Genomic DNA, 144,179 nt, shown 5'->3' with positions numbered 1-144,179 from the left:
GCTGTTACTACAAGGGTAGAAGCTGGTTTCAGATGTGGAACACCCCAAATTAGATCAGGAGAGAGAGACTTCTGCTCTGCTAGGCAGGCCTGTGCCCATGCACAACAGGAAGAAGTTACAGAAGAAAGAGACCTCCATCCCAATTCCCAAGAAGTATCTTGAGTATGAAGTCTCTCAGGGGGAAGTTGTTAGGGAAAGCACACTGATTGAAACCGCCCACCCTGGCCAGGTATCATAGTAACCATTTGCATGAGTTGTTTTATGACAGGAGATCCTGATAAGGAATACAGAACAAATAAGCCACCACCAGTCAGAAGAGTTTTGGAAAGGTCTAAAGGAGACACTGCAAGTCTGTCCACTTCCTAGAATCCCTCTTGCTAGCATCCACCTTGGCTAGCAATGCGTGCACCACCAATAAAGACCCTGAATTAGAATGATTGGTCAAAGACCACCCGGAAACTAATTCCATCACCATAAAACCCGACATTGTGAGCCACGCGGCAGAGAAGTTCTCTTGGGTTTCTTTACCCTACTGCTCTCCACCCCGGTGCCCTTTCCCAATAAAGTCTCTTGCTTTGTCAGCACATGTGTCTCCTCGGATAATTCATTTCTGAGTGTTAGACAAGAGCCCAGTTTCGGGCCCTGGAAGGTCTTCCTTTCTGCAACAATGATAGTAAGGTGATGAAAATCTTGAAAACATAATGGAGAAAATGCAGGAATCAATAAAATCTTAGAAAAATTAGACAATAAAGATATAGAGACAAGCAACACCATTAAAGAAATTAAATATATTCTAGAGGGAATCGATAGAAGAATATCTGAAGCAGAAGAAAGAATCAGTGAGCTGGAAGATAAAATGGTGGAAATAACTTCTGAAGAACAGAATAAAATAAAAAGAATGAAAAAAAATGAGGATACTCTCCTAGACCTCTGGGACAATATAAAATGCAAAAATATTCAATTTCTAAGGGCCCCAGAAGAAGAGAAAAAGAAAATGTATGAGAAAATTTTTGAAGAGACTATAGTTGAAAATTTCTCCAGCATGGAAAAGGAAACAGTCAATAAAGTCCAAGAAGCACAAGCAGTCCCTTACAGGTAAAACCAAGGATAAAAACATGTCAAGACACATACTATCAAGCTAACAACAAGAAAAGCATTAAGGAACATACAAGTCTCACATGCTAGTAAAGTAATGCTCAAAATTCTCCAAGCCAGGCTTCAGCAATACATGAACAGTTAACTTCCTGATGTTAAGCTGGTTTTAGAAAAGGCAGAGGAACCAGAGATCAAATTGCCAACATCCGCTGGATCATGGAAAACACAAGAAAGTTCTGGAAAACCATATATTTCTGCTTTATTGACTATGCCAAAGCCTTTGACTGTGTGGATCACAATAAACTGTGGAAAATTCTGAAAGAGATGGGAATACCAGACCACCTGACCTGCCTCTTGAGAAACCTATATGCAGATCAGGAAGCACCAGTTAGAACTGGACATGGAATAACAGACTGGTTTCAAATAGGAAAAGGAGTACATTAAGGCTGTATATTGTCACCCTGCTTATTTAACTTATATGCAGAGTACATCATGAGAAACGCTGGACTGGAAGAAGCACAAGCTGGAATCTAGATTGCCAGGAGAAATATCAATAACCTCAGACATGCAGATGACACCACCCTTATGGCAAAAAGCGAAGAGGAGCTAAAAAGCCTCTTGATGAAAGTGAAAGTTGAGAGTGAAAAAGTTGGCTTAAAGCTTAACACTCAGAAAATGAAGATCATGGCATCCAGTCCCATCACTTCATGGGGAATAGATGGGGAAACAGTAGAAACAGTGTCAGACTTTATTTTTTGGGGGGGCTCCAAAATCACTGCAGAAGGTGATTTCAGCCATGAAATTAAGAGACACTTACTCCTTGGAAGAAAAGTTATGACCAACCTAGATAGCATATTCAAAAGCAGAGACATTACTTTGCCGACTAAGGCCCATCTAGTCAAGGCTATGGTTTTTCCAGCGGTCATGTTTGGATGTGAGAGTTGGACTGTGAAGAAGGCTGAGCACCGAAAAATTGATGCTTTTGAACTGTGGTGTTGGAAAAGGCTCTTGAGAGTCCCTTGGACTGCAAGGAGATCCAAACAATCCATTCTGAAGGAGATCCGTCCTGGGATTTCTTTGCAAGGAATGATGCTAAAGCTGAAGCTCCAGTACTTTGACCACCTCATGCGAAGAGTTGACTCATTGGAAAAGACTCTGATGCTGGGAGGGATTGGGGCCAGGAGGAGGAGGGGACGACAGAGGATGAGATGGCTGGATGGCACCACTGACTCGATGGACATGAGTCTGAGTGAACTCCGGCAGTTGGTGATGGACAGAGAGGCCTGGTGTGCTGTGATTCATGGAGTTGCAAAAGTAGGACACGACTGAGCAACTGAATTGAAATTAACATACAAGGGAAATCCCATACATTTAACAGCTGATCTTTCAGCAGAAACTCTGCTGGCCCGAAGGACATGGCAGGAAATATTTAAAGTTCTGAAAGGGAAAAATCTACTACAACAAAAACAATATTTATAAAAGATATATACATTCTTATGTTAATTGCAGCATTATTGGCAGTAGCTAAAACAAGGAAACAACCTAAGAATCCATCAACAGATGAATGGATAAAATATAATGGAATATTACTGAGCCATAAATGGAAATCAAATCTTGTCATTTGCTATAAGAAACATGGGTCAGTTCAGTTCAGTCACTCAGTCATGTCCGACTCTTTGCGAGCCCATGAATCACAGCACTCCAGGCCTCCCTGTCCATCACCATTTCCCGGAGTTCACTCAGACTCACGTTCATCGAGTCAGTGATGCCATCCAGCCATCTCATGCTCGGTCGTCCCCTTCTCCTTCTGCCCCTAATCCCTCCCAGCATCAGAGTCTTTTCCAATGAGTCAACTCTTCGCATGAGGTGGCCAAAGTACTGGAGCTTCAGCTTTAGCATCATTCCTTCCAAAGAAATCCCAGGGCTGATCTCCTTCAGAAAGGACTGATTGGATCTCCTTGCAGTCCAAGGGACTCTCAAGAGTCTTCTCCAACACCACAGTTTCAAAGCATCAATTCTTCAGTGCTCAGCCTTCTTCACAGTCCAACTCTCACTTCCATACATGACCACAGGAAAAATCATAGGCTTGACTAGATGGAACTTAGATGGCAAAGTAATGTCTCTGCTTTTGAATATGCTGTCTAGGTTGGTCATAACTTTTCTTCCAAAGAGTATGCATCTTTTAATTTCTTGGCTGCAGTCACCATCTGCAGTGATTTTGGAGCCCCCAAAAATAAAGTCTGACATTGTTTCCACTGTTTCCCCATCTATTTCCCCTGTTTCCCCATCTATTTCGCATGAAGTGATGGGACCAGTTGCCATGTTCTTTGTTTTCTGAATGTTGACCTTTAAGCCAACTTTTTCACCCTCCTCTTTCACTTTCATCAAGAGGCTTTTTAGCTCCTCTTCACTTTCTGCCATAAGAGTGGTGTCATCTGCATATCTCAGGTTATTGATATTTCTCCTGTCCGTCTTGATTCCAGCTTGTGCTTCTTCCAGTCCAGCGTTTCTCATGATGTACTCTGCATATAAGTTAAATAAGCAGGGTGAAAATATACAGCCTTGACATACTTCTTTTCCTATTTGGAACCAGTGTGTTGTTCCATGTCCAGTTCTAACTGTTGCTTCCTGATCTGCATACAGATTTCTCAAGAGGCAGGTCAGGTGGTCTGGTATTCCCATCTTTCAGAAATTTCCAGTTTATTGTGATCCACACAGTCAAAGGCTTTGGCATAGTCAATAAAGCAGAAATATATGGTTTTCCGGAACTCTCTTGCATTGTCTATGATCCAGCGGATGTTGGCAATTTGATCTCTGGTTCCTCTGCCTTTTCTAAAACCAGCTTAAACATCAGGGAGTTCATGGTTCACATATTGCTGAAGCCTGGCTTGGAGAATTTTGAGCATTACTTTACTAGCATGTGAGATGAGTGCAATTGTGTGGCAGTTTGAGCGTTCTTTGGCATTGCCTTTCTTTGGAATTGGAATAAAACTGACTTTTTCCAGTCCTGTGGCCACTGCTGAGTTTTCCAAACTTGCTGGCATATTGAGTGCAGCACTTTCACAGCATCATCTTTCAGGATTTGAAACAGCTCAACTGGAATTCCATCACCTCCACTAGCTTTGTTCGTAGTGATGCTTTTTAAGCATGGGTGGACCTAGTATATTATGTTAAACAAAAGAAGTGAGACAGATAAAGACAAAAACATTTATATATCGAGTCTAAAAGTTGAATGAAATGACTAAAAGAAACAAAAATATGCAATAAAACAAGTCATAGATGCAGAGAAGGAACAAGTGTCTGCCAGTAGGAGGAGGAGAGTAAGTAAAATAAGTGAGGGAGTTTAAGAGGTACAAATATCCAGTTACAAAATAAATGAGCAAGGGAATGAAATTTACAGCATACGAAATAGTTATGACTGTAATATCATCCTATGGTGATGAAGTTGGTGAAAAGGTACAAAAATACAGTTATAAGACAAATAACAACCAGGGATAAAATATAAAACATGATTAATATAATTAATGCAGCTTATATGCTATATATGAAAGTTTTTGAGAGTCAATAATGACTTCTCATCACATGGAAATTTTTTCTTTGATTTTCTATCTATATGAAGTGATGGATATTGAACAAAGTTATTGTGGCAGTCATTTCATGACATATGTAATTCAAATCATTTTGCCATAAATTATAAGTTCATTCCATATTGTATGTCAATTATATCTCAACAAAACTGGAAGAAAAAATAAAGTCTTTCTTATACAACTAAAAAAATAAAAATTAAAAAAAACAAAGACATAGTTTAGGATTAAGGACAAGATATTAAAAAAATACTGAAGGACTACTTAGTTTATTTAGTTATGAAAAGAAACTCTATATGTGATCCTTTTTCAATTTGCTTTTCTTCCTAATTTATTTCTGTCTACATTGGTTAATATTACTAGAAGTTCTAGTAGATAATGCTGTTGACAGCATACAGAAAAGAAAATTATATTTTACTTCTATAGATTGAGAAACACTATTAAGTTTACCAAAGCAGGGAAAGTTTTGCTGTACTATTTTCTATATTTAGAAATAATAAATGTATATATATTTAATTTTATTTTGTATTCTAGGTTTCCATATCATCATTCTATATTTAATTTCCTTTATCATAATACATTTTTACATGCAATTGAATTTGATTATTTAAAATTTTACATTTATAATTACTTTTTCTAATACCACATTCATATTTTGATTTCCAAAATAGATAGTATCAAAACATCAGGAAACTTCCATATTTTATGTGCTCTAGACCAAGTTATATGTAGTGGAAAGTGGCTGTTATATGAAAAATTCTCTTACACTCTCCCAACTTACTTCCAAAGGTAGTAAACTTCAAACTATTCAAAGCATTTTATTTTGATACTCCATTCATATTATTTTCTTAAGACTGTCAATTATATTTTTCTGAATATTATCTTCAGAATTTTTGAAAATGTGTCCTCTTTCTACTGTGTTGTTATAGACTAACAGTAACCATAAAACACCAGTACAATAAATCAGCAAAAGACCTACACTAAAACAGACCATTATAAAAGTTGCAAAATCTGTGTTCTGTATAGAAGAAAATCCTAAACGTTTCTGGAAATAAAGGGTGTCAAATAATTGAAACATAGTCTTTTTTTTTTTTTTCCAATATCCTGGGGGAAATGTTTCTCAAAATGGAAAAGCACAGTCACATACGATAGTAAGTAATATGGATGTCCTTAGAGGTCAAAGATTTAGAAAGATATGAATCTCCCAGTCACCACACAGGTTTTGTGGTGGTGGTTGATTTCTGGATGCTAATGAAGAAAAGAAATCATGAGTCCCAGAAACCAGCCCACCTGGCATCTGAGATGCTAAAAAAAAAAAAAAAAGAATAAATGTTTGAGGAGAGGTTTTCCAACACGAAATATGTCTCTTTGGCATATGGTTTAAAACTGGTTATTTTCCTTTAAAAAACAAATTTATTTTAATTGGAGGAAAATTACTTTACAATATGGTGGTGATTTTTGCCATACATCAACATGAATTAGCCACGGGTATACATATGTCTGCCCATCCTGAACCCCTCTCTTTCCTCCCTCCCCACCCCATCCTTCTGAGTTGTCCTAGAGCACTGGCTTTGAGTGTCTTCCTTCATTCATCGAGCTTGTACTGGTCATCTATTTCACATATGATAATATACATGTTTCAGTGCTATTCTCTCAAATCATCCCATCCTTACCTTCTCCCACACAGTTCAAAAATCTGTTATTTACATCTGTGTTTCTTTTGCTGTCTTGAACATAGGATCGTTTTTAGCGTCTTTCTGAATTCCATATATACGAATTAATATACTGTCTCGATGTTTCTCTTTCTGACTTACTTCACTCTATAATAGGCTCCAGTTTCGTCTGCCTCATTAGGAATTGACCAAAATGTGAGGTTTTTTTTTTTTTTAATAACTGAGTAATATTCCCGTAGTGTATATGTACCACAACTTCCTTATCCACTCACCTATCAATGGACGTTTAGGTTGCTTCCATGTCCGTGCTATTGTAAACAGTGCTGAAATGTACATTGGGGTATTGTGTCTCTTTCAGTTCTGGTTTTCTCTGTGTGTATACCCAGCAGTGGGATTGCTGGGTCATATGGCAGTTCTATTTCCAGTAAAACTTGTCATTTTCTAAGAAACACCAGATACGTGAAAATACCTGAAAACAATAAGGAGTTATTTATTTATTTATTTTCTCAAGGAACATGGCATTTTAGGAAGTCTCCTTTTTTTTGGGTGTCTCCCTTTTCTGCCCCAGGTGGAAATGGGGGACCAAATTTTTAGAAACTCAGTGGAAAAACAACGAATTAAATCTGTGTAAGAGTTTTACCCTTGTTTCAGTTCCGTTCAGTTCAGTTCAGTCGCTCAGTTGTGTCCGACTCTTTGTGACCCCATGAATCACAGCACACCAGGCCTCCCTGTCTGTAACCATCTCCCCGAGTTCACTCAGACTCATGTCCATCGAGTCAGTGATGCCATCCAGCCATCTCATCCTAGGTCGTCCCCTTCTTCTCCTGCCCCCAATCCCTCCCAGCATCAGAGTCTTTTCCAATGAGTCAACTCTTCGCATGAGGTGGCCAAAGTACTGGAGCTTCAACTTTAGCATCATTCCTTCCAAAGAAATCCCAGGGTTGATCTCCTTCAGAATGGACTGGTTGGATCTCCTTGCAGTCCAAGGGACTCTCAAGAGTCTTCTCCAACACCACAGTTCAAAAGCATTGATTCTTTGGCGCTCAGCCTTCTTCACAGTCCAACTCTCACTTCCATACATGACCACAGGAAAAACCATAGCCTTGATTAGACGGACCTTAGTCGGCAAAGTAATGTCTCTGCTTTTGAATATGCTATCTAGGTTGGTCATAACTTTTCTTCCAAGGAGTAAGCGTCTTTTAATTTCATGGCTGCAATCACCATCTGCAGTGATTTCGGAGCCCCCAAAAATAAAGTCTGACACTGTTTCCACTATTTCTCCATCTATTTCCCATGGAGTGCTTTTATTGGTCATCTCTCATAACTGACTCAACCCATACTCAACATCCTGTTTTGTCTTTAGCTGAAGATAGTGCTTAAGTAAGGACTTGGGACATTTGGGGGAGGTACTCAGGTCTCCTGGGTGTCTCCCTGCTGGGGGCCAGCATGAGGAACTCCACCCATGGAAAAGGTCATGAGGAAGGAGGCTTGGCATATGCAAAGGTGTGATCAAGCCTCAGGAAATCCCCTGTTCCCGAGCATCTACCCCAAAACCAGAGTCTGTTTTATGCTCTCACCTACACCTCTGACTTTACAGGGGGCTCTCCCCCATAATCATTTCTCTCAGAGAAGGAGTTAGCTTGCAGCTCCAGGTCAATAAAAATTCCTGGGTGTGACAAGAGTGTTTCAGCTTAAGGACTCCTCTGAAGGTTATCTAGCCTGCCTGTATAGGTTCTTCCGGCCACATGTGATTGTTTACAGCCTCCCAACCTGAGAGGCATGAGATGTTTTAGACTTACTAAAGGCAAATTCTTTTGGAGAGTTGGAAATAATTAGTATAGTGGGTTGGTTAGGAATTATATTGGTGATGGGTTTTTCATTTGTTGTGCCAATAATTGCTACTAATTCCCTACTCTGGGTGTGACAAGGGTATTTCAGGTCAAACCTCTCTGCTGACAGACTAGCTTGTGTGACAGGATTATCCATACTCCTGCCACATGATTGTTTACTACCTCTCAACCATAAACAGCACAGAGAGTTTTGGAGTATTTTGAGAGTCTTAATTAGCATAGGGCTTTTTCTTCTTGTTGAGTCAATGATTGCCGCCAGGCCTCCATATCCTTAGGCACCTGGGAATATATTAAAAAATGTATTTGGAATATAGAAAAGGAAATATAGTAGTTTTTGATATTAGCGATACTAGACTTTTTGAGTTAATAGATTTTCTCTTTTGTAATAGATCACTGTACTTTGTTATAAATCACTGTGTCCTTGCTATGTAAAAATGTAACTTTATCACTATCTTAAGACTAAATAGATCTTAAGGGGAACATTGGTGAAAGGATTTTCATTTGTTGGGCTGATGTTTGCTGCTAAATCTCCATATTCCCTGCCCTTATAATGAATATAACTAGCATATAGGAGAAATAAGCATTAACCTTTAAGCATATAGGAGAAATAAGTATTAACCTTTAAGATTAATCATGTTAACCTTGGGTTAAGTAAATTCCTTTCTTGATTGTAACTCACTACACCCTCACCCTATAGGAATGTAACTTTATTTGGAGGGTGGTGTCTGGTTTAAGAAAAAAACACCCTTGGAAAAAACAAGTTTTCAGTTATCAGAAAGAAAGGATCATAAAATCCCTAAGACAGTTTTGTGTGAAGCACCTGATTTTGATAGAGGTCAGGACTGCTGACCCCCGCCTGACTCTGTATTTATCCCTATATGTAACAAAATGTGTATAAGCAAACCCCAAAATAAAGAAACCAGATCAGTTTCCAGAAAGACTGATTCCCCCATGTCCTTTCTTTCTTGCTCCCCGTTTTTCTGGCTGAATTCCCATCTGGAGCATGGATGCTATTCCACGTAGACGAAGTTATTCAGCCTCTTTTTCTCCACTAATCTTCCTACTACACTATCTGTTTCTAATCTCTCTATATATCTGTGATTAAATATGTATTTTTCCAAGGATGCCAACGCTGTCCCCACCTTCAAATTCCCTGGATCCACCGGGGCTGGACCCTGGCATCTCCCATATATGCATGTCTTTAAGTTTTTGTTTAATTTTCTGTTATTCTGTCCCCTGTCTGTTTAATCTTTAGACCATCCAGAAAAACATGGAAATTTCATTGAAAGAACAGTACAAGTAGGAGACAAATGAATATGCTTGAAGTCATACACCATAAAACAGCAATCAGAGATATTGTGGGCCTGGGATAGGGTGCTTTTTCTCTCTCCTCTTCCTTCTAACTATCACATTGTCAAGGTTTTGTACTAAAAATGTACTGGAATAAAAGAAAAATAGGATGATGTTGAATACAAGTGCAGAGTTCTTCATCAATAGCTCTGGATATGCCCCACTCTTACTGGCTTTGAGGTCTCTTGTTTTAGTTTATCCATCATTTGATAAAGATTAAGTGAGCCAGAGCATGGCCATTACTTATACATAAGCTAATCTTAAGCACAGGGGCTTCCATGGTGGCTCAAAGGTAAAGATTCCGCCTGCCAACGCAGGAGACGCTGTTTGGATCTGGGTCAGAAAAATCCCCTGGAGGAGTGCATGCCAACCCATTCCAGTATTCTTGCCTGGGAAATCCCATAGACAGAGGAGCCTGGCAGGCTACAGTCCATGGGTTAACAAAAGAGTCAGACACAACTTAGGCACTAAACAACAACAACACTCATAAACTGTCTTCATTCTGATGAAGTGTTAACAACTATGACTGTTCAAGACAGTGATTTAACAAAAATCTTTAAACAAAAATTCTTTAAAAAACTTACTTTACTTAAGTGAAACACTCCTCCTTTGGACATATACCAGAATAAGATACTAAGATTGAAAAACAAAGACATATGCACAAAGAAAATTATCCCAGTGTTATTAATAGTGATAAAAGATAAAAATGACTTAAACAAATTGACAGTGTGATATGGAAGATTCTTTGAAAGAACAAAAGCAGTCACCTGAAATAATATTTTTGAAAATATATTTAATATAGGATAATGTCTCAAACTGTATTTCCTTCAAATGTATCTTTTCAAAAAAATAGAAAGTGAATATGAAGAAAAAATCCTCAAGAGAAATACATCAATATATTAAAATTGGTGATTTAGTGATAGGAGTTTATGATTTAAGTTTCAACTTTTATTTGTTTTTTTTTTTTTTTATAAATTATCAGCCTTTATCAAGATGTAGATACATGTATTGAAATAAGAACAACAGCCACAGAAAAAACTTTTAAAATGTTACACTTAACATGATTGTTTTAATAATGAGAGAAGATATTAATAATAATATTAGAATCTTCAGTTCTGTATTTCTTTTCTGTTGATATTTTTAACATGCTTTCATAATTTTCAATTTACTGATTCATTAGGCTAAGCTGCCATGATGCATTTTTCAAAGTAGAATAATAAATTGCATTTTATCAGTCACCTAGTTTTTGACTAACCAACGGTCTTATGTTTATATTTATGTCATGTCTTTGAAGATATGTTTAAAATAATTTCCACAAAGAAAAATTACTCATGTCGATTTATGTATAGTACAAATCTCATTACCAAAGTTTCTGGTCATTAAAACAACAGTAATTAAGACTCAATCAACTCACACACTAGTAAAGTAATGCCCAAATTCTCCCAGACAGGCTTCAGCAATATGTGAACCATGAACTTCCAGATGTTCAAGCTGGTTTTAGAAAAGGCAGAGGAACCAGAGATCAAATTGCTAACATCTGCTGGATCATGGAAAAAGCAAGAGAGTTCCAGAAAAACATCTATTTCTGCTTTCTGACTATACCAAAGCTTTTAACTGTGTGGATCACAATAAACTGGAAAATTCTGAAAGAGATGGGAATACCAGACCACCTTACCTGCTTCTTGAGAAACCTATATGCAGATCAGGAAGCAACAGTTAGAACTAGACATGGAAGAACAGACTGGTTTCAAACAGGAAAAGGAATGTCTCAAAGCTGTATATTGTCACCCTGCTTATTTAACTTATATGCAGAGTACATCATGAGAAACGCTGGACTGGAAGAAGCACAAGCTGGAATCTAGATTGCCGGGAGAATTATCAATAACCTCAGATATGCAGATGACACCATCCTTATGGCAAAAAGTGAAGAAGAACTAAAAAGCCTCTTGATGAAAGTGAAAGTGGAGAGTGAAAAAGTTGACTTAAAGCTCAACACTCAGAAAACGAAGATTATGGCATCCGGTCCCATCACTTCATGGGGAATAGATGGGGAAACAGTGGAGTCAGTTCAGTTCAGTTCAGTCGCTCAGTCGTGTCCGACTCTTTGCGACCCCATGAATCGCAGCACGCCAGGCCTCCCTGTCCATCACCATCTCCCAGAGTTCACTAAGACTCATGTCCATCGAGTCTGTGATGCCATCCAGCCATCTCATCCTGGGTCGTCCCCTTCTCCTCCTGCCCCCAATCTCTCCCAGCATCAGAGTCTTTTCCAATGAGTCAACTCTTCGCATGAGGTGTCCAAAGTACTGGAGCTTCAGCTTTAGCATCATTCCTTCCAAAGAACACCCAGGACTGATCTCCTTCACAATGGACTGGTTGGATCTCCTTGCAGTCCAAGGGACCCTCAAGAGTCTTCTCCAACACCACAGTTAGGAAACAGTGTCAGATTTTATTTTGGGGGGCTCCAAAATCACTGCAGATCGTGATTGCAGCCATGAAATTAAAAGACGCCTACTCCTTGGAAGGAAACTTATGATCAACCTAGATAGCATATTCAAAAGCAGAGACATTACCATGCCAACAAAGATCCGTCTGCTTAAGGTTATGGTTTTTCCAGTGGTCATGTATGGATGTGAGAGTTGGACTGTGAAGAAAGCTGAGCACGGGAGAATCGATGCTTTTGAACTGTGATGTTGGAGAAGACTCTTGAGAGTCCCTTGGACTACAAGGAGATCCAACCAGTCCATTCTGAAGGAGATCAGTCATGGGTGTTCATTGGAAAAACTGATGCTAAAGCTGAAACTCCAATACTTTGGCTACCTCATGTGAAGGGTTGACACGTTTGAAAAGACATTGATGCTGGGAGGGATTGGGGGCTGGAGGAGAAAGGCAGGATGCTGAATGGCATCATCGACTTGATGGACATGAGTTTGGATGAACTCTGGGAGTTGGTGATGGACAGGGAGGCCTGGTGTGCTGCAATTCATGGGGTTGCAAAGAGTTGGACACAACTGAGCAACTGAACTGAACTGAACTGAACCAAGGCTAGTTTAGATTTCATTCATAGAGTCATGTTTTCAATCACCACTGCCAGAAATGAGCTAAACTAAACTGATGTATTCTGAAGACTAAGAGACTATTTCAATGAAATGGAAGAATCATTCAGCTCAGCTGTGAGCGTGTCAAATGTCTAGAAATGTTTCAGAGGAAGGAATTCTTGGTCTCAGGGCAGCCCTCTTCAAAATATGCCTCAATGGCATATTGATTATTTCAACGCAAAGTTACTTGAAAAACAGCTTGTATGAGAATTCTTTGAGTCTCCTTTGTTTTCTGAATATAGGAAACAACTTACGTTTTAAAGGATGTCTTCTCTGTAACAGGAGACTAAGGACAGACGTTCTTAACAGCAAAGACAAGAAAGCCTGTGTAAACAAACCTTATACTTCATCACTAACTTATTACCCAAATGTAAACTTTGCTTAAATTCCTTACTAGTTAAGAATTCAAACTTAAGCTTCTTTGTCTGTGAAAACCTCTGCATTTTATAGTTTTTTATTTAAAACGTTATAAAAGCTACCTGCTTTTGGCCACTTACTGAGCAATATTTTCATGATCCTCCCTACACATGAAATCGAATTGATTTTTTGCCAGGGTCCAGCCCCAGTGGATCCAGGGAAATTCGAAGTGTGGATGGCATAGGTGAGTAAAAATCTTATTTATTTATATGTATAAGATTAAATTAGGAAGAAATAGTGTAGTAGGAAAATGAGTGGAGAAGAGAGGCTGAATAACTTGGTTTATGTGGAAAGCCAATAAAGTTCCAGACAAGGAGCTTGCACCATCTATGGTAGGCCACCAGCGTCCGTTTGAATATCAGAGAGTGTCCCGCCTTGGGCTCTCTCTCTTACGGATCTTAGAAGCCGGGACAAGTAAGTATACATGGTGAGCCTCCATACCCCAGAGGGGATTTCAGCCTGAAATTAGAGTAAAGAGGAGACATGGGGGAAACCAGTCCTTCCAATTACTTGCCCGGACTCTATTGTCTAGAAAGGCCTTTTATACCTTTTTGATCGTGCATAGAAATCAATGGGTAGTGCAACGTTATGCAGGTTTAGCAGCCCAGACTCTTATCAAAACCAGGCTTTCTCTCTGCATACCTAACTGTAAACACAAGCCTTAGGTGATTTACATCATCTTCTGGCCAAAAGGGCCAATTAACATTTTACAGCCTTTTTTCTGATAAGGGTTTGTCAACCAGAAGACTTATTTGTGTTGATCTTCCCAAAGTCTGGTGCCACTCTCAGAAAGCACTAAATAAAGTTACATTCTTACATAGCAAAGATACAGCAATTTATAACAAGTAAAAGGAGTACAGTGATTTATAACAAAAGAAAAGTAATTAACTCAAAAGTCTAGTGTTGCTAACATCAAAACTACTATATATCTTTTTCCATATCCCGTTTACATTGATTAACATCCTCCCAGGTGCCTAAAATACAAAGAATATGGAGGCCTAGCAGCAATCATTGAGTCAACTGTGAAAACCCGTCACCAATATGATTTTTAGCTCTTTAGGAAAGGCTCTGTATCTTTAAGATGCTTTCAAGCTTTGTGCCTCTCGCGGTTGGGGGGCTGTAAGCAATTCAGAAGCTGTAAGAGATCAGGGGAACCTGTTAGGCAAGCTAGAGAGTTATCAGAGGGGGTTTAACTGAAACATCCCATTCAAATGCAGAAGACTAAAGCCCTGGGTTGACTTTTTCCAGAGTGTGTCAGAAGAGTGGAAAAGCAGAGTACAAAGGCTGGCAGATTTTTGGTTTTTGGTGTACATGCTCAGGAAATACCAGGGGGACACCCTGAGATCTAACTTGCCTTGCCCATCATATCTGTCACATGACCTTGTCATGGGTGGGATTCCTCACGCTGGCTCCCAGCAATTTTTAACCTGTTGCATGTCAATTTATTAATAATTCTAAACCAACAAGTACTCAGAAGAACTCAGGAGTGTAGAGGAACATTTATTTTCCTCACCAACATATACAGTTAGTCCACATATTTTTCACATTTCATCGTTTTCAAATCTCTATTCTTCCTAGTGTACAAGTTTCTGTAATATAAAGATTCTGTCAAAAAATGTCTCTTTTATTCTGCATAAGAATTGATCGTTTAATAGTGTAGTGCTGGAGAAGAGTCTTGAGAGTTGCTTGGACAGAAAAGAGATGAAGCCAGTTAATTCTAAAGGAAATCAACCCTGAATATTCATTGGAAGGACTGATGCTGAAACTGAAGCTCCAATACTTTGGCCACCTGATGCAAAGAGACAGCTCTTTGGAAAAAAAGCCTGATGCTGGAAAAGTTTGAGGGCAAGAGGAAAAAGGGGCAACACAAGATGAGAAGGGTAGATGGCATCATTGATTCAATGAATATAAGTTTGAACAAACTCCTGGAGATAGTGAAGGACAGGGAAGCCTGCTGGGCTGCAGTTCATGGGGTCACAAAGAATTGGACACCACTTAGTGACTGAACAGCAACATAACTAAATCAAGTCAATTTTTCTTGCACAGTGTGTTGTGTTAAGAGCTCAACAGAATCTCCCTTTGAAAGGTCACCACTCTAGAGTAGACTTCAGTACTTCACTCCAGGCTAGGACAGTTCAGTGGTTCCTCTGACTACTCACTTCTAATACATTTTCTGTAGTATATCCAGGTTACTCTTCCTAAAAGGACTCATCAATTTTTTCCCCTTTGCTAAAGGACAGTAAGTAAACACGTTGACTGCAGAGGGTAAAAGCATTGTGAGCATGAGTACTCTTAATTTATATGCATAAAAAACCACTTAAATATTTTTCTAGTTCTTGTGCACTACACAGTTTAGGTGTCTTTAAAGTGGTGGTGAATCAGGAGTACGTATTGAAGCATTATATTAGTTTTACTATAAAGCTAATCCTTAGACTTGTATCCAAATAAGTTCAGGTAAATCAAACTTTCCAATAAAAAGTTAAATACTGTAGAAAGTCATATTCCACTTACATAAAAAATTTAAAAAGTGTAGAGATATCTTTAATAACTGGATGGTTTGACTTTTGACAACTGTTAAACATCTCCTAAATATTTAGTATCAATAGAGTAACTAAAATTTTCTCTGAGAAGAAAAGGATCCAGCATGAAAAAATATGGAGTTATCCATTCATCTGAGTAAAGTTAACATTATTGTAGCTTTAATTTGCTAGATTCTAGGTTTTGTTTTGCATTGTTTTGATTTCCCAAAGATCAATGATCAGACAGAAAAATGTTATCACAGTTCAGCAGCATTTAAGGTGAAGGGGTAAATAATCCCATTCACTGTGTCTCTGCAAAAGTATCAGAGAAATCTAGGTGAGTTCAGGATATTCATCAGTTGGAAAAGATGTTCTTATATTGTCATTCAGGAGACTTTACTTATTGGAATATGTAAATTGCATGCTAAATCACTTCAATCATGTCTGACTCTTTGCAACTCTATGAACTGTAGCTCACTAGGCTCCTCTGTTCATGGGTTTTCCAGGCAAGAATACTGGAGTGGGTTTCCATAACCTCCTCCAGAGGATCTTCCTGACCCAGGCACTGAATCCACATATCTTATGTCTCCTGAATTGGCAGGCAGGTTTCTTACCACTAGCATCACCTGGGAAGCCAAGAATGTTTAAAGGCACAGTGAATTTAACAAATGCCCATTTCCAATAATTAATATCATTCATTTGTACATAAATTTTGACTTTAAAATTTCCTTACCAGAATTCTTGATTACCGAAGACACCAGATACTTAGGGCCTTCCCATGATGTGGAAATGGCAAAATCCCATCTGGTGACTTTGTGGGTGGAGTGTATAAATGCCACCCAGGTCTCCTTTCAGATTTGGAGGAAATATATATATGCATTGTTATCTCTTTCAAACTATGTTTGGATTTCTTTGAAAGATATTCGGTGCAGCAGGTATTTAAAAGTTCACGTAAGAATTCATGAATTTCTTTTTTTTTCCCCTATTATAAAATTTTGAAACTAGCTTTTATGTTATTAATATTGTTATTTTCAGTTTATCTGAGTAGCATTAGTTTCTTTCATTTTGGGGGGAATATTATAGTTTCAGGTATATGAATATATTAAGTGTAGACTCAGGAACGTTAAAGTATTACATTTTGTAGAAACATTGAAACTAAAAGATAATTTAAATATTTTAAGATTTTTACTTGTACTGAATAAGTTTTATGGTTATTTTATTCTTCATACATCAGTGAATAAATGAAGATACAAAGATTCAGTAATGAAAAATGCCCTAAAAGAAGGCTGAGGATATAAGAGACTCCATATATACAACTAATTAGATTGAACTTCCTTTTTGAAGGTAAATACTTTAGTCATTGGATCTCAGAGTTTAGCATGATCACAACACCTGAAGGGCTTATTGAAATACAGCTTGCTGTTCTTCCAAATTTTTCACTGAGTAGCTGCAGGGTTGCTTATAATAATTTGCATTTGTAACAAGTTCTCAAGTAAGACTGATGGTGCTGCTCTAGGAGCCATATTTTGAGAATTACTTTTTAAAGTAAAATAGTTCATAGAATGTCTAGAAAGATCTTTCTGAAAGCAATCTGGATTCAGCAAACATGGTTAATAGATAGCAATGTTAATAAACTCTACCTTAGAATAGCACTTATTTTAATGCTATCACATGAAAAGACTAAAACAAAATAATAAGTATTTAATGATGAAAATAAAACACATTTGTGAAAAGTGTAGATTAAAACAGAATGTGTCATAATAAGAATATATTGCTTGCTGTAAAAGTACAAAACACTGTTAATTACTTTCAAAATGTATTTCATAAAAAGATCCCCTAGATTATAAATGTAGGGAGAGATCAAAATACATATTTATTCTATATTTGTTGCTTATATTTGTTCCTTTAAAGCACTTTTATGTGGCACAATGCACCATATTTCAATCCCTCTTTATGGCATTAGCACAGCCCATCTAGTCCTCTAGCTAGAACCCTAATTATTTTGAACTCAGTAGCCACTCTGGCCACCATATTATTCCCAATTTATTCTACTTGGAAGAAAATTACTTTTTCTTTGCATATTGTGATTGATTATGTATATGCATATATGTGGTTGTGAGTATATATACATATATATATATGCACAAACGCTTGTCTCTGCCCCATAGTCCTCACCTATGATTCCCCATGACCTGCTCCTCACTGAAGGGGAACAGAATTTGCCACCCTAAATACACCCCTTTAGAATAAACATTATTTTAAGGTGATGATTTTTAAGACACAGCTGACACAGGGAAAGCTCTGAAAACTGAGTAGAAGTTACCCTTTTGTAAGAGACATTTACATTCATAATGGAAATCTAAATTTGTTAGGGTGTCTCTCCCTCTGTACCACTAAGAGAAGGATGACTAATCTCTAGAAACACTTGAGAAATTGAAGAAGTTATGACTTAGATCTGCATAACAACCTCACCCTATTTTATGTTTAATGTGTTTCCCTGGTAATAGCTCATTAACAGGCTTGCCCCCAACATCTTTATTTTGCCTATAGCTTAAGATGTTATCTAAGGGGGTGGCATGGGCCATTTAGGAGAGTTATCAGGTTTTACAAGGTCTCTCCCATGTACACCAAAATTATTGTTTAGTGGCTAAGTTTTATCCAATTCTTATGTGACCCCATGGATTGTAGCCTACCAGAGTCCACTGTTCATAGGATTTCCCAGCAAGAATAAAGTAGTGGGTTGCCATTTCCTTCTCCAGAGGATATTTCTGACCTAGGGTTCAAAACCATGTCTCCTGCTTGGCAGGAGGATTCTTTAACATTAAGTCCCCTAGAAAGCCCCATATAGGAAGAATGCATGCTATTAAACTTGCTTCTTCTATTAATCTGTCTTTCATCACAGTGGATATCTCTAGCAAGAACTTAAAACAGTAGATGAAAAATTATCTTTTTCTTTTCTACACCACACTCAGTATTATAACTTCTCTATGGATGGAATTATTTCATATTAACTCAATATTCTTCACAGCACTTGGTCAATTTTTTTTTTCACACATAATCTTCTTATAACATTCTGGAATAAATCAACAAACAAATGAACTAAGAACATAATTTTATAATGATATTAAAATCCTACCTTGCCTTCAATTCCACAACTATTTTTATCATGTTGCATGCATTATGTTATACTCTGGGGATATCAAAAATAGTAAACAAACATCACTTTCTCTCAAATAAATTAAAGAAACTCATTATTTGCCTGTAGTTAGCAAAAAGCCTTTGACTGTGTGGATCACAGCAAACTGTGGAAAACTCTTTTGGAGATAGGAATAACAGACAACCTGAGCTGCCTCCTAAAAAAGCTGTATGCAAGACAGGAAGCAACAGGTAGAACTGGACATGGAATAACAGACTGGTACCAAATTGGAAAAGGAGTACATCAAGGCTGTAACCCTGCTTATTTAACTTATATGCAGAGCCACTTCAGTTCAGTTCAGTTCAGTCGCACGGTTGTGTTTGACTCTGTGACCCCATGAATTGCAGAACGTCAGGCTTCCCTGTCCATCACCAACTCCCAGAGTTCACTCAGACTCAACATCCATTGAGTCAGTGATGCCATCCAGCCATCTCATCCTCTGTCGTCCCCTCTCCTCCTGCCCCCAATACCTTCCAGCATCAGAGTCTTTTGCAATGAGTCAACTCTTCGCATGAGGTGGCCAAATTATTGGAGTTCAGCTTTAGCATCATTCCTTCCAAAGAAATCCCATGGCTGATCTGCTTCAGAATGGACTGGTTGGATCTCCTTGCAGTCCAAGGGACTCTCAAGAGTCTTCTCCAACAAGACAGTTCAAAAGCATCAATTCTTCAGTGCTCTGCTTTCCTCACAGTCCAACTTTCACATCCATACATGACTAATGGAAAAACCATAGCCTTGACTAGATGGACCTTTGTTGGCAAAGTAATGTTTCTGCTTTTCAATATACTATCTAGGCTTGTCATAACTTTCCTTCCAAGGAGTAAGTGTCTTTTAATTTCATGGCTACAGTCACCATCTACAGTGATTTTGGAGCCCCCCAAAATAAAGTCTGACACTGTTTCTACTGTTTCCCCATCTATTTGCCATGAAGTGATGGGACCGGATGCCATGATCTTCGTTTTCTGAATGTTGAGCTTTAAGCCAACTTTTTCACTCTCCTCTTTCATTTTCATCAAGAGGCTTTTTTGTTCCTCTTCACTTTCTGCCATAAGGGTGATGTCATCTGCATATCTCAGGTTATTGATATTTCTCCCAGCAATCTTGATTCTAGCTTGTGCTTCTTCCAGCCCAGCATTTCTCATGATGTACTCTGCATATAAGTTAAATAAGCAAGGTGACAATACACAGCCTTGACATACTCTTTTTCTTATTTGGAACCAGTCTGTTGTTCCATATCCAGTTCTAATTGTTGCTTCCTGACCTGCATATAGGTTTTTCAAGAGGCAGGTCAGGTGGTCTGGTATTCCCATCTCTTTCAGAATTCTCCACAATTTATTGTGTTCCACACATACACAGTCAAAGGTTTTTGCATAGTCAATAAAGCAGAAGTAGATGTTTTTCTGGAACTCTCTTGCTTTTTCCATGATCCAGTGGATGTTGGCAATTTGATCTCTGGTTCCTCTACCTTTTCTAAAATCGGCTTGAACATCAGGAAGTTCATGGTTCACATATTGCTGAAGCCTGGCTTGGAGAATTTTGAGCATTACTTTGCTAGCATGTGAGTTGAGTGCAATTGTGCGGTAGTTTAGGCATTCTTTGGCATTGCCTTTCTTTGGGATTGGAATGAAAACTGACCTTTTCCAGTCCTGTGGCCACTGCCGAGTTTTCCAAATTTGCTTGCATATTGAGTGCAGCACTTTCACAGCATCATCTTTCAGGATTAGAAAGAGCTCAACTGGAAATCCATCACCTCCACTAGCTTTGCTGATAGTGATGCTTTCTAAGGCCCATTTGACTTCACATTCCAGGATGTCTGGCTCTAGGTGAGTGATCACACCATTGTGATTATCTGGGTCATGAAGATCTTTTTTGAACAGAGTACATCATGCAAAATGCTGGTCTGGATTAAGCACAAACTGGAATCAAGTTTTCCGAGAGAAATATCAATAACCTCAGATATGCAGATGGCACCACCCTTGTGGCAGAAAGCAAAGAACTAAAGAGCCTCTTGATGAAAGTGAAAGAGGAGAGTAAAAAATCTGGCTTAAAACTCAACTTTCAGAAGATTATATCAAATAGATGAGGAAACAATATAAAAAGTGAGATACTTTATATTTGGGGGCTCCCAAATCATGGCAGATAGTAACATCAGCCATGAAATGAAAAGATGCTTGCTCCTTTGAAGAAAAATTAAGACCAACCTAGACAGCATATTAAAAAGTAGAGACATTACTTTGCCGACAAATGTCTGTCTAGTCAAAGCCATGTTTTTTCAAGTTGTTTTGTATGGATGTGATACTATAAAGACTACTGAAGTAGTCTTGTACTGATTGGACTGTAAAGAAAGCTGAGCACCAAAAAACTGATGGTCTTGAACTGTGGTGTTGGAGAAAACGCTTGAAAGTCCCTTGGATTGCAAAGATATCCAACCAGTCCATCCTAAAGGAAATTAGTCCTGAATATTCATTGGAAGGGCCGATGCTGAAGCTGAAACTGCACCTGATGTGAAGAACTGACTCATTGGAAAAGACCGTGATGCTGGGAAAGATTGAAGGTAGCAGGAGAAGGGGACAATGCGAATGAGACGGTTGGATGGCATCACCGACTGGAGGGACATGAGTTTGAGTAAATTCTGGGAGTTTGTGATGGACAGGGAAGTCGGGCATGCTGCAGTCCATGGGGTCGCAAAGATTTGTACACAACTGAGCGACTGAACTGAACTGAGCAGCAAAATGTAAACTCTCATATTTTAGCAAAACCTTCCTTATTTTATTTCATTTTTTAGAAAGCAAAGTGAATTGAATTGGCTTATTTCAGTTTGAAGTCTCAGTGATTGAGCCTTGCCAAATGGGATTAGAAATAGTAGCAGCTGTAATACATATATATTGCCTATGTGGGCTTCCCTCATGGCTTAACTGGCAAAGAACCTGCCTGTAATGCAGGAGACCTGGGTTCAATCCCTAGGTTTGGAAGATCCCCTGGAGAAGGAACAGCTACTCACTCCAGTATTCTGGTGGATTCTAGAGGATTCTATGGACGCTATAGTCCATGGGATTGCAAAGAGCTGGACATGACTGAGCAATTGTCACTTCACTTCACTTCATTGCCTATGTAGCAATCTGATTTTATTTAACAGATTAGTCTGAGACTCTACAAGTTGCAAAGGGACTTAAGAAGCTTGAATAGGCATAATTTGTAGAGAACATTTTCTTTATTTGAGAAGCATGACATTTATCATTCAATATGGAGATACAAGGTTTCAGAGGCAGAAATATGAGAAAAGAGGGAGAAAGCCTGGGGGTATGCGGAATTCATAGACTGAAGGGTTCTGTACAATTACAATGAGAGAAAGAACTGGAGAGGAGGAGAAAAAAAAATTATGATGTGATTTTGTGTGTAATGAAATGGATCTCCCTTAATGTTCTTTTAGAGACACAATTAAGGATTGCAATTCTTTTTAAATTAAGTATGAGCACTGGTCCTTACTTAAATAAATGCAGTTCTCTGAAGAGCCTTGGTCACTTGGTCCTAGGGATTTATATGGGTATATGTATTTTTTTTTTTTAATACATCTTTTATCCTGGTTAGACCCGCTTTCAGAATTTTGGGAGTAGGAGTGAAAAACATCTTCAAACTCAGGATTGCAAACTAATAGGAATAAATGATACTTATGCTGAAATAGATACATAAAATATTATTTAATTTTGTGGTATTTGACTCTGCACACTGACCAAGACAACCTCAACATTCCCTGCTACTGAACTAAACTTTAAACATACTTCCTCCTGACTCAGGGACCCTGGCCTCCCTTTTCCCAGAGAGCTTATTTGCTTACTTTAGAAAACTCGCCTTTGTTAAAACTTTGTTTGTCCCTTAGGTATGTAAATTTTTAAAACCTCTTGCCAGTTTTACAACTAGGAATGCCTTTTTCAAGGATCTGGGATCTATCCTTTGAAATGGAACCATCAAGGAAGATAGAAATTCATCTCTTGGTCTCTGGGAGACCAGGATCCTTAACTGCAAGCTTTGCCTGCCCCATACAGTCAAGGACTTCCTATCAGGAAGAAAACTTACTTTCCCCCTAGGTAAAGTCCAGGATTTCCCTTCCCCAGCTGTGCAGAAATGTCCTGCCTTAAATATCAGAGGAGTTGAATAGAGGCTGAATTCTGGTCTCTCTTTGAATGAAGTCTTCCCTGCCTTTCTTCAGTGATGCTCTTGCTTTGACAACACAATGTGGCCAATAAGTAAATACGTAGAAATAAAAAGTTAAAAATAACAACAAAAATTCACTGGCTGCACTATTAAATTTGACCATTTTGCTATTTTTATGCACATAGCTTTATATGTTTGACTTCAACATGATAAATGGTATATTCCCTTATTTTTCCACACCAAATTTAATGTCTTCTGAGCTCCCAGCTAACCATCCAGCAGAAAATTCAATGTTGCTTCTTTAAACACTATCCCTCATTCATTTTCATAAGATCATCCAAGAGTCTTGGGTTTGGTGATGCCATAAAACTGGGGACAGATATAAGTACATGTTTCAGATGTGATGAAACATTTATGTTCTCAGAGTTCAGAGTTATACTATTTTTCTCAAAAGGTGCTGTCTCAGGTAAGTTCAGGGCTATCACTCACAGTGGTTTCACTTCTTCACCAGGAGCATCCCTTTGTTCTCCTTCCCTAATGGTCAGTAAAGGTGGGGCCTTGGACTCTGGCCCTTGCAGTCTAGGCCAGAGCTCAAAACACCCAAGACTGCTACTTCTCACTCTCTCAGAAAAAAGAAAAAAAAAGAAAAAGAAAAATCCTCTGCCTCCATCCACTCAGGCCTGGAAATTTCCCAAATGCACTCTTATTTTTAGTTCTAAACCTGAAAAAATTTGTTTACTTCTTTCCATGGAGGAAATTTGAGAAAAATAAGGGATTACACTCTCTTTTTGAAAACAGTTTGCAGGGCTCTCTTTTTAGGTATGAGGAAAGAACTTCAATCTGGTTCATCCATTGTATTTAACTCACTCTGTAAACAGATTATATATTTTAGTAATGATAATAACATCAAATTTACATTTGACATTTGTGTCAAACATTATCTCAAGTCTTTTCAGATGTACATCATGATCATAAAGGAAAACTTTTTACTAATAACTTCACAAGTGAGGCTGTCCACCACATAACTATATGAATACTAGTATTTTTATAACCAGTGTTTAGAAAATACATATTTTCTTTGCTAGGTGCATGTGTGGAAATGCATTGGGGGCAGTAGGTTGATAGGAATATAATAATATAAATAATTTAGGAGAACACCTCACCACTGTGATTTATATTCATATATATATATATATATATCAAGGAGAAATTATGTGTCTTCAAATTAAGGAAAATTATTTGAATTATTCAGTTCAGTTTAATTCAGTCTTTCAGTCGTGTCTGTCTTTTTGGGACCTATGGACTGCAGTAAGCCAGGCCTCCCTGTCCATCACAAATTCCCATAGTTTTCTCAAACTCATGTCCATTGAGTCAGTGACACCATCCAACCATCTCATCCTCTTTCGTCTCCTTCTCCTTCCATCTTCAATCTTTCCCAGCATCAGAGACTTTCCAATGAGTCAGTTCTTCGCATCAGGTGGCCAAAGTATTGGAGCTTCAGTTTCAGCATCAGTCCTTCCAATGAACATTCAGGACTGATTTCTTTTAAAATGGACTGGTTGGATCTTCTTGCAGGTCAAGGGGCTCTAAAGAGTCTTCTCCAACACCACAGTCCAAAAGCATCAATTCCTTGGTGCTCAGCTTTACTTATAGTCCAAATCTCACATCCATACATGAGGACTGGAAAAACCATAGCCTTGACTAGACGAGCTTTTGTTGGCAAAGTAATGTCTCTGCTGTTTAATACGTTGTCTAGGTTGATCATAATTTTTCTTTAAAGGAGTAAGCGTCTTTTAATTTCATGGTTGCAGTCACAATCTGCAGTGATTTTGAAGCCCAAGAAAACAAAGTTTGCCACTGTTTCCATTGTTTCCTCTTATTTGCCATGAAGTGATTGGACTGGATATCATGATCTTAGTTTTCTGAATGCTGAGTTGTAGTCAAACTTTTTAACTCTCCTCTTTCACTTTCATCAAGAAACTTTCTGCCATAAGGGTGGTGTCATCTCATATCTGAGGTTATTGATATTTCTCCTGTCGATCTTGATTCCAGCTTGTGTTTCTTCCAGTCCAGCATTTCTCATGATGTACTCTGCATAGAAGTTAAATAAGCAGCATGACAATATACAGCCTTGACATACTCCTTTTCCTATTTGGAACCAGTCTGTTGTTCCATGTCCAGTTCTAACTGTTGCTTCCTGACCTGCATACAGATTTCTTAAAAGGCAGGTCAGGTGGTCTGGTATTCTACTTCTTTCAAAATTTTCCAGAGTTTGTGGTGATCCACATAGTCAAAGGGTTTGGCATAGTCAATAAAGCAGAAATATATGTTTTTCTGGTACTCTCTTGCTTTTTCCATGATCCAGCAAGTGTTGACAATTTGATTTCTGGTTCCTCTGCCGTTTCTAAATTCAGCATTAACATATGGAAGTTCAGAGTTCACATACTACTGAAGCTTTGCTTGGAGAATTTTGAGCATTACTTTACCAGTGTGTGAGATGAGTGCAACTGTTTGGTCGTTTGAACATTCTTTGGCATTGCCTTTGTTAGGGTTTGAAATGAAAACTGACCTTTTCCAGTCCTGTGGCCACTGCTGAGTTTTCCAAATTTGCTGGCATATTGAGTGCAGCACTTTCACAGCATCATCCTTTAGGATTTGAAAGAGCTCAACTGGAATTCCATCACCTCCACTAGCTTTGTTTGTAGTGATGCTTCCTAAGGCCCACTTGACTTCACACTCCAGGATGTCTTGCTCTAAGTGAGTGATCACACCATCATGATTAACTGGGTTGTGAAGATCTTTTTTGTACAGTTCTTCTGTGTGTTCTTGCCACCCCTTCTTAATATCTTCTGCTTCTGTTAGTTGCATAACATTTCTGTCCTTCATTATACTCATCTTTGCCTGAAATGTTACCTTGGTATCTCTAATTTTCTATAAGAGATCTCTAGTCTTTCCCATTCTATTGTTTTCCTCTATTTCTTTGTACTGATCACTGAGTTTGAATTTGAATTCTTAGAAGAAAGTAAATAAATATGGTGTTCAGTAATATAATTACTCTGTTTTTAGGTTATGTCTAGAGCCCTATGAAGGAAAGCTGTTTTGTAACCTTATCTTCCAGAGGTTTTTTTTTTTTTTTAATATAAATTTATTTATTTTAATTGGAGGCTAATTCGAGAGGTTTTTAATGCATACTTTTGTTAGATTTTACTTTTGAACCATCTTCCCTATATAGCTGGTGCTCAAGTCCTTGTTTACATTTCCTGGTCTTTGTCCCTTTAACATAACCTCCTACTTAGCAGTAATGCAATAGCATTCACGGATGGCAACCTCCCAGATTTCATTTGCATTTGTCTATAACAGCATGGCATCCAGCCCCATCACTTCATGATAAATAGCTTGAGAAAAAGTGGAAAGAGTGGCAAATTTTATTTTCTTGTGCTCCCAAATCACTGTGGATGCTAACTGCAGCCTTGAAATTAAACAACACTTTCTCCTTGGAAAAAAAGCTATGATAAACTAGACAACATATTAAAAAGAAGAGACATCACTTGGCCAAAAGGTCCATACAGTCAGCTATGGTTTGTCCAGTAGTCATTTATGGATGTGAGAGTTGGACCATAAAAAAGGCAGAATGCCAATGAATTGATGCTTTTGGATTGTGGTGTTGGAGAAGACTCTTGAGAGTCCGTTGGACTGCAAGGAGATCAAACCAGCCAATCCTAAAGGAAATCAATCCTGAAGATTCATTGAAAGGATTGATGCTGAAGTTGAAGCTCCAATACTTTGGTTACCTGATGTGAAGAATCAACTTTTTGGAAAAGACCCTGATTCTGGGAAAAAATGAGGGCAAGAGGAGAATGGGGTGACAGAGGATGAGATTGTTGGATGGCATCACTGACTCAATGGACATGAGTTTGAGCAAGCTCGGGGAGATAGTGAAAGAAAGGGAAGCCTGGAATCCAAGGGTAGCTGTAGTCCACAGAGTTGCAGAAGATTCAGACATAGCTTAGTGACTAAACAAGAACAACACAAAATCTGAGGTCTTTGCTTTTTTTCCTGCCATGCACTCTGTATGCCATGATGACTTTGAAAATTAAACTTTCTGCCTTTTCTCCTAGACTAGGATTCTAATTTAGGCATAATGGAATCTGAACCTCCCTCAAGCCTTTTCAAATATTCAAGGGAGGCATAAAAGAAATAGCAGAGTGACATTCACTTTTTATTATTCTGTATGATGAGATATTGTATGACACACATATTAATTTAAATTCTTCTAAAATATATAATTTCCATGCTTATACTCTCACTGTTCACTTTCCACAATCATTTTGGATTCCCAAGACCTTACACAACTAAACTAAATAGCTTTTCTGAAACTTATGTACCATGGTTTTTGAATTCAGTAACTGCACACTAGATAGAAGCTAGAAGTATTAAATTTCTCTTTGTGACTCTTCCTGACAACAAGAAAAAGAGAAAATAATCAAAAAACATTAGCTTCTCTGACTGAAATTGAACCAACGGCTAGAAAGTAGATAAGTGACTTAACACTGTTTACTATACTCTTCCTATCCTGTAGCCCTCACAGGGAAATAGAATATTGCCAGTATTCTAAAGTTAGTTGAAAGAAAGGCTTTCATATTTAGGAAAATTTACAGACATATGACATTAAAATTGAGAAATAGTCATTTTCAACTTCTGCAGGGCTTTTATCTTTATATTTGATATTTTGCTTAAAGATATATTGGGGATAGTACCTTAACTTAAGAATCAATTTCATTCTTATTTGTATAAATCAGAAACATGAAACATGTGTTTCAATCATTTCTGCAAAACCAAACTTTAATGACAGGATTTCAGATTCAGGATATTATTACATATACCATTATCCTGACAGATTCCTACCGGCCCATCTCAACCACTAAACTGATAAATATTTTACAAGTATCCCAGACAAATAAATCACTAAAACAATGATTATGCTGGGAAGTATTTTAAATGAAAGATACGTTGACCATAGGGCAGCACATTATAATTGATTTATGATAATCCTAACTCCTTCATCTTGTGAACAGGAGCTAAGAAGCAACAAGTTCAATTTCTATTTGAATTATCTAATTCTCTGTTCTTAATAAAATATCTGGTGCCATGACTGCAAAATTATTTGAAACTTTGCTGTACTCCTGCCAGGAGCAAGAGAAGTTTGTAAAGTCATTGTCTAAATCTTTTGCCTTTAACAAGAAAATGTCTCTAACAAGGAAATACTATTACTGATGATTAGAGTGAATTCAGCTTATACTTATTTGCATTATTCACAATAAAACACTCTCCTAAAGATCTGTAAAAATAAATTGATATCTCCTAGATGTGTATTTGCTGATTAATTCAGAAACAATCAGAGGAAACAATTTTTTTGACATTAATTTCAATGCTAGTTTTAATGATGCCTGATTTTTTGTTGTCCAGTCATAAAGTCATGTTCAGCTCTTTGCAGTTTCATTGACTACAGCATGTTCTTCTGTCCTCCACTATCTCCTAGAGTTTGCTCAAATTTATGTCCATTGAATCAGTGATGCCATCCAATCACCTCATCTTTCACCAACCCCTTTTCCATGTGCCTTCAATCATCCCCGGTATCAGTGTCTTTTCTCATAAGTTGGGTCTTTGCATCAGGTATCCAAAGTATTGGAGATTCAGCCAGTCTTTCAAATGAATATTTAGAGCTGATTTCCTTTAGGCATGACTGTTTGATCTCTTCGCATTTTAAGGGACTCTAGCATATTGAAAAGCAGAGAAATTACTTTGCCAACAAAGGTCCATCTAGTCAAGGCTATGGTTTTTCCAGTGGTCATGTATGTATGCGAAAGTTGGACTGTGAAGAAGGGTGAGTGCTGAAGAATTGATGCTTTTGAACTGTGGTGTTGGAGAAGACTCTTGAGAGTCCCTTGGAGTGCAAAGAGATCCAACCAGTTCATTCTAAAGGAGATCAGCTCTGCATGTTCTTTGGAAGGAATGATGCTAAAGCTGAAACTCCAGTACTTTGGCCACTTCATGCGAAGAGTTGACTCATTGGAAAAGACTCTGATCCTGGGAGGGATTGGAGGCAGGAGGAGAAGGGGATGACAGAGGATGAGATGGTTGGATGGCATCACTGACTCGATGGACGTGAGTTTGAGTAAACTCTGGGAGATGGTGATGGACAGGGAGGCCTGGCATGCTGTGATTCATGGGGTCGCAGAGTCTGACACGACTGAGCGATGGAACTGAACTGAATTGAACTGAGAGAGTCTTCTCAAGTACCACCATTTGAAAGCATCAGTTCTTCAGTGCTCAGCCTTTTTTATGGTTCAACTCTCATATCCTTACATGGCTACTGGAAAAAGCCATAGTTTGACTTCATGGACCTTTGTTGGAAAAGTGATGTCTTTGTTTTTTAGCAGAAAGAATGCATATTATATGCAGAGCACATCATGTGAAATGCCAGACTGGATGAAGCACAAGCTGGAATCAAGATTGCCAGGAGAAATATCAATAATCTCAGAAATGCAGATGGCACTACCCTTATGGCAGAAAACAAAGAAGAACTAAAGAGCCTCTTGATGAAAGTGAAAGAGGAGAGTGAAAAAGTTATCCTATAACTTAGCATTCAGAAAACTAAGATCATGTCATCCAGTCCCATCACTTCCTAGCAAATAGACAGGGAAAATATAGAAACAGTGAGAGGCTTTATTTTGGGGTGCTCCAAAATCACTGCAGATGATGATTTCAGCCATGAAATTAAAAGACATTTGCTCCTTGGAAGAAAAGATATAACCAACCTAGACAGCATATTAAAGAGCAGACATTATTTTGTCAATAAAGTTCCATCTAGTCAAAGCTATGGTTTTTTTCAGTAGTCATGTATGGATGTGAGAGTTGGGCTATCAAGAAAGCTGAGCACAGAAGAATTGATGCTTTTGAACTATGGTGTTGGAGGAGACTCTTGAGAGTCCCTTGGACTGCAAGGAGATCCAGCCAGTCCATCCTAAAGGAAATCAATCCTGAATATTCACTGGAAGGATTGATGCTGAAGCTGAAACTCCAATACTTTGGCCACCTGATATGAAGAACTGACTCATTGGAAAAGATTCTGATTCTGGGAAAGACTGAATATGGGAGGAGAAAGGGATGACAGAGGATGAGATGGTTGGATGGCATTATCAACTGGATGGACATGAGTTTGAGTAAATTCCTGGAGTTGGTGATGGGCAGGGAAGCCTAGTATTTTGCAGTCCATGGAGTCATAAAGAGTCAGACAGGACTGACTGATTGAACTGAACTGACCTTTCTGCCAACCTCTAAAATCTCATTGATAAGATGCTGCAAAAATAGGATTAACATTAGAAAAAAGTGACAGATAAATATAGACCTATTCATTGGTTTTTAATGAAATTAACATGTAATTTAAGTAAAAATATATATTCTGGATCTTGCTGCAATTTAATAAGTTAAATATGTTTTACTAGTAAGGCAACAGTGAATAAGCCCATATATGTCAAATATCAAAAACCATACACACACACACACACACACACACACACACATATGCTGGTGACATTTTTCACAAGACTAATCTTCTATACAAGTTGCATAGATGCCTATGAATAGATGCCTATCTATTTTAAATAAATATTTAAAATCTATTTTGAACGGTATCATGAGTTTATCTATGTCTTTTATTGGCACAGAGGAGCTGTGCTGCAAATATCCTTGGGCCACTTGATGTTTTTAACAGGGGCAGTTGTATATCATGCAGAGAATTGTTCAGCAGTTACTCTGTGAAGACAAACCTTTCTCTTTCTTTTAGACTTTATTCACTAATATTTCAATTTGGTAATGTGTGTTCATTTTTTTCTTAAGTGATGGGAAGGAATTTAAGAACTTTATTTAACAACTTTGATCTCTCTGCTATACAGAGAAAGCACACTTACTGTCAGTAAAATCAAAGTTCTCTATCTTCATCTAAAAATTAAATGTCAGTTCATTGAGTTTTTAGACACAGAAGAAGGTTAAGCACCTTGAAGACATATAGGATGCTCTTTATCCCAAATTCTTCATCTCATATTTATGATTTATTATTATTTCAGTATAAAAATATTATTTTAAATATAAAAAAGAAAATTCTTAGTTGTTTAAAGAGTAGACCATTCTTGGTTAATCTTGTTCTTTCTCTCTTTTCCACAGAAATCTCCTTTGATAGTTTTCTTTCTTGTTATCTGTTATGTCTCTACCATTTCTGGCAAACACACAAACATAAATACACACATATATACTATATTTATGTTGTGCAATGCATTATAATATATATTTTTCTTGAAAAAATAAAAGGTATTAATGTTATCACTTTAAGCTTTTCCCCAAATTCGATTTCACCATTAGCTTTACTATGGAAATATCTTCATTCTTTTTCTCTCTTTTTTGCTATAGTAATGAGTCACCGTCCCCAGTCCCAGTCTAAGATCTGACATATGTTCAAATTCTCAATAACATACTTACCTCCAACGTGTCAAAATCAACATAGCCACAAATAAGTTTATTGTTTTCTTCCCAAGAAAATCCCTATATCTTATGTAAGCATTTAATGAATAACAGCACCATTTTTTTTTTAAGTAATGTGGATTTAAACCTCAAGCCTTTTGACTCATTTCCTCTAATCTTACATTTTAATCAGCTTCCAAGTCATGTATAGTCTGCAGGCAAAATATCATGAACGTCTATCCTTTCCCTTATACTCCTATTCCTGGTACTTCTGAATTATCTAGACATGTTCACTAGAAAATTATCTATGTCTTCTACTGTCTTCTCCTAGACTTCAATTCTTATTAAATGCAAAAAAAATCTCTAAACTGAGATTCTGATCATATTTCCATGACTGGAATCTTTTCTAGAGGAGTTTATGGAATTAATTACAAATTTCTCAACTTATTCTACTTAATTCCTTACCTACAATATTATTACTTTTCAATATTTATTTGGAATGTTATTAAATGACTTAATTCCCTCAGTCCCTTTACCTAAAAAATGGGACTTTTACTCATACAGGAGTTAAACTCATATTAAAATAACTAAGTTATATGCATCACACCTTCAAAGTAGTTAATGAATGATGGCTTATTTATATCTACATTTATTAATTCACTTTAAAATGATTAAATTATTTACATTTTAAACTTTTAATACTGTGTACAAATAATTTCCAATATATTGACAGCTGGAGAAATAGCACAATATGTATCAGTAAACCCACCACAAGATTTAATAATTGTCAACATTTTGCTATGTATCTTTTGCATATGTATGTTAATGTCCAAATGCATACTTTCTGAGAATTTTCAAAACCAGTTAGAGAAAATTTGACACTTTATCCTTAAATACCCCTGACATACATCTCTTAAAAATCAAGATAGTCTGCATGTTATCTGGACAGTTTTCATACTTAAGAAAATTATAAAAACTCACATATTTATTCAAATTCTCTCAGTTATTTCTTTGGTATACTTCATACCTGGCTTTTTTTTTTTTTTTTTTTTTTTAGTTTTTTCTTACTTTAATCAAGATGCAATCAATTTGTATGCATTGTATTTGATTATTAGAAATGTTCTTCCTCCCTTAGAGGGATGGTACAGGGAGGGAGGAGGAAGGAGAGTTCAGGATGGGGAACATGTGTATACCTGTGGTGGATTCATGTTGATGTATGGCAAAACCAATACAATATTGTAAAGTAATTAACCTCCAATTAAAATAAATAAATTTATATTAAAAATAAAATAAAATGGCCTCAGTTTTTAAAATCACAAGTAGCTTCATGAAATGTCCAATATTATGTAATTACTTGTTGCTAACTTAACTCTTCTAAACTGTGTATTTTCTCTGAATCATAATTAGATTTAAAGGCCAAATTAAAGCATGTTAGTCAGCTTTGATTAGAAATGTTTATTAGGCTTCCCTAGTGGCTCAGATGTTTATCACATAATGTATCAGGTGTCTTACAAATATTCAAGCCAAATTTGACTGCTTGCTTCAGATAGTGACCTCCCAATCTTTATCATAAACTATAGTTTGTTAAACCCACTTGCAATTAGAAAATATGTGATGGGTGAGACTTTTACAGTATGGGAAAACTCTTCTAAAGATTTTCACAACCACTGAGGGGTCTTGAGAAATCAATTAATTTATCAGAATTAGTAAATTAATAATTTTTAAAATTGAAGTATAGTTGATATAAATATTGCTTTAGTTCCAGATGTGCAGCAAAGTGAATCATATATTTTCAGATTTTTTTTCCACTATAGGTTATGACAAGTAATTGGTTACACTACCCTGTGCTAGACAGCAAATCCTTGTTGTTTATTTATTTTATGTATTTTGTATCTGTTACTCCCATACTCTTAATTTATCCCTTCCAATCTTTTTCCCCTTTGATAAACATGTTTATTTTCTATGTTTGAGAGTCTATTTCTGTTTCATATATAGATGTGTTTGTACTATTTTTTTTTTCAGATTCCACATACAAGTGGTTTCATATAATATTCTTTGTCTGACTTACTTCACAAAGTATGATACTCCGTAAGTTCACTCATGTTGTTGCAAATGACTATACACACACAGACACACATACTCATACATGCATTTGTCTATTACATTATTTGAAAATATTTTCTCCTATCCTGCAGGGTGTCTTTCTGTTTTACTTATGATTTCCTTTGCTGTGCAAAAGCTTTTAAGTTTGATTAGGTTTTAGCTTTGCTTAGTTTTGCTGCTATTTATTTTGCCTTGGGAGGCAGATTTAAGAAAATATTGCTACAATTTATGTCAGAGGACATTTTGCCTATGTTTTCTTCTTGGAGTGCTATAGATTCATGGATTATATTTAGCTCTTTAAACCATTTTGACCTTATTTGTCTATGTGTTGAGAGGGAGTATTCTAATTTCAATGATTTACATGCAGCTACATGTGATATCTCTTGTTGAATAAACTGTTTTCTTTTTACCACTTCTATTTTTTATTGCAGTATAGTTGATTTACAATGTTGTGTTAATTTCTTCTGTGTAGGAAATTTATTCAATTACACATATACATGCATTATTTTCATATTTTTTTTCCATTACGGTTTATCACAGGACATTTAATTTAATTTCCTGTGTAGACACTGTCTTTTTTGTGTGTGTGTAGTTTCACCTCCTTTGTTGTACATTAATTGGCCATAGGTGTGTAGGTTTATTTCTTCGCTCTCTATTCAATTCCATTCAAATTTTGTCATAATAAAATGATTTTTTTTCTCTAATCAACTGAGGATGAGCTACTGTTTCTCTTATAAAGGCAAAGTAAATGATTAATTCCTTCCTTTTCATTACCAATATTAAGAATGAAGAGTTGAAGCAATAATCATTTTTAGCTGATAAAGAATCTGCCTGTAGTATGGGAAACCTGGGTTCAATCCCTGGGTTGGGAAGATCCCCTGGATAAGGGAAATGTTACTCATTCCAGTATTCTGGCCTGCAGAATTCCATGCATTGTATAGTCCATGGGGTCACAAAGAGTTGGATATGACTGAGTGACTTTCTCTTTCACTTTTCAATGGTAGTAAATGATTTTTCTTTCTTTTTTTTTTTAGAGAAACCAGGAGCTTATTGATTTTTCTCTTTACTGTTTGATAATCATTTATAGTCATTATTCTTTTTGACGTCCACATTATAAGATATTTAATGACTGATTTCATTCAGACTGGCCACTGTGCCATTTCAATACATCTGGCCTTTGAATATCTTGCCTCTTTGTGCTTAAAAATTGCCCCACTAAATACATGAAATAGGCATACTTACTTGAAATAACTATTTATTTATGAATCATTCTTATGAACTTGATGCAAGTTACATTTGTTGAGCTTATTTCCAATGTCACATTAAAAAAAAAAAAATCTATGATTTATCTTATGTCACTCCCAAGAAAGAAATTTCACACTTGTTGCAGCAAGCTAAGAATATGGGAAGCCAGATCACCCTAGTCCCAGCTTACTCATAGGGTGCAGTTTCTGCATTCAGAGAAAACCACAGGTGATCATCTTTACCTAGGACCCAGAGAAGTGGCTAGGAAGTTTGTCCAAGCGTAGAGGTGGCCCTCTTTCTAAAGAACTAGTTTTATTAAAACAGGATGGGGAAAGCTGAATCCTAAGGGCAATCTTGGAAACAATGGACATTTTGGAAGTAAGCACTTAAGAGATGGCTTGGAAATACATGTACGAGAGCAGGAGATCAGATGTGAGGACAGTTGCTCACTGGAGAGAACCAGGAAACGAGGCGGCTACAAAGAGAAGAGCCCGGGGCACTGGCTTCAGAGAAAACCTCAAATGTCACTGCTTTAGGCATAAACACAGTGGTTTATATCAGAACAATTCTCTTTCAGATAAAATTTTAAAATCTGGATAAAATATAAAAACATAACTGAAAGCATTGGGGATGACCAAAAACATACAGAAAATTGAGGAGATTCAGCTTTGAAAAAAGATAACTGCACTGAATGAGATATCCACTTCCTGAGGGTAAAATTCCACTGTTTTGTGTATCTGCCAAAAATATTCTTAAAAAATAATGGTTAAGTAAAATATTTTGGATAAAAGATAGCATAACATTGCCATTAGTACTACAGTACTATAAATGGTTGAAAATATATCAGCTGAGGAGAAACAATTTTTCAGAAGTTTAATATAATTAAGAGCAAAAATCATTGCTTAAGGCAAATATGTACACAAATATAAAAACTATATTCTTTTCTTAAACTACATGATTCTTTAATCAAAAATTATAAAGATTTGTTCTTGGATATATATACATATTATGTCTATATAAGAGAAATAGCACAGAAGTCTAATAGCAGTATGACAAGATTTTTACATTTTTATGCATGGTGTTACAATATAAATTTTAGGTAGAATGGAATGCATTAGCAATTCACTCACTAGAGAAACAATAAAAATGTAGTGCAGAGATACAGTTGATAGAAAATTAAACTGATATATTAAAACCCTCCACTAACTGAAAAGAAGATGAAAAGAGATAAAAATCAGATTGAATTAAAAAAAAACTAATAAAATAGCAAACCTAAATCCAACCTAAAGGCAGAAAATTATCAAGATAGATAAAAATAATGTCCAACTATAGCCTAATAAAGAGATGCACTTGAACTCTAAAGACACAGATGAGTTGAAAGCAAAAGTGGAAAAATGGAAGTTGCTATATTAATATCCAGCAAAAGCACTTCAGTATGAGTATGACTAGAGGTAAAGGATTTCAAAATAACGTAATCAACAATGTATCAGGATGAGATAACAATCCTAGGCACAAATGCACCTAAAAATAGAGAATCAAATCAACACTCATAAATAAAATTTGCTTTTAAGTATTTTTAAGCACACTTGAAAATTCAATAATGACATAAATACATGGGCTAAACTATCTATATTATTAGCTACAAATATTATTCCATATTACATGTCTCTATAACTTCTTTTGTATAATTGAAACTTTGTGCTCTTTAACTAACGTCTCTCTGCTTCCTCCCCTCATCAGCTCCTGGCTACCACCTTTGTATGCTTCGCTTCTATGAAAGTGAAAGTGAAGTCACTCAGTCGTGTTCGACTCTTTGCGACCCCACAGACTGTAGCCTACCAGGCTCCGTCCATGGGATTTTCCAGGCAAGAGTACTGCAGTGGGTTGCCATTGCCTTCTCCAGAGGATCTTCCCAACCCAGGGATCGAACCCAGGTCTCTCACATTTTAGGCAGACGCTTTACCATCTGAGCCACCAGGGAAGCCTTAAGTCTGACTATTTCAAATTCCTCATAATGGTATCTTGTACTACTTGTCTTTCTATATATGGCTTATTTCATTTAGCATTATGTCCTTCAGTTCCATACATGTTGCTGAAGAGCAAGAGTTTTTCTTTTTTTTTTAAGACTGAATGCTATTTTTTGTATGCATGTACAACATTTTCTTTATTCAGTCATCCATTGATGGATATTTGGGTTGCTTTCATGTCTTGGCACTGGGAATATTGATGTGGTAAACATGGAATTGCAGATATCTCTTTGGGCTCCTGAGTTCAATCACTATCAATATGCATCTAGAAGTGTGATTAATAGATCAGATGAGAGTTCTAACTTTTTGGGGAACCTACATACTGTTTTGCATAGTGACATAATTCATAGTGAAATATTAGAAAACATGCCTCTTAAGATAAAGAACAAGACAAGGATGCCCACTTTCTGTATTTATTTAACATTTTACTGGTTTTAGTTGGTATAAAACATGAATTTTTGATAGAAAAAAATTAAAGTCTCTATTCATGGAGAACAAAAATTATTTATAGAAGTGCTATAAAATTTATAGAACTATGAAAAATCATACATAAGCTTAGTAATTTTTCAAGGTGTAGTTCCCACACATATAATTCATTTTAATTCATATATATATATATACATATATATATATAAAAGTGTGACAATAAAACTTAAGAAAAATATATTTAATTCAAACTTTTAAAATCCTTAAGATAAATAAGAATTGACTTTAGGAAAAAAATGTGAAACAATTATATGCTGGAAACTACAGAATGCTGCTAAAAGTGTCTTTGAAAAATCTAAATAAATGAGAAATTTTACTGTATTGATTAATTGGAAGGCTTCAAATTTTAAGATTGACTTAGATATTCAACATATTCTGATATTACTTTAAGCATTAAAAATGGAAACTGAAAAGCAAATTTTAAAATTTATGTGAAAAAGCAAACTGCTTTTGAAAATTTATTGTAATATTGGAGGAAATACATTGACTAATTTAAGATTTATTTTAGATTTTATACTGTCATAAATATAATGAGATGCAATAAAGAAAGAGAAATAGGCTAATGCAACACAGAGACCATAAATAAATCTACCATAGGTCAATTGAGCTTTATATTTGTTTATTTGTTTTGTAAGGGTGCCAAAGTAATTCAACAGTAATATAAAGCCTTGTCAGTAAATTGTACTGGTACAAGTGAATATTATGATAGGGGAAAAAATGAACTTTGAATAATTTTAATTCATGTCATATAAAAATTAAATTAAAATTTTATAAACCTAAAGATGAATTTCCTAATGGAAATGATAAAAAAAGTCTTCATGACCTGATGATTGGCAAATCTTCTTTATATTTAGTGAATACCATATACATTAAATCTAAACAAATCAAGAAGTGACTATAAAATTAAAGTATCCTTTTCATCAAACTGAATAGTATATAAAATGGATAGAAAAGATACAGATGGGAAAATTTTAAAAACAAATCTAAGACAAAGATTATACCTAGAATTTTATCTATATATTTCCTAAATGATAAAAAGACAATTTTTTTTTTAATGGGGAGAAGACTTGAATAGAAGCTTCATAATTGTTTAAACACATTACAATTTTATAGCATCAATTAAGCAAAATATGAAATCATGTTCTGACATTTTTTTTTCTGTAGAAAATAGCTTATTCTGTCAGAAAGTTAAATGATAGTAGCTGAATATTAAAATAAAAATAGATGTGAATAGCTGATTTATCTTTCAAAACTACAATGTTCAATTTTGTTTAATTTGATTTGGTATATCTAACACTTAATTTGATAATGGAGTGCACATTAGCAGCTAACTTAAAAATTTTGAAAATACATGTATGTATAGATATAAATGTATAGCATATGTATAAACACACATACACACACATACTTAAATTGATCAATTTAGGTAATCATTTCAGGGATAAAAAGGTCAATCAGATATTTAAGTGAGATATTTAAACAGATATGGGAAAAAGGTACCACCGTCAGGAACACTGCAAGTATTTCCATGCTATAACCCTTTCGAAAGACCTTATTGTTAAATTCTCTGCTCATTCAACTTTATACTATTAAGGGCCATACAAAGGCGTCAGAAAGGACATTTGCTATTCACTTATTTATTTGGTTTATTAAATATTTAATGCTCTACACTGTACTGTGTACATAAATATTTAAAAATATAGTTTCAAGTATTTCTGTAAAGAAATATTTGAAGAATTACTAATCAGTTCCATGGAGAATAAAATGCTTCAGGGTGTAGGAAAATCCTTAATGACTAGAGCAGTGCTTTAAGCAAGGCTTGAGAAAAAAAAAAACAAAAAAACAAACTTCTAATAGATAAAATAGGGAGAAGAAAACATATTACTATTCATTAGTATGAAATATATGATTAAATAATCCTGTGCTTAATAACTATGGAGTTTCTGAAACTTTGCTCTGCTCACAAGCTAAGTTGCCAACATTCCAAGTCTCTCACAGGAAAGCAGAAGAATGGAGAAGACAATCTCTTTAACAAATGGAGCTGGGAAAACATGTCAAGCACTTGAAAAATGATGAAACTAAAACACTTTCCAACACCATACACAAAAATAAACTCAAAGTGGATTAAAAATCTAAATGTAGGACCAGAAACTATAAAACTCCTAGAGGAGAACATAGGCGAAACACTCTCTGACATAAATCACAGCAGATTTCTCTATGACCCACCACCCAGAATATTGGAAATAAAAGCAAAAATAAACAAATGGGACCTAATTAAAATTAAAAGCTTCTGCACACAAAAAAGGAAACTATAAGCAAGGTGAAAAGACAGCCTTCAGAATGGGAGAAAATAACAGCAAATGAAGCAACTGACAAAGGGTTAATCTCAAAAATATACAAGCAACTCCTGCAGCTCAATTCCAGAAAAATAAAGGACCCAATCAAAAAATGGGCAGAAGAACTAAACAGACATTTCTCCAAAGAAGATATACAGATGGCTAACAAACACATGAAAAGATGCTCAACATCACTCATTATCAGAGAAATGCAAATCAAAACCACAATGAGGTGTCACTTCACGCCTGTCAGAATGGCTGCTATCCAAAAGTCTACAAGCAATAAATGCTGGAGAGGGTGTGGAGAAAAGGGAACCCTCCTACACTGTTGATGGGAATGCAAACTAGTACAGTCACTCTGGAGAACAGTGTGGAGATTCCTTAAAAAACTGGAAAGAGAACTGCCATGCTGCTGCTGCTGCTGCTAAGTCGCTTCAGTCGTGTCCGATTGTGTGTGACCCTATAGACGGCAGCCCACCAGGCTCCGCGATCCCTGGGATTTTCCAGGTGAGAATACTGGAGTAGGGTGCCATTGACTTCTCTGTAGAACTACCATACAACCCAGCAATCCCACTCCTGGGCATACACACCGAGGAAACCAGAATTGAAAGAAACACGTGTATCTCAATGTTCATCGCAACACTGTTTACAATGGCCAGGACATAGAAGCAACATAGATGTCCATCAGCAGATGAATGGATAAGAAAGCTGAGGTACATATACACAATGGAGTATTACTCAGCCATTAAAAATAATACATTTGAATCAGTTCTAATGAGGTCGATGAAACTGGAACCTATTATACAGAGTGAAGCGAGCCAGAAAGAAAAACACCAATACACTATATTAATGCATATATATGGAATTTAGAAAGGTGGTAATGATAACCTTGTATGTGAGACAGTAAAGGAGACACAGATGTATAGAACAGTCTTTTGGACTTTGTGGGAGAGGGTGAGGGTGGGATGATTTGGGAGAATAGCATTGAAACATGTATATATCATATGCTAAACATATAATATCATATGTTAAACGAATCGCCAGTCCAGGTTTGATGCATGATACAGGATACTCAGGGCTGGTGCACTGGGATGACCCAGAGGGATGGTATGTGGAGGGAAGTGGGAGAGGGGTTCAGGATGGGGAACACGTGTACATCCGTGGCAGATTCATGTTGATGTACAGCAAAACCAATACAATATTGTAAAGTAATTAACCTCCAATTAAAATAAATAAATTTATATAATTTTTTTTTTAAAAGATGAGGAACAAAAAAAAAAAAGATCTTGGGTACCCAAGGCTCAGCAGGCCCTGTGGGCTCCATATTTTTCTTCCCCTGCTAGTCCCTCTGGAAGATGTGGAGTGAGTCCAGTGGGGTAGACCTCATGTGAATGGGTTTGTGGTGAGGCAGGAACCCTGTGCTTGGAAGTGCTGGTCTTGTGTGAGGCTTGTAAAACTGCCTTATGGCTGCCCTAATGGTGGCATTCTCTTATTACACTGAACAATAAACAAAGTGGTTCTTCTTTCCTGAGAGAGACACTCTGTCTATATTCTAGAAAAGGCAAAGGGAGTCAGTTGGCAAGATTTGCAAACACTTGAGGAATCCACAAAAAAGTCTTTTCCAACACATACCTTAGAAGGAAATTATTTTAAATATGAAATTTAAAAAAGCTAAGCATTTTAAAAATTTTTTTGTTTATTAAAGTTTAATTTGAACAAAAAGTTTAATGTCATTAAGTTTTTCATATTTAACAACATTTACACATTAGAAATAAAATATATTAATAAACATCAACATCTGAAAAATGTGGGAAATCTAGATATTACTTATTTTGGTACTATATATACAAAGATATTAATAAAATAACATTTAGCTATGTTTAAATGTACGATAAACTAAAATGGACTGACTGGAATGGCTGAATTTAACTCAGATGACCATTATATCTACTACTGCAGGCAGGATCCCTTAGAAGAAATGGAGTAGCCATCATGGTCAACAAAAGAGTCTGATATGCAGTACTTGGATGCTATCTCAAAAATGACAGAATGATCTCTGTTCGTTTCCAAGGCAAACCATTCAATATCACAGTTATCCAAGTCTATGCCCCAAACAGCAATGCTAAAGAAGCTGAAGTTGAATGGTTCTATGAAGACCTACAAGACCTTTTAGAGCTAACACCCCAAAAGATGTCCTTTTCATTATAGGGGACTGGAATGCAAAAGTAGGAAGTCAAGAAGCACCTGGAGTAACAGGCAGATTTGGCCTAGGAATGTAGAATGAAGTAGGGCAAAGACTAATAGAGTTTTGCCAAGAAAATGCACTGGTCATAGCAAACACCCTCTTCCAACAACACAAGAGAAGACTCTACACATGGACATCACCAGATGGTCAACACCAAAATCAGATTGATTGTATTCTTTGCAGCCAAAGATGGAGAAGCTCTATATAGTCAACAAAAACAAGACCAGGAGCTGACTGTGGCTCAGATCATGAACTCCTTATTACCAAATTCAGACTCAAATTGAAGAAAGTAGGGAAAACCACTAGACCACTCAGGTATGACCTAAATCAAATCCCTTATGATTATACAGTGGAAGTGAGAAATAGATTTAAGGGCCTAGATCTGATAGATAGAGTGCCTGATGAACTATGGACAGAGGTTCATGACATTGTAAAGGAGACAGGGATCCAGGCCATCTGCATGGAAAAGAAATGCAAAAAAGCAAAATGGCTGTCCGAGGAGGCCTTACAAATAGCTGTAGAAAGAAGAAAAGCAAAAGCAAAGGAGAAAAGGAAAGATACAAGCATCTGAATGCAGAGTGTCAAAGAATAGCAAGAAGAGATAAGAAAGCCTTCCTCAGCAATCAATGCAAAGAAATAGAAGAAAACAACAGAATGGAAAAGATTAGAGATCTCTTCAAGAAAATTAGAGACACCAAGGGAACAATTTCATGCAAAGATGGGTTCGATAAAGGACAGAAATGGTATGGACTTAACAGAAGCAGAAGATATTAAGAAGAGGTTTCAAGAATACACAGAAGAACTATACAAAAAATATCTTCATGACCAAGATATCATGATGGTGTGATCACTCACCTGGAGCCAGACATCCTAGATTGTGAAGTCAAGTGGCCCTTAGAAAGCATCAATACGAACAAAGCTAGAGGAGGTGATGGAATTCCAGTTGAGCTATTTCAAATCCTGAAAGATGATGCTGTGAAAGTGCTGCACTCAATATGCCAGCAAATTTGGAAAACTCATCAGTCACCACAGGACTGGAAAAGGTCAGTTTTCATTCCAATCCCAAAGAAAGGCAATGCCAAAGAATGCTCAAACTACCGCACAATTGCACTCATCTCACACACTAGTAAAGTAATGCTCAAAATTCTTCAAGCCAGTCTTCAGCAATATGTGAACCATGAACTTCCTGATGTTCAAGCTGGTTTTAGAAAAGGCAGAGGAACCACAGATTAAGTTGCTAACATCCGCTGGATCATGGAAAAAGCAAAAGAGTTCCAGAAAACCATCTATTTCTGCTTTATTGACTATGCCAAACCTTTGACTGTGTGGATCACATAAACTGTGGAAAATTCTGAAAGAGATGAGAATACCAGACCACCTGACCTGCCTCCTGAGAAATCTGTATGCAGGTCAGAAAGCAACAGTTAGAACTGGACATGGAACAACAGACTGGTTCTAAATAGGAAAAGGAGTACGTCAAGGCTGTATATTGTCACCCTGCTTATTTAACTTATATGCAGAGTGCATCCTGAGAAACGCTGGGCTAGAAGAAGCACAAGCTAGAATCAAGATTTCTGGGAGAAATATCAATAACTTCAGATATGCAGATGACACCACCCTTATGGCAGAAAGTGAAGAGGAACTAAATAGCCGCTTGATGAAAGTGAAAGTAGAGTGTGAAAAAGTTGGCATAAAGCTCAACATTCGGAAAACGAAGATCATGGCATCTGGTCCCATCACTTCATGGTGAATAGATGGGGAAACAGTGGAAACAGTGCCAGACTTTTTATTTTGGGGGGCTCCAGAATCACTGCAGATGGTGATTGCAGCCATGAAATTAAAAGACGCTTACTCCTTGGAAGAGAAGTTATGAGCAACCTAGATAGCATATTGAAAAGCAGAGACATCACTTTGCCAACAAAGGTCCATCTAGTCAAGGCTATGGTTTTTCCAGTGGTCACGAATGTATGTGAGAGTTGGACTGTGAAGAAAGCTGAGTGCCGAAGAATTGATGCTTTTGAACTGTGGTGTTGGATAAGACTCTTGAGAGTCCCTTGGACTGCAAGAAGATCCAATCAGTCCTTTCTGAAGGAGATCAGCCCTGGGATTTCTTTGGAAGGAATGATGCTAAAGCTGAAACTCCAGGACTTTGGCCATCTCATGTGAAGAGTTGACTCATTGGAAAAGACTCTGATGCTGGGAGGGATTGGGTGCAGGAAGAGAATGGAATGACAGAGGATGAGATGGCTGGATAGCATCACTGACTTGATCTACGCAAGTCTGAGTGAATTCCAGGAGTTCGTGATGGACAGAGAGGCCTGGCATGCTGCGATTCATGGCGTCGCAAAGAGTTGGACACGACTGAATGACTGGACTGAACTTAACTAATCTGATATGTATCATTATTTCAATTAAATAAATCCCTTCTCTTGAACATTTTTATAATGATAAAAGTTCCACGAATTTATTTCATGTATTAACTATCAGAAACATGCCACTTTGAGAGCATATTGGTTCTGAAAACTCAACAAAAGGAAGAAAATTTAATATGTGCTTAAAATTGCCACATTTATTTTTAAATAGTATCTATTGTATAAAATTCAATTTGAACCACTCTGAAAGAGCACTAAAGGAGAAAACATAAAACTTATTAATTTGAAATGCAATATGATGTTGTTATGAAGCAGCAGAGGAGATACTGAAAGCTTCATAAATGTCTCTTTTTTGGAGAAGCAAGAGAAGAGGAATGTTTGATCACACAAGGCTAGAAAAACTGACTGCAACTTCTACCTACTCTGCAAATTAAATATGCCAATGAGATAGAAGACATATATTAAATCATGTAAAGCCTTTTCCCCTTATTTAACCCAGCATTCCTACTACAATGGAGAACATATGTGGAAAAAAAAAAAGAAATTTTCTTTAAGGGTAAACAAGTTTGACTGAACATTGCTTTTCTTTCCAAAAAAAGAATTGGAAAGTATCTCAAACACATAAAGATTTTGGAACTATAACACCTGTGTCATTCTATCAAATTATAGTTGAATATATAATTTAGCTAATCACTAGATTGTTATAAGGGGAACATTTTAGTTCGTTCAGTTTAGTCACTCAGTCGTGTCTGATTCTTTACATCCCCATGGACTGCAGCACACCAGGCTTCCATGTCCATCACCAACTTCCGGAGTTTGCTCATACTCATGTCCATCACATGTGATGCCAGCCAACCATCTCATCCTCTGCTGTCACTTTCTCCTCTGCCTTCAATCTTTCCCAGCATCAGGGTCTTTTGCAATGAGTCAATTCTTCCCATCAGGTGACCAAAGTATTGGAGTTTCAGCTTCAGTATCAGTCCCTCCAATGAATATTCAGGACTGATTTCCTTTAGGATTGATTGGTTTGCTGTCCTTCCAGTCCAAGGGAGACTCAAAAGTCTTCTCCAACACCACAATTCAAAAGCATCAACTCTTCGGTGCTCAGCTTTCTTTATAGTCAAACTCTCACATCAATACATGACTACTGGAAAAGCCACAGCTTTGACTAAATGGATCTTTGTTGGCAAAGCAATGTCTCTGCTTTTTGATATGCTGTCTAGGTTGGTCATAAGTTTTCTTCCAAGGAGCAAGAGTCTTTTAATTTCATGGCTGCAGGCACAATCTGCAGTGATTTTGGAGCCCCAGAAAATAAAGTCTCTCACTGTTTCCATTGTTTTCCCATCTATTTGCCATGAAGTTATGGGACTGGATGCTGTGATCTTAGTTTTCTGAGTTGAGTTTTAAGCCAACTTTTTCACTTTGCTCTTTCACGTTTATGAATAGGGAATCCTCATGGTCAAAGTTCCTGCAATTATTAGTGATTAATTTAAATATATAACCTGCAAAGTAAAGAGGAACTAAAAAGCCTCTTGATGAAAGTAAAAGAGGAGAGTGAAAAAGTTGGCTTAAAGCCCAACATTCAGAAAACGAAGATCATGGCATCCGGTCCCATCACTCCATGGTAAATAGATGGGGAAACAGTGGAAACAGTGTCAGACTTTATTTTTTTGGGCTCCAAAATCACTGCAGATGGTGATTGCAGCCATGAAATTAATAGACACTTACTCCTTGGAAGAAAAGTTATGACCAACCTAGATAGCATATTCAAAAGCAGAGACATTACTTTGCCGACAAGGTCCGTCTAGTCAAGGCTATGATTTTTCCAGTAGTCATGTATGGATGTGAGAGTTGGACTGTGAAGAAGGCTGAGCGCCGAAGAATTGATGCTTTTGAACTGTGGTATTGGAGAAGACTCTTGAGAGTCCCTTGGACTGCAAGGAGATCCAACCAGTCCATTCTGAAGGAGATCAGCCCTGGGATTTCTTTGGAAGAAATGATGCTAAAGCTGAAACTCCAGTACTTTGGCCACATCATGAGAAGAATTGACTCATTGGAAAAGACTTTGGTGCTGGGAGGGATTGGGGGCAGGAGAAGAAAGGGACGACCGAGGATGAGATGGCTGGATGGCATCACTGACTCGATGAACACGAGTCTGAGTGAACTCCAGGAGTTGGTGATGGACAGGGAGGCTTGGCGTGCTGCGATTCATGCGGTTACAAAGAGTTGGACGCGACTGAGCGACTGAACTGAACTGAACCTGCATATTGTGGTAATATATGTAATTACTATTATGTGTGCTATAAATTATGAAAAAAATCATTAAAACATCATATTTTAAATGTATAGGTGAATATCAACATTGAATGAAAAATGAAGCAAAACATAATGTAGCTAATTAGTTGGTTGTGAGGAGGCAGAAGAAAACAAGTGGTCATTAATTATCTTACCTTTTCCTGAACAGAGTATGAGGAATAGTAAACACTGGTGTATATTCTTTTAAGTAACAATACACAATGTGATTTAATATGCCTCGAAGTTTACTCAATTGCCTAAATAATTTTACCTTTGGAAAGGAATCCCATGGATATAGCTCCAACATTACACAAGGTTATTCACTGAAAAAATTATTTGTGACAGCAAAATTCTGAAATATTATTATTGTAACACACTGCAGTCATTTGGACAATGGAGCTTATACGTATATACTAATGTTGAAAACCTTTAAAAAATATATTTTGAAGAAGTTGAAATTTATCTTTATTAAAATCACACATATCTTTCAGTTCAGTTCAGTTGCTCAGTTGTGTCTGTCTCTTTGTGACCCCATGAACCACAGCACACCAGGCCTCCCCATCCAACATCAACTCCCAGAGTCCACTCAAACCCATGTCCTTGAGTTGGTGATGCCATCCAATCATCTCATTCTCTGTCGTCTCCTCATCCTGCCCTCAATTTTTCCCAGCATCAGGGTGTTTTCAAATGAGTCAGTTCTTAGCATGAGGTGGCCAAAGTATTGGAGTTTCAGCTTTAGCATCAGTCCTTCCAATGAGCACCCAAGACTGATCTCCTTTAGGATGGACTGGTTGGATATCTTTTCAGTCCAAGGGACTCTCATGAGCCTTCTCCAACACCACAGCTCAAAAGCATCAATTTTCCGGTGCTCAACTTTCTTCATAGTCCAACTCTCATATCCATACATAACCATGGGAAAACCATAGCCTTGACTATGTAATGTTTCTTAATATGCTGTCTAATTTGATCATATCTTTCCTTCCAAGGAGTAAGCGTCTTATAATTTCATGGCTGGAATCACCATCTGCAGTGATTTTGGAGCCCAAAAAATTAAGTCAGCCACTGTTTCCACTGTTTCCCCATCTATTCGCCATTAAGTGATGGGACCAGATACCATGATCTTACTTTTCTGAATGCTGAGCTTTAAGCCAACTTTTTCACTCTCCTCTTTCACTTTCATCAAGAGGCTCTTTAGTTCCTCTTCACTTTCTGCCAAAAGGGTGATGTCATCTGCATATCTGAGGTTATTGATATTTCACCCAGCAGTCTTGATTCCAGCTTGTGCTTCTTCCAGCCCAGCATTTCTAATGATGTACTCTGCATATAAGTTAAATAAGCAGGGTGACATTATACAGCCTTGACATACTCCCTTTCCTATTTGGAACCAGTCTGTTGTTCCTTGTCCAGGTCTAACTTTTGCTTCCTGACATGCATATAGGTTCCTCAAGAGGCAGGTCAGGTTGTTTGGTATTCCCATCTCTTTCAGAATTTTCTATAGTTTATTGTGATCCACACAGTCAAAGGCTTTGGCATAGTCAATAAAGCAGAAATAGATGGTTTTCTGGAACTCTCTTGCTTTTTCGATGATCTAGCAGATGTTGGCAATTTGGTGTCTGGTTCCTCTGCCTTTTCTAAATCCAGCTTGAACATCTGGAAATTTGCAGATCATGTATTGCTGAAGCCTGCCTTGGAGAATTCTGAGCATTACTTTACTAGCATGTGAGATGAGTGCAATTGTGCAGTAGTTTGAGCATTCTTGCTATTGCCTTTCTTTATGACTGGAATGAAAACTGACCTTTTCCAGTCCTGTGGCCACTGATGAGTTTTCCAAATTTGCTGGCATATTGAGTGCAGCACTTTCACAGCATCATCCTTTAGGATTTGAAAGAGCTCAACTGGAATTCCATCACCTCCACTAGCTTTGTTTGTAGTGATGCTTCCTAAGGCCCACTTGACTTCACATTCCAAGATGTCTGTCTTTACCTCAGTGATCACACCATCGTGATTAACTGGGTCATGAAGATCTTTTTTGTGCAGTTTTCCATGTGTTCTAGCCACCTCTTCTTAATATCTTCTGCTTCTGTTAGGTCCAGACCATTTCTGTCCTTGATTGATCCCATCTTTGCATTAAATCTTCCCTTGGTATCTGTAATTTTCTTGAAGAGATGTCTAGTTTTTCCCATTCTATTGTTTTCCTCTATTTCTTTGCATTGATTGCTGAGAATCAATATATCTATACCTTCTTCAATGTTAATGAATTTAATTTTAATATTATAAGTAGATTATAATTTCTAAATCTTTAGTGCAGTCAATCTTGGATAGGTGAAGATATAATTCAATTGGGGCATGATTTTACTTCTGAAGCTAGCAGGTAAAATATCTACTGTAACTCCTGGATTTGGCAGCAATAACTTATGATTGTTAAAACAAACAAACAAAAAAAACACAACAAAGCACAGAATGAGAGAGCAGCGATTGGATGATTTCATAAGGCAGAGATGCTCTGCAAGGTTTAAATATCAGATGACTAAAACATGGTTATGATAGAGAATCATTTACATTCTTTTGGTTAAATTATTTTGGCCTCTCTGTTAAAGCAGCTTACATTTCCTCTGCTGAATACAATAGAAAGTGAAGTTTAATTATTAAATAAAACAGATTATAAAATATTGTGAGGCTTCTCATGAACTCTAATGTATGGAATTACAAAAAATAGAAATATATAAAGCAAAAAGCTTGGGAAATCTAGGAGGAGCACACAGAAGCATAACTGAGGAAGTTCTATTCAAGAAACCCAAATTCAAATTCCTATTAGGTCTAGTCAACACATGTCAAGTACAAGCTGCAAGCACAAGGAGTGCTGGCCTGAAGACATGGGGCTCTCAGATCTTGTAAACCCAGATTTTCCCTTGAAATCTCATTTGAAAAATGAACTAATGTGCAAAAATGTACCAGCAAATGTTAGTGTTATACTCAACCATGAAGTGTAATGTGTTTACTGTGAAGGCTGTTCTATCCCAAACAGCTTATTCTGATATTTGGCTTATTTCAACATATAAAGATAAATGTGGACAATTAAAGCTCTCTATTTTGTTTATTTATTTTATTAAATAAATCATATCTGAATAACTTAATCCTCTTACTCCCAGTTTCCAGCTTCTGAGGAACAGTATCTGATCCTCAGATACCACTTTGTTAAAACTACATCACTGTGCTGGCAGACAACTTCTCCATGCCATGTACACAGAGGCATTGATGACTTTTGTCCCAAACTATCTTTATAAGGATGTTTGTCTTTCTCCAGGGTAAAGTTCATATCTGAGTTTTGTGGAATGGTAGGAAGCAGGAGATGAATACCATGGACATCTGGATCAGAGCCAGTGGACTTGCTTTCTCCTGGCACAGCAGAAATTATGAAATTCATGTTTGTTCTAACTCCCAGTCTCTCAAATCCATGACCCAATGAAGAACATTCTATATGAGTGGTGTGCGTGCAGTAGGTTTTCATCACAGCTGGAAACATTAAAATTTTGAAGGAGTATTTTATGAAGTAGTTGCTCACAAATGTGCTAAACATTGCCCAGAGAATATTCTACCAGCATTTATGAAATTGTGGAAGTCTAACTTTCAACCTTGCAAGAAAGATGAAAACACAGACTTTTCATAGTTGTTGCTATGTCATGTTTATTTTAAACGCTCTGTTAGTTAATTCATGTAGAGGCTGAAGATTAGTCATACACTCAGAGCAATAAGCTATTCAACAAGTTGTCTTTGCACAATTCAAGAAATATAGATAATAATATTTAAACATATATCTGGAAAAGTAATGACCAAACGCCAACCATAATTATGCTTGAATGTTAGAATATTTCTTTGTTATGTTTCTTTTTCTTATTGAATTTGTTTTTCCTAATGAATATGCATTCTTTAATAACATTTTTACAAATGAAAATATGAAATCCATAACATTATTCATTATAAAAGAAATTTTAATGGTCACAGTGTTTTCAGAAATCAAACTCTGCAAACTTTTTCTTGATTAATATGCAAAAATATTTTAAAAATAACCTGCAGCATCTAAATATGTTACATTCTAAACTTGAAAATAGCAGTTGGGGGAATTCATTCTGAGCATTTTATTTATATCTAGTTAGATGACATTTCTGTCTTCTTCATATAAACATTTTCATTTTGTTTCCCTCTTCCCATTTTATAAATCTGTAAATTTATCCACATTTAAATTTTTATATAGATAATTTATATTCATTAAGCTATCTAATTACTTTAAACATAATATCTTTGCCCATATGTATACCTATGTTAGGAAAATCAGATCATTTCCCCTAAATAACCTCTAGTTGTTCCTGAAACAATGAAGGGAATAATGTTATCATTAGACAAATTATGTAGACCTTTGAAATAAAAGATAAGAAGCTAGGTCCAGTGAATATGCCAGATGTCAGGTATGAAAATTTGTCCTAGAGGGGTAGGATGCAGTAAAATATTGTTCTTATTCAAATGTGAGCTATTCCTTTATAAGATAGACCATTCACTTTAATTTCACACCTTGAAATTAATAAGTCATGAGTGACTACAAACTAGTAATCTTGCTGGTGGCATTTTCTTTAGGTTAATTTCAAAAATATATTTTTAACCTACTGTCTGTGTGTGTGTGTGTTGTGTGTGCATCTGTGTGTCCATGTGCTCTTAAACTAACAATCAAGGAATCTATTGTGTGGTTTATTATTAAATATTTTCATAATTGTTACATCCATTGTTAGACTGTTCAATTCATTAAAAATATGAAGAACTAATAAAATATAAATATATTGTACGACATATGCTTCCAGAAGTATATATTTTCATTTGAAAATGAGGGGAAAGGAAATATGCTAACAAATATATCTTATAAAAGGAAACACAATTATTTCCTTCATCTAGTGATGACAATCTCATTGTACAGTGGAAAATCTTAGATACAGAAAAATTGAGTAATTAACCCAAGTTTGGTCAGCTAACAAGTAAATGGATCAAAAATCAAATCCACTATCTTACGCTGTACCTGAATGGACTAAAATCTTGAAAATAAACCAAAAACTATAAAACTCCTAGAAAGAAGCATAGTTGATAAGACATTTGTCTTGGACATGATTTTTTGGATTTGACTGACACCAAAAGCAAAACCAAAAAGAACAAAATATAAATGAGACTACAACAAACTAAAAAGCTTATCCTCAGCAAAGGAAACCATCAAAGACAAAAAAAGAAAAGAAAAGGAAAAAGGCTGTCTTAAATAGGAGAAAATACTTACAAACCAAATTTCTGATAAGATGTTGATACACATAATACATAAAAGAACTCACAGAACTCAAAACAAACAAATAATACAATTTTAAAATGGGCAAAGTACCTGAAGAGATGTTTTCCAAAGAAGACGTATGGATGGCCAATAGATATATGAAAAAGTGTTCAACCAAACAATAAGGAAATTAAAATCAAAACCACAATGAGATATCAATTCACGCTATTTAGGATGGCTATACTCAACAAGGCAAGAGGTAATAAGTGGAGGTGAGGATGTGAAGAAAATAGATCTTTGTTCACTACTGATGGAAATGTAATTGGTATAGCAATTATGGAAACAAATATGAAGCTTCCTCAGAAAAAAAATAGGCAACCATTTGATCCAGCAGTCCCACTCCAGGGCATATATCTAAAGGAAATAAGAAAAATATATTGAAGATATGTGTGTGCTTCTGTGTTTACTTCAGCACTATTTACAAGAGCCATCTTGTGTCCACCAGTGAGTGAATGGATAGAGAAAATGTGAAATGCATATAAATGCATAAATAAAAATAAATACAGTAATATTATTTAGCCTTAAAAAAGAAGGAAATTCTCATGTTGAGATAACATGGATAATCTTGAAGGCATTATGTTAAGTCATGATATAAACCACACAAATAAATGAAAATATTGTATGGTTAACTTACATCTGAAAGATAAAACAACAACAACAAAATAAAGTTGAACTCATAGAAGTAGACAGTAGAAAAGTGGTTGTTGGGAATAGAGAAAGAGGCTGGTAGATAAAGACTAGTAAAAATATACAAAAGGAATTTAAAATGAATAAGGCCAAGGATCTAATGTATGACATGGTGACTATTGTTGATCTGTAATGTAACCTTAATGTATAATTGGTATTTGCTAAGAGAGTAGAAACTATTAATATATCAGTTAACTTCAGTAGCTCGGTCGTGTCTTATTGTCTGGTATTCCCAACTCTTTCAGAATTTTCCACAGTTTGTTGTGATCCACACAGTCAAAGGCTTTGGCATAGTCAATAAAGCAGAAGTGCATGATTTTCTGGAACTCTCTTGCTTTTTCAATGATACAGATGATGGCAATTTAACCTCTGGTTCCTCCACCTTTTCTAAATACAACTTGAATATCTGGAAGTTCACTGTTCAAGTACTGTTGAAGCAGGACTTAGAGAATTTGGGCATTGCTTTACAGGCATGTGAGATGAATGCAATTGTGTGGTAGTTTTCGTATTCTTTGGCATTGCCTTTCTTGGGATTGGAATGAAACTGATTTTTTCCAGTCCTGTGGCCACTGTTGCATTTACCAAATTTGCTGGCTTATTGAGTGCAACACTTTCACGGCATCATCTTTTAGGATTTGAAATAGCTCAACTGGAATTCCAGCACCTCCACTAGATTTGTTCACAGTGATGCTTCCTAAGGCCCACTTGACTTCACATTCTAGGATGTCTGGCTCTAGGTGAGTGATCACCTCTTCGTGATTATCTGGATCATGAAGATCTTTTTTGTACAGTTCTGTGTATTCTTTCCACCTCTTCACAATATCTTCTGCTTCTGTTAGGTCCATACCATTTCTGTCCTTTATTGTGCCCATCTTGGCATGAAATATACCCTTGGCATCTCAGATTTTCATGAAGCGATCTCTAGTCTTTCCTATTCTATTGTTTTCTTCTATTTCTTTGCATTGATGACTTAGGAAGGCTTTGTATCTCTCTTCGCTATTCTTTGGAATTCTGCATTCAAGTGGGTTGAACAGCATTTAAATCTGCACTGAATCTTTCCTTTTCTCCTTTGCCTTTTGCTTCTCTTCTTATCACAGCTAATTGTAAGGCCTCCTCAGACAGCCATTTTACCTTTTTGTTTTTCTTGGGGATGGTCTTGATCCCTGTCTCCTTTACAATGTCACGAACCTCCGTCCATAGTTCTTCAGGCACTCTGTCTATCAGATCTAGTCCCTTAAATCTATTTCTCACTCCCACTGTATAGTCACAAGGGATTTGATTTATGTCATACCTGAATGGTCTAATGGTTTTCCCTACTTTCTTCAATTGAAGTCTGAATTTGGCCATGAAAAGTTCATGATCTGAGCTGCAGTCAGCTCATGGTCTTGTTTTTGGTTACTGTATGGAGCGTCTCCATCTTTGGCTGCAAAGGATATGATCAGTCTTTGTTCGGTATTGACCATCTGGTGATGTCCACGTGTAGAGTTGTCTCGTGTTTTTGGAAGAGGGTGTTTGCTATGACCTGTGCCTTCTCTTGGCAAACTCTGTTAGCCTTTGACCTGCTTTAGTATGTTTTCCAAGGCCACATTTGCCTGGTACTCTAGGTAGTTCTTGACTTCCTACTTTCACATTTCAGTCCCCTATAATGAAAAGGACATTTTTTGGGGGGGGGGGGATATTTTATTTTTTAATTTTATTTTTTTACTTTACAATACTGTATTCGTTTTGCCATACATTGACATGAATCCACCACAGGTGTACATGAGTTCCCAACCCTGAACCCCCCTCCCACCACCGTCCCCATATCATCTCTCTGGGTCATCCCAGTGCACCATCCCCAAGCATCCTGTATCCTGTATTGAACCTAGACTAGCGATTCGTTTCTTACAAGATAGTATACATGTTTCAATGCCATTCTCCCAAATCATCTCACCCTCTCCCTCTCCCTCTCCCACAGAGTCCAAAAGTCTGTTCTTTACATCTGTGTCTCTTTTGCTGTTAGTTCTAGAAGGTCTTGTAGGTCTTCATAGAACCATTCAACTTCAGCTTCTTCAGGATTACTAATCGGGGTATAGACTGGTATTATTGTGATATTGAATGGTTTGCCTTGAAAATGAACAGAGACCATTCTGTCATTTTTAATTTTGCATCTAAGTAGTGCATTTTGGACTTTTTTGTTGACTATGATGACTACTCCCATTCTTCTAAGGGATTCTTACCCATAGTAGTAGATATAAAGGTCCTCTGAGTTAAATTCACCCATTCCAACCCATTTTAGTTCACTGATTCCTAAAATGTCAAAGTTCACTCTTGTCATCTCCTGTTTGACCACTTCCAATTTTCCTTGATTCATGGACATGACATTCCAGGTTCGTATGCATTATTGCTCTATACAGCATTGGACTTCACTTCCATAACCAGTCACATTCACAACTGGGTATTGTTTTTGCTTTGGTCCCATCTCTTCATTCTTTCTGGAGTTATTTATCCACTGATCTCCAGTAGTATATTGGGCACCTAGAGACCTGGGGAGAACATCCTTCAGTGTCATATCTTTTTGCCTTTTCATACTGTTCATAGGTTCTCAAGGCAAGAATACTGAAGTGATATGCCATTCCCTTCTCCAGTGGACCACATTTTGTCAGAACTCACCAACATGACCCATCTATCTTGGGTGGGCCTAAGGCTGCGGTCCATGTGATCAGATTGTTTTTTGTGTGTGTGTGTGTGTGTGTGATTATGGTTTTCAATCTGTCTGTCCTCAGATGGAGAAGGATAAGAGGCTTACATAAGCTTCCTGATGAGAGAGACTGACTGAGGGGGAAACTAGGTCTTGTTCTCATGGGAGAGGCCATGCTCAGTTCAGTCAATCACTCGTGTCTGACTTTTTGTTACCCCATGGACTGCAGCACACCACACCTCCCTGTCCATTGAAAACTCCCGGAGTTTACTCAAATTCATGACCGTTGAATCAGTGATGCCATCCAACCATCTCATCCTCTGTCATCCCCTACTCCTCCGGCCTTCAATCTTTCCCAACATCAGACTCAACTCTTCATATCAGGTGGCCAAAATATTGGAGTTTCAGCTTCAGCATCAGTCCTTCCAATGAACACTTAGGACAGATATCCTTTAGGATGGACTGGTTTGATCTCCTTGCAGTCCAAGGGACTCTCAAGAGTCTTCTCCAACACCACAGTTCAAAAACATCAATTTTTCCCCACTCAGCTTTTTTTATAGTCAAACTCTCACATCCATACATGACCACTGGAAAACCCATTGCTTTGACTAGATGAACTTTTGTTGGCAAAGTGATGTCTCTGCTTTTTGATATCCTGTCTAGGCTGATCATAACTTTTCTTCCAGGGAGTACGTGTCTTTTTATTTCACTGCAGTCACCATCTGCAGTGATTTTGCAGCCCCTCAAAATAAAATATTTCACTGTTTCCACTGTTTCTCCATCTATTTGCTATGATGGGACCAGAAGCCATGATTTTAGTTTTCAGAATGTTGAGCTTTAAGCCAACTTTTTCACTCTCCTCTTTTACTTTCATCAAGAGGCTCTTCAGTTCTTCTTTACTTTCTGCCATAAGGATGGTATCATCTACACATCTGAGGTTATTGATATTTCACCCAGCAATCTTGATTCCAGCTGTGCTTCATCCAGCCCAGTGTTTTTCATGATGTACTCTGCATATAAGTTAAATAAGCAGGGTGACAATATACAGCCTTGACATACTCCTTTGCTTATTTGGAACCAGTCAGTTGTTCCATGTTCAATTCTACCTGTTGCTTCCTGACCTGAATACAGGTTTCTCAAGAGGCACATCAGGTGGTCCGGTAGTCCCATCTCTTAAAGAATTTTTCACACTTTATTGTGATCCACACAGTCAAAAGTTTTGGCATAGTCAATAATGCAGAAAGAGATTTTTTCTGGAATTCTCTTATTTTTTCAGTGATCCAGTGGATGTTGGCACTTTGATCTCTGGTTCCTCTGCCTTTTCCAAAATCAGCTTGAACATACAGAATTAAATCTTTAATCCAATTTTCTGTTGATGGGTGGGACTGTGTGCCCTTCCTGTTATTTACCTGGGGCCAAACTGTGGTGGATTTAATGAGGATAATTGTGACCTCCTTCAAATAGTCCTTCACTTGCACTGCTATGCTCAGTGGCCCAGCCATCTAGCAGGCCACTGCTGACCCACCCTTCCACCAGAGACCTCTGGACACTCATGGACAAGTCTGTGTCAGTCTCTTCTGGGGTCACTGCTCCTTTCTCCTGGGTCCTAGTGTGCACCAGGTTCTGTTTGTGCCCTCCAAGAGTCTGTTTCCCCAGTCCTGTGTAAGTTCTGGTGGCTCTACATTGAGGTTAAAGGCAATTTCCTCCAAGAGTGCTTATGCCATACCCATTTCTGTTGCACCCAGAGCCCCTGCCCCTGCAACAGTCCACCACTGACCCATACCTCCGCAGGAGACACTCAAACACAGTTCTGTCTCAGTCTCTGTGGGACGTCTGGGTCCTGGTGCCCACAAGGTTTGTTTGAGCCCCCTGAGCATCTCTGGCGGGTATGAAATTTGATTCTAAACATTATTTCACGCCTCCTACCTCTAGCTGGGTCTTCTCCTTTGCCCTTGGATTTGGGACATCTCACATACACACTCCAGTGCTGCACAGACACCACTCCAGTGCCTATTAATATATGTTTTGAACAAAATATGTATATGCAAATTTAATGGATGTGTTGAATAAATAATGGTGGAAATAGCTCCACAATGAATGTGTGTGTGTGTGTGTGTGTCTGAGTTTTTGTGGCTCAGTCGTGTCTGACTCCTTGCAACCCCATGGTCTGTAGCTCACTGGCCCCTCTGTCTATGGGATTTCCTAGGTAAGAATACTGTAGTGAGTTACCATTCCCTTTTCCATGGAATCTTCGGAATCCAGGGATCAGACCTTGGAGCTCCCTCATTCTGGGCAGATTTTTTACCATCTTAGCCACCAGGCAAGGCATCCCTGATGAGTACGTTTATACACAATGAATATATATATCAAATCATGTTATAATCTTCTTTTAAAATCTTACTGATTTTTGTTACTATATCTGAATAAATTTATATATATATATATATATATACACAAAATGACACAACCAAGAATTAAGTTCTATATTAAGACTGAATGGGAAGCTATTTTTTTTAATTGGAGGAAAATTGTTTTACAGTGTTGTAGTGGTGTCTGCTGTACATCAACTGTAATAGCCATTTATATATATATATATATATATATATATATATATACCTTCCTCTTGTGTCTCCCTCCTCTCCTCCCCATTCCACCCCTCCAGGTCATCACAGTGTTAGACTGTGTTCCCTGTGTTATAGGGCAGCTTCCCACTGGTTATTTTACACATGATAGTGTATATAAGTCAGTGCTATTTTCTCAAGTTGTCCTTCCCTCTCCTTCCACTGCTGTGTCCATCCGTCCATTATCTTTGCCTATGTCTCCATTTCTTCTCTGTAAATAGTTGTTTTAGTATGATTTTTCTAGATTCTAGATATATATTTGTTAATATACAGTAATTATTTCTCTTTCTGACTTTACTCTGTATAACAGGCCCCGGATTTATACACCTCATTACAACTGACTCAAATTCATTCCTTTTAGTGGCTGAATAATATTCCATGGTATATATGTACCACAACTTCTTCATCCATTCATCTGCTGATGGGCTTTTCTCAGAGAGTGTTGTCAATTACACCTCAGTAAAGCTGAAAAAAATCCACATCTTCTCATTATGTAGATATTTTACACCTGGTATTTTATTTCAGAGCAGGTAGTGTTCACAAGAGCTTTTAGTTCACTTTTAAAATGATTGTTTAATATGCAAAAACTTTCGCTTTGTACTTTTGCATTTGCTCATGCATAGAAGCAAAACTTTAGTATAGAAAATATACACTATTATTACATGTATAATATGTAAAATTAGATTTAGGCACAAAGTTATATTAATATATAATATGACAAGTTTACTGAATGTAAAATAAATGGGTTTATATTATAAATTTCTGATATATTTCCATTCTATGTAAATGTGTGTGTATATATATATATATATATATACACACACATAAATAATATATGTGTTTCAAGTGATGTGATTTCTTTAAGGCCTCAAAACCTGTTTCATGCTGGAGGACTGTGAAAATGTAATCAAAAGTTTCAGAGCAGTTATTACTATTTACTTATTACACAAATTAATAACTTTAATAGTATAATGATAACATGGTTTTATTTTGACTTGTTTCTTATCCCTTGTAAACCAGACTTGAATTTGTTCAGAAAACATTGAAATGAAGCTTTCCAGACCAAGAATTGCTGAAAAATAATGAGCCAATGATTTTTGAAATACTGAATTCTTCTCTAAAGAATTGTTTATATTACATGCTAAGACAATTTTAAAAATATAATAGTGACAGAATTAACATGCAGGGATGTTTTAGACAGTAAAAGGCAAGTGGAAGTTAATGAAGCATAACCAAAATCAAACCTGGAATTCTATATAAATGATGCAGTTAGAATGTGAGAAAAATGAAGCAACTATGTGGAAATAGGTCTTGGTTCATCTAAATAAAATCCTGTCACTGCTATAAAGCCTGTCACTGCTACCAACATGGCCTAATTGTTGTTCAGTCAGTCAGTTATGTCTTACTCTGTGGCACTCCCGGCTTCGCTGTCCTTCATTATCTCCTGGGCTTTACTCAAACCCATGTCTATTGAGTCACTGGTTCTATTCAACTATTTCATCCTCTGTCACCCCTTCTCTTCCTGCCCTCAGTCTTTCTCAGAATCAAGGTCTTTTCTTTTCCAGTGTGTCAGCTCTTCTTATCAAGTGCACAAAGTAGTGGCTTAGAACTTACTATACACTCACCATTTTAATGGCTTTACAAGGATTATATCACTTAATTCTAAGTACAAGCCTATGAAATGTTTATTGTTGTTATCGCTCTTCTTTAAGTGGAAAATTCCGTAACAAACTGATTAATTTTCCCAAATCCCAACTGATGCTGAATGCAGGCAAGAATTTCAGCTCAGGAATTTTTTCTCTGTGGTGAACATCAGGCTCAGCAGATAAAGAATCCACCTGTAATGTGGGAGGCCTGGGTTCCACTGCTGGGTTGGGAAGATCCTCTAGAGAAGGGAACAGCTACCCACTCCAGTATTCTGGCCTGGAGAATTCCATGGACTGTATAGTTCATGGGGTCACAAAGTGTCAGACACGACTGAGTGACTTACTTTCAAGCTACCTAGTATCTAGTCCTAAACACCTCTTCTCTGTATTCAGTTAAACCAAATGGACACACACAAACACTCATGTGACTTTCCTTTTCTTTGTTTTGTTATCGTTTTCTATGCACAGAAAATTTATTGAGGAATATTGCATACTTCATGACTAGAAAGATCTGCTTCTTTATAACCACAGCCTGCATAATATTATTGTTACATAAAATATGCTAAGCTTTAGGTAATTTAAACAAAACTAGGTTAAATTAGATAAAATTTTGTAAGTACTCACAACTTCCCATATTCCTCCCATTGATTTTATAAAAATAAATAAATTTGATATAGCATATTTTGTTATAGTAATGGGAATAATGGGTACTGGTGCTTATTTCAAGAAGTTATAAAACACTAAGTTGATTTAAATTGATAAAGATAATTTAAAGTAAAGCAAAATAAATTAGCAAAGGCTAATTAGTAAAAAATAATTCAAATATAAAAAGAAGGATCTTAATGTCTTTAAGAAAGAAAGTAGACATTTTGAGATATTTGAACAAAAGTGAATAGGGAAATGAACAGCTTTCATGTAATTTCTGAGTTTCAAGATGCAGCCCATATTTTGCCACTTTCAGAGCACAGTAGTAAAGATCTATATATAAGACACAGTGGTCATATAATTCTTTATTGTTCACAAAGGACCTCTTCTTTACTCAGTATGATAAATAGTGGAGTATTAAATAATCAAATTATGCTTAAAATATCAATCAAGGAAATGTGAGATTTCTGAATTTAAACTTAATGTATGTCACCTAGCAGTATTATCCCATCAGAAAAACAGGGCAATTGATATTTAGAAAAAAGGATAGTGTACAGCATGAGAAAGAATCCCACTTGTTTACAAGAGGCTCCCTCCAAGGCATGGTTGGGGACATTGTTTTTGACTTCATGATGTCCATGTTTCCGTGGAACATTTATGCAGCTGCTAGCTTGAGTTTTGGTTGGGATAACTTGGTTTACAGTTCAAAAGCAAAGCCTGGTTTTCATTTTATGAAATAATATAGTTGATGTCACCTGCAATAAACCTGAAAGTTACACAGGGATTTTGTGGACTTGATGTCCAAGGACAGAAAATATATATGGCCTTGAAAAATATTGTACTGTAAGATGGAGATACAGGGATTTCTGTAGAAAATACAATTTTCTGACAAGTTCATCTTATTTCTACAATACATGAACCAGTTGTTCATTTAGACACTCCATTACCAATAATTACAAAGACTGTCTACTTCAACACTTGATTGCACAGTCTTTGATTTACACAAACATAGATAAAGGCTTCAAGACAGCTGGTTCAAGCAGGGGGAAAAAAAAACAAAACCAATCATCTTTAATAGCCAAACTCAGGAACCTCTATTTTCAGAAATTAGAAAAAACACTTTGGTATTAAAGAGAGTGGACAATTTTTTAAAAAAGCATTCTATTTTAAACTCCTGATTTTATACATTATGACACATATATGTGTGCACACTGTTACTTACACTGACTCAAAATTTGTCAGTTAGACCCTAAAAGGAGACAAAAATAATCAGATAATTGCAATTCATGGGTTTGTGTATAATGTACTTGTCAAAATGTAAATTTATTAAGTTTGTCAAAGGTGTCTACTGTGACCATGACCGAGACACATTTTGTTTGGCATGGAGCTAAGTGTTGCTGAAAATACTTTTCAAAATATCAGTTCAGTTATCTGTTTTATTATTTAAAAATAAGGTAAATACTAAATATTTATCCAAAGTTAAAATAATTAATGAAGGGGGTATTCTGGCACACAGTATGATACTAGGTGTAAAATAATATAAGAATGATAAAGTAAATTGGGAGAAGAGGCTGGACTGAATATTTCCTCTGTGTTTAAGAATAGATAGATGGTCAGGGCAGGGAGGTGATTACCAGAGAAGTCTTATGGAGGTGCTTAAAGACTTTATTGTGTTTTACTTATGTTTAACCCTTAATTTGGAGCACAGTGCTTTGGAAATGGCAACCCACTCCAGTGTTCTTGCCTGGAGAATCTCAGGGATGGTGGAGCCTAGTGGGCTGCCATCTATGGGGTTGCACAGAGTCGGACACTACTGAAGCGACTTAGCAGCAGCAGCAGGTTAGCTCATGAAGAAAAATGTAACAATTATTCTGAACATGTTACTCCATAACATGAAGAAAAATATTGTGTACATACATTTGGGCTCCAAAATCACTGCAGATGTGATTTCAGCCATTAAATATAAAGGCACTTACTCCTTGGAAGAAAAGTTATGACCAAACTAGATAGCATATTAAAAAGCAGAGACATTACTTTGCCAACAAATGTCCGTCTAGTCAAGGCTATGGTTTTCCCAGTGGTCATGTATGGATGTGAGAGTTGTACTGGGAAGGAAGCCGCATGCCAAAGAATTGATCCTTTCGAACTGTGGTGTTGGAGAAGACTCTTGAGAGTCCCTTGGATGTCAAGGAGGTCCAATCAGTCTATCCTAAAGGAGATTAGTCCTGGGTGCTCACTGGAAGGACTGATGCTAAAGCTGAAACTCCAGTACTTTGGCCACTTTATGCGAAGAGTTGACTCATTGGAAAACACTCTGATGCTGGGAGGGATTGGGGACAGAAGGAGAAGGGGACGACAGAGGATGAGATGGCTGGATGGCATCACCGACTCAATGGACATGAGTTTGAGTGAACTCCGGGAGTTGGTGATGGACAGGGAGGCTTGGCGTGCTGAGATTCATGGGCTTGCAAAGAGTCGGACATGCCTGAGCAGCTGAACTGAACTGAACTGAATATGAAGTAAAAAAAAAAAAAAAAAAAAAGATGTGTGTAGATGTGATGCAAAAAAAAAAAAAAAAAAAAAAAAACAACACAGACACACACACACAAAATTAATTTGGCTCAAGTAGAGTTCTGTGGAAACAATAGCATACAAGGTACACCGGGCAGGTGAAACACACATCATGGCACATCTTGATTAAGGAGAGAAGGGGGTTGTGTTAATATGATGCATCTATTCTAGAAAGATAACTTTAGTAACCATAAGAGAATGATTTGATGGTGGTGATGATAAAGGGGAGAAGGCTAGTGGTGGTGGTTGTAGTGGTGCATGCTGCTGCTACTGCTGCTAAGTCGCTTCAGTTGTGTCCGACTCTGTGTGACCCCAGAGATGGCAGCCCACCAGGCTCCCCCATCCCTGGGATTCTCCAGGCAAGAACACTGGAGTGGGTTGCCATTTCCTTCTCCATAGTGGTGCATGGGGATAGGGATTTCACTTTGAGAAAAAAGTAGGACACAGCAGGAAGAGAACATGAAAAAGGCAGTTTTAAAGCAATACTTTTTATAGTAGTTAGATAAATATAGAGATCCATAAATTAATATTCCAGAAACAGAATATGAGCCTGGTAAAATTTCTGAGTCCTGTGGGAAATTTATCCAAAAATAGCCCCGGCTCTGCAAGTGTTCTTATACTATAAAGTTGCAAATTACATAACTAATGCCACTAGTGCCATTACATTGTCTGAACAAACAATTTATTCATCTTTCTTACAACCCGTTTCAAAGACAGGAAAGGCTAAGGTGTTTCAGGACCTATGTCCTGGAAAAGAAATGGATAGGCTCTATAGGGAAATAGAAGGTAACTATGTAACAACAGAGCCAAATTTTGCAAGGCAATGTGATGCAGCACAGCGTGTTTCAAAGGATCAGATTCATAAAACCACACATTAAAACCACTGTTAAAACAAGCCATTTTGAATGCATCCACAACAACATGGACATACTGGGAACATTCATAAACCAAACCAAATGAGGTTCAAGCACTCACATGTCCCCATCCATCTTTTGATGTGTAAAATAGCCAAGGGGAATGCAGATTGAAAATGAGGCTACCTAAAATGACTTTGTAAAGTAACTTTATGTCCTAAAATGCCAGTTTTATGAGCAATGAATATAAAATCAAAGAAGCAAATATTCCTTCAAACAAATTGAAACATTGAAGAGAATTCCCTTTTGGGTTTCAGAACTTGCTTTCCATAAATGCAGCAGGAGCAGGAAAAATGCTCACTTTGAACTTGGTCCCTCACCATGCCCAACCTCCTTTCAACCAAAGTCTGGATTGGGGTAATGATCACCTGTAGTCTGCAAGGGATGTGACTGCTTTTAAAATTCTCCTTATGACATCGCTAGCATGAAAGTGAAATTGTGTCCCAAGCTTGATTTTTACATGGCATAACTTTTGAATAGAGTCTTAAGTAAAAGATTTACTATTCTCTTACTTGTTCAAAAGGGAAGTTCTTCATATGTTTAGATGTTTGTTATTTATTCACCTAGTACAGATTCCTGAAAACATGTAATCCAGCAGCTTGAAGCAGAAGCTTGGAGACTATAGGAGACAGAAATAAATATGGACCTACATTTTGCATACATATGTTTTCTTATGTTCATGGATGCAAATGAGATGAGCTAGCCAGCAAAACCAAAGCCCTTGAGATATATGGGAGACTCCGTGAGCTCTAAGTACTATCCACCTACAATGTGTGTTAAATGACGTTCTCTGTGAGACTTATTTCTATGCTAAGAATGGCCTTCCTGTCTGTCCTTCCTTTTCCAGAGATCTTGGAAGGAGTTCTACTTTGGCAAAATTCTGTGAAAATAACAAGGGGGGTGGGGGGAAAATGTACAAAATGCATGAATTTAAGCATTACATTTCAAATGTAAGATTATCTACTTTCTTTGTTTTAAAGGTCCATTTCCAGATGTCTAATTGTGTTCATTTACTCAGATTTCATAACTGCAAGTTAAATCTGTTGATATTTTGGAAGATAAGTTTTAAAAAGTAGAACCTGGAAATTGTCTTTCTAAAGTGGACAAGTTAGCATTATTTCAGTAATATAGATTTGAAGTTATAGAGTCTGCATTAGATTGGTGGTTAACAAAATAGAAAAACTCAGGTAGATTCTAGAAATGCTGTAAGAAATCACTAAGAACTGGTAAATTACTGATTTTGGTGGGTGAGTGACAATAATGGGCTTGAGTAACTTACTGAGCATGTTGATAATAATGAGAGAAAGAGGAGGAAAGCTAGTTTGGGGGATATGATAGCAAGTTCATCTTTATATTTATTGAACTTAGGCTCCAAATTCAGATAGGGATGGAAATATACTTTAGTTTTTGACTATGTCAGGCCTTTAATTTGGAGTAAATGGCCTTCATTAGCAATAGAAGGACATATCTTAAAATCCTCATTCTGTGGTTGACTGATGTGTGATGTGGGGAAGGTTATTTGACTCACTTGGGATTCATTTTAATAATGTATAAAATAATGAGTTTAGTAAGTCATCTCCTTCCGGTTGTTGGTGGAACAAAAGTAGATTGTGTATTTGGTGTCTAGAACTCATTAAGCCCCTAAAAATGTTTATCTGATCTCCACCCCACCCCCTTTCTTTATATCTGTGTTAAAGTATAAGTGACCGAAACAAACTTTAACTTAAGAAATATACAGTTCTTTCTGTTGACTTCAAAAAGAGTATTACCAATTGAAGTGCATGCCCTTTAAGCTAAGCTGTATGTCTCAGGAAACTCAAACAGGGGCTCTGTATCAACCAAGAGGGGTGGGATGGGGAGGGAAATGGGAGAGAGTTCCAAAAGTGTGTGGACATATGCATACCTATGGCTGATTCATGTTGAGGTTTGACAGAAAACCGCAAAATTATGTAAAGCAATTATCCTTCCATGAATAATAATAATAATAAACTATGCTATGAGACTCTTAGTAAAGGCTATGGTTTTTCCTGTGGTCATGTATGGATGTGAGAGTTGGACTGTGAAGAAGGCTGAACGCCGAAGAATTGATGCTTTTGAACTGTGGTGTTGGAGAAGACTCTTGAGAGTCCCTTGGACTGCAAGGAGATCCAACCAGTCCATTCTGAAGGAGATCAACCCTGGGATTTCTTTGGCAGGAATGATGCTAAAGCTGAAGCTCCAGTACTTTGGATACCTCATGCGAAGAGTTGACTCGTTGGAAAAGACTCTGATGCTGGGAGGGATTGGGGGCAGGAGAAGAAGGGGACGACCGAGGATGAGATGGCTGGATGGCATCACGGACTCAATGGACGTGAGTCTGAGTGAACTCTGGGAGATGGTGATGGACAGGGAGGCCTGGCATGCTGTGATTCATGGGGTCGCAAAGAGTCGGACACCACTGAGTGACTGAAAAGGAACTGGATGAGTCTCTTCTCAGAATTCCATGATTCTCTTGCTATGGATTTTCACACTTATGTTGAAAGAAGAGCAAAGCCAGAAATTGCAGTAGGGTAGTGATTTACTGGCCATATTCTGAGAGTCACTACCTCAAAAGAGCTCGAGAAAGGATTATAAAATATATTAAATTTCATTTCAAAGTGGAAATTCCTCACAAGTTTTTGTATTTATCTTTTAATTTGACTTCTTTGATGCATGCACATGGTATGTGTACATATTTCATGAGCTCAGGAAGTTTATAGCTCTGAGATCGTCTGCCTGTCATACAGGCAGTTCTGCTATAACACTTGTTTTGTAAACACAAATTGATTCCAATGTAATTCATATAATGGTGCTTTCTAGGTGGCTCAGTGTTAAAGAATCTGCTTGCCAATGCAGGAGACACTGATTCTATTCCCAGGTCTGGAAGATCCCCTGGAGAAGGAAATGACAAACTACTCCAGTATTCTCACCTGTTAAATTCCATGGAAAGAGGAGCCTGGTGGGCTACAGTCCATGGAGTTGCAAAAGAGTCAAATATGACTTAGCAAGTAAACAACAGCAACAACTAACATATTAGAGAACAATTTGAGGATAAAGTGAATTTTGTGTTCATTTATGCATGACTTCCTCTCTGAGAAATCCTTCAGTTCAGTTCAGTTCAGTCGCTCAGTCATGTCCGACTCTTTGTGACCCCATGAATCGCAGCACACCAGGCCTCCCTGTCCATCATCAACTCCCGGAGTTCACTCAGACTCACGTCCATCGAGTCCGTGATGCCATCCAGCCATCTCATCCTCTGTAATCCCCTTCTCCTCCTGCCCCCAATCCCTCCCAGCACCAGAATCTTTTCCAATGAGTCAACTCTTCGCATGAGGTGACCAAAGTACTGGAGCTTCAGCTTTAGCATCATTCCTACCAAAGAAATCCCAGGGCTGATCTCCTTCAGAAAGGACTGGTTGGATCCCCTTGCAGTCCAAGGGACTCTCAAAAGTCTTCTCCAACACCACAGTTCAAAAGCATCAATTCTTTGGCCTTCTTTACAGTCCAACTCTCACATCCACACATGACTACTGGAAAAACCATAGCCTTGACTAGATGGATCTTAGTTGGCAAAGTAATGTCTCTACTTTTGAATATACTATCTAGGTTGGTCATAACTTTTCTTCTAAGGAGTAAGCGCCTTTTAATTTCATGGCTGCAATCACCATCTGCAGTGATTTGGGAGCCTCCCAAAATAAAGTCTGACACTGTTTCCACTGTTTCCCCATCTATTTCCTATTAAGTGATGGGACCGGATGCCATGATCTTCATTTTCTGAATGTTGAGCTTTAAGCCAACTTTTTCACTCTCCACTTTCACTTTCATCAAGAGGCTCTTTAGTTCCTCTTCACTTTCTGCCATAAGGGTGGTGTCATCTGCATATCTGAGGTTATTGATATTTTTCCCAGCAATCTTGATTCCAGCTTGTGTTTCTTCCAGTCCATCATTTCTCCTGATGTACTCTGCATATAATTTAAATAAGCAGGGTGACAATATACAGCCTTGAGGTACTCCTTAGGAGAATGCAAAAAACTGCACTGGGTGGAACCAAGACCCACATACACCCCTCTCAAACATCTTCCTAGATCTCAGTTCACCCAAGCACCTCTGCAGTCACAATCATTTGATATCAGGTAACACTTCTGCCAGTGCTTCTCAAGAACTCTTTCAGTGTCCAATTCCAAGAGCAAACGTAGGGCCTTTTTCATGGTCAAGATCATAGTTTATGAAACTTTATACACTAATCATGTATATGATTAATCATTTAATATTCCTATCACTGTACTACCATTTTTATCAGTTTGTCTCTTTTAACATGTCTCCATGCTATTCTGTTGACTATTGCACCATTTGCCACACCTTTCACATCAGACCGGTGGTTTTTATTGAGTGATTTTGCCTGTTGTAGTGCTTTTTAGGAAGACACATGCCTCACAGCAGAATTGACTCTAGCTTGAACTTTACCAGGTAACATAAACCTCTCCAATACTGCTGCTTCTTCTCTGTAAGAAGGAAAATGAGAAGTATCCATCTCACAGGGCTATTTAAGAATTAAAGAAAAGGATATGCACTGAGCCTTCATCACAGACCATAGTGCATCTTAACCCTTAATGCCTATTACATGCTGTAGGAGGTGGAATAACCTCCAAAGGTGTCCACATACTTTCCCTGGAATAGCTTTTGCTATGTGGAAAAATGGACTTTGAAGATATATTGATAATTATCTCTTCTACCTTCAAATTGGGAGAGTACCCTGGATTATCCAGATGGGTCCAGTGTAACCATGGGAACCCTTAAAAGAAGAGACCTTCTTAGACTGGAGCCTGAGAGATGTAGTGGGAGAATCCAGAGAGGTTCAAGAGAAGGACCTGGCACACCCTTGATGACTGGAAGATAGATGGGGGATGTGAACTGGGGTGAAGGAAGCTTTAAGGGAGGCCCCAGACTAACAGCCAGCAGGGAAGTAGAAAGCTCAGCCAGAAAACTGCAAGAAATTGGATTCTGTTGATAAACTGGAAGAGGCTACTGCAGACACGTCCTAGTCAGCTGACATTATGATCATGAACTTGTAAAAAGCTGAAGAAAGAATCCAAGCTAACTTCCTTTCTTCTGAGTTGTGGCATAATATGTTTGGGATATTTTAAAACTTGTGGCAATTTATTATGGCAACAATAGGAAACTAATGCAGCTATTATGATTATTATTATTATAGCTATTTTTATTAAGCATTTATAGTTCTTACTAATAGGAGAGCACATTGTTATTGGGTAAGAAAGAATATCATTTTTAACCAAATTATATTTTCTAAACAAAACCTTCTTTACGGTTATCCCTTTTAAATTGGCTATGGATAAGATATATCATTTGAATTTCTCATTTAAAAAATCCATCATTTAACATATGTCATTAAGAGAAATAACGCTTCTGGACATAAAAAGTTTTCTTCATGTAAGAGATTCATTTAAATATGCATTCAAATCTGAATGCATTCATATGTTATAGCATCAGTTACTACCTTGAATAGTATAGCAGGAAAGGAACAGAGGAAACCTCTGGAGAAAAAACCTTAGGAAGAAGGGAAGGGCCTTTTGGGCCAACTTCATTTGCCCTCAAATTACGCCAATAGTTTTCTATGTTTCCCTAAAATTTGTTGTGCATGTGAGTCCTGAATCTTACAGTTTAAGGATAATGAAAACCTGGCACTCTCCCCATCTGAGATCCTCAACTATCTGTATTCACAAAGTCCATTTTGCAGATTCACACACTTTGAGATGAGGATGTGGATGTTCTTGGAATGCCATTATTCTGCTTACTACAGCCTAATATATTTACAATATAACATACATATTTTAACATAACTGTAATAGCAATAATAGTTTGCAATTTATTAAACAGTTACATTGCAGCTAAATTGTGTTTCCTTGCAGTCTCATGGAGGTCTTTTCAAAAAAATGTATTGTTTTTGTTTCATGAGTAGTTATGACTTTTTTAGTAAGAAAAATCAGCTAGGAGAGAAGGATAGGTTTCAGAAGAAGATCATATTAGTGAGAGGAAAAAATGAAAAACAGTATATTAAGGCTAGCTGTACCTCTCCCCCCACACAATCTATCTTCATCTTTATTTCTGTCAGTCTATTGATCAGTCTATTTTCTATCTATAGAAATGTTTTTAAATGATTTTTGTATTCTATGTAAGTGCCTAAATGTATAAAGACTTGTATATGATTTATGAGCACATGAATAATATATGGAGAGCTTATTCCATATCATTAAGTACATTTTTAGAGCACATTATGCAAACTAAAGAACATGTAGTAAATTATTCTAATATTCTGTAAGAGAAATATTCCAGTTTATCCTTTCATTTTACCACTACTTATCAATTGCCTATGGAGTGGCAGGTACTGCCCTCAGCATAGTTGATTTAGTACCACAGACAGTAACAAGGACAAAACAGATGCAAGCATCTGTCCTTATGGAGCTTATATTTCTGTAGGGTAGCTGGACAATCATATAAGTAAAATCTACCATAACTATAGTAGAAGGCAATGGCACCCCACTCCAGTACTCTTGCCTGGAAAATCCCCTGGGCAGAGGAGCCTGGTAGGCTGCAGTCCATGGGGTCGCTAAGAGTCGGACACAACTGAGTGACTTCACTTTCTCTTTGTACTTCAGGCATTGGAGAAGGAAATAGCCACCCGCTCCAGTGTTCTTGCCTGGAAAATCCTAGGGGCAGAGGAGCCTGGTGGGCTGCCATCTATGGGGTCACACAGAATCAGACACGACTGAAGGGACTTAGCAGCAGCAGCAGCATCGTAACTATAAACGTTAAAGGAGAATGAGGGAAGACAGGGGGAGGTTCTAGGGTAAGATGGGTTCCAGGAAAAGCTGCACTTTTAAATGGGTGGTCACAAAATTTCTTGCTGGAAAGGTAACATCTAAACAAAGAATAAGGACATGAGGGATAAAATCTTGATTTGGATTTCTAGATTAAAGAGGAAGAGGGGTAAATCTCAGAGGAGCGAATGAGACATTCTCTGAGAATGTTCATTCTATCCTTTGACCAATGCTTGATGCCCTGGCAGACCAGACTGTCTACACACACAGGGAAGCTTCACAGGGCTTATGTTCCCAGGGGGCAATGACCTTCTTTCAAATGAATTCGTTCCACTTGACACATAATCTTTATGAAAATGAGGGAAAATTATAAACCATGCTCCTAAAAATTTTCCTATTTATGAAAGATTAGTTTTCTAATCTTAAAAGACAGTAGCTTTTAGAGATTTAGTTAGGAATTATAACATACTAAATGCTTTTTTTTAATAAGAATAAGTTTGTGCAGTGATCACAATCTTGATTTAGTTTTCTAGTTGCTTGTTTGCATTTTGGTTCTATTGTATCTAAGGCTTACATTTGTTTCTAAGTTGGAACGAGGTAAGATTCAAAGCAAAATTGATTTGATGAAGATATTTCCTAGAGTCTAACACCCAATAAATGCAGTTTAATCAAATGTCACACAGTTTTCAGAGTAACACATGTTGCACACATAAAGTAAATCACGGATTTAGGGAGAACCTTGGAGAAGGCAATGGCACCCCACTCCAGTACTCTTGCCTGGAGAATCCCATGGGCGGAAAAGCCTGGTATGCTGCAGTCCATGATTTCGCTAAGAGTCAGACACGACTCAGCGACTTCACTTTGAATTTTCACTTTCATGCACTGGAGAAGGAAATGGCAACCCACTCCAGTATTCTTGCCTGGAGAATCCCAGGGACAGGAAAGCCTGGTGGGCTGCCATCTATGGTGTTGCACAGAGTCGTACACAAATGAAGTGACATAGCAGCAGCAGCAGCAGCAGCAGCTGGGAGAACCTAAAATATTGTCAAAAGAGTTGTCAATGTCTCAACATAATAAACAGTATAGTTGAATAGAAATGGAGTTGAAGATTTCAGTTTTGGTGGAGGGGAAAAAAGATTTGCTTTAGATAGGAAAGGACATAAAGCCTTGGGTTCATCATTTTCAACAATGGAGATGATCTAGAAGAGGTAACATATATTAGGATTGTCCATGTGACAGATGATTGGATTGTATATAGTGAAGTCAAAAGATACTTTGATGAGAAAGGGGATAAAGCTGACAGTTCACAAATCAGAATCACAGGATGCACAGAAGAGAAAACATAGTTGAATGTGTGTTAAATTGATGCATAGTTAATTTCTCACAGTCAAACTCAGCAGAGTATGAGAGACAGACAGGAGTGTTAGCAGGTTTGATGAAAGAAAGAGGCAGAGCAGGGATAAAGCAAGTAAAACCTAATGAGGGCAACATTCTATCACAATCACACACAAAAAATTATTTTCAGTAATTTGAAAAACTAAACAGAAGCTTGCAATTCTGAATTATTCAAAGTTATCATTTTGAAGATGACAGGGCTAGATTTAAATACTTGTAGAGTATACAACATGGGCTACCCCAATGGCTCAGCAGTAAAGAATCTGCCTATAAGACACAGGCGGCAGAAGACATGTTCTGTCCCTGGGTTGGGAAGATCCCTTAGAGGAGAGCATGACAACCCACTCCAGTATTCTTATCCTGTGGATAGAGGAATCTGGTGGGATACAGTCTATAGGGTCGCAAAGAGTTGGATATGACTGAAGTGACTGAGCATACACATACATAGACCATATAATATGATATCTCTTAATGGAAAACCAAATTTTCTCATATCTGGGAAGAGAAAGAAAATTTCAATAATACTGCTTCCCAAAATAATTCTAGGAAATAGGCTAACTTCAATATTTTAGCAGCTCTTTTGACCACATATTTAAATTAGTCTTTCTTTGGCCATTTAAACCAACTGTGATTGCTGTTATTTTAAGCAAATTTGAAAAGTGATGAATTTTTAAAAAAATAAATGAATTGAATAACAGATTCCCCATTTCACTTCAGTAATTGATATTGTTCATCTAGTGTTAGATTCTGAATTGTTATCACAGGGGCAAACATCTCAATTTTACATTGAAAACATACATGTCCTTCAAATTTTAAATACTTTTTAGATCAATATATTTGTAGCAGATATTCCTTATATTAAAGTTTGCAAAAGGTAAAATGTAAGAGGTTCATAATTGATGATTTCAAAAGAGGAATGTCTTTTCCCAGAAAAAATTGATCAATCAGGCCTGGTGCCATAATGTCCTTGACATCTGACTTGTGAGCCATACTTGCTAAATCTCATTCACTCATTACTCTTTTCAGGCGCATCTGCATTCAAAACAGAAAAATAAGCCAAATATTAAAACTCTTCCATAAGAAACCCAATGTAGAATCAAACTAGTGGGGCCATCTGCAAAAATTGAGGATGTCTGTGCATCTTTGTCAAATACAAAGTGCCTAGAGTTATTTTAGGTTAATAGCTGAAGCTAAAAGTGGCACTGCTAGAAGCTTTAATAATCTTTATTGCATCATATTTGTGAATATTATCCAATATCACTGCTATCCGTATGATTCACAAATCACAGAGCAGTAAAGCCTCTGTTAAATCTGATGTGTGCTCTCTTCACATTATTGACCCCTTTTATTTGCTGATGCAAGAACTCTTCCATATGTTGATGGTGCATCTTTGATCTATGTATCATTATCCTTTATGTCTAATATAATTTCCAGTTTCCTATAAATCAGCAGCCTTCCTCCTAGAAGATGTCCTTGCAGGATGAGACGCTTTATGCTTGTCTGAGCATAGATGTTGGATATGGGGCTGGCTCACTATCCCTTCTGTACTCTGAGGAAATGCTAGATGACCACTTGTGAACCTTTTACAGATTTTGTCATAGCCTTGCCTTGTGAGCTCTCTGGCCCTGATAAGACTTAACCATTTCATTCCAGTCACTGCAGTGGGTTCATGGTCAAGAATCTTGCTCACTCTAACTCTGTCCTGCTACAGTGACATTCCACTTCTTTATCACCTGATGGTGGTTCTGCCTCTCCCAGCCCCCAACTACTTAGGAATCAATCACTGAGGATTTATTTGGCACTCATAGTGTTCTTGCTATTTTTTGTTCTAAATGCTTAATGCAAAGAGCATTTCAGGATGTATTTAGTGCTGTTTTGACAGTGAACTTGAGGAACTGATTTAAGAGAATGGAGCTGAACTTAGGCAGAAACCAGTTCTCTAATCTTAGAATTCCTTCAGGATTTTGTGCTCTATTTCTTTTTTCTGCCAGCCTCTTAGAGCCTTCATGATTTTGACCATTTTTGTTTCTTTAAACACTAGCACAGTGTTTCTGTTCCCTTAAACACTAGCATCGCTGGTAAAGGAGAATTTCGATTGCTTTTGATCTTCTATCATAACTGCAGATTTTAAATTTTTAAGCAGAAAGTCAAGAGTGTAAGTGGAAATATGTCAGCTTTCTTATTTTACAGACAAGGTCTAATATATGTTTCACATATCAGTTTAAACCACCGAAGTCTATGTGGTAATAAAAAAGGATAAGAAATACAATCCTATTCTTCAGTTAAACGTAGTTTATATCTTAAAATCAGATTTCATTTGAAACTTCATATGCTAGCACAAAGCATTAATAATTAATGGGGAAACTACAAATTATTCAGCTATATGTTAGAAACATTCATAATAAATTTAATATATAAATCTTATTTTTATATCATCAAACACTTAAGACATGAGGCCATTTTACAAAAGTTAAATTGAAATGAACACAAATATTATACACAATAAAATACTTTTAAGTAGAAATATTTTAAAGTGATGCTTGAAATTTTCTTTGATAAATTATTGAGAAAACAACTTATCAAAAAATCTTTTGTAGTACGCTCAAATAAGCTGACAAAATTAATAATCTTAACACTGACATATAACCAAAACAAAATAGAGTAAAACCCACCACCAAACCAAAATACAAAAAAGAAAATAATATATTTATTGAATATAATAAGATTCATGTTGGTGTTTGGCAGAAAACAACAAAATTCTTTAAAGCAATTATCCTTCAATTAAAAAATAAATAAATTTTTAAAAATAATAACAAATATAGGAGAAGATAATAGCTTGATAAGCTTCTTCTCTCTCATTTTCGTGGTCCCACATGAGAAAATTGTACAGGTGAGATCCTTTCTAAAATGGCTTACAATAAGTGAGTTGTTATTAATCAGTTCCCTGTTAGACTAGGATTTTACTGGCATTAAGGCCTCTTCTACAGTAGCTTATATCCAAGTGGAATGTCACTGTGGTAGAGCTGGTTTATCAAGTATTGTCCTCTGATTAATGCTGTGCATCCCGCACACCAAGGAGAAGCCATCAGGCGTCTTGTTGTTTCCCTAAAATTTTCCATCAGCCCTACTCTATCTCATCCATCAGAAGAGGGTCCAATCCCCCACAGCTTTATATCTCATTGGCTTATTTATTTCTGACTTACTCAGAGAAATAACAATATGAATCATTATATATTCTGTTCTCTTATCTTCCAAGAGACAAAAACAAAAAGATGAATTTGAATAAAGAATCAAAGAATTCTCATGTTCTTGCCATTTTTATCAATATAATAGTAAATCTGACGCATTCCTTGTGACAAATACATTTCTAAAAGTAACTCTGTTATAATTATTTTTATGTTTTTTTATCCCAATTTGAAAAAAATAATTTTGATATTAATATTACATGAGGGATTTCTCATATAAGTGATCAGGATGATAAAAATATATGATTTTACTTATAAAAAAAGTTTCCCTTTTTGATATTATACCACTCATTGATTTATATCCTGAGGGTTAAAAATATGTATATTTTAAGAGTTTTACATGTCTTCTGTTCGTCAATCCAGATGTTCTTACTTGAATTTTGACATTAGCTGTCCCTTTCCATTGTTAAACTGGGAAAATGACCACTTTATACAACAGCCACTTAGGAATCTGGAAGAGAGGTTCTCCTTACCATTGACACTACTCACCATCACTTCCAGCCCTGATTATCCACACACATGCCATTATATTTTGTTTCCATTCAATCTGAATTTTACCTTCACCAGTCCACTAAAACTACATTTCGTTAACAACACACTTCAACTGCAACCTTATTAACATTTTCTCGTCTTTGAAAAGCATCTTTCTCATAAACATCTCTGGTCTTAAGGCTTTTCTCCCTTTAAATTTTTCTACAAAATATTCTTGTAGGTTTTCCTAGTTATCCTTTCTCTTTCACAGACTCTTACTGTGGTAGAACATTGACTATATTTGCCAAAGTTTCTTTTTGCATGTCTTCTTTCTTTATATTTTTGTCCTGCAATATCATTTGTTCTCAAGTTATTCTTTGTTAGCTCTAGGAAGGAAAGTTTAAAGGGTGCATCTTTGCCTAGGACTCCATTCCCCAGAATACAGAAGTGGGTTTTCAGTTACCAGTTCTATATCTGCAGTTTGATATCTTAGCAGCATATTAGATTTTACCTACCAACAAATACTTTAATTTTCAAATTCGAATATTGCTTTTAAAAATTAACTGTTATCACATTTTAACAAATGGTGTTTTTGATAGTATCTCTTTGTGTGAGCTGAGTGATCTTTTTACACTTTCTCTGCACTCTCTTCTGGCCCCATCATTGTTAACAGGCACCAGATTTTACTTCATATCTTTTTTCCTCTGGGGAGCAATATAAAAACTTGAAGAGAAAATAAGGAAGTGATTAAAACAATATGAGGAAATAAAACGTGAAATTAATCATGATGCCACCTTGCTTATACACTTGAATCAATGCTCCAATGCCTACAATACTCTCTAATGCCTACAAAATTTAATTCCTGTATCATGATGTAATGTAAACTGAACCATTTCAACAAATTCCATTTGACATCAATGCTTCATGTTACAGTTTTGGGGTGCCTGTTACATTTTTAATTTATATTGTGACTTGGCAATTTCCAAGACTTTCTCTCATTCTACTCCTTCTTTATAAGTTACTTTCCATCTTTTTCTCTGCCAGACAAAATACAACTAATCTTCTAGAGCTCAATTCAAATCTCACCCCTTTTTCTGAACCTCACCCTAAATCAATTTTTCCCATCCTTTAACAGGCAAATTTAATGATTTAGAAATTATTTGGTGACTTTGATGTGTGACGAACTTCTACTAACAATTTATCTGATTCCTTATGAATGAGCCTATGGAGAGCATAAAAAATAATTGAATTTAAAGTATTTCACGTATTTAATTCCTTGAATTCCTAGTATTTCACATAGTCCCTTGCATTAGAGTTCATAAATATTTATTGAATCAAATAACATTCCCTAATCTTTCAATTATGCAAACATGGTTTGTGTAACTTATTTAACTATACATGCCTTTGATATAAGACAACTATTTTGTGTGTGTGTGAGTAGTTTTTTAAAATTTATTTTTTAATTATTATTATTATTTTTTACTTTATTTTACTTTACAATACTGTATTGGTTTTGCCATACATCAACATGAATCCACCATGGGTGTACACATGTTCCCAATCCTGAACCCTCCTCTCACCTCCCTCCCCATACCATCTCTCTGGGTCATCCCAGTGCACCAGCCCCAAGCATCCTGCACCCTGCATCGAGCCTAGACTGGTGATTCATTTCTTATATGATATCATACATGTTTCAATGCTATTCTCACAAATCATCCCACCCTCTCCCTCTCCCAGACTCCAAAAGACTGTTCTATACATCTGTGTCTTTTTTGCTGTCTCGCCTACAGGGTTATTGTTACCATCTTTCTAAATTACATATATATATGTTAGTATACTGCATTGGTGTTTTTCTTTCTGGCTTACTTCACTCTGTATAATCGGCTCAAGTTTCATCCACCTCATTGGAACTGATTCAAATGTGTTCTTTTTAATGGCTGAGTAATACTCCATTGTGTATATGTACCACAACTTTTTTATCCATTCATCTGCTGATGTACATCTAGGTTGCTTCCATGTCCTGGCTATTATAAACTATTTTAAGTTCAGCCATGCTGTATTTGTACAAAAATGCTGAACTAGGGGAAGAACAGATACAGATTGGACATGCCCTGGGAAGGACACTTTTATTCTATGATAAATGTAAGAATACAGCCCTGACTAATTCAACCACAGCAAAATTATTTTGCTGTGATTCTGTTCAGTCAAGTAAATGTTTGTTTCACATGAGTGATGATGATGTTTTGAAATTTAAAGAAGGGCGTGGAAGATAACTCAGCAGAAATACATTAATATTTAAAATAGAATCCCTCTAGAAGGAAAAGCAAAATCTATAAGAGAGGTTTCCACAGAAGCAACATGTTCCATTTCAGGCTTTCAGAACAGCTTTACAAAGGAAATATTTCATAAACAAACAATGAATAGTGTGCACTCTGAGAACCTCAAAGAGAGTAGAAATGCAACTGAGCATGCATAACTTGCACTAATCTTATTTTCCAGCGAAAGCAAAGGAATCTGTCAACAAGATCCAAGTAAACACAAAGAGATGGGATGCATGCTGATGTTACTTAAATTCTCTCCAAAGGGTTAAGGATATTAAAAAATAATATTAAATAAATACGTTGAGTTTTGTTTGTTTATTTTTATCTGAATAATTTTAAAAAACAATTTGAGGCTTGCTTTTGATCAAGGTATTTATATGCCACTTAGAAAACTAGGTCTCTCATATTAAATACATATAAGAAATACTGCATTTGTTCTTAAACACACACATATTTTTGCACTGCATAATTATACGTTTTATGGATACTATTACTCCTAGTTTTATCATTTTATTAAAAGCACTAAATTCTGGCACTTGAACATTTATTAGGTTTTAAATTTGTTTCACTTATTTGCATACATAGAAACCATAAGCCATCCAGCAGATTATGACTTTTCTCATGCATCTCAACTTTCTTTCATCAGCCTATCATTATACTGCAAACGTCACATTATTTATATTGGTGATACCTGCTCCCTTTCTAAATGTGTTAGAGTTCTCAACTACATAAGTATTTATTAGGGTGGAAAAGGAAACCTCAGCATTCTTGTAAGCAAAGATGAAAGTATCAGTTTAATGACAGAGTGAGTGAGGTTGAACAGCAAAAATAAGCAACTATATCTAACAGACATATGTTGATCGTTTTACCCAACAACAACTGGGTACACATTCTTCTCAAGAACACATAGGTCATTCTTCAAGACAAGCCATATATTTTAAGACAAATTAAAAGTCAATAGATTTAAACATATAAATGCTATACAAAGTATCTTATCTGACCACAATGGCATGAAGTTAAAAATCAGTAACAGAAGGAAAATTTGAAAATGCATACAGTTTTGGAGCTTAAAGAACACACTCTTAAGCAACCAGTGGACTGAAGAAGAAATTGCAAGGACACTTTAAAACTTCAAGAACTAGAAAGATAAAATAAACCAAACCCAAAGCTAGCAGAGGATTGACAAACCTGTAGCTAGCTGGACTAAGAAAAATAGACTCAAATTACTAAAATCAGAAATAAAAATAAGAACTTTATTATGAAATAAGAAGGATTATAATAGACTTAGACAATATAATAGGCAATGCCAAATAATGCTCAAACTACTGCACGATTGCACTCATCTCACACACTAGTAAAAAATACTCAAAATTCTCCAAGCCAGGCTTCAACAGTACATGAACCATGAACTTCCAGATATTAAAGCTGGATTTAGAAGAGGCAGAGGAACCAGAGATCAAATTGCCAACATATGCTGAATCATTGAAAAAGCAAAAGATTTCCAGAAAAACATCTACTTTATTGACTATGCCAAAGCCTTTGACTGTGCGGATCACAACAAACTGGAAAATTCTGAAAGAGATGGGAACACTAGACCACCTGACCTGCCTCTTGAGAAACCTGTATGCAGATCAGGAAGCAACAGTTAGAACTGGACATGGAACAACAGACTGGTTTCAAATAGGAAAAGGAGTATGCCAAGGCTGTGTATTGCCACCTAGCTTATTTAACTTATATGCAGAGTACATTATGGATGAAGCACAAACTGGAATCAAGACTGCCAGGTGAAAATCAATAACTTCACATATGCAGTTGACACCACTCTTATGGCAGAAAGTGACTAATTAAAGGGCCTCTTGATGAAAGTGAAAGAGGAGAGTGAAAAATTTGGCTTAAAACTCAACATTCAGAAAACTAAGATCATGGCATCTGGTCCCATCACTTCATGGCAAATAGATAGGGAAGAGGTGGAAACAGTGACAGACTTTATTTTGGGGGGCTCCAAAATCACTGCAGATGGTGACCGCAGCCATGAAATCAAAAGACACATATTCCTTGGAAGGAAAGTTATGACCAAACTAGACAACATATTAAAAAGCAGAGACATTACTTTGCCAATGAAGGTCCATCTAGTCAAAGCTATAGTTTATCCAGTAGTCATGTATGGATGTGGGAGTTGGACTGTGAAGAAAGCTGATAGCCAAAGAATTGATGCTTTTGAACTATGGTGTTGGAGAAGACTCTTGAGAGTCCCTTGGACTGCAAGGAGATCCAACCAGTCCATCTTAAAGGAGATCAGTCCTGGGTGTTCATTGGAAGGACGGATGTTGAAGCTAAAACTCCAATACTTTGGCCATCTGATGTGAAGAACTGACTCATTGGAAAAGACCTTGATGCTGGGAAAGATTGAAGGCAGGAGGAGAAGGAAACGACAGAGGATGAGATGGTTGGATGGGATCGCTGACTCAATGGACATGAGTTTGAGTAAATTCCGGCAGTTGGTGATGGACAGGGAGGCCTGGTGTGCTGCAGTCCATGGGGTCACAAAGAGTCAGACATGACTGAGTGAATGAACTGAACTGGTAATAGACTATTGTGATCAATTGTATACTAACAAATTGGATAACCTAGATATAACAGACAAATTTCTGGAAACACAAAACCTACTAAGACTAAACCATGAAGAAACAGAAAATATGACTAGACCTATAGTAAGGATATTGAATCAGTAACTTAAAAAATCCCCTAAAAAAGAAAAGCCCTAGTTTTAATGATTCCACCAATTAAGTCCAATAAACATTTAGAGAAAATTCTAACCAATCTATCTCAAATATTTTTATGAAAAACAAATGAAGAATTCTGTAATTCTGTGCTCTGAAATTACCTCGAAACCAAAGCCAGGCAAACACATTCCAGGAAAAGGCAACTATAGATGGATACCCCATCTGAATATTTATGCAACATCCTTAAGAAAACAGTAACAAACCAACTTCAGCAACATATTAAAAATATTATATGTCATAACCAAGTGAAATGTATTCTTGGAATGTAAAGATGGTTCAACATGCAAGAATTGATTAGTGTGACCCAGTATATTAAAATACAAAATAAAACACACAGGATTATCTCAATTGAGACAGGGAAAGCATTTGATAAAAAATCAATATAGTTTCATAATAAAAGGTTTTAACCAACTAGGAACAGAAATTATCTCAACATAGTAGCTGACTATGGAAAGCTCATGATGTATATTATACTGAGTGAAGGACTGAAAGTTTTCCTGTAAATTAAGAGCAAAGCAAGATGTCTATTTTTTACTTCTATTCAACAAAGTGCTAGAAGTCCTAGCCAGAGCAGATAAAAATAGAAATTAAAGCCATCCAAACTGGAAAGGAAGAAGTAATCTTTGTTCATAGATAATATGATCTTATGTATAGAAATCTCATAGATTCCATTTAAGAAACTGCTGAAATTAATAAATTCAGTAAAGTAGCAGGATACAAAATCAATTCACAAAATCAGTTGCATTTCTAGGCAATAAAAAAAGGTAAAATAAGAAAAAATATTTACAAAATAAATGAAATTAATATAATACAAATTTATATAGCTATTAATAATGACATAAAATATTGTACAAAGAAAACTTAAAAACATTTCTGAAAGCAATTAGAGACATAAATGGAACTATATCTGTGAGAATGTAAATTAGCAGCCACTGGAGAAGGAAATGGAAACCCACTCCAGTCTTGTCTGGAGAATCCCATGAACAGAGGAGCCTGTCAGGACACAGTTCATGGGATCACAAAGGGTCAGACAGGACTGAAATGACTTACCATGTGGAAAAGAGTATAACATTTCCTCAAATAATTAAAAATAGAGCTACCACAAAATTCATCAATTCCACTTCAGAGTATATAGTCAAAATAATGGACAGCAAGATCTCAAACAGATATTTTTTACATGCATGCTCATAGTATTGATAGAATTATTAATAAACAACAAAGTGTAGAAGCAATCCAAGTGTCCATTGACTGATGACTAGATGACCTGAACATGGACCATACATATATTGAAATATTATTCAGCCTTAAAAAGGAAGACAACTCTGACACATGGCTTAATAAGGAAAAACCTTGGGTAAATTATGCTAAATGAAATGTCAGTAACAAAAGGAAAGATATTGTATGATCACATTTATTTGAGGTGTCTAGAGTAGACAGATTCCTGAAAACAGAAAGTAAAAGGATGATTACTAAGGGCTAGGGGAAGACATGAATGGGGAATTATTGTGTAATCAGTACAGAGGTTCAGTTTTGCAAGATGAAAAGAGTTCTGGACATGGATACTGGCAATGGTTTTGACAACAATAAGAATGTACTAAATACCATTGTTTCCACTGTTTCCCCATCTATTTCCCATGAAGTGATGGGACTGAATGCCAAGATCTTCGTTTTCTGAATGGTGAGCTTTAGGCCAACTTTTTCATTCTCCACTTTCACTTTCATCACGAGGCTTTTTAGTTACTCTTCACTTTCTGCCATAGGGTGGTGTCATCTGCATATCTGACGTTATTGATATTTCTCCCTGCAATCTTGATTCCGGCTTGTGTTTCTTCCAGTCCAGCGTTTCTCATGATGTACTCTGCATAGAAGTAAAATAAGCAGGGGGCAATATACAGCCTTGACGTACTCCTTTTCCTATTTGGAACCAGTCTGTTGTTCCATGTCCATTTCTAACTGTTGCTTCCTGACCTGCATACAGATTTCTCAAGAGGCAGGTCAGGTGGTCTGGTATTCCCATCTCTTTCAGAATTTTCCACAGTTTATTGTGATCCACATAGTCAAAGGGTTCGGCATAGTCAATAAAGCAGAAATATATGATTTATTGGAACTCTATTGCCTTTTTCCATGATCCAGCGGATGTTGGCAATTTGATCTCTGGTTCCTCTGCCTTTGGGCTCCAAAATCACTGCAGATGGTGATTGCAGCCATGAAATTAAAAGACAATTACTCCTTGGAAGAAAAGTTATGACCAACCTAGATAGTATATTCAAAAGCAGAGACATTACTTTGCCGACAAAGGTCTGTCTAGTCAAGGCTATGGTTTTTCCTGCAGTCGTGTATGGATGTGAGAGTTGGACTGTGAAGAAGGCTGAGCACCGAAGAATTGATACTTTGGAACTGTGGTGTTGGAGAAGACTCTTGAGAGTCCCTTGGATTGCAAGGAGATCCAACCAGTCCATTCTGAAGGAGATCAGCTCTGGGATTTCTTTGGAGGGAATGATGCTAAAGCTGAAACTCCAGTACCTTGGTCACCTCATGCAAAGAGTTGACTCATTGGAAAACACTCTGATGCTGGGAGGGATTGGGGGCAGGATGAGAAGGGGACGACCGAGGATGAGATGGCTGGATGGCATCACTGTCTCAATGGACGTGAGTCTGAGTGAACTCTGGGAGTTGATGATGGACAGGGAGGCCTGGCGTGCTGCGATTCATGGGGTCGCAAAGAGTCGGACATGACTGAGTGACTGAACTGAACTGAACTGAGCTGAATACCACTCAGGTAGCTCAGTTGAGGCTTCCCTTGTAGCTCAGTTGGTAAAGAATCTGCCTGCAATGCAGGAGACCCAGGTTCAATTCCTGGGTCAGGAAGATCTCCTGGAGAATGAAATGGCAACCCATTCCAGTATTCTTGTCTAGAGAATCCCATGAACAGAGTAGCCTGGCAGGCAATAGTCCATGTGGTTATAAATGTCGGACATGACCACAACTAAACAGTCACCAAATATCACTGAACTAAATACACTTAATAATTAAGATACTAATTTTTTATGTTATGTATATCTTGCTACTGCTGTTGCTAAGTCACTTCAGTCGTGTCCAACTCTGTGCGACCCCATAGATGGCAGCCCACTAGGCTCCCCCATCTCTGGGATTCCCTAGGCAAGAATACTGGAGTGGGTTGCCATTTCCTTCTCCAGTGAATGAAAGTGAAAAGTGAAAGTGAAGTCGCTCAGTCGTGTCTGACTCTTAGTAACCCCATGAACTGACTGCAGCCCACCAGGCTCCTTCATCCATGGGGTTTTCCAGGAAAGAGTATTGGAGTGGGATGCCATTGCCTTCTCCATATGTATATCTTAGAACAATAAAAATAAAAATGGAGAAAAAGGTGTAGGTAAGGCCTATTTTTGTTTACAAAGTTTCCATGAGTTGAATTCAACAGCAGTTTAGCTCAGGATCTCTTCAAATCTGAAGAGACTGAAACAATGACCTGATAGTGGAGCAGGCACAGATTTGTGTCTATTGAAACAAATATGAGGCATAGATGTTGTGAAATAAGTAAAAACAAAAAATAATTTATCTGCAAAATGGTGCAGTCAGGGCAACAAAACAAGCCTGTATAGTGTCATGAAAACCAAGGGTGGTAGGTTAGATTATCACGTAGCAAATATCCATGCCTATTTTCTTCCACAAGGGGAGCATGTTTTGGTGTCCAATTGATGTTGGTTTTAGCCATAAGACTTGATGTCACTGGGGGGGATAGTAGTGCAAATTATGGGAGCAGAACTTGACATATTCTCCAATTTGATTTGGCCCTTGGCACTTCTTTCTCCATAAGAGCAAGATACCTCAGGTGCTTGAAGAAATAAAAATAATGAAAAACAGAGGAACTCAATTCACTGCTAGGAAAAAAGCCCAACTGAACCAAGTCTAGACTAGCTGAGCCCCCTTAGTTTGGATGTTTGTTACTACAAAGTATTGGTACACTTGCTGGGAGCCAGCATGGGAGATCCCATCCATGACAAGGTCATGCGGAGAGGCCTGATGGGCAAGGCGAGTCAGGCTTCAGGGGTTCCCCCTGGGTTTTCCTGAGCATCTACCTCGAAACCAAAATCTGTCTGTTTGCAGTCTGCTATACTATACTCTTCTGACATTACCACCTTTTCTCCGGAAAGAGTTAATTCAGAGCTCCAGTTAACACTCTCCTGCATATAAAAATAATGTCTTGGCTTAAACCCCTTTGATGGCTTTCTAACTTATCTGACCGGTCTACCGACTTTACAATTTGTGGATTGTTTACAGCCCCCAACCGTGAGAGGCACGAAGCTCAAAACATCTTAAAGGTATAGAGTCTTTTAGAATTAAGAATTAGTTTGGTGAAGAGTTTGTTGAGTTAATGTTTGCCGCCAGGCCTCCATATCCTTTATCTTTTAGGCACCTGGGAGGATATTAATCAAGGTAAACGGGATGCAGAAATAGGAAAATAGTAGTTTTGATGTTAGCAATACTAGACTTTTGAGTTAATGAACTTTCTCTTTGTTATAAATCACTGTACTCCTTTTTCCTTGTTATAAATTGTTGTATCCTTGCTATGTCAGAATGTAACTTTATTTAGTGCTTTCTGAGAGTGGCACCAGACTTTGGGAAGAACAACACAAATAAGTCTTCTGGTTGACAAACCCTTATCAGAAAAGGGCCGCAAAATGTTAATTGGCCTCCTGGCCAGAAGATGATGTAAATCACCTAAAACTTGTGTATACAACTAGGTATACAGAGAGAAACCTGGTCTCGATAAGAGTCAGGGCTGCTGATGCTGCATAATTTTATATTATCCATTGATCTCTATGTACCAAAAAAAAAAAAAAAAGGTATAAAAAGCCTTTACAACAATAGAGGATGGGTCAGTCACTGGACTGGTTTCCCCCACGTCTTCTCTTACTCTGTTTTCTGGCTGAATTCCCATCTGGAGCGAGGAGGCTCACCATGTATACTTACTTGCCCTGGCTTCTAAGATCCATGAGAGATGGAGCCCAAGGCAGGCCACCCTTCAATATTCAAATGGATACCAGTAGCCTAACGTAGATGGTGCAAGTTCCTTGTCTGGAACTTTATTAGTTCTCCACGTAAACCAAGTTATTCAGCCTCTTTTCTCCACTAAATTTTCCTACTACACTATTCTTTCCTAATCTCTCTTTATATTTCTAAATAAATAAATTTCCCTCACCTACGCCATCTCCCCTTTGAATTACCCTGGATCCACTGGGGCAGGACTCCGGCGTATACTAATGAAGAAACATGTTTCATCAAAATACAAGGCAAATCAAAATTTTAAAAAGTCTCTTGATAGAAGGGTATGCATTCATCTCCTTCTTTGAGAGCACCAAAATTGCAGCTAGTTGTTGAACAACATTGACAAGAGGATGCTGGAACCCATCTTAAAAAGAATAACCCACATCCAAAGACAAAGAAGAATCTACAACAAAATGGTAGGAGGGGTACAATCTCCAAAAAATCAAGCCCCATATCTGCTTGGTGGGTGACCCACCCACTGGAGAACAATAATCCCAAAGAAGTTCTCTCACTATTGTGAAGGTTGTGAACCCCAGGCTTCCCACCCTGAAGATTCAGCAAAGGAACTATGAATTCCCACAGAATCTGGCCTTGAGAGCCAGCAGGATTTGATTATAGAACTTCCTGAGGACTGGTGAAAATAAAGACTCCAGCCTCAGAGGGCATAAACACAATTTTGCATTCACCAAAACACAGACAAAAGTGCAATGACTCCACAGGAGACTGAACCAAAAATACCTGCTAGTGTTGGAGGGCCTTCTGTGGAGGCATGGGTCATCAGCAGCTTACCATAGGGACGGGGCACTGGAAGATCCCCCTTGCTTTAAACCTCTTGGAGGTCACCATTAACCCTGCCAGAGAGCCTGTAAACACCAGAGCTGGGTTGCCTCAGGCTAAACAACTCAAGGGAGGGAGTGCAGCCCCACCCATCAACAGATAATTGAATTAAAGCTTTACTGACCAAGGCCCTGCTCACCAGAGCAAGACTGTTTTTCTCAGGAAAATGATGGAGGCAAAGATGGAGAAGATGTAGGAAATGCTTACCAAAGACCTACTTGAACTAATATGTATATAACTTATATGCAGAGTACATCATGAGAAACGCTAGGCTTGAAGAAGCACAAGCTGGAATCAAGATTGTGGGGAGAAATACTAATAACCACAGATATGCAGATGACACCACTCTTATGGCAGAAAGTGACAGAAGAACTGAAGAGTCTCTTGATGAAAGTGAAAGAGAAGAGTGAAAAAGTTGGCTTAAAGCTCAACATTCAGAAAAATAACATCATTGCATCTGGTCCCATCACTTCATGGCAAATAGATGGGGAAACAGTGGAAACAGTGGCTGAATTTATTTTTTGGGGGGTTCTAAAAGCACTTCAGTTGTTCACTGAAGCCATGAAATTAAAAGATACTTACTCCTTGAAAGGAAAGTTATGACCAACCTAGATAGCATATTAAAAAGCAGAGACATTACTTTGCCAACAAAGGTTCGCCTAGCCAAGGGAACTCCTATCAAGCTATCAGCCGATTTCTCAACAGAAACTCTGTAAGCCAGAGGAGAATGGCATGAAGTATTTAATGTGATGAAAGAGAAGTACCTACAACCAAGAATATTCTACCCAAAAAGACTCTCCAGATATGATGAAGAAATAAGAAACTTTGAGACAAGCAAAATTAAGAGAATTCAGCACTACCAAACCATCTTTACAACAAATACTAAAGGAATTTCTCTAGGCAGGAAACACAAGAGAAGAAAAAGACCTACAGAAAATAAACCAAAAACAATTAAGAAATTAGGATCCATAATTACCTTAAAGTTAAATGGATTAAATGCACCAACCAAAAGACATAGACTGACTGAGTGAATGATAACACATGCATATATGCACTTCCAGTTACCACATCCCTCTGCTTGACCTGCACCCTCATGTATGTAATTATTTTATACAGTTGTTAGTCATATTCCCATTATGACTTGCAATCGCAATTCTTTTATTTTTTTGTCTGACTATTGATTGTGAAAACTGATAAGCATCTTTTACTATTGTGATTATGTAACTATTATTCACTTAATATCATTGTACCATGATTAGTCAACAAAAAAATAATAGAACTCTATATTGCAAAAACTAGCATCTAATAGAAAAACCTGTAATCACTTTTGATTACTCAGATGCATATCAGAATTTTCTGGAAATTTTTTTAAAAATACAAATACTCAGGTATTGCCTTTTTCCTTCAGAGCTTCAGGTGTTTCTAATGAGCAGTCATTTTTTTTTTTAATGGACTATATGATGATCTTTTACTTTTATTTGGTTTGTTTCACATTTTCACTTTCATATTCAGTACTCTCATTTTATTTAGTGCACCCCAAGCTGATTCATATTGATGTATCTTAGGAGTTTTATTGGTTAAAAGAAACAGAGAAATAAGACCAATGCTGGAAACTGTACTAGGGAGGAGAGAAAGCTTTTTCATAATTGTTGTTTATTATTTGTTATTATCTAAATAAAGAAATGTTCTAAATATGTTTATAATTTCAAGAGAAATATCAATGGAGCATGAGAATTAAAATGCAAGAGAGGAAGTTATTGACTGATTTTTCCAACATGTGAGTAAGGGGGTAAGGTAGGAAAGAATGATGTTGCAGATAAGTTCTAAAACCATGAGAAAGGTGCATGTCCATAGATTTCTTTTATTTATTTATTTACTTTTGGTTGTACTGGGTCGCTATTGCTGTGCTTGGGCTTACTATAGTTGTGGTGAGTGGGGGCTACACTTCACTGTGTGTGCAGGCTTCTTATTGTTGTGGCTTGTCTTGTGAACATAGGTTCTATGTGTATTGACTTCAGCAGTTGCAGCACAGTCTCCAGAACAAGGGCTCAGTAGTTGTGGCACAGGGGTTTAGTTGCTCTGAGGCCTGTAGGATTTTCCCAAACCAGGGATTGAACATGTGTCCTCTGCAATGGCAAGTGGACTCTGTACCACTGGGGACCACTCTTTACCACTAGGGACCACGAAGAAAGTCCCTAGATTTTTGAAATGAGAAGAAGGACAGTGACTGCCCCTAACCTGGATGGCTTATACTTGCCATTACTGGATAAGGGGATTGTGTGATTGAGTAATTTGGAGAAGAAAGATTACAAACACTGCAGTTTTCTCAGGGATTGCAGTGGCAAAGAATCCATCTGCCAGTGAGGAAGACACAGGAGATTTCAGTTCAATCCCTGGATCAGGGAAATCTCCTGGAGGAGGAAATATTCACCCATGCCAGTATTTTTTTTCTGGAAAACCCCATGGACAGAGGAGCCTGGTGGGCTACAGTTGGTGGGGTTGCAAAGAATGGGGTTGCAAAGAATAGGACACGACTGAGCATGAAAAAACAAACACTTTCTGTGAGGAATTTTATTATCTCTAAATATAGACATAAGATGACGGTTGAGGGGACTTTCTTAGTGGTTCAGTAGCTAAGATACCACACCCTCAGTGAAGAGAACCCAGATTCAATCTCTGATCAGGGAACTAGAATAGACATGTCACAGCTAAGAGTTCTCATGCTGCAAAAAAGATCAAAGATATCCCATGCTGCAACTAAGACCCAAGGCAGCCAAATAAATACATATAATAATGATTTCTTTTAAATGTCTGTTGAGAAGTAACAAAAGCCAAATCTACAAAAATATATTCACGTTAGGAACTGGGTCTAAGCAATGCCTAGGAGGACTAGAATGGATAAAGAGATTTCAGGGAGTTAATTTGGGTGGAAGATGTCTCAGAAGTGACTTCCCATCTCCCTTCTAGCTTGTATCTTACTAGTATGCCCTGTGACTCTGCTGAGCAACACCCTTTTATCATACCCAGGAATCATGGGACAAATCTCACTTTAGTGGTATACAGAAGACTATGACTCAGCAAACATTCACCCCTCCCACAAATAGCAGAAATATGCTTCCTTGTTCTGTTATGGAACTAGCTATTTTCTGTTCAAGCTTTTATAATACTGTTTTTTTGTATTTGCTCCAAAATTTTCCACATATGTCAATGTCCCTCTCCCTTCATTGCATTTAATGTTCACCTGAATTCTTTCTCCAAGAAACTTTCTTTGATTATCTCCTGTTAATTCTTTATTTTATAGAAATGTTTGATATAATGTAATTTTTAAAAATTATTTCTCTCTTTATGAATCTACCTTCTTAACTTTCTTCTCGCTGCAAATAGAACACAAATAGCTTCTTTTCTTTTCAGTCCCATTTGGTTCAATATACCAAAGGATGGAGTGGAAAGAATATTAAGGACATCTGTGCTTGGAAGTCTCTTCTATACTTCTGTGAATATCAATGCATATTTGTGTCAGTAACATAGATAATAATAACAAGATCAGAACTCCCCAAAATTTGATATTATTCATGTTATTAAATATCCTAATTTCTTCTTGGTAACATTTACTCTAAAATCTGATATTAACTTAGAATCAAGGCTTCCTTTGGAGCAGACAATTTAATGTTTAGTGACTATTTACTTCTGCTTTCTTGTTTTCAACTTAAAGTTGCTACAGACTCACCTTGGAAGATAGAGAGCCAAAACATTTAATCAAATAATCTAATTTTCTATAAGAACAAGATGACTACTTCTTTAAAAAAAGACATAAAGATAACAAGAATATAAATTACATGACTTATTCTCAATTATTTTTAAGGGTAATGAGAAAATATGTCTTTAATGCAAAATGTGACACTGGATAGTGGCAGTTAGCACAACAATAAAATAAAGAAAATTTAAGATGAAAACCACATTTTCTAGTAATAGTGATTTATTTTACTTCTTATGCAATCTTTAAGCATCTGCCCACATTAAAAATAATTTAGGGCAAAAAAGATCGGTAGATATGCTGATAGTCATAAAAAGAAATTATTTTCTCAATAAAGTAACAGCATTCAAGAAGAACTTTTTGAGGAGAGAATAAACACTTTGTGACCTTCAATGTCAAGAACACACCCTTTTTCTGTGAGTTATCTCTATAAAATATATGGTTCTTGCACTTCTTTCTCTGAAGTTTTGCTTGAAGTATTTCTTAGCAATTTTTGTTTATAGAGGAAAAAAATAGATATCTCATGTATATAATGGACATAATTCTCATTTGCCTGTGTTTGGCTGTATTTTCATTCCTAGAAATACTAATATATTTTCAAAGACCAGTGTAAATTCAATTAACCTGCTTAATAAAAATATGAATGTTTGTGTAAACAACCTATTGTAAATTCTTATACACTATGTGTGACCATTTGTCTTTTGAGAGGTTTTCACTGTCCATTTACAAATTTTTGAAAAAAAAAATTGTAGTATTTAACTTCAATGTTTCTAAGTTTAGTCTCAAGATGAATATTAACTTTTCAATTATGACCTAAATCAAATCCATTATGATTATGCAGTGGAAGTGACAAATAGAGTCAAAGGATTAGATCTGATTGAATGCCTGAGGAACTGTGACAGAAGTTCATGCCAATGTAGAGGGGGTGGTAATCAAACCATCCCCAAGAAAAGAAATCAAAAAGACAAAATGGTTGTCTTAGGAGGCCTTACAAATAGCTAAGGAAAGAAGAGAAGTGAAAGGCTAATAAAAAAAAAAAAATAAGGAAAGATATACCTATCTGAATGCAGAGTTCCAACGACTAGCAAGGAGAGATAAGAAAGCCTTCCAAACTGAACAATGCAAAGAAACAGAGGGAAACAATAGAATGGGAAAGACTAGAGATCTCTTCAAGAAAATTAGAGATACCAAGGGAGGATTTCATGCAAAGAAGGACACAATAAAGGACAGAAAAGATATGGACCTAACAGGAGTAGAAAATAGTAAGAGGTGACAAGGAAAAACAACAACAACAAACAAACAAACATGAAACAGTTATACAAAAAGTGGTCCCAATGACCCAGATAACCACGATTGTGTGATCAATAATCTAGAGCCAGACATCTTGGAGTGCAAAGTCAAGTGGCTCTTAGGAAACATCAGGATATACAAGCTAGTGGAACTGGTGGAATTTCAGCTTTGAACTATTTCAAATCCTAAAAGATAATTCTGTTAAAGTGTTGCACTCAATATGCCACCAAATTTGGAAAACTCAGCAGTGGCCATGGGACTGGAAAAGGTCAGTTTTCTTTCTAATCCCAAAGAAGAGCAATGCCAAAGAATGTAGAAACTACCACACAAACACACTCGCTTCACATGCTAGCAAAGCAATGCTCAAAATTCTCCAAACTAGGCTTCAACAGTACATGAACTGAGAAATTCCAGAAGATCAAGCTGGATTTAGAAAAGATGAAGAATCAGAGATCAAACTGCCAACATCTGTTGGATTATAGAAAAGGCAAAATAATTCCAGAACTTCTGCTTCTTTGACTATGATGAAGCCATCGATTGTGTGGTTCACAACAAACTGGAAAATTTTTCAAGACATGGGAATACCAGACCATCTTACTTGCCTCTTGCAAAACCTGTATGCAGGACAAGAAGCAACAGAACTGGACAAGGAACAATGGACTGGTTCTAAATTAGGAAAGGAGTATGTCAAAGCTATATATTGCACCCTGCTTATTTAACCTATATACATCAGGCTAAATGCCAGGCTGGATGAAGCACAAGCTGAAATCAAGATTGCCAGGAGAAATATCGATAATCTCAGATATGCAGATGACACTATCCGTATGGCAGAAAGCAAAGACAACTAAAGAGTCTCTTGATGAAGGTAAAAGGAGAGTCAAAAGTTGGTTTAAAGCTCAACATTCAGAAAACTAAGATCATGGCATTTGGTCCCACCACTTCATGGCAAATAGATGGGGAAACAATGGAAACAGTAACATAATTTATTTTCTTGTGCTCCAAAATCACTGCAGATGGTAACTGAAACCAATGAAAGTAAAAGATGCTTGCTCCTTGAAAGAAAAGCTATAACAAACCTAGACAACATTTTAAAAAGGAGAGACAAAACCGACATAGATCCATATAGTTAAAGCTATGGCTTTTCCAGTAGTCATGCATGGATGTGAGAGTTGGACCATAAAGAAGGCTGAACACTAAGAATTGAGGTTTTTGAACTGTGGTGTGGAGAAGACTCTAGAGAGTCATTGTACTGCAAGGTGGTCAAACTCCTCAATTCTAAAGGAATTCAATCCTGAATATTCATTGGAAGGATTGATGCTGAAGCTGAAGCTCCAATACTATGGCTACCTGATGTAAAATGTTGACTCAGTAGAAAAAACCCTGAGGCTGGGAAAGATTGAAAGTGGGAGAAGAAGCAGATGACAGAGGATGAGACAGTGAGATGGCATCACTGACTCAACAGACATGATTTTGAGCAAGCTTGGGGTGATGGTAAAGGACAGGGAAGCTTGGAGTGCTGCAGCTTATGGGTTGTAGTCAGATATGAATGAGCGACTGTATAACAACAAACTGAAAATCACTTTGCTAGCGTGTGTCTCAGTGTTTACAAATGAGTGCAATTTGGAGATGAGGTATGTTCAAATAGGAATGGTTATAACTAGTACCTTTTCAGAAGCATAGAGCAAATGAAGACCATATATTTTTTCTAAATTTTAATATATCTTTGAGTGTTCACATAGGCTGGCAATTCCATTAAATATAATCTAAGGAAAAATGTATTAGATTTATATATTGATTATTGCTTTATTGCTATTCATCATTTCTATATGTTACTCTAACATACACTGACATTGCATAGAAGTTTATTTAAATGAACTTAAGTATATTAATGGGATGATTCAGTTCAGTTCAGTTCAGTCTCTCAGTCGCGTCTAACTTTGTGCAACCCCATGAACTGCATCACGCCAGGATTCCCTGTCCATCACCAACTTCCAGAGTTTGCTCAAGCTCATGTCCATTGAGTTGGTGATGCCATCCAATCATCCCTTCCTCTGTCATCCCTTTCTCCTTCTGCCTTCAATCCTTCTCAGCATCAGGGTCTTTTCCAGTGAGTCAGTTATTCACATCAGGTGGCCAAAGTATTGGAGTCTCAGCTTCAACATCAGTTCTTCCAATGAACATTCAGCGATGATTTCCCTTAGGACTGACTGGTTTGATCTCCTTGCAGTCCAAGGGACTCAAGAGTCTTCTCCAACACCACAGTTCAAAATCATCAATTCTTCTGTACTTAGCTTTTTCTAATATTCCAACTCTCACGTCCATACATGACTACTGGAAAAACCATAATCTTGACGAGAGGGACCATTGTTGGCAAAGTAATGTCTCTGTTTTTTTTAATATACTGTCTAGGCTGTAAATGGAGTAAATGTCTTTTAATTTCATGGCTGCAATCATGATTTGCAGTGATTTTGGATAGAGTACTCTCTCTCTCTCTCTCTCTCTCTATATATATATATATATATATATATATGGCTATTATGAAGTTGCAGGTATCATTTTTGTAACACATGTAATTTACATTGATAGATCACATAAAGATAAAACTTCTTATTCAATGTTAGGGTGGAAGTTAAGAAATACAGAAGAATCATGTTTAATGAGGCAAAGTCTTAGAAGGTTATAATTAGATTGCTCTAAGGCTTGATGAGAGTTTTATGTTTCAGCTATGATCAAACTTCTTGCTTGGTCTTGTGGTTCTATAAAAAATGAATTATATTTAGTATTCATATTTAGCTGTATGCTCAAAAATTAGTTACTGGAGTTTTCAAGTTTTTCTCATATAATTGCAAAGTTTTTCTTCTGTCAGTTTATCCTACTGATTAATGAATACTCACAGTAAATGCCTCTGAAAATGTTCTACAGTTTTGTAGCCCCCCAGGTTCCTCTGATCATGGAATTGTTCAGGCAAAAATACTAGAGTGAGTACTCATGTCCTTCTCCAAGGACATCTTCAAGACCCAGGAAATGAACCCGGAAGCCCTGAATTGCAGGCAGGGTTTTTACTGTCTGAGCCACCAGGGAAGCACTGACAAGAGTGAAGGGGTAACACAAAGGAACGTAAAATCAGTTTGTGATTAATCCTATAATTCGAAATTTTATGATGATCTTGGATTGTCCTTTTCTGGGAAACTGCAGGACACAATTCAACATTTTATATTACCTTATGATGTTTTATGGTCTTCCCTTGTAGCTCAGTTGGTAAAGAATCTTCCTAAAATGCAGGAAACCTGAGTTTGTTTCCTGGGTCAGGAAGATCCCCTGGAGAAGGAAATGGCAGCCTACTCTAGTATTCTTGCCTGGAGAATCCCATGGAGAGAGGAGCTTGGCAGGCTATATTCCATGAGGTCACAAGAGTCAGACACGACTTAGGGACTAAACCATGATTTTTATTGTCTGGTATTTCTCATATTTGTGAAAATATTTTGCTTTGTATGCTATCTCAAGTTGGGAAGGGAAAATGTAATAATGTTCTATTTTTATTCATCACTTTGGATCTAAGTGAATGGAGCATATGACAATTTATTAACATTAATCAGACTGGATCATTATGGTAGGTATTTTAAATTAATCTAGAGTGATACAACAATCTTCTGGAATTATAGATTTTATTTTATTTTATATTTAATTCTTACATGCGTTCCCAAACATGAACCCCCCTCCCACCTCCCTCCCCATAACATCTCTCTGGGTCATCCCCATGCACCAGCCCCAAGCATGCTGTATCCTGCGTCAGACATAGACTGGCGATTCAATTCTTACATGATAGTATACATGTTAGAATGCCATTCTCCCAAATCATCCCACCCTCTCCCTCTCCCTCTGAGTCCAAAAGTCCGTTATACACATCTGTGTCTTTTTTCCTGTCTTGCATACAGGGTCGTCATTGCCATCTTTCTAAATTCCATATATATGCGTTAGTATACTGTATTGGTGTTTTTCTTTCTGGCTTACTTCACTCTGTATAATTGACTCCAGTTTCATCCATCTCATCAGAACTGATTCAAATGAATTATTTTTAATGGCTGAGTAATACTCCATTGTGTATATGTACCACAGCTTTCTTATCCATTCATCTGCTGATGGACATCTAGGTTGTTTCCATGTCCTGGCTATTATAAACAGTGCTGCGATGAACATTGGGGTACATGTGTCTCTTTCAATTCTGGTTTCCTTGGTGTGTATGCCCAGCAGTGGGATTGCTGGGTCATAAGGTAGTTCTATTTGCAATTTTTTAAGGAATCTCCACACTGTTCTCCATAGTGGCTGTACTAGTTTGCATTCCCACCAACAGTGTAGGAGGGTTCCCTTTTCTCCACATCCTCTCCAGCATTTATTGCTTGCAGATTTTTGGATCGCAGCCATTCTGACTGGTGTGAAGTGGTACCTCATTGTGGTTTTGATTTGCATTTCTCTAATAATGAGTGATGTTGAGCATCTTTTCATAATGGATTAAAGATCTAAATGTAAGACCAGAAACTATGAAACTCCTAGAGGAGAACATAGGCAAAACACTCTCAGACATAAATCACAGCAGGATCCTCTATGATCCACCTCCCAGAATTCTGGAAATAAAAGTAAAAATAAACAAATGGGATCTAATTAAAATTAAAAGCTTCTGCACAACAAAGGAAAATATAAGCAAGGTGAAAAGACAGCCTTCTGAATGGGAGAAAATAATAGCAAATGAAGCAACTGACAAACAACTAATCTCAAAAATATACAAGCAACTTCTGCAGCTCAATTCCAGAAAAATAAACGACCCAATCAAACAATGGGCCAAAGAGCTAAATAGACATTTCTCCAAAGAAGACATACGGATGGCTAATAAACACATGGAATTATAGATTTTAAAACATCATAAAAATATAATTCATTGCTTTACCAAAATAGCCTAATAGAAATTGTTGATATTAGTATCCCTCTCTTCCTAATTCAATACTTTTGAGATTTTTCACTCCGTATTATACTTCGTTTCTTTTTTTTCAATATTAACATATTTATTTTAATTGGAGGCTAATTACTTTACAATATTGTATTGGTTTTGCCATACATCAACATGAATCTGCCACAGGTACAGACGTGTTACCCAACCTGAACCCCCCTACCTCCTCCCTCCCGTACCATCCCTCTGGGTCGTCTCAGTGCACCAGCTCAATGAAAATCAAAACCACAATGAGGTACCATTTCACTCAAGTCAGAATGGCTATGATCCAAAAGTCTATAAGCAATAAATGCTGGAGAGGGTATGGAGAAAAGGGAACCCTCCTACACTGTTGGTGGGAATGCAAACTAGTACAGCCACTATGGAGAGCAGTGTGGAGATTCCTTAAAAAACTGGAAATAGAACTGCCTTATGACCCAGCAATCCCACTTCTGGGCATACACACCAAGGAAACAGGAATTGAAAGAGACACGTGTACCCCAATGTTCATCACTGCACTGTTTATAACAGCCAGGACATGGAAGCAACCTAAATGTCCATCAGCGGATGAATGGATAAGAAAGCTGTGGTACATATACACAATGGAGTATTACTCAGCCATTAAAAAGAATACATTTGAATCAGTTCTCATGAGGTGGATGAAACTTGAGCCGATTATACAGAGTGAAGTAAGCCAGAAAGAAAAACACCAATACAGTATACTAATGCATATATATGGAATTTAGAAAGATGGTAATGATAACCCTGTATGTGAGACAGCAAAAGAGAAATAGAAGTATAGAACAGTCTTTTGGACTCTGTGGGAGAGGGAGAGGGTCGTGTGATTTGGGAGAATGACATTGAAACATGTATAATATCATATATGAAATGAATAACCAGTCCATGTTCAATATATTCTACTTTGGTTTAAGGTCAAATTTTAATGGGTAAAATATAATGTATAAAATGACTCAACAGTCAATTTTAAACAAAGTAGCAATCATTCTTTGATCTAGTAGAGGAAAAAATTTATTGTATTTATAATATAATAATCATGGGAAAAACATGTCCAGAACTTGGCTTAATTGTCTACTGTTGCTCTGTTAGAATTATTGATGGTTTTATTAATATCTTAGAATTTGTATTTTGTCTGAGGTTTGACAAGACAGTGCTGTATGCCCATGTGCCAGACCACTCCATTTGCATACAGCATGCCCAGGTCCCTCTGAGTGTACAATCTTTGCAGACCTACAGTGTGTAAAAGTTCAACAAGGCTCAAAACCCTTATATCTCCACTGAGTAACTGTGCTAGGATCATGACAACCTCGCGGGGACACACTTTGCATCTGAACCAATCTTGCTGTACATTCAGGAAGGACACCTTGATGATTTTAGAAACATGCATCATCAAGGACCTCTGCCACATCCTTTCTTATCTGTGTTACTTCCCTGTATTAGCTAACCATCTGTGCCGAAAGTCACCGTTCCACTTTTATTCCTTTCTGAACTCATTATGCCAAAATAGAGACATTGGTAGCATGGACATATGATCAAGACATGAACTAAACAGTAGAATTACTTATATAGCCTTTCTACTATTCTGGTAAGACTGAAATATTTACTGAGAAGACTTGGAGATTTTGAAATGTGAAAAAATATATATTCAAAATCAACATTGTATTACATAAAAATCAATAGTAAAATTCATGCTAACACATGAAAAATATTAAATTTTCTTTATTTAAAAAAACAATACTAGCAATTGAAAAACGTTGTGACAAATTTAGAGAGAGACCTAGGGGAAAAGGAAAATTGTTTTATTATGTTAAGTTAAAAACAATTTTGTTTCCTCTACTGTTGAATCAGTGGCTTGCATTTTGACTTTGAAATGATGGCCTACTATAGCTACAAATAACCAAATAGTCTGTCTCATTATTCAAGTTGAAAGGGTCAATCATACAGCAATCACTTCAGTAAAATCTCAATAGCCTTTTAATAATCAATGTGTGGTCTTTGAAAGCTAAAGCTATTAATTCAAATTACAAAAATAAAACCATGCTGTGATACTATTTCTTACAGGAACTTTCAATACAGAAATTTAAAATCTAAACAAGAGAGTAAGAAAGGTCAAACATAAGAGCAACTGTTCACATATTTCAACCAAAGAAGATAGACACTTTAAGGGCTGAGATACAGATTTTCCTATAAAGGTCAAAGATGAACATACTTATCATGGCAACATATAATAATGCATGTGGTGCTAATATAAAAATGTATTACTATCTGGAAGATCTGGCTAGACATTTTTTCCTGGTTTTAATTTTAATTTCTTGGTTTTAATTTTTTAATTTTGTTTTAATTTTACTACAGCTATTATCTTTTGAGAGCAAATTTCATGTTTTCCTTTTTTATTCATTTTTTGTTTTGTTCTTTCATGTTTTTAATTTGGAGTTTAATTGCTTTACAATATTGTGCTGGTTTCTGCCATACATCAACATGAATCAGTCACAGGCATACATATGACCCTCTCTCTTGAACCCTCCCCCCATCTCCCACCCCATCCCCCACTTTAGATAATCACAGAGTATCAGGTTGAGCTCCTAGTGTTACACAGTAAATTCCCACTGGCTATTTATATAATATCTGGTAATGTATACCCCACATCCAAGGGCAAAGGAGAAACCTCAACAAGATGGTAGGAGGGGTGGAATTGCTTTCAAAATCAAACCTGATACCCATCAGAGATTAATGTTGTTTTGCCTCAGGTATCAATAGAAAATTGGATTAAAGATCTACTGAGCATGGCCTTGCCCACCAGAGCAAGACCCAGTTTTTCCCACAGACAATCCCTCCCATCAGGAAGCTTCCACAAGCCTTTTATCCTCCCCTGTCAGAGGACAAACAATGAAAACCACAATTACAGAACAACTGATCACATGGATCACAAATTTGTCTAACTCATTTCAATTATGAATCATGACATTTAGGGCCACGAAAGAAAGACAGGTCATAGTGGAGAGTTCTGACAAAACGTAGAACACTGGGATGGGAATGGCAAACCACTTCGGCCTTCTTGCCTTGAGAATCTCATGAACATTATGAAAAGGCAAAAATATATGACACTGAAAGATGAAGTCTCCCAGTTAGTAGGTGCCTAATATGCTAATGGAGAAGAGAGGAGAAATAGCTCCAAAAGGAAGGAAGAGGCTGAGCCAAAGTGGAAAAATACCCAGCTGCAGATGTGTCTGGTGGTGAAAGTAGTCTGATGATGTAACGAACAACACTGCGTAGGAACCTGCAATGCTACTTCTGTGAATAAAGACAATTTGGAAATAGTCAAACAGGAGATGGCAAGAGTGAATATTGACATTTCAGGAATTGGTGAACCAAAATGGATGGGAATGGGTGAATTTAATTCAGATGGCCACTATATCTATTACTGTGGACAAGAATCCATTAGGAAAAATGGCATAGCCCTCACAATCAACAAGAGTCTGGAATGCAGTACTTGGATGCAGTCTCAAAAACAACAGAATGATCTCAGTTTGTCTCCAAGGAAAATTATTCAAGAGCACATTGATTCAAGTCTATGCTCCAACCACTAATGCTGAAGAAGCTGAAGTTTAATGGTTCTATGATTACCTACAAGAGCTTCTAAAACTAACAACTGAAAGAGATATCCTTTTCATCATAGGGGACTGGAATGCAAAACTGGGAAGTCAGAAGTCAAGAGATAATAGGAGTAACAGGTAAATTTGGACTTGGAGTACAAACTGAAACAGGGCAAATGCTAACAGATATTTGCCAAGAGAATGCACTTGTCATAGCAAACACCCTCTTCCAACAAGACAAATGATGATTCTAAATGGACGTGATTAGATGGTAAATAATGAAATCAGATTATTATATACTTTCCAGTCAGAGACGGAGAAGCTTTACACAGTCAGTAAAAACAAGAACCAGAGTAGACTGGAACTCAGATCATGAACAACTTATTGCAAATTCAGACTTAAATTGAGGAAAGTATGGAAAACCATTAGGCCATTCAGGTATGACCTAAATCACATCCCTTATGGATATACAGTGGAAGTGACAAATAGATTCAAAAGATTAGTCTGATGTAGTATCTAAAGATCTATGGAATAAGATAAGTAACACTGGACAGGAGGCAGAGATCAAAACCATCCCCAAGAAAAAGAAATGTAGACAGGCAAAATGATTGTCTGAGGGATGCTTCATTTCATTTCAGTTCAGTTGCTCAGTCACGTCTGACTCTTTGCAATCCCATGGACAGCAGCACACCAGACCTCCCTGTCCATGACAAACTCTCAGAGTTTACTCAAATTCATGTCCATTGAGTCTGTGATGCCATTTAACCATTTCATCCTCTGTTGTCCCCTTCTCCTCCTGCCTTCAATATTTCCCAGCATCAGGGTCTTTTCAAGTGAGTCAGCTCTTTGCATCAGGTGGCCAAAGTATTGGCGTTTCAGCCTCAACATTTATCCTGCCAATGAATACTCAAGACTGATTTCCTTCAGAATGGACTGGTTGGATCTCCTTGAAGTCCAAGAGACTCTCAAGAGTCTTCTCTAATACTACACTTCAAAAATATCAATTATTCGGTGCTCAGCCTTATTTATAGAACAACACTCACATCCATACATGACTACTGGAAAAGCCATAGCCTTGACTAGATGGACCTCTGTTGGCAAAGTAGTGTTTCTGCTTTTTAATATGCTGTCTAGGTTGGTAATAACTTCTTCCAAGGAGTAAGTGTGTTTTTATTTCATGGCTGCAGTCACCATCTGCAGAGATTTTGTAGCCCAAGAAAATAAAGTCTGACACTATTTCCATTGGTTCTGCATCTATTTGCCATTAAGTGTTGGTGCCAGATGCCATGATCTTAGTTTTCTGAATGTTGAGCTTGAAGCCCCCCCCACCCCCTTTTTTTTTTCACTCTCCTCTTTCATTTTCATCAAGAGGCTCATAAGTTCTTTTCCCGTTCTGCCATAAGGGTGGTATCATCTGAATATCTGAGGTTATTGATATTTTTCCCAGCAATCTTGATTCCAGCTTGTGCTTCATCCAACCCAGTGTTTCTCATGTTGTACTCTGCATATAAGTTAAATAAGCAGGGTGACAATATACAGCCTTGACGTACTCCTTTTCCAATTTGGTATCAGTCTGTTGTTCCATGTCCAGTTCTTACTGTTGCTTCCTGACCTGCATACAGATTTCTCAAGAAGCAGGTCAGGTGGTCCGGTATTCCCATCTGTTTCAAAATTTTCCATAGCTTATTGTGATCCACATAGTCAGAGGCTATGGCATAGTCAATAAAGCAGAAATAGATGTTTTTCTGGAACTTTCTTGCTTTTTTGATGATCCAGCAGATGTTGGCAATTTGATCTCTTGTTCCTCTGCCTTTTCTAAAACCAACTTGAATGTCTGGAAGTTCACAATTCACCTATTGATGAAGCCTGTGAGAGGGTAACAGGCAGGGAGGCCAGGGGTCTCCAAATGGAGGAAATAGCCTGCAAGTATCAGACATTTTTATCTCTCTTAGGGGCAAGAGGAAACAAAGTATCGATATTTTTTCCTTCTCTATACAAATTTAAAAGGAGGTTTCTCTTAAAAGTCTGTGTTGCCATGACACCTGGTTTCACGGAAGTGCCTTTTTCTTATGGAAATGTTTATCTTAGGCTATGCTAATGTACTATGCATTTACCCCAAACTCTGTCTTCAAGTCGGTTCCGCCTTTTGGCTCAGAATCTACTTGATAAACCAGTAAGTTATACTCCAATATTGTTCCTCTAATCTATGTAAATAACACTATTTGTGTGGTGCTCTGCCCTTCTTCAAGATTCAAGTTAATCCTTTTATGACCCAAGATGAACCATTTGGAGCCAAGATTATCCCAAAATACATCCTATGGGTGAGGGGCCTGGTGCCATTCTAACTTTTGAGACATTCCTTTCTTTCATTAACAGACTGCTGATAACTATATAACATTCAGCTAAAGACTAGCAGGGGTGTACTCTTTCTGCCCCCTTCTGATGCCTATGTCAGAAGCTTTCTCTATCTCCTTTATACTTTAATAAAACTTTATTACACAAAAGCTCTGAGTGATCAAGCCTCATCTTTGGCCCTGGATTGAATTCTTCTCCTCTGGGGGCCAAGAATCCCGGCATCGTGATTCAGCAACAACCTTTCACTTGGCTTGAGAAGATCCTTACAAAGAGCTAAGCAAAGAGGAGCAAAAGGCAGAGGATAAAAGGAAAGTTATGCACATCTGAATGTAAAGTTCCAAAGAAAAGCAGGAGAGATAAGAAAGCTTTTCTAAGTGAATAATGCAAAGAAATGGAGGAAAACAATAGAATAGGAAAGACTAGAGATCACTTCAAGAAAATTTTAAATACCAGGGGAACATTTCATGCAAAGACGGGTACAATAAAGGACAGGAATGGCATGGACATAACAGAAGAGATGAAGAAGAGGTAGCAAGAATAGACAGAAGAATTATACAAAAAAGATTTTAATGACCCAAATAATCACAAAGGGTTTATCACTCAAATAGAACGAGACATCCTGGTGTGCCAAGTCAAGTGGGCCTTAGGAAGACTCAGTTGAACAAAGCTAGTGGAAGTGATGGAATTCCAGCAGATTTATATCAATTGTAAGAGATGATGCTGTGAAAGTGCAACGCTAAATATGCCAGCAAATTTGGAAAACACAGCAGAGGTCATGGGGCTGGAAAATGTCAGTTTTCTTTCCAATCACAAAGAAAGAAAATACCAAAGAATGCTCAAACTACCACGCAATTGCACTCACCTCACATAGTAGCAAAGAAATGCTCAAAATTCTCCAAGCCAGGCTTCAACAGCATGTGAACCATGAAATTCCATATGTTCAAACTGGATTTATGAAAGGCAGAGGAACTAGAGATCAAATTGCCAACATTTGTTGAATCATTGAAAAAGCAAGATAGTTTCAGAAAAAAACATCTACTTCTGCTTTTTTGACTACACTAAAGCCTTTGACTGTGTGAATCACAACAAACTGTGGAAAATTCTTTATGAGATGGGAGTGCCAGACCATCTGACTTACATCCTGAGAAATCTGTATGAAGAACAGATGAAACAACAGTTTTAACTGAAGTGGAACAATAGACTGGTTCCAAGTTGGAAAAGAAGCACATCAGGGTTTTGTTTTGTCACCCTGCTGATGTAACTTACATGCAGAGTACATGATGCAAAATACTGGGCTGGATGAATCACAAACTAGAATCAAGATTTCCAGTGGAAATGTCAATAATCTCACATATGGAGATGCCACTACCCTTATGGCAGAAAGCAAAGAGGAAATAAAGAGCCTTCTGATGAATGTGAAAGAGGAGAGTGAAAAAGCTAGCTTTAAACTAAACATTCAAAAAACTAAGATTATTACATCCAGTCTCATTATTTCATGGAAAATTAATGGGTAAACAGAGGAAACAGTGACAGACTTTATTTTCTTGGACTCCAAAATCACTGCATATGGTGACTGCAGCCATGAAATTAGAAGATGCTTGCTCCTGGGAAGAAAAGTTATAACAAAGCTGGACAGCATATTAAAAAGCAGAGACATTACTTTGCCTGCCAATGTTCATATAGTCAAAGCTTTGGTTTTTCCAGTAGTCAGGTATGGATATGAGAGTTGGACCACAAAGAAGGCCGAGTGCTGAAGAATTGATGCTTTTGAACTGTGGTGTTGGAGAAGACTCTTGAGAGTCCCTTGGACTGCAAGGAGATCAAACCCAGTCCATTTGAAAGGAAGTCAATCCTGAATAATCATTGGAAGATCTGATGCTGAAGCTCTAATTTGGCCATCTGATGCTGGAGAAGATTGAAGACAGAAGGAGAAGTGGACACCAGTGGATGGGATGGTTGGATGGCATCACTGACTCAATGAACATTAGTTTGAGCAAGCTCTGGGAGATGGTGAAGGACAGGGAAACCTGGCATGCTGCAATCCACGGGTTGTCAAAGAGTCGGAGTGGCTGAACAACAGCAATATGTTTCAATGTTACTCTTTCTCTTTGTCCCACCCTCTCTTTCTCCTATTGTGTCCATAGGTCTCTCTTCTATGTCTGCGTCTCCATTGCTGTCCTTCAAATAGGATCATCAGTTCCACCTTTCTATATTCCTTTTTCATGCTAGCTAGGTATCCTAAAAACTGATAATATCTGCCAGATTGCTGATCCACCAAGGTATTCAAAGAGGTTTTCTATGTATACTAGTTGAGTCTATTGCTGCTTACCAGAAGTTTCCATGAGGAATCACTACTTTTCAACACCCAGAAGGAACTGAAACTTTGCTTTCTAACATAATGCCTTGATTACTGTCCTGAATAGTATTAAACAGTTACTATGTACAAAAAAAGTCCTTAAAATATATATCACCATCCCTCAAATTCTCAAAAGTTCCAAACTGTAGTTTATCACAAATGTTTGGATACTAGACTAACTCATTTAAAGCTCTATAATCTATATTATAGTGGAAAAATATAAGCAATGTTGATATTATGAAAAAAAAATCAAATGAGAAGTAATGATTTTTAGTCTCATTTTATGACTAATGAAAACTATATAAGGTGAAAATGATTGCTGGAAACTGCACCAGGCTACTTAAACTACAATAAATTTAAATGAAATACATTTATGAGGAGGTCTAATAATGAATTTTCTGGTCTGGAATGTGTTGTGGTTTTGCCCCTACAAAGTTCACACTATTTGTCAGATGATACTTTGAACATAAGAAAACGAAAAATAGAGAAAATGACTTATCTTAGACATTTAGACTCAGAATTTGTCTAGGGCCATGAAATTTAAAAGACAAAGCATTATTAGTTGGCTTGTATTTTTAACATTCATTAAATTTTTAAAATTCTGCTCATCTTTGGGAACAGGTGATCAAAGAAAGCAGAGCAAAATACCATTTCTGTCAGTTATTTTCAGTTCTAATTTTTATTTTAGTCTTATTTCAGCTCAGTTCAGTTCAGTCGCTCAGTCATGTCCAACTCTTTGCAGACCCATGAACTGCAGCATGCCAGGCCTCCCTGTCCAACACCAACACCCGGAGTTCACTCAGTCTCACGTCCATCGAGTCAGTGATGCCATCCAGCCATCTCATCCTCTGTCATTCCCTTCTCCTCCTGCCCCCAATCCCTCCCAGCATCAGAGTGTTTTCCAATGAGTCAACTCTTCACATGAGGTGGGCAAAGTACTGGAGTTTCAGCTTTAGCATCATTCCTTCCAAAGAAATCCCAGAGCTGATCTCCTTCAGAATGGACTGGTTGGATCTCCTTGCAGTCCAAGGGACCCTCGAGAGTCTTCTCCAACACCACAGTTCAAAAGCATCAATTCTTCAGTGCTCAGCCTTCCTCACAGTCCAACTCTCACATCCATACATGACCACAGGAAAAACCATAGCCTTGACTAGACAGACCTTAGTCGGCAAAGTAGTGTCTCTGCTTTTGAATATACTATCTAGGTTGCTCATAACTTCTCTTCCAAGGAGTAAGCGTCTTTTAATTTCATGGCTGCAATCACCATCTGCAGTGATTTTGGAGCCCCCCAAAATAAAGTCTGACACTGTTTCCAGTGTTTCCCCATCTATTTCCCATGAAGTGATGGGACTGGATGCCATGATCTTCGTTTTTTGAATGTTGAGCTTTAAGCCAACTTTTGTACTCTCTACTTTCACTTTCATCAAGAGGCTTTTTAGTTCCTCTTCACTTTCTGCCATAAGGGTGGTGTCATCTGCGTATCTGAGGTTATTGATATTTCTCCTGGCAATCTTGATTCCAGCTTGTGTTTCTTCCAGTCCAGCGTTTCTCATGATGTACTCTGCATAGAAGTTAAATAAGCAGGGTGATAATATACAGCCTTGATGTACTCCTTTTCCTATTTGGAACCAGTCTGTTGTTCCATGTACAGTTCTAACTGTTGCTTCCTGACGGGCATACAAATTTCTCAAGAGGCAGGTCAGGTGGTCTGGTATTCCCATCTCTCTCAGAATTTCCCACAGTTTCTTGTGATCCACACAGTCAAAGGGTTCAGCTTAGTCAATAAAGCAGAAATAGATGGTTTTCTGGAATTCTGTTGCTTTTTCCATGATCCAGTGGATGTTGGCAATTTGATCTCTGGTTCCTCTGCCTTTTCTAAAACCAGCTTGAACATCAGGGAGTTCACGGTTCACATGTTCCTGAAGCCTGGCTTGGAGAATTTTGAGCATTGCTTTACTAGCATGTGAGATGAGTGCAATTGTGCAGTAGTTTGAGCATTCTTTGGTATTGCCTTTCTTCGGGATTGGAATTAATAGTGACATTTTCCAGTCCTGTGGCCACTGCTGAGTTTTCCAAATTTGCCAGCATATTGAGTGTAGCACTTTCACAGCATCATCTTTCAGGATTTGAAATAGCTCAGCTGGAATTCCATCACCTCCACTAGCTTTGTTCATAGTGATGCTTTCTAAGCCCCACCTGACTTCACATTCCAAGATATCTGGTTCTAGATGAGTGATCACATCATCGTTATTATCTGGGTCATGAAGATCTTTTTTGTACAGTTCTTCTGTATATTCTTGCCACCTCTTCTTAATATCTTCTGCTTCTGTTAGGTCCATTAGGGATGCAATTAAACGTACATCCCAGTAAAATTAAGCAGAGCAGATAAGATGCATCTGCAACAGGAAGTTTATGCCTCCACTCTGGTTGTCATCTTTCACTTGCTTTGGGGCACTTTCTCTTCCTCTGTGCATGGAATTTTGCAGGCTAGAATACTGGAGTGGATTGGCATTTTCTCCTCCAGGGTATTTTCCACGCCCAGGGATCAAATCCACACCTCCTTTTCTCTTGTTGCAGGCAGATTCTTTACTGCTGAGACACCAGGGAAGTCCTTTTATGTCTATCTTACACAGTAACTTTGGGGATCCAGCTAAAAGCCAAATGTTTAGAAGCTGTTAAGAAAGAACTTATATCACATCTATTTTGTTGTTGTTGTTACTGACTTAAAAGCAAGGCACATTGTGTTAATTAGAAATAGTCAATTCTGGTATAAATTTTGTATAAAAGAGAATTCATAAGCTCTATTAGAAGTTTTTATCTTGTTTTTAGAACTATATCCCAATGAATGGGATTCTATTTAGCAGTATTATATGTGCACTGTGCTTAATTTTTTTGGTTACATATGGTTTTCAAATAGGGAAACCTTACCTTTTCTTTTTTATCCAGTGACTTGGATCTAGCCTGAGGGCTTCCATTACCCATGGCAAAGTTAGGAATACTTTGCAGCTTATAGCTAATGACTGAGGTTGGGATTGATTAAATGCAGTCATATAGTCCTCAATTTTGATTTATACATTTGCTTGAGGATCTTATGTTAGAGATTCTCATGAGAAGGAAAAAGAAAACGTACTTTAAGTGTGTGATGCAAAAGGCATCCCTAAAGACTAGGGAAAAATCAGTGAGTTATCAACTAGTTACCTCTCCCTTAAAACCTCCTCTTGATAGTTACAGGACCTCAGAGAAAATAAATTCATTCACACACAAGGAGGTGGATCACATTCATAGAGTTCTCCAGTTTTGTCAAGGCTTCCCATACTCCAAGTTGAGTTTGAAATCTACAAAACCACAGTGTGTAGTTGCTCAGTCATGTTCGACTCTTTGTGACCCCATAGACTGTAGCCTACCAGGCTTCTCTGTCCATGGGATTTTCCAGGAAATAGTACTGGAATGGATTGCCATTTCCTTCTCCAGGGGATCTTCCCAAACCAGGGCTTGAACCCGGGTCTCCTGCTTTGTAGACAGACGCTTTACTTTCTGAGCCACCAGGGAAGTCTACAAAACCACAAGTGACTAAAAATGAAATGCATCAAGTTCAACACAAGTGTTTTTTGATTTGTGATTAAATTTTATTTGATTAAATTTAAGAAATTTGGTTACTTTTGACCAAACTGCATAATTGGTAAAATTATGTAAGCAAAAATCTTCCACATAAATTTCTTATTTCTGTGTACTGTAGATTTTGATAATGTTGCTGTTGAACTTCAATATTTTTCAAATAGTCCATGACATTCTTAACTACTGATATTTTAGTATGTTCTCTACATCAAATTGTCTGTTTTTATTCTGTTTTTCAAAGGAATTGTTATTTTAGTCTCATGAGATCACAAGGTATATGGCTTGGCGTATTTGTGGAAAACGTTAGTGTTAATTGGTCGTTGTTTAAGTAACAATTTTTCTAGAGAATTTACTTGATTTCTTTACTCTGGAAATTTGATCTACAGATTCTGTCTACAGTATAAGGGCTGAAATGTTTAGAATCATCATAAAGCAGAATCAGGAAATAAGTGAAAAATCATTCTCATTTAAAACGAAGTAAACAAAGCACAATATAAACTGAAAAAAAGAACAGAAGATAACAAAATATTGCTCCCTATAGTTGATATCACATTTTGATATCATATCATAGTTGATATCCCTGTAGTTGATATCATATTTTGTTTATTGTTACATCATGCTAACAGATACAAATACTATTAAATCATTTTCTATCTATACTCTAAGACAATTTTATAGTGCACAGACAATTCTGTTAGTACATGTTGACATATATTTATGTCTTTATAGACTGAAAATACTGATAAGAAATATTGCTTAATTATCTTTGATCAGATAAAACTGTTATGAAGAATCTTATTTTCTAACATTTAGAAAAATAAAACAGATATTCTACCGTTTAATGAGCTTCAGAAACAACAAAATCTTAAGCATGTCATCTGGCAACATCATCGAATTTTTTTTTTTTTCTAGTTGGCAAAGAAATCAGAAAATGAGCTGAAAACCATCAGAGTCACACACACTAATTCATAAACTGAATTTTCCAGTTAAAAGAGATTTAAATCCCAAGTTGTCTATGACTTGGAGTGAGGAACACCTGCCATTCACTTTGTAGTTATCATCATTTATCAGATCTTCCAAGACTACATATATTTGACACAATCAAGACATTGTATTACCTACTTAATATGGGCTATTTTGGATGTTTGTTAGGATAGATCTTAAAATTGCTCACCGTCAAAGCAACACTGTTGATAGAAAATGAATTCACTGCTTGCATGAGACCAGTATTGGGATTTATGAAAGTATATTAAAATCTAACTAATCTACCATGCACGTTAATGAATGTTATCAAAAATAATTTATTAAAATGAGCTAAAATTGAGGTGGCAATTATCAAATGTGCATGTGTATAAAATGCAAATACATTATATATGAAGAGGGCCTCCCTGGTGGCTCAGATTGCAGATAATTTACCTGCAGTGAGGGAGACCTAGGTTCAAGCCCTAGGTCAGAGAGGTCTCCTGAAGAAGGGTATAGCTACCCACTCCAGTATTTTTGCCTGGAGAATTTGATGAACACAGGAGCCTGGTGGGCTAAAGTTCATGGAGTCGCAAAGACTTGGATATGGCTGAATGACGAACACTATATATGAAGACTAAAATTATACTAGATTTAAATATAAATGAGTAAAATCCAGTTCTTTGAGGAAGAAAAAAAAAATATGACCCAGAAATTTTTATCTTGGAAAATATATTTATTATAAATTAAAAGAAGAGTAAAGAAAGAATTGTGGCTTCCCAGGTGGCTCAGTGGTAAAGACTCACCTGACAAGAAGGAGACATGGGTTTGATTCCTAGGTGGGAAAGATGAATAACAAAATGACAACCCACTCCAGTATTTTTGCTTGGAAAATCCCACGGACAGAGGAGCCTAGCAGGCTACAGTCCATGGGGTCACAAAGAGTCAGATATGACTTAGTGACTAAACAACAACAGCAGCAATAAGAGAAAGAAATAATAAATGACTATTTTAATCATCTGAATAGATGACTATTTTAATCATCTGAATTATTTAAAAAGTTTATTTGACTATACACTGATATTAGAGGCTCTTAAACAGTATTATCAGAAAGACTTTTCAGTTCAATATTATAAAATTATTGGGAATAGATATAATTTTGCTGTTAAAAATTCAAAATAGATACTAGAAAATTTAGGTGTTTTTTTTTTTTTTCCTACAAATCATATTCTCACATGCAACATAAGAGGGAACAGAAGGCCATGCATCATTCTACTGCCCTTCCTTATCCTTATGCAAAGATGATATATACTCATCATATTTAATAATAAACACAAAATTTTAAAAAGGAAATTATTGTTTCATCCTTTCTTTCTTACATATTATCTCTAAAAGATAGTCATACTTTTCCTAAAACTTTAGGAAAAATCTTTAAGTGTTGCAATGGTTGTTCTGAGAGAACAAAATGCATGGTATTAGTAAAGTAATGGGGAAATAGGGATTTAAAAATTAGGTAAATATATGTCAAAATATGCAACATCAACTATTTATGATGTTAGTAGGGGAATGGAAATTTAAGATGTGTGAAGCAAAACAATGAATTTGTTTGATTAAGCAATAGTGTCTTAATTTTTTTAATTGAGATAAAATTCATCTGAACAGAAAATGAACTATTTTTTTTCTTTTTTTAAAATATAAATTTATTTATTTTAATTAGAGGTTAATTACTTTACAATATTATATTGGTTTTACCATACATCAACATGAATCCACCAGGGGTGTACACATGTTTCCCATCCTGAACGCACCTCCCTCCTCCCTCCCCATACCATCCCTCTGGGTCGTCTCAGTGCACTAGCCTCAAGCATCCAGTATGATGCATTGAACCTGGACTAGCGATTCATTTCATATATGATATTATACATGTTTCAATGCCATTCTCCCAAATCATCCCACCCTCTCCCTCTCCCAGAGAGTCCAAAAGACTGTTCTATACTTCTATTTCTCTTTTGCTGTCTCACATACAGGGTTATTGTTACCATCTTTCTAAATTCCATATATATGCGTTAGTATACTGTATTGGTGTTTTTCTTTCTGGCTTACTTCACTCTGTATAATCAGCTCCAGTTTCCTCCACCTCATGATAACTGATTCAAATGTATTCCTTTTTAATGGCTGAGTAATACTCCATTGTGTATATGTACCTCAGCTTTCTTATCCATTCGTCTGCTGATGGACATCTAGATTGCTTCCATGTCCTGGATATTATAAACAGTGCTGCGATGAACATTGGGGTACACGTGTCTCTTTCAATTCTGGTTTCCTCGGTGTGTATGCCCAGCAGTGGGATTACTGGGTCATAAGGCAGTTCTGTTTCCAGTTTTTTAAGGAATCTCCACACTGTTCTCCATAGTGGCTGTACTAGTTTGCATTCCCACCAACAGTGTAAGAGGGTTCCCTTTTCTCCACACCCTCTCCAGCATTTATTGCTTGTAAACTTCAGATCACAGCCATTCTGACTGGCGTGAAATGGTACCTCATTGTGGTTTTAATTTGCATTTCTCTGATAATGAGTGATGTTGAGCATCTTTTCATGTGTTTGTTAGCCATCTGTATGTCTTCTTTGCAGAAATGTCTATTTAGTTCTTTGGCACATTTTTTGATTGGGTGGTTTATTTTTCTAGAGTTAATCTGCAAGAGTCGCTTGTATATTTTTGAGATTAGTTGTTGGTTAGTTGCTTCATTTGCTATTATTTTCTCCCATTCTGAAGGCTGTCTTTTCACTTTGCTTATAGTTTCCTTTGTTGTGCAGAAGCTTTTAAGTTTAATTAGGTCCCATTTATTTATTTTTGCTTTATTTCCAATATTCTGGGAGGTGAGTCATAGAGGATCCTGCTGTGATGTATGTTGGAGAGTGTTTTGCCTATGTTCTCCTCTAGAAGTTTTATAGTTTCTGGTCTTACATTTAGATCTTTAATCTATTTTGAGTTTATTTTTGTGTATGGTGTTAGAAAGTCTTCTAGTTTTCACAGAGCTAGAACAAATAATTTCATAGTTTGTACGGAAATACAAAAAAACCTCGAATAGCCAAAGCAATCTTGAGAAAGAATGGAGCTGGAGGAATCAACCTGCCTGACTTCCAGCTCTACTACAAAGCCACAGTCATCAAGACAGTATAGTACTGGCACAAAGACAGAAATATAGGCCAGTGGAACAAAATAGAAAGCCCAGAGATAAATCCACGTACCTATGGATACCTTATCTTTGACAAAGGAAGCAAGAATTTACAATGGATTAAAGACAATCTCTTTAACAAGTGGTACTGGAAAAACTGGTCAACCACTTGTAAAAAAATGAACTATTTTGAAGTGTGCATTGAAACGACATTTAGTACATTCATAACATTGTGTGAATTCCACCTCTAACAAGTTTCAAAACACATTCTTCTCCCCAAAAGAAGATGCTCTATGCATTGGACACACACACTTGAGAACTAATGTTTTAAAACTTACTAGTCATTGGGTTCCAGAAAAAAAAATGCACCACTATACAAAAAAGTTAATGAGAGAGAAACTTCACTTTTTCTTTTCTTTATATGGTGAAGATTATATATTGACAAATTTTTAATTCACAGTATTCTCAGTTTTAGGGCAAGCATATATACTGTGATTATCTTGCTTGTTTTGTTGGGAATATATTTCAAAAACATTTCTAAATGGGGGAGAATCAAATTTGATTTCTTAAACTGAAAGCAGAGGAATAGGCATCTGATCATCTCATTCCATTTCATTGCAAGTTTCACATATATTCTTGGGAGCAGCCTCCCAAGGATTAAAGTAGTTCCTTAGGGGAACAAAACAGGAGCCCCTGGGGTGTTAGAAGTAAACATTAGAGCATTCATTTATCATATTTCAAAAATTCTATTTGTGATATATTTTAAAATGCTAACAATAAAATAGTACAATCATCACATTTAAATTTTTTTTAAACAACAATTGTTGGAAGAATATCATTAAAAAATTTAAGGCCCATTAGCTTTCCTATATCCATCATACTGTTTCCATGGATACTTCTCAAGCACTTTTTAAATCAGTACTATTACAAGATCCAGTAGTGTGTGTGTGTGTGTGTGTGTGTGTGTGTGTAAAATCTGTCCAGATCATATATATAAAATAATATGCTTCTTATGTGGATAAATTGTGTTGATTCATCCTTTGTTCATCATTCTGACTCTCTGAATCTTCTTGAAGTTTGCCTGATGCCCTTTGGTATGGTAATACAATTCCCCTGCTCTTTTACAGTTTGTAAGAATTTGGACAATTTTCTATGACTGATTAATCCTGCCATGGTCTCTGTTTGGTCCTAAACATGGGAGGGCTGCCAAGAGCTCTCTCGCTTGGAGCTGTCTTCCTCAAAGCAGCATCCTAGAGAACATAATTTTTCTCTCTCTACAGCTGCTCTGCTAGCCTATTTCTAACTATCTCCCAGGTAAAGCAAAAGTAATACACACATGGCTTAGATTTTCTGAGTTAAAAATAAGCCATCTTTTGATTGTTGGTGAGGATCAGTGAAAACGCCTGATACTCAGAGTCATCTATTCTATATCCTGGATAATCTTTCTTTACTCTTCAATGAGATAAGACTTGGGCTGAATATAACTACCTTTACTTTTCAGAGAATGATGTTTTTGTTTGTTTGTTTGTTTTTTACAATTCCAATGCTATTCTGAAGCCTTCTTCTCTTCTCTGTATCTTCCCTTCTGATCCCCTTACACTGGTCTCACCTTTGATTTTATGGTTCTCTAATCTCTGAATCACTGATGGATCCCTCATCATCCTCAATGACCTTTGTGAGTCACTCATGTGAACAGAAGGAAGACTTAGCATATCCAGGACTATCATTGGAAGTCACCTCACTGACAGAATCTCCACAGGATTCTGCTTTAGGATTTGCACAAATTAGAGTTATTTTCTTTATTATATTTTACTGAGTATATAAAAAACAGAGAATAGTTGATGATTCTAGGTGTGATAATTTCATGTCACTCAGATTAAATTTCTCTTTTATATGCCTGTTGATGAACTTTATCAGCTGAGTGTTCCTTTCCTTTGAAGTTCTTCACATAGTAATTATTTATGCTTATCCAGATAAGTAGTTTAGAATCCATTGCATTAAGGATACAGTGCAGAGAAAATGACAGAGCAGGGCAAAGCTGAGCTCAGTTGCCCCCATGAATACATCAAAATACATCTACATGTGGGGCAAGTTTTGCCAAAACAAGCTGGAAAGACTGTTCTTCTGCAACCAATCCTGTAAAGAAACAGCCACACAGAAGTGGTTAGGAAAGCAGGAGAAGTGACTTGTTTGAGACCCATACTCCTAACAGGGACACAGAAGAGGAGGGGGGGGGGGTTACAAGCTTAGAAACCTTCCCTGGGGATCAAGGTCAGGCCACATAGTAGGCACCCTAGCCCTACGGTGTGATACCAAGAAGGTGAGTCTCCTTAGCTGCTTTGAAAATAAATGAGACCAATAGTAAGGCTGTAAGAAATAAAGATTAGTAAGAAATGAAGACACAGGCTTACTTACTCCTGGTACAGAACCAAGGCAGCACATTGAAAGCTTGTTGAGTTTTGACCTGTTTGCTGAGATCACCTCAATGCACATCCCAACCTATACCAAGCACCTGATCCAGCCCCTCATGCTGCTCTCCATTGTGATGGAGGCTGCTGGTGCCAGCGAGACAGCACACAGTTAGACCTGCCTAACAAAGGCAGATGTAGCCTTTGCCAAGATGCATGTCCCTGTCCACACATGGAATGAGTGAAAGTAGCTCCAGGGCAGAGGCTCATGTTATTGGCAGGAGTGTAACCATCTCAGTGGTGAAACATCAACACTTCTGGCTTCTGCCACTAACCCAGTGAAAGCAGATTCTGCAATTATAAATACAGAGGAAATTCTGCTGTCTCAGGGCTTCTATTACAGCCTCTTAGGTTCTGCTCTTGCCCCAGCAGGGTGGGGATGTCCACTGAGCAGAGGAGAAATCCACCTCACACCTGTCTATGGCTCCAGCCCCTCCATCTCCAGCCCAACCTCACAACAAGGTGATAGCTGACAGGACACCCTGAGGGAAGATGTGTCCCCTGCTCACATCAGATCCAGATCTTCCATAAAAATTGCTGAGCACACATAGACTGTACATGGACACTCCCACAAAAGGACACTGCACGACTGGGATAGCTAACAGTTTTACTTAGATTCACAGGAAAAAAAAAAGTTAAAAAAATTAAAGTGTGGAGTAATTTGTTTCAAGTGAAAGAACAAGGAAAAGAATCCCTGAAAAAACCCTAATGAGAGAGAGATAGATAAGCAATTTAAGAGATAAAGAGCCCAAAGCAATTGTAATAAGAATAATAACTAAATTAGGAGAAAGAATAAATGAACAGAGAGAAAAATCTTCTCTCTCCCTCTTTTTTTTTTTTTTTTTGGAAGGTAATTGTTTTACAATATTGTGTTGGCTTCTGCCATACAAAAGTTTTAAGAAAGAACTTGAAAATATAAAAAACAACCAGCCAGAGATGAAGGATACAATAACTGAAATGAAAAACACATTAGAAAAGTTAGCAGCATATTAGGTGATACAGAATGAATAAATGATCTAGAAGATAGAATACTGAAAGCCAACCAATCAGGATAGCAAAAACAAAAATAAAAAAATTGGAAAATGAGGCTAATTTAAGGTACTCTGGATTGGTATACAACATCACATACAACAAGCCTACTAATATTCATATTATAAGAGTTCTAGAAGGATAAAAGGAAAAAAAAAAAGGACAGAAAAGTGTATTTGATAAAACTATGGCTAAAGATTTCCCTAATCTGAAAAAAATAGATATCCATGTGTTGTAGGAAAATATGTGTCATGAGAAAATGGTCATGTCACAGGTCTCCAGTGAGTGCCTGGGATGAGCCACCGAGTGAGGATCCTTAGCATCATACAGGAAAGAATTCAACCAAGTCATAGTGAAGTGAAAGCAGGTTTATCTAGACAGATACACACTTCACAGACAGACTGTGGGCCATCTCAGAAGGTGAGAGAGGTGACCCCAGTATATGGGATTATCTCTTTGGAAAGTTAGAGAGACCCTGAAGGGTGGGGATGGTTAGTTTTTATGGACTGGGTAATTTCATAGGCTAATGAGTGGGACAGTTATTCCAATTATCTTGGAAAAGAGGTGGAGATTTCCAGGAGCTGGAACATAACCCAGTTTTTGGTCTTTTATGGCAGGCCTTGGAACTGTCATGGTGCTGTGGATGAGTCATTTAATTAATGTTATAATAAGCATATAACAAGGCTCAAAGTTTAGCAGAAGTCAACTCTTTTACCATCTTGGGCCTAGCTGGTTCTAACAATTTTGCTATATCCTGTTCTTAATAGTTGTGTTATTCTTTTGACAGCTATGCCCTGCCCTCTTCCTTCTATCTCTTGTGTACAGGTAGTACAGAGGTTCGGAAATAAAATGAATCTAAACAGACTCATACCAAGATGTTTCTTAATTAAAGTGATAATATTAAAGATAGCAAGACATAAAGAGCCACATATAAAAGAATCCCCATGAGGTTAAAAGCTGATTTTTCCTGCTGAAAATTTGCCAAAAAGAACTGACATGATGTACATAAAGTACTGGGCGGGGTGTACAGGGGGGACCTGAAACCTAAGACACTCTGTCCACCAAGATTATCATTTAGAGTGAAAGGAGAGATAGGTTCAGAGACAAGCAAAAACTAAAGTAATTAATTAATAATATATTGAACTTATAAGTGTTACTGCATCCTTTTTTCAGTGGAAAAAATATAGGTTACAACAAGAAGCAAGAATATATAGCAAAAGGGACAATACCACCAATAAGGACAAATATATAGTAAAGGCTGTAGATAAGCCACTTAAGTAACTAGCATGAAAGACAAAAGTTGTAAAATCAGTTATAAATAAAATAAAGAGTAAAGGGATATATATTAAGATGCAAAATAAGACATTAATCACATAAAAATGTAGGGGGAGAACAAAAAGTGTAACTCTTTTAGAAAGTATTTTAGCTTAAATGCTTTAAAACAAGTGGATATATTTACAGGTCAACTTATATTAACCTCATGGTAACCACAAGCCAAAAACCTACTGTAACTACATAAAAACTAGAGAGGAAGGAAGTCAAGTATACTACTAAAGAAAATTATCAAAGCATGAGGGAAGAGACTACAAAGAAGAAAAGAACTATAAAAACATGAAAACGAGTAACAAAATGACAATTACATATCTATCAATAATAACTTTAAATTTCAGAACTAATAACTCCAATCAAACACAGTGTGGCTGATTGGATTGGGAAAAAGAAAAAGAAAAAAAAAAAGACATCTATATACTGCTTACAAGAGATTTATTTTAAAGACACACATAGACTGAAAGTGAAGGGATAGAAAAAGATATTTCACGCAAATGCAAACAAGTAGAAAACTTGTTGTATTATTGGGTAGCAATATTCATATTAAAGTAGATTTTAAAATAAACTCTAGGCAGTGTATATAGATGCTGAGCTCACTTCCTTCCATGGGTACACCAAGATTACAAATATTTAAAGAGCAACTATTGATGCAAAAGACCAAAGTCTAGAAGAAAATATATTCTACAACTAAAGATATAAAGAAGTAGCCTCTATGTGTTGTGTAGGAGAGGAGAAGTTGTGGCATAAACAAGAATACCACCTCAGTTAGGTAAATCACAAGTCATGAGAAAATTACAACTGCAGATATTCTCCACAGGAGCAAAGGCTCTCGAGACTGGGGATCTTGAACCAGGAGGACAAGCCCTCAGAATGTTTGGCTTTGAAGAACAGAAAGACCCAATCTCATGAAACACAGAAGTCTGTTGGAAATAGAGACTCCACTCTTAAAGGGCACTCACAAAATCTCACATTCCAAGATGCAGGACAGTTGCAGTCATTTGAAAGGAGACTGAGTCAGACCTACCTGCAGATCCTGAAGAGTTTTCTGGAGAGGCAGGAGAAAACTGGAGCTCATCCTAAGGACATAGACACTGGGACAGCTGTTTCTGGGAGCTCATTCTACCATGAGAACACATGCAAGCAAGAACCATTTTGGAGTCCTCCTTATTTACTATAACTGTGACTTGACTCTGCCTAGCAGCACCAGTACTAGGAGCTCTCATGCTAAGCGAACAGGCCTGTTGTGAGGACAGGGGCTCAGGCCGCAGCTGACGTGGGACACGAAGCATGTGGCATAAGCCCTCTTGGAGGAGGTCACCATTAGCCCAAACATAAAGCAATCGAGCAGACAATGCATGAACTGCAGAACAATTACACAAAAGAAATTCTTTCACAGTTAAGAACTAGGATTCACAAGAGATTCCCCAACCTGGGGATCCAGAAAAGGGACTGAGAATCCTGAGAGAATTTGATGTTGGAGGCCAGTGGGATTTGATTACAGAATTACCACAAAACTGGGGAACAGACTCTTGGAGGGCACAAACAAAACTATGTGCACACCAGGAGCCAGGAGAAAGGGGCAATGTCCCCACAAGAGATTCAGCCAGACTTGCTTGTGAGTGTCCAGGAGTTCCTGGCAGAGGCATGTGTTGACAGTGGCCTGCTGCGGGGTTAGGGGCGCTGAATTCAATAATGCAGGCTTTAGTCGTTTTAAAACCCAGTACCATAATAATGCCTACCATAGTTTGCCCTTAAGCCAAACAACAGGGAGGGAACACACCGCGACCCATCAACAGAAAATTAGATGAAAGATTTACTGAGCATGACAAGCCCAGCAGAACAAGACCCAGTTTCTCCTTCAGTCAGTCTCTCCCAACAGGAAGCTTCCCTAAGCCTCTTATCCTTATCCATCAGAGAGCAGACAGTATAAAAACCACATCACAAAAAACTAACCAAACTGATTACATGCCTTGTCTAACTAAATGAAACTATAAGCATGTCATGTAAGGGCACCCAATATGGACAGGACATGGTGGAGAGTTCTGACAAAAGGTGGTACACTGGCAAAGGAAACAGCAAGCCACTTTGATACCCTTGCTTTGAGAACCCAATGAACAGTATGAAAATGCAAACAGATATTACACAGAAAGATGAAGAGATGGAGCCAAAGAGAAAACAATGCACAGTTGTGGATGTGACTGGTAAAGGAAATTAAGTCCAATGCTGTAAAGACCAGTATTGAATAGGAACTTGGAAAGCTGGTCCATAAATCAAAGTAAATTGGAAGTGGTCAAACAGGAGAAGACAAGAGTGAACATCAACATTTTAGGAATCAGTGAATTAAAATGGGCTGGAATGGACGAATTTAATTCAGATGGCCATTGTATCTCCTGTGGGCAGAAGTCCCTTAATTGAAATGGAGTATCCCTCACAATCAAAAAAATAGTCTGAAATGCAGTCAGTTCAGTTCAGGTACTCAGTCGAGCCTGCATCTTTGTGACCCCATGGACTGTAGCATACTGAGCTTCCCTGGCCGTCACCAACTCCTGGAGTTTGCTCAAACTCAAGTCCATCAAGTCAGTAATGCCATCCAACCATCTCATCCTTTGAAGTCCCCTTCTCCTTCTGTTTTCAATCTTTCCCAGCATCAGGGAAATCCCTTTTCCATTGAGTCAGTTATTCGTAACCAGTGGCTGAAACATTGGAGTTTCAGCTTTAGCATCAGTCTTGCCAATGAATATTCAGGACTGATTTCTTTTAGGATTGACTATTTTGATCCCCTTGCAGTCCAAGGGACTCTCAAGAGTCTTCTCCAACACCACAGTTCCAAAGCATCAATTCTTTGGCCCTCAGCTTTCTTCACAGTCCAACTCTCACATCCATACCTGACTACTGGAAAAACCATAGCTTTTAAAGGATGGATCTTTGTCGGCAAAGTAATGTCTCCATTTGTTAATATGCTATCTGGGTTGATCATAGCTTTTCTTCCAAGGAGCAAGCATCTTTTAATTTAATGGCTGCAGTCACCATCTGCAGTGATTTTGGAGCCCAAGAAAGTAAAGCCTGCCACTGTATCCAGTTTCCTCATCTATTTGCCATGAAGTGATGCTGGGTTGGAAGAAGCACAAGCTGGAATCAAGATTGCCGGGAAAAATATCAATAAACTTAGATATGCAGATGACACCACCCTTATGGCAGAAAGTGAAGAGGAACTAAAAAGCCTCTTGATGAAAGTGAATGAGGAGAGTAAAAAAGCTAGCTTAAAGCTCAACATTCAGAAAACGAAGATCATGGCATCTGGTTCCATCACTCCATGGGAAATAGATGGGGAACAGTGGAAAAAGTATCAGACTATTTTTGGGGGCTCCAAAATCACTACAAATGTTGATTGCAGACATGAAATTAAATTAAAATGAAATTCTTACCCCTTGGAAGAAAAGTTATGAGCAACCTAGATAGCATATTCAAAAGCAGATACATTACTTTGCCAACAAAGGTCCATCTAGTCAAGGCTATGGTTTTTCCAGTGGTCATGTATGGATGTGAGTGTTGGACTATGAAGAAAGCTGAGCACTGAAGAATTGATGCTTTGGAACTGTGGTGTTGGAGAAGACTCTTGAGAGTCCCTTGGACTGCAAGGAGATCCAACAAGTCCATTCTGAAGAATATCAGCCCTGGGATTTCTTTGGAAGGAATGATGGTGAAGCTGAAGCTCCAGTACTTTGGCCACCTCATGCAAAGAGTTGACTCATTGGAAAAGACTCTGATGCTGGGGGTGGGGGAGGGGTTGGGGGAAGGAGGAGAAGGGGACAACAGAGGATGAGATGGCTGGATGGCATCACTGACTCGATGGATGTGAGTCTGAGTGAACTCTGGGAGTTGGTGATGGACAGGGAGGCCTGGAGTGCTGCAATTCACGGGGTCGCAAAAAGTCGGACACGACTGGGCGAATGAGCTGAACTGAACTGAACTGAACTGATGGGATCAGATGCCATGATCTACGTTTTTGAATATTGAGTTTTAAGTCATCTTTTTCACTCTCGTCTTTCGCTTTCATCAAGAGGCTCTTTAGTTACTCTTCATTTTCTGTCATAAAAGTGGTGTCTGAATATACGAGGTTATTGATATTTCTCCTGGCAATGTTGATTCCAGCTTGTGCTTCATCCAGCCCGTCATATTGCATGATGTACTTTGTATATAAGTTAAATAAGCAGGGTTTCAATGTACAGGTTTATTGTACTCCTTTCCCTGTTTGGAACCAGTTTGTTGTTTCATGTCCTATTCTAACTGTTATTTCTTGACCTGCATACAGATTTCACAAAAGGAAAGTCAGGTGGTCTGGTATTCTCATCTCTTGTACAATTTTCCACAGTTTATTGTGATCTACACAGTCAGAGGCATTGGCATAATCAACAAAGTGGAAGTAGATGTTTTTCTGGAAATCTCTTGCTTTTTCTGTGATCCAACAGATGTTGGCAATGTGATCTCTGGTTCCTCTATCTTTTTTATACCAGGCTTGAACATTTTCAAGTTCACAGTTTATGTACTTTTGAAGCCTGGCCTGAAGAATTTTGAGAATTACTTTGCTACCATGTATGATGAGTGCAATTGTGCAGTAGTCTGAACATTCTTTGACATTGCCCTTCTTTGGGACTGGAATGAAAAGTGACTTTTTCCAGTCCTGTGGCCACTGCTGAGTTTTCTAAATTTTCTGGCCCATTGAATGCAGCCCTTTAACTGAAATGCAGTACTTAGATGCAATCTCAAAAATGACAGAATGATCTCTGTTCATTTCGAAGGCAAACCATACAATATCTAAATAATACAAGTCTATGCCCCTATCATAATGCAAAAGAAGCTGGATGGTTCTTTGAGGTTGAAAGTTGAAGAGGTTGAATGGTTCTATGTTAACCTACAAAACCTTCTAGATCTAACACCAAAAAAGTTATCTTTTTCAACATAGAAGTCTGGAATCCAAAATTATTAAGTTAAGAGATAGCTGGAGTAACAGGCAAGTTAGGCCTTGGAGTACAAAATGATGCACACTAGAGGCCAATTGAGTTTAGCCAAGAGAATGCACTGGTCATAGCAAGCACCCTCATCCAACAACACAAGAGAGGGCTCTACACATGGACATCACGAGATGGTCAATACCGAAATCAGATTGACTATATTCTTTGCAAGTGAAGATAGAGAAGCCCTATACAGCAACAAAAGCAAGACAGGAGCTGACTGTGGCTCAGATAATAAACTCTTTATTGAAAAATTCAGATTTAAATTGAAGAAAGCAGGGAAAACCAGTAGACCATTCAGGTATTATCTAAATCAAATGCTTTATGATTATACAGTGGAAATGATAAATAGATTCAAGGGATTAGATTTGATAGACAGAGGGCCTGAAAAAACTATTGATGGAGGATCATGATTGTGTAAGAGGCAGTGGTCAAGACCATGCCTAAGAAAAATAAATGTAAAAAGGCAAAATGTTTGTTGGAGGAGGCCTTGCAAATAGTTGAGAAAAGAAGAGAAGCTAAAAGCAAAGGAGAAAAGGAAAGATACACCCTCCTGAATGCAGAATTCTAAAGAAAAGCAAAGAGCAATAAGAAAGCCTTCTTAACTATGCAATGCAAAGAAACAGAGGAAAACAATAGAATGGGAAATACTATATATCTTTTGAAGAAACTTAGAGATACCAAGAAGCCATTTCATGCAAATATGGGCACAATGAAGGACAGAAATGGTGTAGACCTAACAGAAGCAGAAGAGATGAAGAAGAAGTGGCAAGGAAACACAGAAGAACTACAGGAAAAAGAGCTTAATAACCCAGATAACCACGATGGTGTGATCACCTAGAACTAGACATTCCGGAGTGTGAAATCCAGTGGGCCTTAGAAAGCATCACTATGAACAAAGCTAGTGGAGGTGAATGAATTCCAGTTGAGCTATTTCAAATCCTAAAAGTTGATGCTGTGAACGTGCTGCACTCAACATATCAGCAAATTTGGAAAACTCAGCAGTGGCCACAGGACTGGAAAAGTTCAATTTTCATTCCAATCACAAAGAAAGGAAATGACAAAGAATCTTCAATCTACCACACAATTGCACACATAGCACACGCTAGCAAGTGAATGTTCAAAATTCTCCAAGCAAGGCTTCAACATTATGTGAACTGAGAGGATATTCAAGCTGAATTTAGAAAAGACAGAGGAACTAGAGATCAAAATGCCAACATCTGTTAGGTCATTGAAAAAGCAAGAAATTTCCAGAAAAAACATCTACTTCTCCTTTATTGAACATGCCAGAGCCTTTGACTATGTGGATGGCAGCAAACAGTGGAAAAGTCTTCAAGAGATGGGAATAAGAGATCACCTTATCTGCCTTCTGAGAAATCTGTATTCAGGTCAAGAAGCAACAGTTAGAGCCAGAATTGGAATGATGGACTGGTTCCAAATCAGGAAAGGAGTATGTCAAGTCTGTATATTGTCACCCTACTTATTTAACTTAAAAGAAGTGTACATCATGTGAAATGTTGGGCTGGATAAATCACAAGCTGGAATCAAGACTACTGGGAGAAATATAAACAACCTTAGACATGCATATGACACCACTCTTATGACTGAAAGGGAAGATGAATTAAGACCCTCATGATGAAATTGAAAGAGGAGAGTGAAAAAGTTGGCTTAAAATTTTTGAAAAACTAAGATCATGACATCCAGTCCCATCACTTCATGGTAAATAGAAAGGGAATCCTCAAAACAGTGAGACATTGGTTTTCTTGGACTTCAACTTTGCTGCAGATGGTGACTTCAGTAATTACATTAAAAGATGCTTACTCCTTGATAGAAAAGTTATGACCAACTTAGACAGCATACTGAAAAGCAGAGATATTACTTTGGCAACAAAATTCTGTCAATCAAAGTCATGTTTTTTCCAATAGTCAAGTCCAGTAATGTTGGACCATAAAGAAAACTGAGCACTGAAGAACTGATGCTTTTGAACTGTGGTGTTGGAGAAGACTGTTGAGAGTCACTTGGACTGCAAGGAAATCAAACCAGTCAATCCTAAAGGAAATCAGTCATGAATATTCATTGAAAGGAGTGATGCTGAAGCCGAGACTCCAATGCTTTGGCCACCTGATGCAAAGAACTGATGAATTGGAAAAGACTCTGATGCTGGGAAAGATTGGGGCAGGAGGTGAAGGGGATGATGGTGAATGAGCTGGTTAGATGGCATCACTATCTTAATGCACATGAGTTTGAGCAAGCTCCTGAATTGGTGATGACAAAGAATCCTGGTGTCCTGCAGGCCACGGGGTATCAGAGAATCAGACATGGCTGAGTGTCTGAGCTGAACTGATCTGAAACAAATAGGGATGGATATATAGCATTATCAAGTAACAATAGGCTTCTATATGACTTCCTGAGCTCACAGTCATTTCATGATGTGGCTTGGTCTACCAGAGAGCCCAAGATCTGGTTCCATAAACCAGTTCACTGTCGCTGTCCTCTTTCTCAGTCTTACCCACTGATGGGCTCCTGTACGAACTCCAGGACCACCCTGCAACCAGAGACCCTTGGACCAAGCTCTGCAAATCAGTTAGCTGGCATTACCCTAGGACTACGTCAGCTACTAGCCTGTTGTTAGAAGACTCAGCCAACACACAAGCAAGAAGACCCTAAAATACCAACCCACTGGACCTTGATCCTGCCCATCAGCAGGCCAACACAGTCTCTGTGATACCCTGGATACTGCAGCCAGTGTGTCAGAAACCAGCTCCACCCAACAGGAAGCCAACACCAGTTTCAGGGATCCCAGATATTTGGTCCCACAATTAACACCTTAAAACTAGCTCTGGGACACCATGGTCCTGTAATCTGAGACCCCAGGACTTGGAATGCCTGCCAGTGGGCCTGCACTAGCTTAAAATCTGGCTTCATTCACTGGTGGAAATGTATCAACCTGGGATCAAGTTCCACAAACCAAGGGTAAGCACCAGTTTTTGAAAAGCCCAGAAACTATAGCTAGCCATTACAAGATCCAGCCTGGTACACTAGCAATCTGACCTAGATCTGGAAACCACAGCCCTGCAACCAGCCAAGCCAGTATGCATTTCTGTCCACCAGTGAGCCAGGACTAACACCAGGAGCCACCGGAATTCCAAAAGCAGCCACTTCTTAACTTGGTCCTGCCAATTAGCCAGACCTAAGAGTAGCCACAACTACCAGATTACCACTGTAGTCAGGCTACTACAACAGAAGGACCCATGCAGTCCATATAGGGATACCCCAGAATATATGGCTCTGTTGACCAAATAGGAATGCATTGTTGGGACAAGTAGCATATCTCTTAAAAAGGCTACTTCTCTAAGATTTATAAACATAACCAAAAAAACAGATATATGGAAATAAAAGCAAGAGAATTAGGAAAAATAAATCAACAGAGGAATGTGTTTCAAAAGAAAGAACAAGCTAAAACCCTAAAAGAACTAAGTGGAGATAGACAATCTACCCACAAAAGTTTTCAGAGTAACTATTGTAAAGGATGATGAAAGAATTTGTAGACATTTTGATGATGAACATCATGACCTATTTTTTTTCTATATATCTGCAATAAGCAGTTAAGAGATAAACCAAAAATTATGCAAATTATGATGGCAAAAACAGTGTGAGGAGAAGGGACTAAAAATTTAGGGACATTGAAATATGTTTGATATTAGGAAATCAACAACTTAAAATAATCATGTATTGATTGCTAAATATAAATCTCATGGCCATGAAAAGACAAAAATTTATAGTAGCTATACATACGTATGTAAGATAAAGGAATCCAAACATAATAAAGATAGTCATCAGATCACAAGGGAAGAGAAAAAAAAAGAATAAAAAAACTAAAAATAACTGAAAATAACCTCAAACAACTAACAAAATGGCAACAAATACATATAGTCCATAATCACTTTATATAAATTATTAAATGTTCCAATAATAAGACCCACAGTGAGAGTGGATACAAAAATACGATCAAATACTGCCTGGAAGAGATACTTTTCTTCCAGTATTTATTTAAATGTAAATACACACAGATTTAAAGGCAAGGGGTAGAAAAAGGTATTCCTTGCAGAAGGGGTAAGAATACTTGTATCAGACAAAATAAACTTTAAAACAAAGACTATAACAAGAGATACAGAGGACATTACATAATGATCAAGGGTTCAAATCAAAGCAAAATATATAACAATTGTAAATATATATATATATATATATATATATATATATATATATACCCAAGGGATCATTTAAATACATAAAGCAAATATTAACAGATAAAAAGGAAGAAATTGATGGTAGCAATAGCATTCAAATATATAAAGCAAATAATAACACACAAAAAGGGAGAAATGGCCAACAATAGCAGGGACTTAGCAACCTGCTGACATCAATGAATAAGTCATCAAATTAGAAAATTTATAAATGACCTGTCTTCAAATAATGCATTAGACCAAATGGACTTAACAAATAAACATATCATACTCTATCCAGACCAGCTGAATATGCATTCTTTTTTAAGTACACATAGAATAATCTCCAGGATAGAGCACCTGCTCAGTAACAAAATAAACCTCAGTAAAGTTAAGAAAATTGGAATCATATCAAGCATCTTTTCTATCTGCTGTCTATAAGATTAGAAATCAACTAAAAAACACACATACACACACACACACACACATACCAAGAAACAAGAATGTGTGGTTAACAATTTACTACAACAATTTACTAAACAACCGATGAATCACTGAAGAAATCAGATGAAAAAAAAAATACCTGGAGATAAATGAAAAAGAAAGCACATAATCCAAAATTTATGGGATGCAGTAAAATAATTTCCAAAGAGGCAATTTATAATAAAAGTCTACCTCAGGAAATCAGAAAAATCTCAGGTAAATAACCTACCCATATATCTTATTGGAATTTTTAGCCACAGCAATCAGACAAGAAAAAGGAATACAAGAAACCCAAACTGGAATGAAAAATAAATAAATAAATAAAACTGTCTCTATATACAGATGACATAGCACTATATATAGAACATCCTAATGGTAACACCAAAAAGCTACTAGAGCTCATTTATGAATTTGTAGGATAAAAGATTAATATACAGAAATCTACTGTGTTTCTATACAATAAGGACAAACTGTCACAAAGACAAATTAAGGAACCAACCCCATTTATCATTGCTTCAAAGAGAACAAAATATCTAGGAATAAAACTAAGGAGATAAAAGGCCTAGTTGACTTCTTCTTTTTTTTTTTTTTAAGTCTGATTAGGACCCACGTGTTCAAGGCATAGTTAAGTGAAAATATCTATTTGCTAATATATGAAAACCTAATATTTAAAGCTTACTGCCTGTAAAATATACATGACATACTCGAGTCTTTAGTGGTTATAATATCATAAGCAGTCATTTTGCTGTTATTACAATAAAATGACCCAATAGGCATTCAACAAATATTGTAGCATGTCTTCCTTAGTTAAAAAATGAAGAGGTTTAAAACCAGATTCTAAAAACTATCCTGGTGGCTCAGTGGTAAAGAATCCACCTGCCAATGCAGGACACATGAGTTTGATCCCTGGGTCAGGAATATCTCCTGGAGAAGGAACTGGCAACCCACTCCAGTATTCTTGTCTGGGAAACACCATGGGCAGAGGAGACTGGTGGGCTATACTCCATGGAATCTCATAGTTGGACACTACTTAGTGACTCAACAACAACAACAACACATTCTGTGGTGCAGGAATCTAAATTTAGGGGTTGCCCAGGGGGCTCAGTGGGTAAAAGAACCTGCCTGCAATGCAGGAGATACGGGTTTGATTCCTGTGTGGGAAGATCCCCTAGAGAATGGCAAGGCAATCCACTCCAGTATTCTTGCCTGGAGAATCTCATGGACAGAGGCACCTGGCTGGCTACAATCCATAGGCCACAAATAGTTAGACATGACTGAACTGTTTGAGCATGTATGCACAAGAACCTGTATTATTTTACATAGATGTACCATAAAAAATTGGAAAGCACATTTGAGCAAATTTGAAGTTGTACCCGGTCTTTGGTGCTTAGATGTTATGCAGGAAGAGGATTCTACAGGAACCATCAAGTCATTGTCAGACTCTCTTCAGGCTCTGTCCTTCCTTTTATACCACACCAATCTTTTTTTTTTTTTTTAATGTTTACCTCGGAATTCTGCAAACTAACTGATACCCTCTAACAAATCCTTTTTTTCTTACTATAATTGGACTTTACTGTCTGCAAATAATAATACTAAAATACATGCCATTTATAAAAGAAGTAAGTGAAGCTAGAAAATGTTAAGTGCCCAAAGTCTCATGACCAATGATGGCAGATGCAAGGGACCCAAGTTATCTGCCCTAAGAAACGTAATTATAGACATCGTACCTTTATCCACTTTTTCTCTCTTCTGCACACATTTTGCTGAGTATATAAAATGCTGGAGTTGAGGAAAAAAGAAAAGTCTAATGCTTAATGCATCATAGAAAAAATTTTAATAATGATAGTAATTGAATACTAGAGTGATTTGACTCATATTTTCTTAGAATATTATATAATTGTATTCTATTATGCTATTTGGGGATTAATTTTACTATAGGAAAGAAACACTGAGTCTTTTGCTTTACTTTGGAAAACTCCACATTCTGCATTAACATTTATTTCTTTATATAAACATTTTATACACTTTTTATATAAACATAACATTTATCTCAAAAATGCATTGTAGTGGTTTAATATTTTATTACATGAATACCTTTCTCAAAGCTGTGCTTTTGGAAAATGTTTTTGATAGTTCAATATATAACTAAAGAGGGAGTAATGCATGATACTGGATGCTTGGGGCTGGTGCATTGAGACCAGAGGGATGGTATGGGGAGGGAGGAGGGAGGGTAGTTCAGGATGGGGAACATGCGTATACCTGTGGCAGATTCATGTTGATGTATGGCAAAACCAATACAAGATTGTAAAGTAATTAACCTCCAATTAAAATAAATAAATTTATATTTAAAAAAAAAAAACAACCCTTGAAACTCCTAGACCAGTTTCTAAGGTATCAGATGATGAATTCCTAGATTATTGTAGTGGCTATAAATCTAAGAAGTAATTAGATTACTGAAACTGAGAGTAGAAAATTATCAGGTAAAACCATGGCTTCTAGTTTAGAATGTTAACAAAAAGAATATCGCTAATAGCTAAATAGTGGTAAAAATAAGTAGCAGTTGAAATAGCTCAATGCTTTTTTACCGTAATATTTATCATCAAAAGAAAACTTCATTAAAATAAAAATAAAAGATAAGCACTAACGTTATACATTTGAAAATGTATCTGCATAAAGGTATATAATATATTGTCTCACAAAATCCATAACTAAGTGGATATCATGTCTTTGAACTCCAACTGTTCTGGCCTTTCTCTCATTTAATAGAGTAATTATTTCAAAAATAAAAGGTAATTTATTAAGAAAGTTATTCACCAGGTCTTTGATGAGTGCAAACACTGCTTACTCTGTGCTCTAGCTCTATTAAGGGAGACCAGGGACCCCTTGGGGAAGCCTGGACATCCTCACAGCTTCCTCAGTGACCACTATGCAGGGGTGAATGCTAATATCAAAATGTAAGAGTACGGTTGGATTTTGTCAGTAAGTTGAAAACAAAAATATTGTTGGGTCACTAATATTTGAGCAGCTGGCCCTTGCGTGTTTGGTTCTTTTGATTAGAACAAGGACAGAGGAAAGACTCCATAACTCCTCTCTCAGTGGTAACCTAGGGAAACAGTATCTGTGCAAAGTTGATATTTATGTTAATATGCTTGAGGAAATGCACTGTTGCAGTTACTTCTATTGCCCTGATATGAGGGCACAGACCCAGTTTCTCTGTCCCTGGCAGTACAGATTTTGCAGTACCCTGACTGGAAGGAAGAAAAATCATGATATCCCATTACTTTATTGCACAGATTTCTCTTTTTTCCTCTACACTGGGCTTGAAAAAAATGGGTGATAGAGCTATGTATACTTCTATTTTACTAAATGCATTGCATTGGGGGCAAAGGAAGACAATCCATTTGGTGTAGACAGGGGGAAATGTTCTTACATCAATCTATGGTAGAAATTAATCTATTTGCAATTAGATAGGTAAATATTGAGAAATAGAAAGGATTTGGGAAAATGATCTTTGCTTCAAACATGACATCTTTCACTGATAACTGTATAGAGGAATTATCTTGTGGATTCAGTGTCATAATAAACAAATTCTCATCACTTCTATTAGTCTATCTTTATTCAGTGCAATTTATATTTTATTTGTACACCTCTGTAAAGACAACTATATCTATTTAGTTTTACCCAAATATATTTTTCTTGTTATTTCACTTACTGTTGCAATGAAAATAATGAAAATGTGAAGTGAATTAAAATGTATACGAAGAGTCATCTTATTTTAGGACATGCAATGCTAATAATTTTATAGCATTTCTACTATCTCACTTCAACATATAATCAGTTGCATTGCAAGGATGGAAAAATTTAACAATTGAGAGCAAAAATGAACTAGTGTTTCTAAAGACATTTCACAGGTAAAGAGAGAACTGTGTTTAAAATAAAGATAAAACAGGATGTAACTATTTAATAATGTACAAATTGTTGAGATAAAAACTTGGGAGTTATTTTTAATAGGAACAACCAAGAGCAAATTTTGACAATTAATGAAGAGTAAAAATGAAATTAAAAGACACTTACTCCTTGGAAGAAAAGTTATGACCAACCTAGATAGCATATTCAAAAGCAGAGACATTACTTTGCCGACTAAGGTCCGTCTAGTCAAGGCTATGGTTTTTCCTGTGGTCATGTATGGATGTGAGAGTCGGACTGTGAACAAGGCTGAGGGCCGAAGAATTGATGCTTTTGAACTGTGGTGTTGGAGAAGATTCTTGAGAGTCCCTTGGACTTCAAGGAGATCCAATCAGTCCTTTCTGAAGGAGATCAGCCCTGGGATTTCTTTGGAAGTAATGATGCTGAAGCTGAAACTCCAGTACGCTGGCCATCTCATGTGGAGAGTTGACTCATTGGAAAATACTCTGATGCTGGGAGGGATTGAGGTCAGGAGGAGAAGGGGACGACAGAGGATAAGATGGTTGTATGGCATTACTGACTCAATGAACGTAAGTCTGAGTGAATTCTGGGAATTGGTGATGGACAGGGAGGCCTGGCGTGCTGCAATTCATAGGGTCGCAAAGAGTCAGACACGACTGACCACTGAACTGAACTGAACTGAAAACTTTTAAGAGTAAATATTTTGAAAATAAGCTAACTGACTACTGAATAAAATGAGGAGTGTGGCAGCTACTAAGATAATAAAATACTACATATAATTACTATGGATGATATCCATTTGTAAGCATGCTCAAAAAGTCAAAATTAGTCAAAGTAAATGAAATCCTTCCTGTAATATTTAAAACTTTTTATAACATTGAATCCAAATGACATCCTCAAAAGTACACGGCACATCTTACTGGAGTTCACTTTTCTTTATTAACCTACATTTGCATACTGTCACTGAGGATGCCAAGGAGATGGTGTGTGAAAATACCCCATGATTGTCAGAATGCCAAATCCAAACTTTCTGAACACTTTTTCTCTATTGCTGCACACCACATGCCCTGGTCTCTCCTGCACACTCCAGATTGGTGAGGATTTTTAGATATTATCTTGTATGTAGTGTGAACCATCCAGATTTTAGCACTGAAAGTCCTATATCACAAACTCCTTAAGCCCCAGAAAATCAGGGTGGTAATATCAGGATGGTTGGTCTTCCAACTTGTTTGCTCTTCACATTACAGCTTCTGTCTTAAGGCTGTCTTAGAACCAGAATGTCATCAGTGCAGTTTTAGGCAGAAAGGGGGAGAGAACCAGTCTACCTCTATATTCCCTATTGTCACAGCAAAGGAGGTTGAGAAAAAGTGCCAGTGTGTCCTGCAGAGGCTGTAGACGATAAACAAGAAGCTGTTTTTTGGGAACAGTCTTGAATTTCAGTAAATCAGCAGTCTTTCATGGGGGCTTGGCAGTTGTAGGGTGCAGTGCATTTACAGGAACCCACCCTCAAAAAAAAAAATACTACATGTTACACTAGCACTTAATGCTTGAGTTGAAACTCTGTGAAGTTAAAGGCTGACACCCAGGCAGTTGGTGAGACCAGACGTGTTAAAGCATATTAGGCATACCAGTAAGGGTAAAGGACTCCTCAGAACCAGTCATCCACTTTAACTCATTGATGTACCTTGCAAGGAGAGGAAAGAGAAGGAAAAGAAGGATTTTTTGGAGAATATTTTACTAAAGGAGACTAGAATGAGGAAGAAATGTTTGAACAATTTTCTGTCACATTTTCCTTCCATCAGTGGATTTGGAGATTTCTTGACTTTAGTTGAATTGAATTAGAGTTTTCTGCACAGGTGAATTGAGACTATTACATTTCAAACTATTGCAATTTTATTCAGAAAGGTAGAGATCTAAGGCTTAGGGAAAAAAAAAAAAGACAAAGCAGTGAGAAATGAATAATGAATAGATGATTACTTTCTCAGTCAGGTTGGAAAGAATAATCTGCTTGAAGATAACCCAAAGTTTGGTTATCACTTAAAAAATTGTATGTAACTTTCCTTGTCTTCAGAGACTGACTCAATTTCTCCACATACATTTCTCCATATTTAAATAGGGGGGAATAAGAATATCTAGATCCTCATAATTTTTTTAGAGATCAGAAGAAATGGTATATATTACTGGCATATATTAACTGCTTAACAAAAAAATAGTTTTTAATGCTGTATTTATGCTGTATTTATTGCTGTATATAGGACTTAAAAGTAAATTGAAAAAATCACCACAGATGTAACATACTGCAAATATCTGATATCTCCTTCTCTCATATTTCTTATTTAATTTATCAAATCACATGTACAAAAATGTAAAACTTGCTTTTGTAAGTATTGTAATAATTGGCTGGTGACATTTCTTAAGGAATAAATTAATGAAAGTCCTCATCCAGTAATTTCCGGGAGGCAAAGGCTAACTTGTTTCTGCAATGCATGCTATTTGTCTACCAAAGACTGAAATAAAATCATGAGGTCCCAAAAAATTTACTCATTGTAGAGGACTTCACTGCCTATAACGTTCTTCTAAACGGCAGCATGAGAGTGATATGATAGAGAATTGAGGTCAATTCCACTGCCTCGGATGAGAATAAGGTATGATTAATTTCTCCAAAAGATTCTTCCTTTTTTTTTTTTTTCTTATATTTTTTCCTGTTTCTCCACGCTGAGAGAAGCAGATATATGCATGGGTAGGTTCCAAAGGTAAATATGCTATTATCATACATTTGAGAATGAACACCCACAATACACACATGCGCATATACACATATACAGATATATGCATGTATGCACAGAAACACAAACACAGTTTTCCTTACATAGATAATTGCTCAAATTTATTTGGTACCTTGAGTCTTTTTTTTTTTTTTGGGGGGGGGGACAAGAGTGACTGTACTGTTTTATACACCACTGCTTTATTGTCTTAAAAAGAAGCATGCATTTACACTGTCTTGTTTTTGGTTATATCTGCAGTTTCCTTTGGGTTTGGTTGCTTTAGTTTTGAAATGGAATTTACTTCAGAAAGTTAGTTATGGAGTGCTCCTGCTAAGTTGCTTCAATCATGTCCAACCCTTTGCAACCCCATAGACAGCAGCCCACCAGGCTCCTCTGTCCCTGTGATTCTCCAGGCAAGAATACTGGAGTGGGTTGCCATTTCCTTCTCCAAAGGATGAGTGAAACATAAAAGTGAAAGTGAAACATGAAAGTGAAGTTGCTCAGTCGTGGCTGACCCTTTGCGACCTCATGGACTGTAGTCCACCAGGCTCCTCCATCCATGGGATTTTCCAGGCAAGAGTACTGGAGTGGACTGCCATTTCCATCTTTAAGTTATGGAATATCACATTAGAAATGAATTAACTGGAGAAGAATATTTAAAAAATCATTTAAAGTAATTTATTGTAAAGCCCAACACTAAAAGGGGATTAAGAACACAGAAAATGGGCCAAAGAACTAAATAGACATTTCTCCAAAAAAGACATACAGATGGCTAACAAACACATGAAAAGATGCTCAACATCACTCATTATCAGAGAAATGCAAGTCAAAACCAGAATGAGGTACCATTTCACACCAATCAGAATGGCTGCTATCCAAAAGTCTACGAGCAATAAATGCTGGAGAGGTGTGGAGGAAAGGGAACCCCCTTACACTGTTGGTTGGAATGCAAACTAGTTCAGCCACTATGGAGAACAGTGTGGATATTCCTTAAAAAAACTGGAAATAGAACTGCCTTATGACCCAGCAATCCCACTGCTGGGCATACACCCTGAGGAAACCAGAATTGAAAGAGACATGTGTACCCCAGTGTTCATCACAGCACTGTTATAATAGTCAGGACATGGAAGCAATCTAGATGTCCATCAGCAGACGAATGGATAAGAAAGCTGAGGTACATATACACAATGGAGTATTACTCAGCCATTAAAAAGAATACATTTGAATCAGTTTTAATGAGGTGGAGGAAACTGGAGCCGATTATACAGAGTGAAGTAAGCCAAAAAGAAAAACACCAATACAATATACTAATGCATATATATGGAATTTAGAAAGATGGTAATGATAACCCTGTATGTGAGACAGCAAAAGAGACACAGGTGTATAGAACAGTCTTTAGGACTCTGTGGGAGAGGGAGAGGGTGGGATGATTTGAGAGAATGGCATTGAAACATGTATAATATCATACATGAAATGAATCGCCAGTCCAGGTTCGATGCATGATACTGGATGCTTGAGACTGGTGCATTGAGACGACCCAGAGGGATGGTATGGGGAGGGAGGAGGGAGGAGGGGTTCAGGACGGGGAACACGTGTATACTTGTGGCAGATTCATGTTGATGTATGTCAAAACCAATACAATATTGTAAAGTAATTAACCTCCAATTAAAATAAATAAATTTATATTAAAAAAAGAACACATTATGAAATAAACACTGACTTGTTTGCCATAGTAATTTTTAACAAATCTTTAATGTTTCTTTATTTTGAAGAGAAAACATATTTGATTTAGTATTACAATTTACAACAAGTATAAATTTTTAAAACTGAAATTGGATTTTTAAAAAATATCTTTGGGGGTATATTTAAGATTTAATAAATTTCAAAAATATTTGTCATACCTCCAGTTGCATTTTATTAAACTGTTGGCACTATTTTCAGATAACTAGGACATATTAGCTAGGCTTAGAAAAAAGTTTTGAAACTCTAACTTTCTGTAAAAAAAAAATATTTTGTACAAAATAATGCATATATCTTGCACAGAATTAAGCATTTCAGGAAGGGTAGCAAAATAATGTTCAAAATTCCCAAACTACACTTCAACAGTACATGAACTGAGAACTTCCAGATGTTCAAACTGCATTAAAAAAATGTAGAGGAACGAGAGATAAAATTGCCAACATCTGTTGGATCATAGAAAAAGCAAGATAATTTAAAAAAAAAAAACAGAAACAAAAAACATCTTTTTCTGCTTCATTGACTATGATAAAGCCTTTGACAGATTGGATTACAACAAACTATAGACACTTCAAGACATGGGAATACCAGACCATTTTACCTACCTCCTGTGAAATCTGCATGTAGGTCAAGAAGCAAGAGTTAGAATCAGACATGGAACAACAGACAGGTCCAAAATTAGGAAAGGAGTACATCAAGGCTGTATAAACAATTAATGTATATGCAGAGTACATCATGTAAGATGCTGGGCTGGATGAGGCACAAGATGGAATCAAGATTATTAGGAGAGTTATAAATAACCTCAGATATGCAGATGACACCACTTTTTTGCAGAAAGAAAAGAGGAGCTAAGGAGCCTCTTGTTAAAAACCAAAGAGGAGAGTGATAAAACTGGTTTAAAACTCAAAATTCAAAAAAATGAAGATAATAGCTTCCAGTCTCATTACTTCATGGCAAATAGATGAGGAAACAATGAAAGTGACAGACTTTATTTTCTTGGTCTCGAAAATCTTGCAGATCCTCACTGCAGCCATGAAATTAAAATATGCTTGCTCCTTGGAAGAAAAGCTATGACAAATGTGGATGGCATATTATAAAAGAGATACATTGCTTTGCAGACAAAGGTCCATATAATCAAAGCTATGGCTTTTCTAGTAATTATGTATGGGTATGAGAGGTGGACCATAAAGAAAAGCTGAATGTCCAAGATTGATGCTTTTGTACTGTGGTGCTAGAGAAGATTCTTGAGAGTCCCTTGGACTGCAAGGAGGTCAAAACCGTCAATTCTAAAGGAAATCAGTCCTGAATATTCATTGGAAGGACTATGCTGAAGCTGAAACTCCAATATTTTGGTGTACTGATGTGAAGAGCCAACTTGTTAGGAAAGACCCTGATGCAGGAAAGATTGAAAGCAAGAGAATGGGACAACAGAGGATGACATGGTTGGATGGCATACCCTACTCAATGGAAATGAGTTTGAGCAAACTCCAGGAGAGGATGAAGGACAGGGAGCCTGCTATGCTGCAGTCCTGGGGTCTCAAAAAGTTGGAACCAACTGAGTAACTGAAGAACAACCACAAGGAAGTGTAGAAGGTATAATGTAACCCATCACTCCTTCTCAGTCTTAGTACTTGAGATACTATGATATTTAATGCTATATTTCCTTCCTCCCTTTCCTTTTGTCCTCCTTTCCCTTTTTTTTTCCATAAAAAGATATCCAAGAAAATACTAATTGTGCTTATCCTATCAATCCATTTTTATTTGCCCTCTACTTAAAAATATTTATTTTTTATGTTATAATAAGGTTTAAGAATTTATACATTTGAGCACAAATTTAGTGTTTAATTATTTTGAGTTTTTTTGTTTGTTTGTTTGTTTTTTAGAATGACTGAGTCAGGCAGTGGAATAATTTATTCGTAGAGGAAAAGAATATGTCCAGCTAAGTGACAGGAAAGTTAAAATTTAGTCAAAGTTGTTTTAATCTAAATATCATTCAAAGATATGCATAGAAACTGAAGAAAATTTTAAAATGTTATAAGATGATATTAGCGTAGTCAGAGAGACATTTTATGTTCACATGAGTTGCAAATACATTTTACTGCTAAATCAGGTAAAGGTAAAATCATTCTTTCATGGGTAAAGTGACAGTTGAAGCCTTGTGATATTGCCATTATTAAGATGGAATAAAGTTTAATGTAATATAGAGAAATGAAAAACTATCAGGGCAGCAATGTGTTAAAACACTATGTTTGACTCATATATTGCCAATATGAATATCTCAGAATAACCAGTGTAGACTATTATTTAAAAATACTTTATGATCAGTTCACATTAAAATTATACAAAGTATTTCTTAAAAATAAAGCATAACTCTCCCTTTACTCATCTTGGCCACATTTATTTCCCTCCTTTCTCTTCTTTTCTCTGTATAACTCTATAAATATTTCTGGGTGTTCCTGGCTGTAAAGAGTTGTTTTGACGTTAACCTAGGGGTTTTATCTTCTGTGCTGTATGGATGGAGAACACTTGAGGCTACTGTAAGAGAAAAGTTGAAACCCAGAGGCAGGAGGCTTAACTTCAGAAGTTTAGAACATCAGAGAACTCCTGACATCAGGGAAAATTAATAGAAAAGAGCTCATCCAAGTCTCCATACCTACACTTAAACAAAACTCCACCAAAGAGCCCACAAGTTCCAGTGCAAGACACACAGAACTAATTCTTCAGCAAAACAGAAACACAACCCTGAACATTAAAAGACAGGCTTCCCAAAGCCATGCCAAGCCCAAAACTCACTAGTGAACACTTCATTGCACTCCAGAGAAGAGATTCTGCTCCATCCACCAGGTCATATACACAAGTTCCCCCAACCAGGAAACCTTGACAACTCACTGCTCCAATCCCACACACAGGGAGCAGACTCCACAATTAAGAGAAACCACAAACTTTCAGCCTGTAGAAAGGGCATCTCAAACACAGCAATGTAAACAATATGTAAAGGTAGAAAAGTATTGAGCAAGGGAAGGAACATGACAAAAACTGACCAAACCAAACAGAAGAGGAAGAGATAAGGAATCTACATGAAAAATAATTCAGAATAATGATAATAAAGGTGATCCAAAGTCTTGGCAGAAAAAATGTAGTGACAGATAAATATAAAGACAAGGACTGAAAAGATGCAAGAAATGTTTAACAACTTAGAAGTAAAGAAGAGTCAATTAATAATGAACAATTCAATAACTGATATTAAAAGAGGGAACCAACAGTAGAATAACTGAGGCAGAAGAGATGATAAGTGAGGTGGAAGACAGAATGGTGGAAATAAATGAACTAGAGAGGAAAAAATAATTAAAATAAATGAGGACAACCTCAGAGACTTCTGGGACAATTATAAATATATAAATATTTGAATGATAGGTGTCCCAGAAGAAGACAAAAAGAAAGGGCATGAGAAACTACTTGAGGAGACAATAGTTGAAAACTTCCCTAAAATGGGGAAGAAAATAGCCTCCCAAGTCCAAGAAACCTAGAATGTCCCAAACAGGATAAACCCAAGGTGAAACACACCAGGACACATATTAATCAAACTAACCAAAGTTAAACACAAAGGACAAATATTAAAAGAAGCAAGGGGAAAACAACAAATTAAGCACAAGGTGAGCCCCATAAGGAAAACAGCTGATTTTTCAATGGAAACTCTTTATATCTGAAGGGAATGGCAGGACATAAAGTGATGAAAGGGGAAAAACCAAAGAAAACAAAACAAAACTGTAACCAAGATTACTCTATCCAGCCAAGGATCTTACTCAGGTATGTAGGAGAAATCAAAAGTTTTACAGACAATCAAAAACTTACAGAAAAGCAAAAAACAAACAAAAAAATCAGCACCACCAAAACAGCTCTTCAACAAATGCTAAAGGATCTTCTAGACCATTCAGGTATGACCTAAATCAAATCCCTTATGATTATAGAGTGGAAGTAAGAAATAGATTTAAGGGCCTAGATCTGATGCATAGATTGCCTGATGAACTATGGAATGAGGTTCGTGACATTGTATAGGAGACAGGGATCAAGACCATCCACATGGAAAAGAAATGCAAAAAAGCAAAATGGCTGTCTCAGGAGGCCTTACAAATAGCTGTGAAAAGAAGAGAAGTGAAAAGCAAAGGAGAAAAGGAAAGATATAAGCATCTGAATGCAGAATTCCAAAGAATAGCAAGAAGAGATAAGAAAGCCTTCTTCAGCGATCAATGCAGAGAAATAGAGGAAAACAACAGAATCGGAAAGACTAGAGATCTCTTCAAGAAAATTAGAGATACCAAGGGAATATTTCATGCAAAAATGGGCTTGATAAAGGACAGAAATGGTATAGACCAAACAGAAGCCGAAGATATTAAGAAGAGGTGGCAAGAATACATAGAGGAACTGTACAAAAAAGATCTTCATGACCTGGATAATCACGATGGTGTGATCACTCATCTAGAGCAAGACATCCTGGAATGTGAAGTCAAGTGGGCCTTAGAAAGCATTACTATGAAAAAAGCTAGTGGAGGTGATGGAATTCCAGTTGAGCTATTTCAAATCCTGAAAGGTGATGCTGTGAAAGTGCTACACTCAATATGCTGGCAAATTTGGAAAACTCAGCAGTGGCCACAGGACTGGAAAATGTCAGTTTTCATTCCAACTCCAAAGAAAGGCAATGCCAAAGAATGCTCAAACTACCTCACAATTGCACTCATCTCACACGCTAGTAAAGTAATGCTCAAAATTCTCCAAGCCAGGCTTCAGCAATATGTCAACCGTGAACTCCCTGATGTTCAAGCCGGTTTTAGAAAAGGCAGGAAACCAGAGATCAAATTGCCAACATCCGCTGAATCATGGAAAAAGCAAGAGAGTTCCAGAAAAACATCTATTTCAGCCTTATTGACTATGCCAACGCCTTTGACTGTGTGGATCACAATAAACTGTGGAAAATTCTGAAAGAGATGGGAATACCAGACCACCTGACCTGCCTCTTGAGAAATTTGTATGCAGGTCAGGAAGCAGCAGTTAGAACTGGACATGGAACAACATACTGGTTTCAAATAGGAAAAGGAGTACTCAGGGTTGTACATTGTCACCCTACTTATTTAACTTGTATGCAGTGTACATCATGAGAAATGCTGGACTGGAAGAAACACAAGCTGAAATCAAGATTGCTGGGAGAAATATAAATAACCTCAGATATGCAGATGACCCCACCTTATGGCAGAAAGTGAAGAGGAACTAAAAAGCCTCTTGATGAAAGTAAAGGATGAAAGTGCAAAAGTTGGCTTAAAGCTCAACATTCAGAAAACGAAGATCATGGCATCGGGTCCCATCACTTCATGGGAAATAGATGGGGAAACAGTGGAAACAGTGTCAGACTTTTTTTTTTTTTTTGGCTCCAAAATCACTGCAGATGGTGACTGCAGCCATGAAATTAAAAGACACTTACTCCTTGGAAGAAAAGTTATGACCAACTTAGATAGCATATTCAAAAGCAGCGAGATTACTTTGCCAACAAAGGTCCATCTAGGCAAGGCTATGGTTTTTCCAGTCATCATGTATGGATGTGAAATTTGGACTGTGAAGAAGGCTGAGCACTGAAGAATTGATGCATTTGAACTGTGGTGTTGGAGAAGACTCTTGAAAGTCCCTTGGACTACAAGGAGATCCAACCAGTCCATTCTGAAGGAGATCAACCCTAGGATTTCTTTGGAAGGAGTGATGCTAAAGCTGAAACTCCAGTACTTTGGCCACCTCATGTGAAGAGTTGACTCATTGGAAAAGACTCTGATGCTGGGAGGGATTGGGGGCAGGAGGAGAAGGGGATGACAGAGGATGAGATGCCTGCATGGCATCACTGACTCGATGGACCTGAGTCTGAGTGAACTCCGGATGTTGGTGATGGACAGGGAGGCCTGGCGTGCTACTATTCATGGGGTTGCAAAGAGTCAAACATGACTGAGCGACTGAACTGAACTGAGAGGATCTTCTCTAGTCAGAAAACAGAGAAAAGGTTTATAGAAATGAACCCAAACAACAAGATAATTAGTAATGGAATCTTATTTATCAATAATTACCTTAAATGTAAATGGGTTACAAGCTCCAACCAAAAGACAAAGACTGACCAAATGGATACAAAAACAACACCCCTATATGTGCTGTCTACAAGATACCCACCTCAAACCTAGGGACACATACAGACTTAAAATGTGGGGCTGGAGAAAGATATTTCATGAAAATGGATACCAAGAGACAGCAGGAGTACCAATACTCATATCAGATATAATAGACTTTGAAATAAAGATAGTGATAAGATAAAAAGGAGGACTCTACATAATGATCAATGTATCAATACAAGAAAGAGATATAAGAATTATAACTATATATGCACCCAACATAGGAGCACCTCAAAACATGAGGCAAATGCTAACAAGTATGAAAGGTGAAATTAACAGTAACACAATAATAGTGGGGGTCTTTAATTCCCCAATCACAGCTATGGGTAGATCAACCAAACAGAAAATTAACAAGGAAACAGAAGCTTTAAAGTGTACAATGAGCCAGTTAGACCTAATTGATATCTACAAGGAATTTCACCCTGAAACAGTGGATTTCCCTTTTTTCTCAAGTGCACACAGAACATTCTCCAGCATAGATCACATCCTAGGCCATAAATCTAGCCTTGGTAAATTAAATAGTAAGTAAGTAAGTAAATAAATAAATAAATAAATAAATAATTTCAAGCATCTATTCTGACCACAATGTGACAAGATTATATGTCAACTACAGGAAGAAAAAAAAAAGTTACAAAGAACATAGACATATGGAGGTTAATTAACATGCCCCTGAATAACAACAGATCCCAGAAGAAATCAAAAAGGAGATAAAAATATGCATAGCAACAAATGAAAATTAAAACACAACTTCAAACCTATGGGATTCAGTAAAAGTAGTGCTAAGAGAGAAGTTTATAGTAATGCAAGACACAGAAAAAACATTAAACAACATAACTTTATACCTAAAGCAAGTAGGAAAAAAAGAATAGAAGAACCCTAAAGTTAGTAGAAGGAAAAAAATCATAAAAAAGGAGAGCAGAAATAATTGAAAAAGAAACAAAAGGGAGCAACAAAACTAAAAGCTCATTCTTTGAGAAGATAAATAAAATAGACAAGCCATTAGCCAGACTCATCAAGAAAGAAAGGGAGAAGTGTCAATTCAATAAAATTAGAAATGGAAATGGAGATATCACAACAGACAACACAGAAATACAAAACATCATAAGAGACTACTATGAGCAATTTCATGCCAATAAACTGGACAACTTGGAAGAAATGGAAAAATTTTCAGGAAAGTATTACCTTCCAAAACTGAACCAGGAAGAAATAAATATTTACAAACATATTATAAGCAGAGAAATTGAAATTGTAATCAAGAATCTTCCAACAAACAAAAGGACCGGATATCTTCACAGATGAATTTCACTGAAAATTTACAGAAAAGCTAGCAGCTATCACTGTTTCTACTGTTTCCCCATCTATTTCCCATGAAGTGATGGGACCGGATGCCATGATCTTCATTTTCTGAATGTTGAGCTTTAAGCCAACTTTTTCGTTCTCCTCTTTCACTTTCATCAAGAGGCTTTTGAGCTCCTCTTCCCTTTCTGCCATAAGGGTGGTGTCATGTGCATATGTCAGGTTATTGATATTCCACCCAGCAATCTTGATTCCAGCTTGTGTTTCTCTCAGTCCAGCGTTTCTCATGATGTACTCTGCATATAAGTTAAATAAGCAGGGTGACAATATACAGCCTTGATGTACTCCTTTTCCTATTGGAAACCAGTCTGTAGTTCCATGTCCAGTTCTAACTGTTGCTTCCTGACCTACATACAGATTTCTCAAGATGCAGGTCAGGTTGTCTGATATTCCCATCTCTTTCAGAATTTTCCAGTTTATTGTGATCCACACAGTCCAAGGCTTTGGCATAGTCAATAAGGCAGAAATAGATGTTTTTCTGGAACTCTCTTGCTTTTTCCATGATCCAGCGTATTTTGGCAATTTGATCTCTGGTTCCTCTGCCTTTTCTAAAACCAGCTTGAACATCAGGGAGTTCACGGTTCACGTATTGCTGAAGTCTGGCTTGGAGAATTTTGAGCATTACTTTACTAGCGTGTGAGATGAGTGCAATTGTGCGGTAGTTTGAGCATTCTTTGGCATTGCCTTTCTTTGAACAGTGTCAGACTTTATTTTTGGGGCTTCAAAATCACTGCAGATGGTGACTGCAGCCATGAAATTAAAAGACGCTTACTCCTTGGAAGAAAAGTTATGACCAACCTAGATAGCATATTCAAAAGCAGAGACATTACTTTGCCGACTAAGGTCCGTCTAGTCAAGGCTATGGTTTTTCCTGTGGTCATGTACGGGTGTGAGA

This window comes from Ovis canadensis, chromosome 9 (assembly GCF_042477335.2).
Source record: "Ovis canadensis isolate MfBH-ARS-UI-01 breed Bighorn chromosome 9, ARS-UI_OviCan_v2, whole genome shotgun sequence".
NCBI classification, from domain to species: domain Eukaryota; kingdom Metazoa; phylum Chordata; class Mammalia; order Artiodactyla; family Bovidae; genus Ovis; species Ovis canadensis.
This window is presented reverse-complemented; position numbering follows the sequence as displayed.